This window comes from Peromyscus maniculatus, chromosome 23, assembly GCF_049852395.1.
Source record: "Peromyscus maniculatus bairdii isolate BWxNUB_F1_BW_parent chromosome 23, HU_Pman_BW_mat_3.1, whole genome shotgun sequence".
In the NCBI taxonomy this organism is placed as follows: Eukaryota; Metazoa; Chordata; class Mammalia; order Rodentia; family Cricetidae; genus Peromyscus; species Peromyscus maniculatus.
Window position 1 is genome coordinate 12662932 of NC_134874.1, and position 132500 is coordinate 12795431.

Consider the following 132500-nt stretch of genomic DNA (forward strand, 5'->3'; position numbering starts at 1 on the left):
GTGATCATTGAAAACTCCACACGCAAGGAATACCTACCGGTGGGAAACCCACAGCCAGCTTAACTGTGACAGCCTCCATCTGTCACAACTCTGCTCTCCAAATTATTTCCGGTAATTATAGACATCTTTCTCTCAACGTAGAGGAAAACTAAATCGATTTCTTAAATACACTTGTGACATCAGGGAAATGTGTAGTATGAATTTCCCCCTCACAATAAGTCTTCCATTCTTAAAACTAACGGCAAAACAAGTAATGACTGTAGTTGGGCATTTTACTCTTTGGGGGCCCATCACCCAGCTCCCAAATAAATACATGGAGACTTATTCTTACTTATGGATGCCTGGCCTTGTTTTTTTTTTTTATACTACTTTACTTCTCTCTTTAAAGACTTTATTATTTTTAAACTCTTCCTTTCTATGACTGTCTATACCCTTTCTCTTTTCTTTCTTAAGCCTATGTACATTTTTAAACACACTGTAACCTGTTTAGAGGGTTTTTTTTCCCATCTGGATCTGTCTTTACTTCGTATCTCTATCCTTTTCTGACCACATGAGCCTTTAAAATGCTATTCGGTGCAGCGCGATAGATTTAGCAGCCGGGTTTGCCCAATTCTCAGGCCATAAAAGCCCAGCCTAAAGCTCACAGAGTAGGAGGTACATTCAACCCCCAGATCTGGAATTTCAGAGCCCTGCACTGTGGCAGGCATTTTTTACTTAGTTTTTTGTTTCTACTTGGTGCCTCCTGAGTGCTGGGATTAAAGGCGTGCACCACCATAGCAGACTAAGGCAGAACTTCTTAAAGGAGCTGTGTCCTTTTTTTTTTTTTTTTTTAAGCTTTCTCAGGCCCTATGGAAATTTGAGTCTCACATTGGACCGCCAGAATATAAGGGTGTTTGTTTGTTTGTTTGTTTGTTTGTTTATTCTGTGGGGACCCACCATCCACCTCCCAAATAAATACACGGAGACTTATTCTTACTTATGAACGCCCGGCCTTAACTTGGCTTGTTTCTAGCCAGCTCTTCTAACTTAACTGAAATTATCCTGGGGTTGGGGATTTAGCTCAGTGATAGAGTGCTTGCCTAGCAAGCGCAAGGCCCTGGGTTTGGTCCTCAGCTCTGGAAAAAGAAAAAAAAAGATCAAAAAGAAAACAAGGTAACTGAAATTATTCTATTTCCCTTTAACTAGATTTTGCCTCTGGTATTTTTACCTTTCTTACTTCTATATATCTTATTTTCACTCTTACTCCGTGGCTGGCTGGGTGGCTGGGTGACTGGGTGGCTGGGTAGCTGGCTCCTGGCATCTTCCTCTCCTTTCCTCGCTCCTCCCTCTTCTCTCCTATTTATTCTCTCTGCCTGACAGCCCCGCCTATCACTCTCCTGCCTAGCTATTGACTGTTTGGCTCTTTATTAGACCAATCAGGTATTTTAGGCAGGCACTGAAGCACAGCTTCACGGAGTGAAATAAATGCAACATAAAAGAATGCAGCACATCTTTGCATCATTATATAACTATTCCACAGCATCAATGAATGTAATGCATGTTAAATTAATATTCTACAACAAATGATGTTGACATTTATTAAGCAATTATGCCCTGTGATGTTCTAAGTAGTTGACTTTTTTTTTGAGGCGGGGTTTCTCTTCGTAGCCCTGGCTATCCTGGAATTAACTATGTAGACCAGGTTAGCCTTGAATTCATGGAGCTCCACCTGGCTTTATTTCCAAGGACTGGGATTAAAGGCATGCATCACCATGCCCAGCCTGACTTTCCTTAATTCACTTAAACCTTGGCTCACTCACAGCCCTACTCCTGAAGTGATGTTCCCTGGACTCTCCACTGCCCTGGGCTGGGTGAAAACAGGCCTCAGACAGACACAGATGAAAGAACAAATGAATGAGTGAACAAGTGAGTTGGTCATCACCTGAGGATCCGGAGGATGGAGCCCAGAAAAATGTCCATGTTTAAAAAAGACAAGTGGACCAGTGAGATGGCTCAGTGGGTAAAGCACTTGCCAAGAAAGCGTAATGACCTGAGCGCTGTCCTCAGAACCGGCTAAAAGTGGAAAGAGAGAACTGACTCCACAAGGTTTCCCTCTGACCTCTGCACTTGAGTCATGGCATGTATGTTCTTTATGTGATCTCACAAGGGCACATACACTAAAGAAAAACTAAGCAGAGATCAATAGGAGTTGGAGAGTTGGCTCAGTGGTCAAGAGAGCATACTGTTCTTGTAGAGGACCCAGATTCAGTTCCCAGCATCCAAATCAAGAGACTCACAATTACCTGTAACTCCAGCTCCAGATCTGACTCCCTCTTTTGGCCTCCACTGGTACTGCACTCATATGCACATGTCTGCCTACACACACACACACACACACACACACACACACACACACACACGTAATTAAAGTAAAATGAAATCCTTTTTTAAAAAATAAAATGATTAGTAGAACAACACACCATCAACAGGAACTCTTAGCAACAGAGAGGAATTCAGGCCATATTCATATTTTCACCTGACTCCTGATACATTGATAAATAACAAGGAAATACCAAATCAGAACAAAAAAATTGGTATGGTTTAAACATGGACACTTAATGGTTTGATGCTCTTTAGCCATACTTACAATAGCTGTGCATATAACCTGATCTGCAAAAAGCATGAACTTTCATGACTGCTCGGGGCCTTGAGGTATGCAGAACAATGCATTTACTAAGACAAGAAGTGAGTTCCAGCCAGGCAGTAGTGGCACACGCCTTTAATCTCAGCACTCAGGAGGCAGAGCCAGGCAGATCTCTGTGAGTTCGAGGCCAGCCTGGTCTACAGAGTGAGATCCAGGGCAGGCTCCAAAGCTACACAGAGAAAGCCTGTCTCGGGGGGAAAAAGAAAAAGAAGTTACTTTCAGTTGCATCCACCATCCCAGTTTCTTCCTGCCTCTCTTCCCTCTGCCAGGTTCCCTTTGTTCAAGAATCCCTCACCTACTCTGGTTGTCTCATGCAATGGAACGTGCCACCCAGAACTGAGTGTCATAGCATAATAAGCTTCAGTCATTTTTCTCATGGATTATTTCAATCTGTAACTTGGACAGCATTCAGGAAGGCGTCATTTTTGTTCCTTCATTATTGTGAGGAGCAGTTTGGCTGGAAACTGAAGAATGGACCTTCTAGATGATGCACTGGCATGGTGGGCAAGCTGGCATGAGCTGTCAGCCTGGGGCACAGCCATGCTGGGGGCTTGCTCACACTATGGCAGCTGGGCTCCAAGAGCAAGCATCCAGTAAAACAAGATGAAAGTCGTAATGGGCTTTCGGAAGTGGCCTCGGAGCACCTAGCCCTGGGGGAGAGAACACCAGCCCTTGATGGAGAGAGAAGTCAGTTCGTAGAAAGAGCTTGAGAGATGAGATGTGGCTCTTGGGAAATGCATTCTGACACGAGACGCCCGGGGAAGGCAGGTGTTCCGCAGACTCCCGGGATACATCAGTTCATCCTTCTTGCTCCATTTCTTTGATTTACATAAGCATGAGATGAAGTTCTACCCAGTGAGATGTGAGGAACTTGCCTGCATCTTTAGAGAAACATATTTTTGCTCTTAAAAGGAGGCATAAAATCAGGCTGGGAACGTGGCTTAATTGGTAAAGTGCTTGGCACACAGCATAAGGGTGAAACTCCAAGCATGGCAGTGTGTGTCTGTAACACCGGCACTGGGCTGGGGGTGAGCAGAGCAGGAGGATCCTTGGAGTTTGCTTGTCAGCCAACTCTGCCCAATCGGTAAAGTCTAGATTCAGTGAGAGACCTTGTCTCAAAAAAATAAGGTCAAAACCAGCACGCACACTTTTTTGTTTGGTTTGGTTTGGTTTTTTGAGATAAGGTTTCTCTGGGTAGCCCTGGCTGGTCCTGGATCTCACTCTGTAGACCAGGCTGGCCTCAAACTCAGAGCTCTGCCTGCCTCTGCCTCCCCAGTGCTGGGATTAAAGGCACAGCACACACTTAGTGGAGTTACAGGCCAGTCAGGGCTGCATGGTGAGACCCATTCTCAAAAAAAAAAAAAAGAAAGAAAAAAGAAAAGAAAAGAAAAAGTAAATAAACAAGGTAGAGAGTAATTGAAGAAATTACATGATGTCAACCTCCAGCCTCCACATGCACACTCATACATGAGCATATGCAGACACACAAACACACACATGGACACTCATATGTGTGCATATGCAGACATACAAACACACACGCATGCATGCAAAAAGACACAAAGTCACCATGTGTACATGTGCACATACCCCTCATCTAAGCACTAAGGAGGATGAGCAGGAGATAAACATCCTCTGTCTCAGCCGGGCGGTGGTGGCGCAAGCCTTTAATCCCAGCACTCGGGAGGCAGAGCCAGGCAGATCTTTGTGAGTTCGAGGTCAGCCTGGTCTACAGAGCAAGATCCAGGAAAGGCGCAAAGCTACGTGGAGAAACCCTGTCTCGAAAAACAAAAACAAAAACAAAAAACAAAACAAAACAAATATCCTCTGTCTCAGAAGGGCAGAATCCCTGTCTCCTGGGGTTAGACAACATAGTCCATCTGACAACTCCAAGAAGTAGACAGTCATCACCACGACGCAGACGTGGGGCTGGCAAAGGCGGGAAGAGTGATGCCGGTCCCCACTGAGATAACCACGTCCCTGCATTAACCTTAGAGTCCCGGTTGCCAGTGACCACGAATTCCTCTTGCTTAAGCCAGGATTTCATGTTGTAACAAAAGCAGCCTGGTTGTTTTTACCTGGCTTCTGTCACTCTGATGGGACACTACAGCCTGGGTAATTCACAAATGCGATGGTGTGAGTGAGAATGTTCCTCGCTGGCTCATCGATTTGATTGCTTAGTCCCCAGTTAGTGGAACTGTTGGAGAAGGATTGAGAGGCGTGGCCCTGGCGGAGGAGGTGTGCCACTGGGGGTGGGCTTTGAGGTTTCAAAAGTCCATGTCGGGCCCAGTCTCTCTCTCTCTCTCTCTCTCTCTCTCTCTCTCTCTCTCTCTCTCTCTCTCTCTCTCTCTCTCTCTCTCCCCCTGCTGCCTGTAGATCTGGATGGAAAGCTCTCAGCTACTGACCCAGTGACATGCCTGTCTGCCTCCTGCCGTGATGATGATGATGGGCTAAACCTCTGAAACCCTAAGCAAGGCCCTGATTCAATGCTCCCTTTTCTAAGAGTTACCCTGGTCACGGTGTCTCTTCACAGCGATAGAATGGTGACTAAGAGAATAAGGAAATGTAAATTCTCAGTTCCAGAGGCCATGAAGTCCACTGTTAGGATGACAGCACCTGACAGGAGCCTCTCTCACGGTCACGACACAGGGATGGACAGGAAGGAAGCATTCCAGCTCGATGGTTCTTCCTCTCTGTGTTAACCCATGAACGCCACCATGGAGCCTATCATGGCCTCATCAAACCATAGGCACCTTCAAGTATCACTGTGACGGTGAGATTTAACTGTCAACTTGACTCAACCTAGAATCACCCGTGAAGGGGGTCTCAGTGAGGTGCTACCTACATTGGGTTGGGCTGTCGGCATGTCTGTGGAGAGGTACCTTGATCAATGTGAGAAGATCCAGCCCAGTGTGGGTGGCATCATTCCCTAGGCAAGAGGTCCTGGACTATTTAAAAGTGGAAGAACCTAGTTGAACATCAGCAAGCATGCATGCATCCACTTCTCTCTGCTCTTGCTTCCGGATGTGATGTGAAGAGCTGTTTGAAGTTCCTGTCTTGACTTCCCCTCAATGTCAGAATGTAACCTGGAATTGCAAGCCAGACTAAATGCTTTTCTCCCCTACGCTGCTTTTTGTCAGGTTATTTTATTACAGCGACAGAAATAGAATGAGAACAGTTATCAGCATTTGAAAGTGAAGATTCCATTTCTAACACATGAAGGGGTTGGGTGGGGGTCCATGTTCCAAGCAGTAGCCGCCGTGTGATATAAACAGGTGCCACGCATAGAGCTCTTATGGGAGGGTGCACATATATGTGCTGGTGTGCATGCATGGACGTGAGAGAGAGAAAGAGAAAGATGGAGAGAGACAGAGGCAGGGAGACAGAGAGTCAGAGACAGACCTAGGGCACGTGTAGAGGCTAAACAGCCTCCAGAGTCATTTCTCAGGCATGAGGCCCACCTTTTCCTTTTAAGGCAAGGGCTCTCGTTAGACACTAGCCCTGGAGTTCACCGACTAGACTAGGCTGTCTGGACAGCAAAACCCAGGAACCCGTCTGGGATTACAAGCACATACTGTCACGTCTGGCTTTTTCACTGGGATGCTGGGGACCCAACTCCAGTCCTCATGCTCACAAGGCAAGTGTTTTACCCCCGAGTCATCTCCCAGCCTTTGTTAAATATATCTCTCTGGAGCTGCAAAGATGGCTCAGTGGCTAAGAGCACTGGCTGCTATTCAGAGGACCCAGGTTCAATTCCCAGCACCTACATGGCAGATCACACCTGTCTGCAATGCCAGTTCCAGGGCTTCTGACACCTTCACACAGACAGAACACCAGTGAACATAAAGTTAAACATATATATATATATATATATATATATATATATATATATATATATTACACACACACACATGCACGCATGCATGCACGCACGCACGCACGCACGCACGCGCGCACACGCTCACATATCCCACATAACAATCCATAGGTGGGTGGTGACTTTAACTCATTACTGATGAGGACAATTTAAAAAAAAAAAAACTTCTGGTTCAGAGACTCAAGGCAGAGCTAGGATCAGAACCTCAGAGGGAGGCCCCTGGCTCTCAACGAACTTCCACATCTACCCCACACCCCACTCAGATCTACAGACAGATCCAGAAAGTAACTGGCTCCTGCCAAGTTATGAGTCTGATCTGCCAGAAGCAACTGTGATCTTGTGTGTATGGGATGGATGGATGGATGGATGGATGGATGGATGGATGGATGGATGGATGAGTGTGAGAGCATACACACACATGTGTGGGGACCAGGGGTTGATATTAGGTGTCTTCATCCGTCCCACTCTACCTTATTGTTTTGAGGCAGAGTCTCTCACTAAATCTAAGCTTTACCGATACGGTTTTCCTGGCTGCCCATCAAGCTGCAGGGATCCCCCTGCCTCCCCATCTCTTGTGATGGGGTTACAGGTGCACATCACCATGCTGAGCATCTTGTGTGGGAGTTGATCTGAACTCAGGGCCTCACGCTTATGCAACAAGCACTTCAGCAAATGAGCCACCTCCCCAGGTCCCATCTCCTGTTGCAATCTCGGGAACAATCCCTTATGATACTTGACAGCCATCCTGTGAAATCGAAGCGTGAGCTGTGACCAGGTGGCCTGAGGACAGCCACTCAAGCCCCATCCTAAGTAGGAAGATGGAGGAGAGTTTGGGAGGAGAGTCCTCTCAGCTCTGAAGCACACTCCGCCGGCTCCCCAAAGCAAGATTCCAATTTAGTTCAAGCACCACTTAGAGAGCTGTTCCCCACTTGCGGATGATCCTCAAGCGTAGTTCGACAAGCACTTTCGCTCTGGTACATACATAACACGCCTTCCAGAGGACAGCAAAGCTTTCCTGGTGATGAATCGAGCAGACCCGTGAAGTACCTGGTTGACATACACTCGGAGAATCTAGAAAAAGCCATAGAGCTAAGATCGTCATCTGACAAACCCCCCGATGTTTAAGTCAAGCGCCTCAACTGCAGACATGTCAGGAGCCCATCCTACGTTATAAGCCAGTGAGTCCTGGCACACTTGAAGCCCTGCACTCAGGGCCTGGCTCCCAAAGGAGCATCTGATGATTGTTCTTATTATCGTCATTGTGATCCTTATTATTACAAGTCAAAAGTCAAGTACATCACCTCACTGTCCCCAGCCAGCCAGAAGAGCGAAACACTAATAGTAGCCAAATTGTCCCACAGGGTGAGGCTGGGCTCTGAGAAGTATATGCCCCTTGGTGGCAAGATGACAACCAAGACACACAGGCCCTTTGTGTGGGGGTGGAGAGAGATGATCTCATCCCAGGGACATGAGCATCCTGAGTGCTCGGTGAATCTGGGCCTGGGGAGACTTTGTGGGGAGGGAGGCATCTGAGCACCCTCGCCTTTCTATCTGGAGCCCAGAGACCGGAGTCTCCAGGCTCCTCTCTGACTCCTGAGCAGACTCATTGCATCAGCTGCTGTCTGCTCACCCCGGGTTTTCACTCTGTCCCTAAGGGCTTGGGGTATGTGACACAGAAAGGTCCAGAAGTGTGATGTGCTGCATGGGATGCTTCCCTGCTGTGGGATGTTCTGTATGGCAAATGTGTTGCTCTGATTGGTCAATAAATAAAACACTGATTGGCCAGTGGCTAGGCAGGAAGTATAGGCGGGACTAACAGAGAGGAGAAAAAGAAAGAACAGAAAGGCAGAAGGAGTCACTGCCAGCCGCCGCCATGACCAGCAGCATGTGAAGACGCCGGTAAGCCACGAGCCACGTGGCAAGGTATAGATTTGTGGAAATGGATTAATTTAAACTATAAGAACAGTTAGCAAGAAGCCTGCCATGGCCATACAGTTTGTAAGCAAAATAAGTCTCTGTGTTTACTTGGTTGGGTCTGAGCGGCTGTGGGACTGGCGGGTGACAGAGATTTGTCCTGACTGAGGGCAAGGCAGGAAAACTCTAGCTACACTTCCCTCCTGGCTCATTGCTTCTGTCCTTGACACCCCTTTGGCACCCCTCCTGCTCCCTATCACTGATCATTCTCCTCATGCACACGGTCTTGGTCGGGGTTACTACTGCAATGGAACGCCATGACCAAAAAGCAAGTTGGGGAAGAAAGGGTTTATCTGACTTACACTTCTTCATCAGAGTCCATCACTGAAGGAAGTCAGGCCAGGAACTCAAACAGCACAGGAACCTGAGGCAGGAGCTGATGCAGAGGCCATGGAGGGTTGCTGCTTACTGACTTGCTCCTCATGGCTTGCTCAACCTGCTCTCTTCTAGAACCCAGGACCGCCATCCCAGGGATGACATCACCCACCACAGGCTGGGCCCTCCCCCATCAACCACTAATTAAGAAAGTGCCCTACTGGACACGAAGCTGGGACTGTTCATTGGCCTGGTGGGGGACTGTCTGTGGGGGCTTTATGTCGTCTCTCTCGCCTCCTTTCTCTCTCTTTCTGAGACTCTGCTCCCTGGGAAAGGTGGAGATAGCAAGGAGACAAGGAGGGAGCATGACTTGGCCATCCTGTCCCTTCTTGCTTTGTCTTCCAAAGCTCGGGGCTCAGAAGGAGAAAATCTGTTTTCTGATATTTTGGAGGATGTGAGGGGGCATGGGTATGAAGTCATTCTGCACGCATGTGCAGTAGCCAGAGAAGTACAGTGAATGCTCTTTTCTCTCACACTCCACCTTATCCCCTCCGGACATGGTCTCTCACTGTACCAGGAGTCAGACTAGAAACCAACAGGCCCCGGCCATTCTCCTACCTCTGTCCACCACAACGCTAGAGCAACAGGTGTACCGGTGATCATTCCCAGATTTTTCACATGGGTACTGGGATTTGAACTCAGTCCTCATCCTTGCATAATAAGCACTCTTACCCACTGAGCCATCTCCCCAACCCCTCCTCTTCTTGCATTTTTAGGAGCAGCCAAAGGTGGCTGGGGAGCCAGATCCTTGCCCACATCTGGAACTACCTAGGAAAAAGCCATGCTTTATGGTGAAGTCTGTTCATTTAACTGAGCTGAGACCCACTGGAGCTAGCTGCCTTCATCTCTGCCAGGAAGGCACAGCCGCATACATTTAAGCTACCAAGTCTGAGTTTAGCCGGGCGGTGGTGGCGCACGCCTTTAATCCCAGCACTCGGGAGGCAGAGGCAGGCGGATCTCTGTGAGTTTGAGATCAGCCTGGTCTACAGAGCGGGATCCAGGACAGCCAGGTCAACACAGAGGAAACCTGTCTCTAAAAACAAACAAGTCTGCGTTTGACCACTGACTGGCGTAACATCACTGACATGCTGTGCATCCTGAGAGAGGATGGAGGGAAGAGAGGAGAGTGGTCCAGAAGAGTTGTTGAAGAACTTTAAATCCCAGCTGCACCGCTTAGCTGTTGTGTGACCCTGAGCACACTGCTTAACTTCTCAGAGCTTCTCTGACACCATCTTTTCGTTCCGCTTCCTTAAACCTACACACACACACACACACACACACACACACACACCATCTGGGCCTCACGACTTTTCTCCTCCCAAGATTTTTGTCTTGGAATTAAGTATCAATCCCTTGAAAACCTCTAACTCAGCCTCAAAGATTTGCAAGTGGATTTGTTTACCAGATATAGACACAACGGTTGTTCAGCAGAGGCCTGGTGACGGGTGGCAACAGGGAGGTAAGCTTTGGCTGGGGAAGGAAGATCAAGAGGCTTCCAGAAGAAGTAATGCAGAGTGCTAGGGAGAGGATCCAGGCCTCAGTTTCCCCCACGGCAAGCAATGTGAACAAAACGTTATTGAGCTCAGCTGTCTGTGCAAAGGTTTCACAGTCTCCCTCCCTATTTCCTGTTCCCACGAAGCCCATTTTACAGGTGACAAGATCGAGACCCGAAGAGGTTAAACAAACCCACTCTGGGTCTCCCAGCAGCATGTGGAAAGACTGTGTTGAAATCTTGGAGCCCGGGAAACATCTCACGGATCTTTAAACATCGCATGCATCCTTGGATAGGGCTGGAGAGTGGGGACAGGGATTAAAAAGAAATCAGGGATGAGCAGAAGCTACTGAGAAGTCCCAGCCATGCTTTACACAGACACGGCTACCACGGGCCTGAGCATCAGACCCTGTGGGTCTCTGAGAGCAGCTAGCTGCCACCATACCTTCCCTCCCTCTTACTGCAGGCATCCCTGTCCCCTGAAAATTGTTACCATGACAACCACTTCTCCAGGGTCCAGGGCAAGGAGCTGAGGCCAAGTGGCAGGAGGCTGAGAGAAGGAGCTGGCACAGGGCTGAGGAGGGAGCGCTGGGGGCCCAGGAGGCAGCGAGGAGGTCACCAGATGGCTACAAGGCCGGAGGCCAGAACACGCCACAGCAGGAATCCCAAGTGGTCCCACTCTGCCAGGCTCTCTTCAAAATGGTGATGCCTCTACCCAGAAAAAAAAGAAAAGAGAAACTGCAAAGAAACGCACATTCCCTTTTGCTCAAACCCAGTCCTCCTGAGTGCTAGGCAAGCACCAGTGAGCCATAGCCTTGGTCTAGACCTGAGGAACCCAATTTTCCCTCTTTAATCATGCTCAGGTTTTCTGTGTCCCAGATCCTCCCAGGGTGCCAGGATATAATTACAGGGAAAGCCCAGATCACCACTGGTCCCCAATATAAATAGTGTTAAGAACCCTCAACAGAAGCAAGTATAGTGTTGAACACCTGTAATCCCGGCACTTGGGAGGCTGAGGCAGGAGGATTACCAGCACTTGGGAGTTGGAGACAGGATATCCTGATGAGCTTTAGCCACTACCTTGACTCAGCCCAGAGTCATCTGAGAGGAACCACTTGGATCAGATTGGCCTGTGGCCGTGGCTGTGGAGGACTATTGATAATTTATGTGATAGGGTTCAGCCCACTGTGGGTGGCATTATTCCCTAGGCAGGTTGTCTTGAACTGTACAAAAAAAGCTAGCTGATCATAAAGCTGCCTGGCCAGCAAGCAGTGATCCCATGGCTCCTGCCATGCCTCTTTAGCTGTGAAAGGAGTTCCTTGATTGGCAATAATGCTGTGTAGACTAGCCAGCAGACCCACCCTTGGGTTTCGGTCTTGACTTCCTCCAAGATGGAGTATAGCCTAGAAGTGTAAGCCAAATACACCCCCTTCTTCTCTAGGTTGCTTTTGATTGAGGTGTTTTATTACTGCAACAGAACTCAAACTGTGCCTCGTTTCCAGGAAGGGAGCACCTAGCTCCTCCAGCCAGCTCACTGAGGGGCCTCACAGAGTCACCCTAAGTCAACAGGAGGCCTTGCAGCCAGCACCCAGGGTCTCCATCTTCACAGTGACCTTGGGTCACACTTGTTCCTTTCTGGAAAGTGAGTATAATTATATCACCCACCTCCAAGGACTGCTGTGCAGGGGGAATAGGTCCTGGAGAGAAAGGATTTGACATGCCAGCTAGAGTGGACTCTGAACTCCATGGGCCAGAATTATTGTTCTCGTTATAAGTTGTTATCATTAGTGTGGTACTTGTCACAGTCAACCCTTCCTGAGTGATGTGTTCATTGAGCATGTCATTGGTCTTTATACTAAGGATCTTGCACACCACATGCAATTCCAGCGCTCTGGAGATGAAGACAGGAGGGTCACCCCTTGGGGGCCAGCCTGGGCTACATAGAGAGACACAGAGGTCTTGAGTTAAAAAAGTGGGACAGTGCCAAGGGCCATGTTGGGGTCCATGGTCCTGCTGCAGCTTGGGCCAAGTTGATGTCCATTTGCCATTACCTCTGAAAGCCATGTGCATGTCCCTGGGCCAGGCTGCTGCTGGGGACTATGTTGGTGTCTATATTGCCACCAGAGACCATGATGAGGCCTGTGGCACACGCTGATGCCAGAGGCCAGGTGGACGTCCATGGCCTGTGCTGTCGTCAGTGGAAGTCCATGATCTGTGCCCCTGCCGACTGTAAAGGACCAGGAAGCTTCTCCATACCGGCAGTGGTGTTGATAGCTGCAGGCTCACAGTTGAGAAAGAGAGATGGCTCAGTGGTTAAGAGCACTGGCTGTTCTTCCAGAGGTCCTGAGTTCAATTCCCAGCCCCACATGGTGGCTCCCTACCATCTGTAATGAGAACTGGCGCCCTCTTCTGGCCTGCAGGCAGAATTCTAGTAAAAGAAAAAAGAGATATAGAAGGCTTCTGTGACAGCCCCTCCCCCAACCAAAGTAACAACCTAGACAGGAAGCCATCAAAGAGAACTCTTAATACTTGTGATAAGGGCTGGGCAGTGGTGGCCCAGGCCTTTGATCCCAGCACTCAGGAGGCAGAGGCAGGCGGATCTCTGGGAATATAAGGCCAGCCTGGTCTATAGAGTGAGTTCCAAGACAACCAGAGAAACATAGAGAAACCCTGTCTCTGAAAATGAACAAACAACAACAACAACAAATGTGATGAGGGTGTTGAAGTCTAGTTCTCCACAGCAGATGGCTACTAGCAGGGACGGGGGAAGACTCATTTTTGAGGAGCTGGCCACCAGGAGTTTGACCATGCTCCAGTGGCTATGTGGCCACCAGAGATGGTACTTCTTTCTTTTGTCTTTTTGGAGTGAGAACCCACAAGGGTCAGAGGTGGACCTGTGAGGATTGGGAAGTAAGGGTGATTGGGGTGCAACCAATAAAAATAATTAAGTTTAAAAAAAAAAAAAACTGCAAGATAGCTCAGCGGGTTAAGGCAATGGCCACTAAGCCAGATGACCTGAGTTTGACCCCAGGAACACACAAGGTTAAAGGAGAGAACCGACTCTTACAAGTGTCCTCCCACCTCCACATAGACACCATGGCACATGTACCTACATACACATAGACAGACAAACAGACGGATAGATATTTAAAAATAAAATTCTCTCTCCCACAGCCCAGACACCCTTCCTGGGCACCCCTCAGACACAGATAAACCTCAGGGCATCTCAGGGACAATCAAGAGAACCTTGGTCACAGTAAAAGCTTTAAGGGACCAGGCAGGTGTGCTGCCGACATCCTAAGGGGGAGATGACCACAATCCTCTGCTCCGATCCCAAGGCCTGTGTAAATCGTGAAGCAATCTCAGGACTGGAGGCAGCGGGGATGGTACCCTTCATTTCAATTACCCAGCAGACTCTCTTTAGCCCGCTACAGGACACACAAATAAAACAGGAGGTGCTGGGGCCCTCTCGGCAACACGCAGCCGCTGGAGGCTGTAATTAAGAGCATCTCAGAGTCGTTCCAAATGAACAGCCACCTCCCCCCACCAGAAAAGAAAGAAATATTTTGACAGGCAAGGTGGAGTTTTCCCTAGACAGTGTGCTTATTTAAAGCATGTGTGGCAAGCTGCGTGTGGTGGCACCGCCTTTAATCTCAACACTGGGAGAAAGAGGCAGATGGATCTCTGTGAGTTCGAGGCCATCCTGGTCTACAGAGCGAGATCCAGGACACCCAGGGATACATAGAGAAACCCTGTCTCAAGAAAAAGAGAGAGAGAGAGAGAGAGAGAGAGAAGAGAAGAGAAGAGAAGAGAAGAGAAGAGAAGAGAAGAGAAGAGAAGAGAAGAGAAGAGAAGAAAAGAAATTTGTTTTATTTATGTGACTATGTGTGGGGGCACCCAAGGAGACCAGAAGAGAGTGTCAGATCACCTGAGGCTGGAATTACAGATGGTTGTGAGCCACCAGGTGGGTACTGGGACTCAAACTCAGGTCCTCTGCAAGAGGAGTAAGTATTCTTATCCACCGAGCCATCTCTCCGGTTCCTCCATTTATTTAACTGGAGTCTTTACAGTCCAGAAACTTCACAATGATTTAAAAAGTACAGGAGTCTCCACAGGGGACTGTGCCAGGGCCGGCTAGTGTTCTGGCTGATGGTCTGTACGTGGCAATGGACAGGCACATCCATTTAGATGACGGGGTGAGAGGGACTGTTATGTAACTGCATACTGCTAATCTCATTAAGAGGAATCTAATTACTTCTTCTTTCCTAGCCAGAGACACAGTAGTTACCAAAGCATTCCTCTATTATTCAGAATTAAATGTTCGGGTGAAACATTACAGTGATTACAGAGCACTGGATGGGATGAGCGTGATTCTGGGAAGGGCTGAGAGGGTTCATGAAAAGCGGCAAAAGTAATTTCAGCCCCTAACGGACAATGCCTGAGCCTTGGCACAAAGTGCATGAACGCAGGACAGACAGCATGTGTGGAATCCTGGAGACATTACACTCACTATGTCTAAACTTATTCCCCTGAGGATCCCTCAGATACAGAAAGGAAAACAAACCACCCTTCTCGACCAAGAAAATTGACTAGCAAACTAAGAAGTGTTAAAGAGTTCACGGACTTCTGCCCCAAACTCACGGCTGGACCAGGGATGAGACGACAGGATGCTGGCCGGGGAGATGGTCCACCATCTCGCCTTGCAACCATGAGGACCTGAGTTCAGTCTCCAGAAGCCAGGTTAAAAAATAAATATAAAAACAGGGTGAATGGTGTACGTCTACAGTCCCAGCACTGAGGAGACAAAGATGGGCAGATCCCTGGGGCTTAGCAGCCAGCCTAGGCTACGTGGTGGGTTCTAGGTCAGTGAGATCATCCCAGAAACAAGGTGGCCCATGTTTGGGGAAGGATGCCACATAGCCTTCCCCCCAGAACTGAAACTCCTTCAGGAAGGTCAAGGAAGGGAGGCTCGTAAGACTCTGGCTGACAGGTCCAGGGTTGCAGCTTTCTTGACTCTGTAACCAGTGTTGGGGTGAGCTTTGGAGGGTCACCAGGGTTGGGGTGGACTTCAAGGATGCTGCTGCTTCTGAGTTACCCCTGCTCCTGCAAGTATCCCCAATAAAATCTCATTCGGGGGAGGAGGGATACATAATTGCCTCAGCAGTTAGGAAGGAGCACATACTGCTCTTCTAAAGGACCCGACTTCGATCCCTAGCACACAAGCCAAGCGGCTCACAACCACCTGCAACTCCAACTTGGGGAGGATCTAACACGGCTGGCCTCGGCAGGCACCCATGCTCAGCGCATGTACACGGACACACATAACCACATCATCTAAAATAATAAAAAAAACAAATGTTTTTACATCTCATGGGTTCACCATGGGAGGATGTTAGCTGTTCGGTGGCCATGGCAGTAAGACATGGACACTGTGGTCTGGGGTTGACTTTCTAGAATGTGGGGCCATTCTGCTTCTCACCACGGAGCTGCCTCTCACCAAGACTGAAGATGGCAGATTGACTTGGGCACAGCCTGTTATTTATTCAAGGTGTATTATCAGGCCCTGGGACCTGGTCACAGCAGTACACAAACAGCTGTGTTATCAATGTTAGAATTCGGGGGATGCTGTGGGGAGGGGCAGTGAGGAACCTCTGACACCAACTGGCGGCAGTCTGCAAAGACTCAAAGGAAGAAAGGTAATAAAGAATAGACAGGGAGAGGAAGAGAAGAACGGGGCTTCAGAGAGACATTCAAAGGCCCAAAGGTCATAGGGGAAATGCAAGGAACAGTGTGGCTCAACTGGAACAGAGAATACGAGGCTACAGCTGCCATTGAAGCCTTAGAAGTCAGGTTGGGGAGCCCACAGAGCCATGGACGAAAGCAGACGTGTAGCAGGAATCTTAAAAGTTCTTATTAATAAAATCAAACCCAAGGCCAGTTATTGGGGTCCATGCTGGTAGATCAGAGAGACAGAACAAGCCACAGCTATCTCACCTCGCCGGATCCTCAGCTGGTCTTGTCTCCTCAGATTGGAGGCCTCTGAGTCCTCATCCGGAATGAATCCCAGCTGAACTGTGTTGCTCCATAGCCTGAAAGCTTAACCAGGCCAAATGCTTAACCAGCCAAAAGACTCTAGTTTCTGGTCCTCACGCCTTATATATCTTTCTGCTTTCTACCACCACTCCCTAGGATTAAAGGCTGGCTTTCTGGGATTAAAGGCGTGTGTCACCATGCTTGGCTGTTTCCAATGTGGCCTTGAACTCACAGAGATCCAGAGGGATTTCTATCTCTGGAATGCTAGGATTAAAGGTGTGAGTGCCACCATTTTCTAGCCTTTGTATTTAGTGGCTGTCTGTTCTCTGACCCCAGATAAATTTATTAGAGTATACAATATTTTGGGGAACACAATACCACCACACAGACGTGCATGTGAGAAAGAGAGGAGATTGAGGAGGCTGGGGTGCAGCCAGGAGTTGGCTCCCTATTAAGGAGTGGGTACTATTTCCCAGGATAGAGAGCGGAGTTCCAGTTCAGACTGTAGAGTTAGGGGAAGGATGGGAGTGGAAACTGGGAATGGTGGGTTGAGCAGGACTAGAGACCAGTGGGATGCTGGGATGGATCAAGGAACTTCTAACCCCCAGGCCAATTGTATGGTGAGGCCACTGGGAAAAAAAAATGAGTCTTCATGATCTGGGGAAAGATGGAACTTAAGAGCAGTTCTGTTGCTATGCTGGGTGATGGCCACAGCCACATGGGCGACTCACCCTGGACCTGAAATGAACCTGTATGATGAAAGATGCGGCCCTTGTCCTGTCTAGTTTTAAGGGGTTAACCCTAATGTCTAACTCAGTTCTCTTCCACCGTTGAAAGGCATTTAAGTAAGCGTAAGCCTTCTTCATGGCTCTCTGCTTCACCCACTGTAAACATTCTAGAGCCTAGACCAAATCCAGAGCGAATAGTTCTGATGAAAATTTAGTCTCCACATTGACATGTGACGTGTCCTGCTTTCGCGTCTGTCACTGTGGTAAAACACCTTGACAAAAGACACCAGAGGAGAGAGGGCTTATTTCAGCTCACGTTTCCAGAGTTCAGTCCATCACAGCAGGGAGCCAAGGTGGCAGGAAGGCTGTCACATGACATCCACAGTCAGACGTGAAACAAATTAAAACAGGCATGCTTGCTACTCATCTAGCTCTCTCTTCACACAGTCCGGAGCCCAGACCTAGGGAATGGTGCCGCCCACCTTCAGGCTGGGTCTCTTCATATTAAGACAATCAATCAAGACAATCCCTCACAGATGTTAATCCAGATGATCCCCCATAAAGACTCTCTTCCTACGAGAGTGCAGCAGTTACAACTAACCATTGCTGGCGGTGGTGGCGCACGCCTTTAATCCCAGCACTCGGGAGGCAGAGGCAGGTGGGTCTCTGTGAGTTCGAGGCCAGCCTGGGCTACAGAGTGAGTTCCAGGACAGGCTCCAAAGCCACGCAGAGAAACCCTGTCTCGAAAAACCAAAAGGAAAAAGAAAACTAACCATCATGGGCCATAACGGTAAAATGCACAGAGCTTTCAAAAAAGAGTACAGAGAGAAAAGAATTGTGCTAGGTGTGGTACAACATGCCTGTAATCCCAGCATTGGGTGGCAGAGGCAGGAGGATTGAAGTTCTAGGCTAGCCTGGGCTACGGGGTGAAGAGGAGGTTAGTGTGGGCTACAGAGAAGAAAAAGAAAGGAAGAACAGGGAAGGAAAGGGAGGAGTTGCGAAGGGGAGGGAGAGAAGGGGGAGGCGAGGGAAGGGGAAAGGGGCCTGTGGTAGTATCGTATTCCCCCAAAATATTGTGTACCCTAATAAATTTATCTGGGGTCAGAGAACAGACGGCCACTAGATACAAAAGCTAGAAAATGGTGGCACACACACCTTTAATCCTAGCATTCCAGAGACAGAAATCCCTCTGGATCTCTGTGAGTTCAAGGCCACATTGGAAACAGCCAGGCATGGTGACTCACGCCTTTAATCCCAGAAAGTGAGCCTTTAATCCCAGGGAGTGGTGGTAGAAGGCAGAAAGGTTTATAAGGTGTGAGGACCAGGAACTAGAAGCATTTGGCTGGTTAAGCATTTGGCTGGTTAAGCTTTTAGGTTTTGAGCAGCACAGTTCAGCTGAGAACCATTTGGATATGAGGACACAGAGGCTTCCAGTCTGAGGAAACAAGACCAGCTGAGAGTTGGCCAGGTGAGGTTAGCTGTGGCTTGTTCTGCCTCGCTGACCATCCAGCATTTCACCCCAATACCTGGCCCGGATTTGTTTTTATTAATAAGAACTTATAAGATTCATGCTACAGGGGCCTTCACCTCCACCATCTTGTCAATATTGACTAGCAATCTGAGCTGCAGCCACAGGAAACATCTACCACAGTCTCCATTGGAAGCAGAGCCCTTAATTAATGAAACAAACAATTAACCTTGAGCTCAGGAATGTTCCCCAAGGCCCAATTCGGGAGTTTGCTCATTCAATTCAATAAACATTCACTAGGAGCCTCTCACGGGCAGGACTTCACACAGAGTGCCCTAGGAAACAGCCATCAGTCAACGGTCTTCCACTCTAGTGCAGATACAGCTCAGACCACCCTTCTCAAGCCAACAGGGACAGTCCACTTGCTCTTCCGGCCTCCAGGACCTCGTTCACTCCTGGCACCTGGGCTGCCCTCCCACCACCTGGTGCTTCTCAAAGCAAAGCCAGACCCACGGTGAAGCCAAAACCAACACACGGGTGTAAAAATCCAGGATCCAAGCACTAACAAAGCCCACGCCTTAATATCTTTGGAGTGTACATTCTACACAGGTCTACAAGCTTGCAGAAAGCATCATTTAGGATTACTTTTTTTTTTTCCTTTTGCCTGGACAAGGTGTGAGACAGGGTCTCACATAGCCCAGGCTGGCCTCCAATTTGCTATGTACCTGAGGATGACTTTGAACTCCTGATCCTCCTGCCTCACCTCCCAAGCGCCGGGATGACAGGCATGTGCCACCACACTCTGCTCTGAAAAGATTCTGTCTATGTTTATTTCATGTTCCAGATTTTGAATATTATATATACTTTTATATTATATAATATTATATACTTTTATATATACTTTTTTTTTTAAACCCTCAGGTAGGCCGGATATGATGACATATGCCTTTGATCCCAGCACTTGGGAGGCAGAGGCCTGTGGATCTCTGTTCAAGGCTAGCCTGGTCTGATACATAATGAGACCCAGTAACAAACAAAATAGAATAAACCTCTAGTGAAGATAGAAAAGGCTGCCCAAAACAGGTCAGTTCAAAGTTACATGGTCAAAAGCTTAGAAAATAGAACAAAGAATTACATCAATAGTAAAATTATCATGCAGAGGGGCTGGAGAGATGGCTCAGGGTTTAAGAGCACTGGCTGCTCTTCCAAAGGACAGGGGCTCAATTCCCAGCAACTACATGACAGCTCACAACCATCTGTAACTCTAGTCTCGGGGGATCTGACACACCATCTTCTGGCCTGCACAGCCAGGTTCACATGTGGTGCACACACAGACATGCAGGGCAAACACCCGCACGTGTAAAATACCTAAATGTCTGCAAAATGATCAGGCAGTGATACAGAGATGAACCCACAAGGAGTCCGTACTCTGATTTCAAAGCAGGTATGGTGGCACGTGGCTATAACCTCAACACTTAGGAGGCTGAGTCAGGAGAATTACATATTTGGGGTTAGCCAGGACATGTAGTGAGACCTCTTCTTAAAACCCCATGAGGTGACCAGTGAGGTGGCTCAGGGGGTAGGTGAAGGTGACTGCTGCTAAACCAGTTAGAAATCCAGTGCCCAGCCAGGCATGATGGTGCACACATTTAACCCCAGTGCTCGGAAGCCAGAGACAGGTGGATCTCTGAGTTCAAGGCCAGCCTGATCTACAGAGTGAGTTCCAGGACAGCTGGGCCTACATAGAGAGAGAGAGAGAGAGAAAGAAAGAAAGAAAGAAAGAAAGAAGGAAGGAAGGAAGGAAGGAAGGAAGGAAGGAAGGAAGGAAGGAAGGAGAGAGGGAAGGAAGAAGGGAGGGAGGAAAGAAGGAAGGAAGGAAGGAAGGAAGGAAGGAAGGAAGGAAGGAAGGAAGGAAGGAAGGAAGGAAGGAAGGAAGGAAGGAAGGGAAAAACAGACAAGCAGACATCCAGGAACCACATGAGGGAAGGCAGGAGAACTAACCTCTGCAAGTTGTCCTTTTACCTCTACATATAATCACACTCAGGCCTGCACTGGCACCTGGGTACACACCTATGGACTTTTACATGTACATACATACATACTGTAATACTTTTAAAAACCCAAGAGGTAGAGATGTGGCTTTGCATTAGAGTGTTTACCTTGCATGTGGAGGACCCTGGGTTCTATCCTCAACATTGCAAATGTGTGTGTGTGTGTGTGTGTGTGTGTGTGTGTGTGTGTGTGTGTTATAAAATACATATTATATTATATATATTATATAACTTGCAAGAGAAAGTGCTCTCCTTCGATCCCAGAGGTTGAACTCAGATCCTCAAGCTTGGCAGCAAGCCCTTTTAGGGGCTGAGCCATCTTGAAAGCCCCATTTTTTAAAACTTTAAATAGCTCCCAGGCTCTATGTATTTCTGTACAACTTACCTTTATTTTCCTAATGTGTTTGGGGGGATTCACAGCCCCAGATCATTTGCTTCTGGGGAAGATGGTACCCACACCCATTTCCTCTCGATAAGGGTCAAATTCCCATCCCATTCACAAAGCCACTGTGCCAAGACCGTGAAATCGAATTGAGTGTGGAAGATGCCTGTGTTTCAGGCATGCGAAATGAGCCGAGTGTCTTTAATACCAACCTCAGGGGGCTTCTGTGAGAGCCGGAAGAGGAAATGCTCATAAAAGTTAACGTGACCGCGTGACCACCCCCAGCCCCTCAGGAAGAACTTTGCATCCACGAGGCATTTGAGGCATTTAACCCTCGGCTCAACCTCGGTGACAGAGCAGCAGTGTTCTCATTTACAAGTGAGGCAACGGAAGCTAGCCTGAAGACATGCCTGCTCAGTGGTAAGATGAGGATTTGAACTCAGAACCTTCTCCCTACTCCGCTTAACTCTGGAAAGCCACCATAGAACGGAGCTGGGGAGGGGCCTGGCCCAGCCTAAGCCCTCAGTCACTGGCCATTGTTGCTATTGGTCGTAATGAGCCATGTTGGAGTCCCGATGGACTGTCAGAACCGGCTTTAATTATTCAGCCACCTGGGGACAGAGGAAAAGAGATCACACCTTTCCCAAAATCCATTTCTAATTACTTCCCCTCCCACTCCAGGGAGCACTCTGAATCCAGGAGCACCGGGAAGTGGCTCCCCTTGGACGGAGAAGTCAGTGGGAGTGCAGCCTGTTCTTGCCAGGTGCACAGAAATGGGTGAGGAAGCTGCACAGGTTTGAACATCTGCCTGAATCCTCTATGCAAATTAACTCAGCCTTCACCGCACCCAGGAGGCTGCAACTGAAGGTAAAGCCACTTAACAAAAAGCTGCTAGCATAGAGAGCGGCAGACACCACACACCTGCCCACCACTATACCAAGGACAGGGGCGGGACAGACAAGAATATCACCTTTAAATTAAAAAAAGAAAGAAAGAAAGAAAGCTGGGCAGTGGTGGCACCCGCCTTTAATCAAAACACTCAGGAGGCAGAGGCAGGTGGATCTCTGTGAGTGCGAGGCCAGCCTGGTCTACAGAGTCAGTTCCAGGACAGCTGGGGCTACATAGAGAACCCCTGTCTCGAAAAACCAAAAAAAGAAAAGAAAAAGAAAATGTCAGGGGACCGGGAAGAGATAACTCGGTAAAGCACAAGGAACTCACTAGTGGAGACTGGTGGTGCACGGCTTTAATCCCAGCACTTGGAAGGCAGAAGCAGGCGGATCTCTGTGAGTTCGAGGCCAGCCCGGTTTACATAAGGAGTTCCAGGCCAGCCAAGGAAGAGAATGTTCTGGCATGTCTGAGGGTAACAAGAGAGATGAATGGGAGTGGACATGGTCAAGATACATTGTATATATGTATAAAATTGTCAGTGGATACATTTTTAAAATAGTATAAAATGGGGAAATAAAATAAAAAATTAAAATGTAACCATAAAAAAGTCACAATACTAGAATTGAGTTGATTGCCATTAACCAGTTGGTGAAATGCTACATTGTATAAGTGCGGACAAACTGTCCCTTTAGATTTCTTTTTCTTCTGCTACTTCACAGGTGCTGGCTCCCTAGCCGAGCACAGTTCTTCCACCCTGAAACAAACCAGAGGCTCCACAGCACCAGCCCTGAGCCTCCCAGGCCCCTCTGGCTCCCCACGGACCTCTCAGCCCCAGGAATAGAATGTCACTTTTGTCCTGTTCCAGAGACAGTGTGGCTCACTTTTTCGTATCGCTGCCACCGCCGCCGTCCTGATAATGTGTCGAAACCAATGCAGCAGGCGATGGCGCGGAAAGATGCAGACAGATGCTGACAGCCAGCAGAACCCCGGGAAGACAAATGACTCACAGGCACACCTTGGAACGCAGAGGTTAATTACCAGCATCTCAAATATCTGAGGGGAAGGTGTGGCACACCCAGATCCCCAATTAACCTCTCATCTGAAAATCTGCAGCTGTTACAATTCATAGACGGAGACTAGCCGGCTGGCAAGATGGCCCAGTGGTTAAGAACACTTGCTGCTCTTGCAGAGGACCCAAAGGAAAACTGTCCACCTCCTTTGTGACAGAGTCTCTCAGTGGCCTGGAGCTTTCCAATTAAGTGAGGCTGGCTGATCGGCGAGCCCCCAGGGATCGGCCTGTCTCTGCCTCCCCAGTGCTGGAGTCACAGGCAAGTGCCACACCCCACATGGCATTTCATTTGGGTTCCGAGGTGGAACTCTGGTCCTCAAGCCAGCAAGGCAAGTGCTTTTCTGACTAGGCCATACCCCCAAGTCGCTATCTCTTCATGTGAGGACACTGATCCCACTCAGATCACACCACCCTCCATACATCATCACCCGGAACGGCTTCTTAACACCATCAAGCAGGGAGTCACGATCTCAGCATATGAACTGTAGGTGTGGACGCACATTGTGCAGAGCACAGTTTCTGCTAAAGTGGTTTTTTTTTAAAGTCTTTTTTTATTTCTATTATTTTTAATTATGTAGGTGTATGTGTGTGGGTTTGAGTACACATGAGTGCAGGTGCCGGCGGAGGCCAAAAGGGGGCACCGGATCCCCTAGAGCTGGGGCGGCAGGTGGTTGTGAGCAGCCCGACATGGGTCCTGAGACCTCTGATTCTCTGCGAGAGATCAGCAAGTGTGCTCTTCAATGCTGAGCCACCTCTCCAGCCTCTGAATGATTCTGGTCACAACAGGAGGGCTTCTGCCGTCCATCACACGGAGGAACGGAGCACGTGGAGAACAGACTATACCCTCCTCAGCCGGAACTGACCATCATCTCGGTGCACTGAGAGCTACCACACAGGGACTATTTTTCATGAGTGTCCTGGCCACAGCAGCACCAGTCACCACATAAATAAAAGACGCTTTTACACAGTGCTGCCCCTTGCCAGGTTGTACTGAGACAGGCGGTCCTGACTGAAGGCTTCAGAGTGCGGCTCACACAGGTAAGAAGAATGAGGTGGCTGGCCATCCCCCCACACACACACAGCCATGTGTTCAGCAAGTCATCTGCCCCTGCCAGCTGTCGTTGGAGCGATGGTTTCCTTTCAAAGAACAAATCACAGGAAACGAGGCCACGTGATTCCCGTGGGCTCCATGAAGCCGCTTGGCATGACTCCCTGCCGGGGACTGATCTGGGTCCTGTTCTGAAAGCCCCAACCTGCTGGTGCTGGTGCTGGGAGCAGATCCAGTAGGATAATCCTGGAACCAAAATGCCTGCAGGGAACACTGAGGAAAGAAAATGTCCTTCTTCTCCTCGGTGACAAACAGGAACAGACTCCCCTGCTCACTTAAAGGGACAGTTGCTCTCAACCCTCTTGATGTGGTTCCTTAGGGATATTTTTCTTTTTCCTTTTTCTTTTCTTTTTTTTTTTTTTTTTTTTTGGTTTTTTGAGACAGGGTTTCTCCATGTAGTTTTGGTGCCTGTCCTGGATCTCGCTCTGTAGACCAGGCTGGCCTCGAACTCACGGAGATCCACCTAGCTCTGCTCCCCGAGTGCTGGGATTAAAAGTGTGTATCCAGGGTTATTTTTCAGTTTGTCATTATTAGGGGGGCGGGGGGAGGTGCCACATCATGCATGTGGAAATCCTAGAACAATGTTGTGGGTTTAATTCTCCCTTTTCACCTCTAGCTGGATTCTGAGGATCAAGCTCAGGGTCCCAGGCTTGCACCTCAAGCTTCTTTCTCAGTTGGTAGCCCAGATTTCCAGTGAGATCTCTTGGTTAGTTTCGCGTTGTTTTTGACACAGAGTCTCTTGTATCTTAAGGCTGGCCTGGACTTCGTGTACAGAAGCCCATGTAGAAGACAGCTCTAACCTCCTGCTTCTGCCTCCCAAGTGCTGGCATTATAGGCGCCCACCACCACACGACACCCCATTAAATGTGGATGAGAATCACCCCTCCCCAGCCCAGGATCTCTTGGTTCTCAGATGCCAGTTTCCAATTTTTGTTCTGTTTTGTTTGGGGGTTGCTCTGTGTAGCCCTGGCTGTCCTGGAACTCACTCTGTAGACCAGGCTGGCCTTGAACTCACAGAGATCCGCCTGCCTCTGCCTTCTGAGGTCTGGGATGGAAGGCATGACCACCACTTAAATTGTTTTTGTTTTGTTTTTTTTAATCATATGGTGCACACTGTGGAGACTTCATGAAAATTCGCTGTCTAGTCCTCATCACTCTACTGCTCTTGGAAGTGACACAATCCCCCTCAGCTGGACCAGTCACACACCAGCCTTGTGAATGATGCTATGCCCAGGCCACCCAACCAAGGTGAAGGAATGAGGTGTCTTCCCCTACCCATGTAGGCTTTCAGGAGGCCTAAGTCTTTGTGATGGGCACTCAGCTCACCTCACAAAGGAAAGGCATAGGGTCAAGATCAGACCTGGGCTGAGGAGGTGGCTCAGTGGATAAGGTTTTCATCTCACAAACATAAGAATTGGGGCCGGGCCATGGTGGCGCCTTTAATCCCAGCACTCGGGAGGCAGAGGCAGGCGGATCTCTGTGAGTTCAAGGCCAGCCTGGGCTACAGAGTGAGTTCCAGGACAGGCTCCAAAGCTACACAGAGAAACCCTGTTTCGAAAAACCAAAAATAAATAAATAAGAATTGGAGTTCAAAAGCCAAGTGTGGTGATGTACAGTTATAACCCCAGTACTGGAGGAGTGGAGACGGGAGGGTCTTTGAGGCTCATTGGCCGGCCAGCCTAGATGAATCAGTCAGCCCTGGGCCATTCAGAGACCCTGTCTCAAAAAAAAAAATAAATAAATAAATAAATGCACAGCTAAGAATGACACCTGAGGCTGGCCTCTCACTTCCACACATATGTACACATACTCATGTGCGTATATGTGTACACATACTTATAAGTGTGCACACACACACATAAATGTAATTTTTAAAAAATCATTGCCATGCATAAAGTCTGGACATATACAACCATGTATGGCCTTTCTACTCTGGCTGCTGCATGCCTGCAATTTTCTAGAGGATAAAAGCCCTATCTTATCCCACTGTGTGACCCTGTGACCTATAGTTTTACCTTATCAGAGTGCAAATCCCACCCAGGGAATCCAGAGCCATTGTATTATCTCATTTATGGGGGCAGGGAGAATAAAGATGATAACAGGGTAAAGGGTGAGTGGTCCCTCAGAAAATCTTTGAGCAAAGTAATTTCAGCATCCTTCAAAACCCTGTAGGCGCCTCCGCTTCTTAGGTGGGACCATCTCTTCAGAAGGTCACACTCACACTTGGGTACGACCATCTCATCCCTCTAAGTACCTCTCTTCTCTAACCCCCATCCTTCTATCAATACTCAAATTAATACATCTTAACTCTGCTTTCTACAACAGAGTCGCCCTGAGATGCTCTCTGCAGTTAGGACCCAGCTTTACCTGGGTGGGGGCCACTCGGGAGAATCTCAGCCACTGAGGGCACCATACCTCATAAGTTAGCTGAGGATGCTGGTTCAGTTCAGAGTTCTGAAAGTCCAGTGAGCGCCTTAGCCAGGGGAGCTTGGGTAACCCACTAGGGTGACATCTGAATGACAGCCACACAGACATGATGGAGGCACCTGGGCCTCTGTCCTGCCCCAGCAGACTCCCACCCCGTTGTCCTTTTCTCTGAAACCCATTCTAAAGAGATTCCAAGCTGCAGGGCTCAGAGAGCAACCTATTCAGGGTCTAGCAAGGTCAAGACTGTTTATGAAGCCTTTGGTTTGCCATCTTCAAAGGCTCTAACCACCTGCCAAGTTCAAACCCTTAAAGAGTCTCTGCTGGGGGTCACAGGACGTCTAGGCAAGGGAAGAAGCTTGTTGCCAAGCCTGGCAACCTGAGCCCTATCCCGGGAGACCCACATTGTGGAAGTAGAGAACCAGCTCACTCAAGACCTCCACACTTGTGCTGTGATACACATGTGTGAACATGTACACACACACACTAAATAAATAAATAATAAATACATAAATGTTTAAAATTGTAAGATACTACGCTGTAGCCCCTTCATTGTGTAGGTGGTAAACTGAGGCACAGAGCTGCTTCCAGTTGACACTGATGATGTCATGGTCATCATCCAAACGAATGAGGTCAGACCTGAAAGGACAGCTGCAGGTGAGCAGAGGTTATGATACTGGCGGAGATGCGGGACTCTTCCCTGGACCCTGACCTCTGCTCCACACAGAAACGCAACCACAGGGAGCAAAGGGGTCCAGGCAGAGTTGATGAAGCTGGCAGGTGCTGTGTCGTTTCCTTGTGTCCCCAAAAATACAAATGGAGCCACTGATGAGGCTGTCAACACAAGGAAAATGGAAAGATGGAGACTCTGAAATAAAGAGAGACATAATGAGGAGCCAGTTCAGAGAAAAGCCAGAGTCAAACGAAATGCCTGCTGACCAGGGCTTGCTTATGTGGGTCCAGACTTGACCACTCCATGAAATATTATACACCTGTTATAAGTGTTGCTCACAGGGGCTGGGATATGCTCAGTGGTGGAGCACTTGCCTAGAACACACAAGGCCCTGGCGTGTCCTGTACCACAGAGGCAAGGGTGGGGTATCCCCTGATGGCCATGGTCCCACATGTCTGTCATCCCAGCACTAAGGACCTGGGCCTGTAGGATTGTAGTTTTGAGGCCAGCTTCTTTTGACATGATTCTTGATTCTCTTCGGACCTTCCCAGATCTCTGCCTTCGTATTGTGGGTGGCTGTGGTCTGGGTTGGTTTGGTTTTGACTTTGTTTAGGGTTTTGTTTGTTTCTGTAGGTTGTCTATCAGCTGCTAAGGTTTACAGGTGGCTTTCTCACAGAACAGAGTGTCGCAATGACCTTGGATTGACTCACTCTGGAAGGCCTGTGTCCCTGTGTGACTTCCAAGGAACCACAATTAGCCAGGATGGCCAGGATCTTGGGAGAAAACCTACTACTTCAGTATTGAGGAAGATGACTCATTTGGAAGAGATCTGGAGCTGGCCTGGGTTCCCTGGCTGGTGGGTGACTGCGAAGGGACAAAATGACTTTAAATTGAAGAGTGTGGCCATGAAGGAACACCACTGCCACAGAGCCTTCTGTGCTAGTGAATGGCAAAAACTCCAACCACTGTAACTGAGGGAGAGTTCTTGCCTGCGGCCAGTAGCTGAGAGCAACCATCTCTACTGGAGATTGACTCAATCCTTCTACAGTGGTAGCAAGAGGCCAGGTCTGACAACACTGAGGACAGAGACACAGGCCTTAAGAAAGTGGAGCAAGAGCTGGGCGGTGGTGCAGGCCTTTAATCCCAGCACTCAGGAGGCAGAGGCAGGTGGATCTCTGTGAGTTCGAAGCCAGCCTGGTCTACAGAGTGAGAGCCAGGACAGCCAGGGCTGTTACACAGAGAAACCCTGTCTGGAAGAAAAAAAAAGTGTAGCAGTTCAGACAAAAACTAAAATAATAATAACTCTCACGACCCATCTGCTCCAAGAGACATCTGAGCATTCTCTCAAGTATTTGTTCCCACTTTTTTCTTTCTTTTTAAATGTCACCATGCTTCAAATCTTGAATGGTCCCTCCTGAGCTTCTGGGACACCTCCTGCCTTCTGAGAAAACAACCAAATCAATTACAATAGTTGAACACCTGGATCCAGCCATGTCTGAAGGCCTCCCCAAACCCTGGAGCTACAGTCTCAAAACTAACAAAAATACATATTCTCTCTTTCTCTTTATTTCTCTCTCTCTCTCTCTCTCTCTCTCTCTCTCTCTCTCTCTCTCTCTCTCTCTCTCTCTCTCTCACACACACACACACACACACACAACAGTCCCCCAGACCTTAGCACAGCTGACGCCATGATGGACGCAACACTCAGACCATGGAACCCAGCATGGAGGCATCAACACCTGCCAAAAAAACGAGAACAAAGACCTAATCCATCAAAGTCCGTAGTTCTGGGAAAGTCCCTAATGTACAACCCTTGCTCTTCGGCTTCTGTAGCTCTGCTTCTGGCAAACTGTTCTTACTAACTGAGCTGTGTCAACGCAGGATGTGGTTTTTGTGCTTAAAAGCTCACCCTGAGAAAGGATCAGGACTGCACTGGGGTCCTGAACACCCACTGTAGTCTCCGGCTGGCTAATAAAGACTTTCTATTGGCTTGGACCCATGTCCTAGGAGTCTTCTCTGGTGGATGCCTCACAACATCTCTCTGTCTCCCTTCCTCTCTCCCTCCCTCCCCACTTCTTCCCCTCCTACTCTTCCAATGGTCATCTCATTTTCAAAACAATCCTGTAAGAGTTATAAGAAAGCTTTATTATAAAGCTCAAGCACCATGGAGTCAGGCAGTGGTGGTGCACGCCTTTGATCCCAGCACTCCGAAGACAGAGACAGGCTCGAGGCCAGCCTGGTCTGCAAAGTGAGTTCCAGGGCAGGCTCCAAAGCTACAGAGAAACCTACTACTTGAAAAACCTGCCTTGAAAAACCAAATAATAATAATAATAATAATAATAATAATAATAATAAAGCTGAAGCACCATGAAGAAAATCCTTCTCACTGTCAAAGTATCTGAGGCCAGATCCAAGCAATAGGCAGAGACAGGAGAAGCCCTGGAGTTCAATGGCCAACCAATCAGTGAGAGAGACCTTGTCTCAAAAAATAAGGGGGAGAGTTATTGAGGAAGATGCATGGATTCTCCTAGACTTACAGCCCAGGGCACCGTCATAAGCCAAATGCACTGTAAGTGAAAGGCTTTGAAAATCCCAAACCTGGCCAACCTCATTGCTCAGCAACACAGCATCCCTAGAGTCCCCATTGCTTCCCCTTGCGATGTAGTGGTCTCCTGGGATCTGCAGCTCCCTGCCATCACCCAGTACTAAAAAGAGGATCCTGGGGCATATTGCTAGTTCAGGAACAAAGCCCCAAAACAAAACTCAAAGATTGACTCCTGCTGAACGCTTTTCAGCATCACACCATGGTAAAGCCAAAAAGATGAAAGGCAAACAGTGGGAGTCAGACATCAGCAGTGCCCCATTTCGCTTGGGGGTGGTGCCTGCCTGTAACCTCCACACTCAGGAGGCCAGGGCCAGAGGAGGATACGCCAAGCTACACAGGGAACTCTTGCCAATCACTTACTCAACAAATCAACCATCAATCAAACAATAATTTTAAGTGTAAATCTTCATTGCCAAAATATAAAAACTGCTACTTATAAGTCCTGGTTTCTGGCTTCTCAGGAAATAGGGCAATTTGGTGACACAAGCCCAGCACCACCACCCCCCATGGCATGGCTGCACAGATTGGCACCACCTGCATGGGTTCCCATCCTGCTTTGCTACTTGTTACCATACAGCTGCAGGCACATGACTGGGACCTCGCAGGTCTCAGACCTTGGTCTCTAAGATGAGAGACATCAAGTGGCAAGCTCAGGTCACATGGAGACTCCCTGTGTGCAGATTGTTGCAGACGGAATGCCTGAGGAAGGGACAGAACAGACCCAAGGCATATAACCCAGTTTCAGTTCTTCCCGGTCATCACTCCTGAGCCACGGACATTGTCCCTCATTTGGTGTCCCCAACAGTGACCCTTGTCTTTGTGGGGTTCCCATACTTGTAGTATCCCACCCTGGACTTCACAGGGTCCTTATCAATCAGGCGCAGGTTGTGCCCTGAGTCACGCAGAATCCCACCTTCCCCCTGAAAGACCTGCAGCCCCACACAGGGTTTGGTGGTGGCTGCCACCAGGCTTTTGCCTTGGGGCACATAGGACAGAGAGGGACAGAGCTAGCTCTGGAGAGATTCAAGTCCTCTTTCTCTCTTGGCAAGAAAGCATTTAAACATTTGGGGGAATGTTTGGGCTTATGACACCTGCCAGGTCATCATCGAAGCTCTGGAAAAGATGAAAAGCCATTGCCAGGTTTTGCAAACAGAAGCAGCCCCCTGGGAGAGTGTCCACCTAGCATGCAAGGAGCCCTGGGTTCCATCCCCAGAAAGGCAAAAACCAGGCATAGTTGCTCAGGTCAGGCCTGTCATCCCTGCACTGGAAAAGCAGAGGCAGGAGGATCAGGAGTTCAAGGTCATCTTCAGCTGCATAGTGAGTTTTAGGCTAGCCTGAGACACATGAGGCTAACCCACATTCTGGATCCTAAATGCAAAAACCAATAAGCTGCTAGATCTTTAAAGAGTTGTTGGTTTTTTTGTTTGTTTGTTTGTTTGTTTGTTTTTGGGTTTTTTTTTTTTTTGGTTTTTTTGTTGTTTTGTTTTTGGTTGGTTGGTTTTGGGTTTTGTCTTTGTTTTGCTTTTGGTGTAATTAGTCTATTTCTGTCCACCCCTCTCATATTTGTCAAGGTTACTATCCTGTGATGAAACGCCATGACCAACTTGGGAAGGAAAGGGTTTATTTCATTCATACTTCTTTATCACTGTTCACCATTGAAGAAAGTCAGGGCAGGAACCTGGAGGCAGGAGCCGATGCAGAGGCCGTGGAGGGGTGCTGCTCACTGGCTTGTTCAACCTGCTTTCTTATAGAACCCAGGACCACCCACTATTTACTGGGTCCTCCCCTATCAATCCCTCATTAAGAAAATGCCCTACAGGCTTGCCCACAGCCTGATCTTATGGAGACATTTTCTCAATTGGGGTTCCCTCCTCTCAGATGTCTTTAGCTTATGTCAAGTTGACATAAAACTATCCAGAACACTTCTCTTCCCAAGGAAGAGGTCTTTTATTCCGTCCTGTCATTATCCCTATTTAATAGGTAAGGAAATTGAGGCTCAGAGACGCCTAGTAACCCGCTGGAAGTCACCCAGCTAATTAAAAAAAAAAAAAAAGGCAAAATGGGAATTTGAACCTAGTGTTTAATCTTTATGTCCCAAGTACCTCAGCTGGGCAAACACTTGTGCCAAGCCGCCTTCAAAAGGAAGTTTTTTTTTTTAATTAACAGCATACTTTCAATACCAATTTGTTGGGTTCCGCATGGATTTAAACCTCTGCCTTCACCTGGCTTGGCAGCGCCCTCTCCCACACTTCACGCCGCCTCCATCTTTCTCTCATTTAAGTATTTTGGAAAAAAGACCAAAGTTTGACAAAAACTGAAAATGTCTCTTATTTCATCCAGCCCTAGTTACCGGCAACAGTGGGCGGCCTTTCCTTTCCCCTCTTATTTTATTTTATTTTATATTTTTTTAAGCTGCTCTCTTTCTATTTTCCTCTTTGTAGTTGGTAAATTCCCTCCGAGCCGCCGCTTGCGAAATCAAAAGGCCTGGGCTGGGGAGTTCGTGTGAGGCTGCGCGGCTCTGAGTTCAGAAAGCCCACGTACCAGGAGCAGCTGCGCCCATCCGCCGCTCCGAGTTCCCACTCCCACTCCTAACCGGTCCTCGGAGGTCTCTCCAGGTCTCATGGCCCCCGGAGTTATTTTTAGACCTGACACTCAGCCGTCAAAGCTCTGTCTGGGGAGCTGGCAAGATCACTCAGTCGGTAAAGAGCTTGCTTATGCAACCCCAGCCCCGGGGCTGGGCCCCCCGCCTTGCCCAAGGGTGCTGAGGATTTGAACTTGGGCCCTCATACTTGAGCAGCAGCGTTTTGACTGACTGCGCCGCCTACCCAGCTCCCGTGCCAGGATTTTTTTTTTTTAAAGGCAAAGTCTTCTCTGTGGCTTGGTGTCTAGAGGGCTGGGAGACGAGGCTCAGTCCACCACATCTGGCTTGGATTATTTTTAAACGCCAGGTCCTGTTCCAGCTGTGCACAGGCCAGTGGAAAACTGCAAATAGCAAGGTTTTTCCTATATCAAACAACATCACACACACGGTTGTCGGGTAGCGGGCAGGCCCTGCGCCGTGCAATTACCAAGCACGCCTCGCGGTGACCCTCGACAGATCCTGACAGCCTGGGACTGGACACTGCAAGAGAGCAGCAGCTGGGCTAGCTGGAGGCCGTCAGCCAGAGCTCCCAGCTCCAGTTCTGCACCGCAGCTGACCATACCGGAAGACAGAGAGAGCTGCCCGCTGAAGGAGTCCTGTGAAGACTCCAATCGGACTGAGTCCTGAGCCGGCCCACCTGCAGGGGGCGCCACTCATAGAGGCGGCCGTGGAGTCCACCCGGGATCTGAGCATCATAACGGCCTCATCCAGGGTGTCGCACCAGCTGTGATGACCTCTGGCCTTTACTGAAATAAATTTATTTTCCAGGTAAAGTGTCCAGTTCCACGAGGCCTTTAAGGGAACCATCCCTACTCCTAAAACATTTTCACCACTGCCAAAGGAGTGCTATTCCATTGTCCATACCTCACCTCTGTTTCCCCACTCACCAGCGAATTGGCTGTTTACAAAAACCTTCACAGCCTTTAAAACCTCGGTCCCGGAGGGAGCAAGCAACAGTCTGGGATCCAAGCTCATCAGCTAGTGCACGTCTGGGACCCATGTCAGCCATTGCACTCATGGCTCTGGTTAGTCCCGTGGATCAAGATTATACTCACTAATATTGAAGGAAAGAAGGGTGGACCGTCTTTAGGCAGACAGCTAAAACACCAGGCTTGCCTGCTCTTCATTCCACAGATACTCAGTGCAGTGGTCAGGCTCAGTGTTGAACATGCAAGCAGCACACAGATCTCACGGTTTCCCTCCATCAACTTTTTCCTCTTCTAACTGCACACCACTCCTTGCTCTCGCCTCGGGGCTGGCCTGGTTTCTTCTCAGCCAAGCTTCCACCCTATTCTACGACTGAGCTATTGATTATCCCAGCAAATATTTTTTTCATTTATTTATGCGTGTGTGTGCACACACATACACACACCCTGGGTCCCAGGGATTGAACTCAGATCTTCAGGCTTGACAGCAAATGCCTTTACCTGCTGCTCTATCTTGCCTACATAAGATGTTGTTGTTGTTGTTGTTGTTGTTATTTTAGATACTTCAGAAAGGAAAATATCCAAATGGCCAGTAAAGCTATGAAAAATAGCAGCCAGGCAGTGGTGGTGCACACCTTTAATCCCAGCACTCAGGGAGGCAGAGGCAGGTGGATCTGTGTTCGAGACCAGCCTGGTCTACAAAGTGAGTTCCAGGACAGCCAGGGATACATGGAGAGACTCTTAAAAAAAAAAGTTTGGCAAAGCTACACAGAGAAACCCTGTCTCGAAAAACCAAAAAAAAAAAAAAAAAAAAAAGTTTGCATATGGTGTCTCTTCACAATAGAACAGTGACTAAGGCAGTGTGTCAATCGTTTCTACACCTGTGTGACCATAGGACCTTCAGAGACAACTTGAAGAAAGAAGGTTCTAGTCCATCATGGTGGGCTGGACCTGGTAGAGCAGCTGAGTCTACAGTGATGGGAACCTGCAGGTGGCTTTTCACATCCCAGGGAATGTGAAATTGCGTGTGGCCCAGTTCCTCCAGCTCTACCTCCTGAAGGCTCCACAACTTCCCAAAATAGTGCCACTGGCTGCGGGGGGCCAAGTGTCCAAACCACAAGGGGACATTTCTCTTCCAATCCCTAGCACAGGCTGACAGCCTTGGGTAGGGACGCAGGCACTAAACAAATGAAAAGACAAATAAATATATCTGACCACATGGTGAAATTGTGAAGAAAGACCGGAAGGGGGGCTGCCAGGGGCGGGGGTGGGGGTGAGTCTAGCGATATAAGTCTCTGTGTGTTTACTCGGTTGGGTCTAAGCAGCTGCAGGACTGGCGGGTGAGAGAGATTTGTCCTGACTATGGGCCAGGCAGGAAAACTCTAGCTACGGGTGAGAGAGGGTGCTATGGAAATACTGCCTACAGGAACCCAGAAGTAACTGGGGGGTGGAGGGAGCTCTCACACCTGCCTTTGCCCCATGATGAGAAAAGTATAGTGTCCTGATGAGGACAAGAGGGGGGATTGGATTCGGGCAAGGGGTTTTGTTTTTTCAGACACAGTTCTGCTATATCGCCCAAGTTAGCCTTAAACTCAATCCTCCATTCGGGCAGTGGTGGCACACACCTTTAATCCCAGCACTCAGGAGGCAGAGGCAGGCGGATCTCTGTGAGTTCGAGGCCAGCCTGGGCTACAGAGTGAGTCCCAGGAAAGGTGCAAAGCTACACAGAGAAACCCTGTCTTAAAAAAAGAAAGAAAGAAAGAAAGAAAGAGAGAGAGAGAGAGAGAGAGAGAGAGAGAGAGAGAGAGAGAGAAAGAAAGAAAGAAAGAAAGAAAGAAAGAAAGAAAGAAAGAAAGAAAGAAAGAAAGAAAGAAAGAAAGAAAAAGAAACTCAATCCTCCTGCCTCAGTTTCCCCTGTGCTGGGATTATTAGCCTGTGCTGCCACAATCTTGTACATTGTCTTCAATGTAGTGGTGAATGTCCTTACTGGGAATCCCAGCTGTACCCCTGATCAACACTGTGAGGTGGACTTTGTGGGGCTCAGGAAACACGGGGAGATGAAAGGAGGTGACAGAAGCAGCACACTCACATGTCACTCAAGGTTACTGCTGGGACAACCGCATCCAAATGGAGCCTGAAGTCCCAGGAGAACACTCACTGGAGTCCCAGTCAATGGTGACATTGGTGGATGCACAAGGAGCATCCTTTAGGTAGCCAGATAAAGGTCCAGGCTGAATCTGGGTCAGGTGGTGCACACCTGTAACCCCAGGCAGAAGATCTCAAGTTCACCGCCACCCTGAGCTACAGAGTGAGTAGCCACCGGCCAGCCTGAGCCGCAGTGTGAGACCCTGCCTCTAAATAAATAACTATTCAAATAAACAAATAGTGGGTCAGTGACGGAGTCCTTGGCTGGCATGCAAAAGGTCCTACGTTCAGTTTCTAGTACTAACAGAAAAAGGGTCAGGCTGTCAGTCAACGGTGATGCCATAGACACGTGGGCCCAGAAATGTGTACTATGGAGGCCTGTGGGCATGGCTCTGTCGGTAGAGTGAATTACCATAAGACAGAGAGAGAGGAGCAGGAGGAAGAGAGGGGAGGGAGGGGAGGAGAAGAGAGGAGACAAGAGGAGAGGATAGGAGGGGAAGGGGGAGGGGAGGAAAAGAGAGGAGAGGAGGGGAGGGAGGGGAAAGGGGAGGGGAGGGAGGGAAGAGGCAAGAAGGAGAGGAGGAGAGAGGAAAGATGAACAGGAAAGGGAAAGGATACAAAGGGGTAGACAGGGTACCCACAATGTCTGTCGCAGGGAGCTGTTGGGGTGCTCCTATATAGCCCCCGCCCCATCCTTCATTGAAGAATAAAACACAGGTGACGTGGGAATCGAGATGCCCAGCTCCCAGCCTGTAGCGTGGAGCAGCAGGAGATCTCACAGCCTGGTGGTCTGGCTGGCAGGGAGAAGTGGATGATGGGTAGATGGGGAAGGAGAGGGAAAGAATCAGGAGCAGCGTCCAGAGTCCTCTGCTGGCAACGGTAATTGCCGGTGACATTCCCTGAGGGAGACATGTCATTTTGGAAGCCAGTTAAAGGTAATGTGGTGTGTAGCATGGTTTTGCCCATCCTAGGGCCTGTCCCCTGATGGGTCCTGGAGTGGTTCTGCAGGCATTCAAGACAAATGATGGGCTGAAAGATGGCCCCTCTGGGGGTAACACAGCACACAGGCTGTGCTCACAGCCTACCCCAGGCGATGGGATTCCAGAAACTGCCTTCAGTCTTGGAGGAACAGGCAAACTGCCCCAGGGACCACAGTGGCAGGTGGGCTGGCTTTCCGAGGGCGTGGTCACTTCCTGCTAGAGAAGAGCTTTTAATTTAGTATTTTAAAAATTGTTTTGGTTTTTTTTTTTCTTCTTACACAGAGCCTAAAAATAACAACTGGATGCCGAGTGCTTGGGATTCGTGCCAGAAAAACTAAATCAGTCACTGAGGGATTTAACAAAGCCAGAAGTGGTGCTGAATGCCTGCAGTCTCAACACTTAGGGGATGGAGGCAGGAGGATTCCTACCATACTGCAGTGTGGGCAGTTTCTAACTACGGCTTCCATGGCCAATGGCTGCCCAGGCTTGGTCTGAGCCTCACAGCGTCCTGTCTGTGTCTTTAGGGCACAAATACCCAACCTTGATATCAGGAGCAAAACTGAAGCCGACCCTCAAACTTGTCCCCATCCTTTGCAACCTCTGATGAAGGTGCTTAATCGCATATGACAGGGTCTCCTGTAGCCCAGGCTAGCCTCACATTCAGTATGTAGCCAAAGATGACATTGAACTTTTGGCCCTCCTGCCTCCACCTCCCGAGTACTGGGATGGAGGGCGTGTACCACCTCACCTGGTTTGAGGTGGTGCTGCAGATCAAACCCAAGGCTTTGTGCATGCCGGGCAAACACTGTACCAACTGAGCCATGTCCCCATCCTTGAACTTTGGGATTTTCCATTGTCTTGAAGACCAAACTGAAAAGCGGGGCATGATGGCACACACTTGTAATCCTAGCACTCAGGCTTTGAGGCTATCTCAGAAGAAGAAGAAAGAAGGAGGAGGAGGAAAAAGATGGGACATACTATTTTACACTTGGAGGTAAGGGACCTTTATGGAGGATGTAAGGACAGCCATAGATCTCCCAGAATCCCATTCAAATTCTGGTCAGCCTGGGAGTTCCCAGATTTTTCTAGTCCAATGACCTCTCTGAGTCTCTAAGAGGTCAAACCCTCCTCCACACTGCCCAGCCCTGCTCCGGGCACAGACACTGTCATTGTTGCCAATTGTACCTTCTCTCACTCACTCCACCTTAGTTCCACCAACAGGTGAGTATACAGCCATATTGGACCTGTTCTTTCCAATGCAGGCAAGAAATGTGCCATGGGAAATGCTCATTCCTCCCTCCTCCCCCTCCTCCCCTCCCTCCTCCCCTTCTTCCCCTCCCTCATCCCTCTCTCCTCCCCTTCCTCCCCCTCCCTCATCCCTCTCCTCCCCTCCCTCATCCCCTTTCTCCCCTCCCTCATTCCTCCCTCATCCCCTCCCTCCCCCTCCCTCATCCCCTTCCTCCCCTCCCTCATCCTCTTCCTCCCCTCCCTCTTCTTCCTCCCATCCCTCATCCCTCCCTCATCCTCTTCCTCCTCTCTTCCTCCTCCCTCCTCCTTTCCTCATCCCTCCCTCATCCCCTTCCTCCTCTCCCTCCCCTTCCTCATCCCTTCTCCACTCCCTCATCCCTCCCTCATCCCTTTTCTCCCCTCCCTTATCCCTCCCTCATCCCTTCTCATCCCTTTCCTCCCCTCCTTCATCCTCTTCCTCCTCCCTTCCCTCCTCCTTTCTTCATCCCCTTCCTCCCCTCCCTCATCCCTCCCTCATCCCCTTCTTCCCCTCCCTCATCCTCTTCCTCCTCCCTTCCCCTTCCCTCCTTTCTTCATCCCTCCCTCATCCCCTTCCTCCCCTCCCTCATCCCTCCCTCATACCCTTCTACCCCTTCCTCATCCCTCCCTCCCCTCCCTCCTCCTCTCCCCTCTTGTCAGCAAGTGTCAATTCCTTATCTCACATTCGGAAGATACTATGGCGACACCACTAAAAGCCCGTCAGAACAATGGTTTGGGGAGCTGCAGCAGGCGGGCAGCCTGCCATTCCTTGCTCCCTCCTGGCTGCATTTCCAATGCCCCAGGATGGTTCTTAAAAATCACCTGCAGGATGACAAAGGGGCTTGCTGCAGCCTTAAGTCGGCATTGATCTCCGTCTTTGTCCTTGTAATCACAGCCATCTATCCTGCCTAAACAGGGGCGTGAAATGGACTTATTACAATAATGGAAAAATACCCTGTCTTCCTGCCGACAGCCCGTGTTTCTGAGGCCTCTTTAAATGTACCCCATCATTCACCCAAACCAGTGTGTCAGTTTCAGGAAAAACCAGCAAGATGGCGGGATGGGGGGGCGGCTGGTGTGGAGGGGGGGGTGAAGGGTGGAAGGTTGCCATGACAACAAAGGATTTCAGTGATGAGTATCCATGGTGATGGGTGCTGGGTTCTGAGCGGTTTTAAATGCTTTAGTTAAAATATGTAGCAAGCACACAGCTGAGAACTCAGGAGAAGGATCGGGGCACTGTCTGCTCCCGGATGGGTGTGTGGCCCTGGGCTGTTGGAACAGAAAGAAAGGTAGTGTAAGGATGGGTCCACTCCCTGGGAGACACTGTTGAGCGAGCGAGATGCTCGGTCAGCCCCAGCTGGACCGCCTCTAAAGAGTGCTTTAGCCCCTGTGGGTCCCTTTGTATCTCCATGGGGTGACACCTGTGACGGACCCAGTCAATGCCTGCTTCTTTCCCAGAAACCCCCTTCTCAACCACAGCCTTGGAGTCAAACCAGCTCTCTTCAGAACCAAATGTCATCAAGCCTGGGCCTTACTGAAGACCTAAATCAGGCGCTGGAGGTGGCAAAGCTGGGCCATCCATCTCCTTCCACCCCCCAGAGTCTCACGGGATAGGAGCTAGAGAGAAATCCATCTGAGAGCAGTATTTTGGAATGCCCACACCCAGGAGAACTTGAATCTTCATGGCTTACTCAGAGTTCGATTATACTCCTTTTATAGCAGAATACTCACTGGGAACCATTGAGACCAACAAAGCATGGACTTTAATACAGTGGCAAGCCAATAAGTGCACGCCAGTAATCCCAGCACTCAGGAGACGGAAAGAAGAGGACCACTGCAGCTTAGAGGCCAGGCCGCTCTACATAGGCCGGCTCCAAAAACCAAATCAATAAGAGCAACTGCAGAGCCTCAGGGAACCTGGCTCCCTCGACATCATTCGGCCACCATATAAAAACTCCCTTTTCGTGCTCACTTCGTTGTCAGAAAGGACTACCTGATCCCAGCCACCACATCTAAGCTCCGGAGTGTAGGACAAATGAGGTAAAAGCAAGGGTCTTTTAGAGAAAAGTCCCTGGAAGGCCCAACAAGTCCCAACTGCATCATCTAAGATGGGGTCACCTAGCCTCAAAGGAGAATAAGGTCATAGTCTTCCTCCAGGGGCCGCGAATTGGCCTATCAAATTCGGGAGTCCAAGAAATCATGGCGGAGTCAACACTGGGGCCAACGAGCATTCTCAGCCACAATGCTCTCCAGAGAGAGCCAGACTCCATTTGGATGCCTCTTTTTTCCTCTCCTCCTCCTCCTCATCATCATCATCATCCCTCTTGCCGCCCTCCAGGAACCCCTGAAGCAGGATGTTGGGAGAGATTCGCTTTCCCCATGCTCTGAAGACGGCAGTGACCGCTGGACCCTGCTGAGCCCCCAAGTGTCGCTCTTGGGAAAATCTTGGAGTTCGGCCACCATAGGAAGCGAAATCATCTTCTGCGGAAGGCCCATCGTGGATGCTGACTCCTACCAGCCTGTGTGAGCCGCTAGTCATTTTTTTTTTAATTGTTATGACAAAATTCCCCAAAAAGCGGGGTTGGGGATTTAGCTCAGTGGCAGAGCGCTTGCCTAGCAAGCACAAGGCCCTGGGTTCGGTCCTCAGCTCAAAAAAAAAAAAAAAAAAAATCCCCAAAAAGCAAATTTAAAGGGGAGCCGTTTATTTTGACTCACAGTCTGAGAGGGAAGGATCCATCGGAGCGGGGAAAGGCAGAGTTCACCAAAGCAGCCGGAGTGGGAGGCAGAGGCTCCTCCTATCTCAGTGGGCCAGAAACAGCTCAACATACGAGCCTGGGGGAATATTTCACACTCAGATTATAAGTGGGTCTTTTTTTTTTTTTTTTTTTTTTTTTTGGTTTTCGAGACAGGGTTTCTCTGTGTAGCTTTGCGCCTTTCCTGGAGCTCACTTGGTAGCCCAGGCTGGCCTCGAACTTACAGAGATCCGCCTGGCTCTGCCTCCCGAGTGCTGGGATTAAAGGCGTGCGCCACCACCGCCCGGCTATAAGTGGGTCTTAACTGCCATCACGCAAGGGAAGGCAAGTGTCCTCACTCTCCATCAGGAGTGAGGCCCCGAGGCCTTGAGACAGCGGGACACTGAGCAGTACAGTCACCAGGGAAACCCACCCCTCTCCATCCACTTCCAATCGGAAGGGCAAGCCAGACCTTGCAAGTCTCAGGACGGCGCTACTGGGTGCTGGATGTTCTCCTAGCAAAGAGAGAGAGCCTGAGCTTTAGGCGTACCTGGACACCCAAGAACGTTAACTGTGCTTCAGAGCACCTGCTGGCTCTCATTCCACACGAGAGAGGGTCTGGTTCCTGTGATAAAAAACACTCTGACCAAAGTCAGCTTGGTCACAGCCATATTGTCACAACCCATCATTGAAGAAATCGGGGCAGGAACTCACAGCCAAGGAAGCACAGGAGAGGCTATGAAGAAAGGCTGCCCGGGGGTTCACTCTTCTGGCTTACTCAGCTTTCTTATACGGCTCAGGACCCCTGCCTAGGAACAGCACTGCCCACAGTGGGCCGGGCCCTCCATCAATTCGCAATTGAGATAATGCCTCACCGACAAGGCCATACATAGGTCAGTCTGTTCTCGGCAATCCCGCAGGTGAGACTCCCTCCTCAGGTTACTTACTGTAGGTTGTGTCGAGTTGACAAGTGACAGGGATGGATTCTAATCTGAGTTCTGCCACTGCCTTGCTGTGTGGTCTTAGACCCATTCCTTCACCTCTCTGAGCATTCGCTCTCATACCCATAAGACAGGGGGAGGGGTGGGTAAGTTAGATGGTTTCAGAGATCTCTAAAGGACAGAACTCCAAAGGTTTACAGAGAACACCAAATATAACTTGGAGACCCTAGCTATCACTTTTTTTTTTTTTTTTTTTTGAGACAGGCTGTCATGTAGCCCAGGCTGGCTCCAAACTTATTACGTAACTGAGGCTATCCTTGAGTCCTGGGATGACGGGCATGCAGCTGGCTAGATGCCATTCTTCTGTGAAGGCAGCTCCAGCAGCGGCTAGCTAGCTCCATTGAGCATCTGGGTGTACACAAGCGGCCAGCTCAGCTTAGTGGCTGAGAGCAGGCTGCATTCAGCGCATCATAAAGATGTTCTAAACCAGGCAGAATCATCTCTCAAACTTGCAAAATTAGACTCAATTATTTTTAAAACAATGCCTCCCTTAATTTGCAAATGAGCACAGCAGAACGCTAAGAAGGGTCCTATTTTGGATGCTCAGTATGTAGCCTTTTCAATCGAGATTCTAAGGCGCTCTCTCTCTCTCTCTCTCTCTCTCTCTCTCTCTCTCTCTCTCTCTCTCTCTCTCTCACACACACACACACACACACACACACACACACACATCACCACCACCACCACCACCACCACCCTCCTGGCTGGTTATTAATAAGCCTGCCGTTTCCTGGGTTTAAATTAGCCCCAAACATCAAACCCAGGGCACAGAGCAGCTGCTGGCTTTTTGCTCTGTAGGAGTTATTTGTCTGATTCTATCCCAGACCAAAGGCCCGTTTCCCATTTTCTCAAGAAACGTGGGCCGATCCTCCCTGGCACTCTGGAGTTTAGCTGACATGAGATCACTGTCTCTCTCACCTGAGTTCCCTAGCTTACCAAGAAACACACATTTTAAGACCACAAGAGGGACTTGGAGAGATGGCTCAGCGGTTAAGAGCACAGACTGCTCTTGACCTCAGTTTGGCTCCCAGCACTCATGTTGGGGGCTCACAGTCACCTGTAACTCCAACTCCAGGAGATCCAATGCCCTCTTCTGGCCTTCAAAGATACCTGAACTTGTGTACACACACACACACACACACACACACACATACACAGATACACATAATTAAAAATAAGACAAATCCTTAAAAGAAAACAAAAAAGATTGAATGGTGCCGCACACCTTTAATCCCAGCACTTGGGAGGCAGAGGCAGGTGGATCTCTGTGGGTCTGAGGCCAGCCTGGGCTACAGAGGAAGTTCCAGGACAGCCAGGGCTACACAGAGAAACCCTGTCTCAAAAAACTTTAAAAAAAACAAAAACAAAAACAAAATAACAAAAAACTACAAGCCACGTGTGGAGGTGTACACTTTAATCCTAGCACTCAGGAGGCAGAAGCAGGCAGATCTCTGTGAGTTCAAAGCCAGCCTGGTCTACACATTGAACTTTAGGCCAACCAGGCCTATAAAGTGAGACCCTAGCTCAAATTTAATTAATTTCTTAAAAAATCTACAAGAAGGCCGAAGATGTGGCTAGAAGGTTTGGTGATGCATACCTGTAATCCCAGGAGGGGAGAACACGGGAGGATCAGGAAGGAGTTCAAGACCAGACTCTGCCACAGAATGAATTCCAGGGTAGCCTAGGCCACATGAGACCCAGCCTCAAAAATTCAAAAATAGGGCTGGAGAGATGGCTCAGAGGTTAAGAGCACTGACTGCTCTTCCAGAGGTCCTGAGTTCAATTCCCAGCAACCACATGGTGGCTCACAGCCATCTGTAACAAGATCTGGTGCCCTCTTCTGGCCTGCAGTCATACATGCTGTATACATAATAAATAAATAAATCTTTAAAAAAATTCAAAAAAAAAAAACAAAAAAAAAAAAAAAAAAACAAGAGTATACCATGAGACTGGCAACAGCAAGTACTGGCACTATTGAAGAATTCTGTAAGACAAGAGGTCCACCTAGGAAGGTGTCAGTATGTACCAGGCAGAATGATGCTCAGAGGCTCCCATTTGGTGAGTCTGGCCATGCCAGGCACCAACTGCTCCTTGTTTGAGGGTACCACAGAACCCGTGAGGTCAGATGCCTTGCGGAGGCACGCTGATGTCCCAGTCGAGAAGGGTGGGCCATAGGTGAATTAAGCTAATGGTGTGAGTTAGCAAACCTTGTTGGGGAGAGAAATTTTTTTTAAAAAAGAGGGAATCGGGGTCTCCAAAAGGGTTATGATTTTAAAAACCATACTCAACAGGTAGCAAACAGTATGTCTGCTGAACCTGACAGGAAATAGGCCTGTGAGGTGTTTGAATAAGGGTATTCTAGGCAGAAGGACAGGCTGGGCAAAGGCCCTGAGGTTGGGACATGCCTTGTCTGATTAAGGACAGTAAGGAGGCTCATGATTGAAGCGTATCAAGAGACGCACAGAGGAGGTAAGAACCAACAATGAACAAGGGGGCTTGTCATCCAAGGGAGGATAGGAGTCACAGAAGAATTCTAAGCTGAAGGACCTAGCATCCCTCAGGGCTGCTGGACTGAGAAGACCATAGAGTGAACAGCAGTGAGGATAGAGTGGACGGAGGTGAGGATAGAGTGGACGGAGGTGAAGATAGAGTGGACGGAGGTGAAGATAGAGTGGACGGAGGTGAGGATAGAGTGGACGGAGGTGAGGACAGAGTGGACGGCAGTAAGAAGGACATGATCAGAGAAGAGACCACTGCAATCGTCTCAGCACTGGTGGAGGTGGCTGGGTAGCTGGTACAGTTCTTGATAGTCAGAAGTAGAACCAACAGAATTAGTTGAATCCAGATGGGATTGAGTTCAAATCCCAGCACACTCCAGATCTTGGGTGCCTCACAGACCCTCCCTGGGACTTTGTTTCCCTTGGGACTAGTGTGTGTCACAGCTTTCTTCAATCTACTGTGTCGAAGTTAGAGTCCCATCTCCTGTGGCTTCACAGAGCTAAGGAGAAATCCGTCTGATCAGAGGTGGACTCTGAGGAGTTGATGAGACCAGGGCCATGGAAGCAGGGTGGGTCACAGCCCATGACCATCCTCGATTCAACTTTGGCCTTCCTCCTGATGTCCAGCCTCAGCCTTTCTCTTTGCTTCTCCATTTCCTCACCTTCCTCTATTAACTGCAGTCTCTGGTTCTCCCTTGAAAAGGCTCACACTGCCCCTGGGCCTTTGCACATACCAATCCTGTGAAATAGGTAGGGAGGGAGGGTGGGTGGAGGGAGAGTGGGTGGGTGGGTGGGTGGATGGATGGATGGATGGATGGATGGATGGATGGATAGATAGATAGATAGATAGATAGATAGATAGATAGATAGATAGATAGATAGATAGATAGATAATAAATAATTATGTGTTGCCTAGTCCAACGAGCTTTTGTGGCGTAGGTGTGTCTTCCACGGCATCCTGGGACACAGGAGATGGAGGTGGACACTTCGCTTCCCATCAGCGCTTTCCACACCTAGACCCAACTCAGTCCTATCCATTACTCCCCACCACCCCCAGTGAGCCAGGGCAAACACTAATCCGACCCACCAAGTCATATTAAAAGACTGACCGTGTGGAGGCTGAGAGGCGGCTCAGTCAGTAAAGCCCTTGCCATGAGAGCATGTGGACCTGAGTTCAGCCTCCCGCACCCAGGTAGAAAGTTGGGTGTGGCAACATGTACCAGGAACCCTGGTAACGGTGAGGTGGATACACGAGGATCCCTGAGGCTGGGTAGCCAGCCAATCTAGCTAAATTGGAGAGCTCGGGTTTTGGTGAGAGGCTCTCTCAAAAACTAAGAGAAAGATAAGGAACACACTTGACATGGACCTTTGACCTCCCTCCACACATATGTGAGTGTACACACATACACACACACACAGTTTTTGTTGTTGTTGTTTTGACTTGAAACAGGATCTCATGTAGTCCAGGCTAGCCTTGAACTCACGCTATAGCTTGGGATGACCTTGAACTTGCCTCCACTTCCTGAGTGCTAGGATTGCAGGTATACCCCACCATACTCAGAAAAAAAAAAGTTTTCCTTGTTTTATTATTTTTATCAATTTTGCCTATGTGTGTGCGCGCATGTAGCATGTGGAAGTCAGAGGACAACTTTCAGGTCAATTCTCTCCCACCACCATGTGGGGATCAAACTCAGGTCACCGAGTTTGGCCGCAAGCACCTTTACCTGCTGAACCATCTGGCAGGGCAGGAGAACCATTTTCAGAAACAAGTTTTTGTTAGAAATGCTGGGAGCCCTGACTTGATTCTTTCTGTCTCTCGTAAATGTTTTCTGTCCCATCCTCTTAGCTCTTGCTGGACGGATAAATGGATGATTAATAATCTGGAGAGAAAGCTGGAGCCACTGGCACCATTTACATGCCAGCTGCTCTTATGCAAAATTGTTATTCAGAGGGTGCAAACATTGTCCTCTCGGTGGGGTACACTTGCTCCAAAGGGAGGTGGGGAAAAACCAAAGGGAGGAGGCAGAGGACCTCAAAAACACAGGCAGAGGGTCCTAAAGCCCAGGAGCAGGCAGGGAGGCCACTCCCTACCTGAAGTTCCTGCTGCAGCATCCTGCCACTCAGAATGTGCACAGCTGAGCCCTGGGGAAGCAGAAACAGGAGGATGCCAGGGGCTGCTAAGCCAGCCAGCCTAGACTCCTGGGCAAGCTCCAGGCCTGTGAGAGATCCTGTCTCAAAAGCCAAGGTGGATGGCTCCCGGGGAATGATACCTGATGCTCACACACACACACTCACAATTTTTAATAAAAATGCCAGGCTGGGGGGATGAAATCAGTAGAGTTGTTGCTGGCCCAAAGTGAGCCACTTAGCTGTCCTCTCTCACGGTCTAGATTCCTCACCTGGAAAAAGAAGTGAATTTGGGCATGGTGGTACAAGCCTATCACCCAGCACTGGAGAAACTGGGGCAGGACAACAAGACTGGACTGGGCTATATAGTGAGAATCCATTTCAAAAGGAGGAGGAGGAGGAGGAGAGAAGGGGGAGGAAAGAGAGGAAGCAGATGGTGAGAGGAAGGGGAACGGGGAACCTTCAACGGAGGGGGGAGAAGGGGGAGAAAAGGGCAGAGGAGGAGGGAAGGGAAGGAGGAGGGGGAGAGACCCACGCTACATGAGCACTTCATACCTGGTACCATAGTAGATTTTTTTTTTTTAATTTCACTTTATGTGTTTGAGAGTTTTACCTGCATGTATATATGTGCACCATGTGTACACAGTGCCCAAGGAGGCAAGAAGAGAAGGATCACTGTATTCCCTGGACCTGGAGTTATAGACATGTGGATGCCGGGAATCAAACCCTGGCCCTCTGGATGAGCGCAAATGCTCTTCAAGCTGAGCCACCTCCCTGGTCAAAAGCTCATGGCCGGTGGGGGAGGGGCATCAGCACTACCAGGACAATAACATCCATGTCCACCTGGCGGGTGGGATGTATTACAAGGACACAGCGTCACCAAAACGGAGGGCACATTCTACCCTCCAGGGTACAACCACGAACATGTAGTCAAGGACTTAGAGCCATGTCTGCCCCATGCTCTCCCAATGCTCACACAAAGAGCTTTGTGCCAATGGCTGCCCCATGCTCCCCCAATGCTCGGGCTGCGGAAGCTGAAGGTGAGGGTTGCTGCCGCACACCAGGACCTGCCATACACTTCAGCATGACGGAAGCAACAGGGGAAGCTCTGTGAATGAAGACACACATGACTTTCTTCGAGCCTAGAAACCTGTCAAGACTCAGGCATCTGCAGCTCCGGAGAAGACTCTAATTTCAGCATATTCCCGTTCTCCGTTGCCTTCCCTTCCCATGGTTACAGGGATCTGGCAGGTGCTTTGGGGTTCCACAAGCTGGGGCGATGGGAGTGATGTCTAAGAATATCTGAAGCTGCTTCCCAGACGTCTGTGATGCTGTTTGCCTTGGTTGGTTTTTTTTTTTTTTTTTTTTTTTTTTTTTTCCTTTAGATCCTGTCTTTGGATCCCCATCTGCTCTATAGCCTGGACACTTGCTGAGCCCATGATACCAGGCAGGCTTCAGACCCGAGGGCCAGCAAGATGGCTCCAAAGGTAAAGGAGCTTGCCACCGAGTCTGATGAACTGAGTTTGATCCCTGAGATTCACGTGACGGGAGAGAACAGAGCCCCTCTGATCATCCCCTGACCCCCGTGAACATGTGCTGGCACACATGCACTCTCCCCCACACAGATGGTGCACAAATGAATAAATGTAAAATGTAAAATGAGGGTCTGAGAGATGGCTCATGGTTGGAGAGCACTGGCTCCTCTTGCAGAAGACGGGAGTTTGAATCTCAGAACCTACATGATGACCCTCAACTGCCTCTAACTCCGGCTCCAGGGGCTCTGACGCCCCCTTCTGGCCTCCACAGGCACTGCAGACATGTGGCAGACTCACATGGACACATCAAGGAAAATTTAAAAAATAAAATAAGCTGGGCATGGTGGTGCAGGCCTTTAATCCCAGCACTCAGGAGGCAGAGGCAGGCAGAGTTGGAGAACGGTCTGGTTTATATAGTGAGAACCCTCTCAAAAGATTAATTTTGATTGAGTAAAGTAAGAACTCAGAGAAAGGGGGTGGGGAAGCCAGGCAGTGGTGGCGCACGCCTTTAATCCCAGCACTCGGGAGGCAGAGCCAGGCGGATCTCTGTGAGTTCAAGGCCAGCCTGGTCTACAGAGTGAGTTCCAGGACAGGCACCAAACTTACACAGAGAAACCCTGTCTCAAAAAAAAAAAAGAAAAAGAAAAAGAAAAAAAAAGAACTCAGACCCTCACCTCCAGAGGAACCGACATAGGCTTGGATGTGATCTTGAACATTTACCTCCACAGGGAAATCTGCTTGTACAGCTATCCTCAAACCACAGGAGGACAGATGGGTGTCCTGGTGACCTTGAGAAGCTGCACATTTCGGACTACGGCTCAGTGGTAAGAGTGCTTGCATAAGTTGCCCAAGGTCCTGGGTTCTACCTTCAGCACTGCAAAGCGAAGTTTTTAAAGAGCCAGCTGTGCTGTCCCATGCCTGTAATCCCAGAATTTGGGGAGTGGAGGCAGAAGGATCAGGAGTTCAAGGTCATCCTACTTAGTGAGTTTGAGGCCAGCCTGGGCTACATGAGAACCTAGTCCAAAAAGTTAGAAAGAAAAAAAGGAGGGAAGGAAGGGGGGGAGAACAGGCTGGCAGGCAGATAGATCTGATGCAGAAGTGAGCTCTGAGACTGCATTGCCAACAGTCCAGAAGAGCGACCATTCTTTAGATGGGAGGGTCCTGTGAGCCTCCACCCAAGAGCATCCTCTGCCTGGCTCTGCCTTGGGAAGCTGAGCCCTGTGGATCACGGCGGACTGTGGCCCCTACAGATCCTAAGCCCCTATAGCTGCTAGGCCTGTGCCGCTTGGCTCTCTTGACTTGCCAGTGGGTTAAGACAATGCAGTTAGAGTTGGAGACGGGGAAGGAATCAGCAGGCATTTCTTCCTCCCTTTCCTGCTACCCCCTTCTAAATCTGAAGCTCCAGCCAGGGTCTCTCCCTGGCCCAGGAACCAACCACTCCAACCAGAATCTACATTTGTATATTCACAGATGCACTGTACCTCTCAAAGGCAGGAACGACTAACCTATCTTGAGGTTGAATCTTGGCTAAGGAGTAGAGGATTTGAACCCCAAACAAATTCTTTTTCAGTGTAATTATTATATATTTCAGTATAAAGCTGGTCCTGCTATCGTGGCTCATGCCTTCAATCCCAGGCAGAGGCAGGTGAATCTCTGTAAGTTCAAGGCCAGTCTGGTCTACAGATCGAGTTCCAGGATAGCCAGGGTCACATTCTGAGACCGCTTAAAAGCAAAGCATATTCTACGCAGGGAATATTAAGACTCATTTGTCTGTGAGCTGAAAACAGGCTTCACAGTACAGGGCTGCCTCCTTGTAACCTTTGATTTGCTTTGTTCTAGAGTCTGAATGTAGTCCAGGCTGGCCTTGGACTCAATACATAGCAACTCCCGTCTGCCTCCACCTCCCAGGATTACAGGCACATGCTACCACACCCAGTTGGCTTTCAACTCTTACTTCAATAGCTATATTCAATTGAAAAGAAATGACATAACTTTACATATGCCTGGGGTTAGAGTGACATTTCAATCCGGTATCCACTGTGTGATCAGATTGGGATACGTGGCATATCCATCACATCGAACAGTTAGCATTTCTTCGTGTTTGGGAGCACTCAAAATCCCCTCAATTAGCCATTCTGAAATACACAATTAATTGCTGTCAACCATAATCATCCTCCTGTGAGACAGAACATTAGGCTCCATTGATCCCATCAAACTGTACCCCTGAGCTCATCCATCATTCTTTCCCCATCCTCCCCAGCAGCCACACTCCCGGTCACCGCGGTATCGGGGCCTCGCGTGACAGGAATATCAGGCTTTGGTACCTGGACTACTGTGATGGCTGATCTCGGTGGTCAGTTTGACATAACTAAGAGGAGGGAACCTCCGCGGAGGAATTGCCTCTATCAGACTGGACTGTGGGCAGACTGGAGATAGGAGAGCCCAGTCCACTGTGGGCGGAACCATCCCTAGGCAAAAAAGGTAGCTAAGCAAGTCAGTAAACAGTTTCTGTTTCAAGATCCTTGAGTTCCTGCCTTGGTTTTCCCTTGATGATGGAACCTGTTTGTGGAATAAACCCTTTCCTCTCCAAGCTGTTTTTAGTCACAGCAACAGAAAAGCAAATGAGAATAACTATCAACACCACTGGGTCCGTAGACTTCTAGCTCATTGTTGTGCAAATTCACTTTGGAATCCAAACTAGTTGGGGGTCGGGATTGTGTCTGAAATCAAAGCTCTCAAGACCAAGGTCCCCTTTCACCCCCTCAGAGTATGAAGGGACACAAAGCAGATGTGAGATGGGACCACATGGAGGGTAGGTTCTCGGGCCAGGAAATTCTCTGTGGAAAGGCAACCTACCTAATCCAAGAGCCCTGGATTCCTTGCTGTAGAATTTGGTCCTCCAAGAGAGGCCACCACCATCTTCATTGGATCAGCTGCGCTTGCTTGCAAGTCCATCACGTGGAGCTTGTAGATGGCTAGCACTCCCTCTCAGGGAAGGTGTGAGGGGGGCCTTCATTCTTCCTTGTGCATGCAGTTCCTCCCTATCTAGAGATGGCCTCTGCAGTCGCTAGAGTATTAAAGGTTGGGGAGCTTAAATGAATGGGGCTCCATCTACACAGCTATCAGGAGTCATCCTCCATGCTGCAGGTAGGCTGCTTTAGGATCACATGACCACATTGCCAATCACCCTTCACCCATGCCCTGTAAGGCACCCAATAAATCCATTGGTAGCCCAGAGTGAACTCTGATGAAACTGTACTCTGGTTTGTCATTGGGACCTTATGAAGAAGGGCCAGGTGTTGCTTATATCTCCACAGGGAAGGAACTGCATTTCATCTGCCCATCGTGGAGGGTTGGCACGGCACTGGTGGGCTCTTTCGTGGCCTCACGACATCACCACTGCCCACTGTGCACAGCCCAGGATCCCAGGAGGATGTGAACTACGGTGTGGAGAGGCCAGCAGTGAGTGCATCGAGCCCGCCTTCCAGCTCCTCTTCTCTTTACCCAATGTGCTCTCGGCCCTGCCAGCCACCTGCAGAGGAACACCCCACCAGCTGCCTCTAACCTGTGCCAGGGGTACTGCTCTTCCTGGCCGGTGGGCATCATGTCAGGTGGTATGGTACCTGTCTGGCATGGCTCAGAGCCTGGCATTTAAAAGGCAACCTGTGTTTTCTGGAGAGCCCAGTGGATCCGATCATCTTCATGGCATGCCTGGGCTGGACCCTAAGGGCCGTGGCATTTTACAGTGTAGGTAACGGGATGCCTTCCCTTCCCAAGAGAGGACAAGCAAGCACCTGCCTGGGTGTTTATGAAATGATTTCCTCCTGCCCAGTACATGCTGTGGCTGGAGGAACAGGGCCTAGAGCTAGAGGTCATGGCTCGGCAGGAGAAAGTCTGTCCAGAATCCCCCAGGGAGGGGTTGGGGTGGGCTCCAGCGCTAACACAGGTGTGGCCCCAGGCTCCCCCTACAGTTAGAAAATAAAGACAGCACCCTTGCTTGGACACGGCTTGTACAGGGAGCGCGGATGTCTCCACGGCACATTGCTGCCCCTGATGCACACGCCTCAGCACCGCTCACGCAACCCCGTTCTGCAGCATTTCCACGGCGGTCACACACAGCCCGGGACCTTTGTTTACTCTCAAGTCCTTCCAGCCAGAATCCCTGCCTCTCCCTGGCAGCCACAGAGCGGGCCAGCAGGGAGACCCTGGAGTGTCAAGCCCTACGCTCAGCACCGCAGAGGCCGTCCAGCAGAACCTGCTGCTGCCTGAGGCGCCTGGTGTGAGCGGCAGACTGAGCCAACAACATTCCCCTTCCTCATCATCCTACTCCCCCCTCCCCCCCGCCCCACGACGGCCAAGCGAATGACAAACGCCGTAATACAAGAAAATGGTTTTATTCTACTATTCAGTTCCAGACAGCTCACAAATACACTGCCTCTGACGATCCACGGAGTCTATGCAGACATACTCTGATGACGTCAGCTAAGAAAGCAGCTGACGCTTGCGACACAGGTGGGCAGGTGACGACCTCTGAGGTTTCCCTACACGAACTGTTCTGTTAATGTCACTTACAAACCCGCGGGCTGCATGTGTGGGCAGAAAGGCAGCTGAGTGCATCTCCTGACGCTAAAGGGTGATAAACAGCAGCAAACAGCCAACATTTACATGATTCACACCAAAATGATGACACCCAAAAACATGTTCCTTTTAAAGGACAGCTTTACCAATAAAATAGTATATTTCTTTAATACTCTGCCTGATGCTTCATATGCTGTGGGGAAGTTAAATGTGAGTCTAGTCATCAGTCTCAGGGAGGGGCCTTTCCCATTAGCCTTTATTAATAAGAGTCACAATTAGGTCATAAATAAACAGGCAAACTGTGAACCCCATGATTGAGGTTTTGAGAGGAACACTTGTTAAACTCAGTTGGATCACAGCCACGTCCACAGCACCACATAACTGCTCTCTGCTCTCACCGGCGGCCTGCCCCCAGAGAGAGAGGCAGGCCGCTGGTGACGGGAGATGCAACGCACTCTACGCAAGAGCTTATCTTTCCATAACGGGGGGAGAAGACTCAACAAAATGCCAGACTAGCACAGAGCCTAGAAAGGCATCTGAAACCAGGGTGACTGTGTGCTGTAAAATGTCCCCAACAACGGACAGGGGCAAAGCCTGCCCTGGGCTTGTACTTTGGCCTGTAGTCTGTTTCCCTAAGGATCACGAATCTACAGAACTCACGAGTGCACCTGCCTTAGTCCCGGCACAGGAAACCAATGCTTATGTTCATGAACCCCCAGGAAACACCCTAGAAATAATGCTGACCACTTCTGAGCCACTGATGGCCACCAGTTCTGTAGGAACAGAGCTGATGACGGCTGACAACATTTTCTCACCCCAGTTTTGCCATAAGAAAGGCGCCCACTGCAACGGCAGAGGTGACCCGGGGCATCACTCGGGCCGCCCATCAGAGGGGTAAGCCTTCTTACTAGGTAAGACTCTTAAGTGTGGCTTTCCAGAAACCCCAATACCATGTGCTAGACGACTTTTTCCCCAAAATATAAAATCCTATGTTTCTAATGTAAAAGGCTCAGCAGTGAGGGGACCACGTGTCCAGTCTGCTCAATGCCGTCACTCTGTGCCTGGGAAGCCGATGTCCACACACTGGCTACTCTGGCCCTGTGACCTCTGACTTGCTCATGAACCAACTCTGCAACTTTCATTCCCACCACTTCAAATCCACACCTCCAATACCACACCTTCCCAGACACTGCACCTGCCTCCAACACACCAAGACCCTGCAACCACCACACTTGACAGATCCGGGAGACCTGGGGACTCCTAGGAATCTGTTTCCTTACTGGTGTGACAACAGGCTGGCTTCTAGGAGGGGAACCCGGAGGAAACCACTTGCTGTACTGAACAGAGTGGGCTCAGAACGGGTCTTCTGCTCCGGGACCTTGAGCTGCAGGCAGAGACGTTAACTCAGTAGATCAGCTGGACAGCCAATCTCTGTGTGCTGGTGAGAGACGTTGTCCCCAATGTCCAGAATCTAGATATTACCACCATCCCCAACACGGTTCATTGTGACAATGTGCTAAAGAGAATAGGGTCTGTGAGAAGACTGCAGCCTCCGCGTTCCCCCGATGAGGGAGCATGGCCAGGCCACGCTGTGCTCTGAAGCAATGAGTCCAGTGGAGAAGGGGCAAGGATCAACACACGTGCTCTGAGAAAATGGCGGCCTCTCTGCTCCCCGACTGCCTCGGGTTGTCAGGGAATGGGAGGCCTCAGAAGGAGCGATCGAGGGCAGGGTCCAGTCCTTCCTTCCAGGGACCGAAGCCAAGAGAATGTGAGTGGGGGCTGTGCCACCGTCGGGTCACGAGCGTCATCCGGATGCTTTCGCTGAAACCGGCTCTTGCGATAACACACGGGCAGAGGGCGTCTCTGGAGAAGGCACTTACGGTAGCACATTAGCAATTCCTGCTGCCTGGTTAGAGCGCACGCGGCTGACGGGAGCTGACGGGAGGCCTGGCCAGGACTGCCGCTCTTCGTACTCAGCCGAGGCCCACGAAGCATCACCTTCACCCACCTGTGGCGCTTCGGGAACGAGCTTCCATCCGTCCCCAAACACGCCCACCCTTACCACACCAGGTCTTCAGGTGAGGATGGTGCAAAACGTGTGCGGTGCCAGAAAAATGGGCTCAGGAGCTTCTAAAATGCGCACTGTACATTTCTCACCTGGCCCACCGTTTGCACCAGCCACTATAAGCACGCAGCCTTGGCTCTTGCTAAGTACAGCCACTTGCTTCCACGGCGTGGGCGGGGGCCGTCTGACAGACTGGTGGCCCCAGAGCATGGCACCTCCACGACACACCTCAAGCTCAGTCTGATCCCCTCACAGGCAGCCACAGAAGAAGTCACGGTCATTCCAGGCCCGAATCTGAGGAAGGCCTGGCTACTTCTGCCGTTGAGCCCTGGGGGGCCCAGAAAGGCCCAGCCACCCTGCTAGTGAGGCTACAGACACCCAGGAGAAGCGACCCGGACGACACCCTGAGACAGCAGCTCAGTGTCTCGGCCTTCCAACTTCCCGAGGGAGCCCCACAGGACAGTGGGCGTCATGCAAGCCCAGACAGGACTGAAGAAAGGGGGCGGGGCGGGTCAGTCAGGAACGAGTGAGGACCAAATGCCGCTTGCTCACTCACTCATCCTGGGGTCTAACACAAGATGATGGTTCCAGTGCAAAGACAACATGGTCACTTCTCCCAAAACAGCTTCTCTGTCCACACCTGAAGCCAAGGGGTCATCTTCGGAGGAAAGACTTCTCATTCGCTGATTCCCGTGGCCTTTCTGCCATGACTTTTTATCCCAGCTTCATCACTGTCCTTTACTGGGTCAGTCTGTGTTGAATGTGCCCCAACATAGCATCATCTGCAGGGAGCGTGGAGAATCCCGATGCCGTGGTGGTGACAGGTGGGGTGCTAAGGAATGGCTGGGTCTTAAGGGTGGACTCATGGGGTCGTCATCGGTTTGCTGTAGACTGAAGCCAGCCCTCCTGCTCTCCCACGGGGCGTGGCACCGCCAGAGGCCCTCACCAGTGCAACCCTGCAGCCTGGCCTCCCGGGCCCTGGAACTAAACAGTGAGTCTCTGGTGATGATAAGCGACCCTAAGCAACCCCTGGCCGGTCGGTATAAGATGAGGAGCGGTTTACAGACTGCTGGCTTCTTGGGGAGGCTGTTCCTGACTTTCCCCAAGTCCTTTCTTCTTACAAGGGGCCCATGATTCCCCAAAGAGAGGGGGTAAAAAATCAGATCAGTTAAGGTCATTAAAAGAAACAAAATCCTGCCCATAACTAGAATTTGAGTCCCATAATGTGTAAAATGCAGAGCACAATTTAGCTGTTTCCACAATTCAAAACCAGTTCTCTAAAAGCAGCGCTGTTGACCACGCAGAGCGGTTTCCCCTTATCTGAGGAAGGGAGGTGCCGGTTGGACTCGAGACTCATGCTCTTCACATGGTTCCAAACTTCACTTCTCAAAAAGCAGTCAGTCAACCCGGGCGGGCGAGCTTCTGAACACGTGGGTCCTGGAAACTTTCTCGTCTATTCTGGACATTTTTAGGGAAGGGGTGAAAGTTCGCATCTGAGGAAGAAAGAAGTTGCAACTTTTAGGGAGCACATATCTATAAGCATGGAGAGCGTCATACTCTCTGGAGGGCGCTGGGCACTGGAACTAGGGTGTCTCACACACACGCTAGACAAACGCTCTCTGCTGAACTACACTGTCGCTGACAGGAATTTTATGTGTGTTTCTAACGTACCACACAAGCCTGCGTCACCCATATGGGTCAACCATGGTGACTGACAGAGGCGCACCTCCCGGGGAAATGACCCAATCAAAAGCCAGGGGAGCCCAGGAGCCCGTGCCCTCAGGCATGGCTGCTCCCGATGCCAAGAGACCAGAGGTAGCAGGGCCTATGCCACTCCAGCCCAGGTCTACGGCAGCACAGTGATGGCTGCTCCTCATCTGCCAACTGTTGAGTGCCAGCCCCACCCCCACGCAGTTCCTGATCTGATTTTAATGCTCAGTGAGCTGCAAACCTAAGCCAGCCTAGAGAGGGACGAGGCCAGAGAAGAGAGGCTGGTTTGCAAAGCTCAATCACAGTACGTTTTGCTCTGGCATACACAAATCACTGGCCCGTCTAGGAACGCTGTGCATCACAGTCCCAGACAGCGCCGTGGCGTGTAGATACCTGCGTGCCGCCACTGGTGGGGCTCATCTGAAGCTCCTCTGCTGCTGCATGAGGCCCACGTTCTCGTAGACCCGAGCGCTGTCCTCCCTCATTCTGCAGAGGAAGAAGGAAGACGCCTGAACTCCCGCCATGTCCCATCAGGCCCCGCTCTGTCTCCAAACGGACATCAGACGGACATGCGCAGTATCATTATGAAGTTGGAAAAGCAGCAGGGGCCTTGAGTTCTGTGCCTTCTGAGCGTGGGTGGGGGTAAGGCTGCTCGGAGGACAATAAAGGAGTCATGTGCACACAAGACAGGAACCGTGGTCATTTCCAGCAGAACAGGTAAAGGCAGGCTCCAGTCACCTTGAGAGCCTTAGGGGAAGAACTAAAGCATCGGAGGGCCAGCCTCCTTCTGTGAAGAAGGGTACCAGAGGAGTCTGTGTGGGTCAGCAGGACAGCTGAGCAGCCCCAGGGCCCAGGATCGGAGGTGTGCCTCCTATGAGGGGACCATGTGAAGGGCAAGGCAGAGTGGCCCTGTCGGGCTCAGGAGAGCTTCCTGGGAGAGGTGCGGGCTCCCCAGCAAGTGACTAGGCTGGTGGTCTAAAACCCCAGCATCCCCAGGCGGCCTGCTGGGAAGAGGGAGACAGGAGGAGGTGACTCAGAAGAGAACACCGTTGCCCAGGATTTCATTTCTGTGTTTAACAGGAAGAGTGTAAACACAGGCCTCTCTCTGCTCTCGGAGCTGTGCAGAGCCAACAGTCAAGTCAGCGGGGCTTTAAAAGCCCACAGCAGAAGCAAACAAGCCAGATTCCAGGGGAAAGAGAAGGTAAATGTTATGGCGGACAGTGAGTTGGCCGTATAGACCTCGCAGCTGCTAGCCACATAACCAGGCTAACCAAGGCTATCCTGATGTGTTTATTTTAAATCAGGAACTGGCAAAGCCCTTCTGGAAAGAACCAGTGTGTGTGTTATGCTTTGGGATTTTCCTTTCGCAGGCCACGGTGCATGAGGGGCAGAGGGGTGTGGTGTGAGGGATGTGGCTAAGCCCTGACGGACACTGAGCACTGCAGTGACAGGAGGAGCAGGGTCAGAGAGGTCAGAAAGGTCACAGCAGATGTCAGTCCTCGCTGAGCCAACAGCCTGAAACTGTCACTGAAGCTACAGGGACCTGGGTCTCCTAGAAGGCGAATATGGGTTCTGTCTGAGTCCTGCCTATCATGGGTCTTGAATGGCAGGCCACAGAGCACCAGTATGGAGGACTTCACCCCAGAATGGCCTCAAGAGATTTGTGCCTTCAAGAAAGTTGTAAGCATCAGCCCGTGGCTCCAGGTTCGAGACTGTGTCTCTCTAACAGACACAGAGGGAGCTCTGAGGAGAGGGGTGCAGCACACTGCTGGTGAGGTCCTCAGAACCCTGAGACCTCCCCTGCTGCTGAACTAGCGAGTCTTTGCCGTCTTCGGTACAGTGAAAAAACTGCAAAAGTCAGGAACGAGTTTCCTTTTTCCATCCCCAGCTCAGTGCTGCTTGGAGTCTGACTGACAGGGTCCTTCAGCACCCCACTTCTGAGTGTCTCTAGCTCATCTCACAGGCTAGAAATGTCGGTCACACAGCTTCCTGTCACAGTGTACTATTAAAGTACCTCCCAAATTCTGAAACTATCAAGATGACATCATGCTCGATGCCTCTGGAGGAAAAGCTTTCCCAAGATCTGAGCGCTTCCATTAGAGGGACTCTCCAAGTTGCAAGGTCAGAGGTCGCCGGGCTCTTCCAGCTCTGGCTGTAGTTACCAGGGCAAGCTGTCATGGGAGTTGACCAAGGTGCTTGAAGTGCAGCTGTGTGACAGCTGTTCCTTGAAAACACAGCTGTCCTCACCACTGCTGGACACTGCTCTCTGACGGCATTTGGTGTGTGGAAAGAGCTTCGAGCTTTCCCTTCCGGGTCACTGACCACCAAGGACAATGAGTCCTTCCTGTGGGTCCCTAAGCCGCCCGCCCAAACTTCTTTTCCAGCATGCCTAGTCATACCTGCCCGTCATTTCCTACTGGGATGGCTGCCCTTTGTTTTTTAATAAGAACTCCTTTAAAAAGCAAAGCTAGGCCTGGAGGCTCTTGCTTTCTGACCCTTGGTTTAAAAACTCTGACCGGGCCGGGTGGCAGCGGTGGCGGCGGCGCCGCATGCCTTTCATCCCAGCACCCAAGAGACAAAGGCAGGCGGATCTCTGTGAGTTCGAGGACAGCCTGGTCTACAGAGTGAGACAGCCAAGGCTACACACAGAGAAATCTTGTCTGGCAGGGGGAGGGGGGGACGACACAACACACGGGACCTGACTGGCAGGAAGATTGGCAGACCATAGTCATGTCCACACATGAATAGAGAATTTATTCTTACTTGTCAAGGTGTAACAACACATTTTAAGGGCCAGCACCTTGCACTGAAATAATGCCCCCTGCAAAAGGAAAATTAGATTTCCCTAGAGGACCCTGACCTGACAGGCTTAGGGCCACACAGAGTCTGGAAAGCCCAGTACCTGCCTACTGTTTAGGAACCTTTAGACATTGTCCACACAGTCCCTAGAGAGCCCTCAACCCCAGCCACCCCCATGGCACTATCAATGGGCAGCAAACATCTGCTGTTAGCTTTTACCAGAGCTACGTTGCCACATCACTACTTACTCTGCACAGGGCGGTGTTGGGGTGCAAGGTGGCAGGGGGCTCTGATCGCCACTTGTCTGGTCCACCAGGGAATACTTAATATTGGTATATTCATGTCCTTTCCTCTTGCTTTTCTGCAAGTTGAAAAAATATAGGTAAGAAGGTCTGTGAGTGTGTGTTCTAAAAGAATGCAAGAACAAAAAGCTATTTTATCAAAGGAAAAGAGAGAGACAGATGGACAGGCCAAAATCTTAAGAACACTGACATGCTGATCAGACTGTCAGGAACGTGTCTCTTTCTCGACCCAGCCCCCTCCGGAGGGATGCTCTGGGACCAGAGTCCCCCAGAGCTCCTGGAGCTGCAGGAAGACAGAAACTGCTCCCTGAGCCAGGCCAGAGGCCCTGCTCCTAAGCACAGAGTTCCTGCTACCCTTGCACGGAGCTCTAATCACTTCGTGTGTGTGTGTCCACCACATTCAGTAGACAGTAAGAAAGGGATTCACTCCGGAAGGATTCACTCTAAGTAGAAATGCATGCAGGGATGGAAGGCACAATAATGCACTTTATTCCTTTAGCACTGAGGGTATCGCCCAGATCCCTTGCACATGGATGGGTGTGTGCCCTGCCACTGAGACACTCCCCCAACCCTGCAGCCTACCTCCTAACACACATCAGAAAAGATCACAGCACCTTCACATTTATTTTGACTCAAATGATGTGGGGAGGCAAGGAAACCAACAAAGAAAATCAACAGGAATGTAAGCTCATCTCATGATGTCTTTGTATGTATGTGTGATGTGTGAGGGCTCACACATTCCACACACATGTAGAGAGCGGAAGACAAGCCCGTGGAGTCAGCGTCTCCTTCTGCCATGGCACTGAGGACTTAGGTTGTCAGGTCTGCACAGCAGGTGCTTTTACCCGCTGCACCACCCCACTGGCCGGTCACCTTTTCTCATCTTCACTGCAGACTGCCACTTCTCAAAGCGGAACCCGAGAGCACGAGAGCAGCGGCACCGCCCTGACCTTAGCACTGCTAGGAAGGCAGGGCGGCCATACTGAAGACTGGCATACACCTGGGAACCGCCATCAGCTGCTCAGAGAGGTTAAACTGGGAGGCTGGAGACAAAATTAGCAGTAAGTGCTTCCTACCTGGCTGTACAAGGCTCGGGGCTTGACTCCCTGGCATTGGAGGAAAGAAAAGATGCCAATGATTCTCAAGAGTGAAAGTGGCACTAACGAGCTAATCTTTAGGGGAAATGAAAAAGCATGTATTGGAGGAACATCTGCATCTGTGTCTCCCTGGGAAACCCTTGCACTAGAAGCCTAAGAACTGGACAGGGGTGGTTGGAATAGGATGCTCTTTATAAATGCCCAAGGGAACCAAAGAACAGGATGCGTCCATATAGTGAAACAGAACGCAGGAGAGGACGGTGTGCAAACAGATTCCTCTAGAATGCTCGGTGGAAAACACAAGCTGAGTAACAACAGGACACCGGGTCCCACTGGCCAACAACTGAACTAGTGAACAATGGTCTCTGCAGTTCCGAGATGTCTATGTTTGTGTTTCACTTATGTATGTACGTGTGTGTCTGTTTGTGTGCATGCCACATGTGTTCAAGTGCCCTTGGAAGCCAGAAGGGGCGCTGGATTCCCTGAGCTGGAGTTATAGGCTGTTGCTATAATTGCCAATGTGGGTGACAGGAAGTGAACTCAGGAACTCTGGAAGAGTGGCAAGGGCTCAGAGTGTCTGAACCTCCTCTCCAGATCATGTACGTGCACTTTAAACAAAGGAAGTCACTTTGGGAACAAAGACGTAGCCCAGTTGGTGAGCGCCTGCCTGCCTGCCCAGCATAGGTGCCCTGGCTTCCATCCCCAGCAGCACATTAACCACTCATGATCTCAGCACTAGGAAGGTGGAGCTCAGGGAGGATCAGAAGTTCAAGTTCATCCTCAACTTCACAGTGAGTGGGAAGCAAGTCTGGGCTAAACGGGACCTTGTCTCTACACAAACAAACAAGTAAATACAGCATAGAGCTTGGGGTTGCTCTGGGACTCCAGGGTGGAGACGTCAAAGAGAAACTCAGCTGCACTGTCTCTGCATCACCAGATGGAGACTGACAGGAGCCCAGCACACCCACGGCTACTCAGGAGCAGAGGTCTAGCACACAGACCATCGAGCACAGCACACCAGCCTGCAGATCACAGGGCCGTGCTCCACCACGGAGGCTGGGCCAAAGGAAGGAGGCGGCTGACACCTGACACAAGCTGCTCACACTGCAACACGCTCCTCAGGAAGGAGTGCTGGGCCCAGGAGCTCGGTGAGCCCTGGAGGAGGGGTCCTGTAGGGAGACACCACAGCCCAGGCCTACATCCTGCAGGGCCATTGCAGTGTCCCCAGCCCCCTCTGGGCTAAGGCAAAGGAGGTGAGAGGAGCATTATCAACTTCATACAGTCACCCTCTATATCTGTGGCTCCTACAGACTCAACGGTGAATCAAGAATATCCATAGACAATGATGTGCTGAGCATGCGCAGACTTTCCCCACATTCAAGGCCTGCCTGGGCTACATGAAGGCCATGGGAGGACTGAGCAGGTTCTCTGCAAAGCTAAGCCCTCACACAAGGAACGTGAGAATCGGCAGACCTCGTGTCTAAGTCTCCTTGGATGTTGATTGACGGCTGCACTGTGTCAGGAGTGGCAATGACCACTGAGCACCACACATGGATGTGCTCCCAGAGCAGAGGCAACAGGCATTCTGGGACAACAAATCCAGTCAAGGAGGTGGCTTCTCGGTGACCATTCTCCTTTTGTTCTGGGGGAATGAGCCAAAGGAGGGTGAGAACACACCCTGGGACAGAAAAAAAAGCCACAGTGGCTGTGCTGGGCGTGGCTATGTGCACACATGATCACAGCATTTGGGAGGAGGAGGAGGCAGGAGGAACAGGACTCTAACCTAGTCTCTGGGCTGGAGAGACGTTGCGACAGGTAAGAGCTCACACTGCTCCTGCAGAGGACCAGAGTTCAAGTCCCAACACCCTCCTCAGATAGATCATACCTGCCTATAACTCCAGCTCCAGGAGGTCTGACACCTCTGACCTTCACAGGCACCTGCATGTGTGTGTACACACCTATACACACAGAGAATTATAAATAAAATTTATTTTAAAAGAAAGAAAGAGCCCTTGTCTGAAATCTTCTCTCTGACACTGGAGACTGGAAGGGTAGAGGCAGTGGGGGGCTGCACCCCATCAAAGCTGGCCGAATGTAACGTCCCGACTGCATGCGTGCTGCCCAGCAGATCCGCAGAACTTTCTCACCGTGCATGACAGGAATGTCACTCCCACTGACAGCGGCCACCCACTTTCTCCTTACTCAGAACCTTCCTGGAGCCAAAACCAATTGTTTCTGCAGGAAGTGGCCAGCACTCTCTAGGGAGGGACAAGTGACACGGTAGGGCAGGACTGTCTGGATGGATGGTGACAGCAGCCCAAGAAGCTCGTCTTCCAGCCTTTTAGGAAGAACATCGGGAGAAGCCAGATGGGCCTGTCTTAGCGCTGTGGCTGCCCCATGGGGAGGAGGGGTTCTCTTTTACTTCCAGGTGAGGGGAGGCTCTGTGTTCCCAGTACCTAGGAAACCCCCAGACCAAGGCTACATGTCTGCAATTCATCTATGGTCAACTGATGCTCGGGGAGAAAGGCTGAAACCATCTGCAGTGAAGTGTCTTCCATGGGGAGACACTCTGACCAAGAGCAGGATGGGAGGGCAGGAGCCCCTGGCTGGGACACAGAACCGTGACTCCTTCCACACCCCATCGAGGAATCTCACTATTCTGACTCTCCCCATTCAGCCTCCCAGCCTGAACAAACCATCATCAGTTATGTCTCCAAGCACCCAAGCCTGGTGTCCACGTCCCACAGGAGGCAGGGTCCTCTCTTAAATCAAGGCCATTTTATGCCACTCTTCTGCTTCCGACTCCCAATGGCTTCCACAGAATAGTGCGCAGCCTTCCCAGGGAGGGCCCTGCTCCAGCCGGAATGGAAAGGTGCCCACAGCCTCATGCGTTTGAGCACCTGCCCCCGCCCCAGCTGGTGATGCTCTTTGGGGAGCTGATAGAACCTTTGGCATGGGACCAGCAAGTAGAAGTAGGTCCCCAGGTGCTCTGCTTCTGGTCTTGTCCCTGTTTCCCCACCCACCAAGATGTGACCAAGTCATGTCACAAGCTTCGAGTCATGGAAAGGAGGAAGGGAGGGAAGGAAGGAGGGAGGCAGATGGGCACACACACACACACACACACACACACACACACACAGAGAGCGTTCAGCTTAAGAAGGCAACCCATCTGCAGTAACACAGGTGAACCTGGAGGTCATCAAGCTGAGTGAGAGATGCCAGACACAGAAAGCCAAGCACTCCATGGAGTCTGACAGACTCCTAGAAACTGCGATTGGAGTGAGGGGGGCGGTGTGAGGGGTGGTCAGAGACTGGTGGTGGGAAGACACTGGTCACAGGTGCACATCCTCGACGTAACATGGAGGTGCTGGAGGCCTCATGCTCAGCACTAGACTGGACAAGACAGAGCAGACCTGAACTCTGAGGAGTGCAGATGCCAACGTCTCAGCACACACAGAAAGACGTGGGCTGCAGGGTGCTGGGTGCAAGGAGCCACCTGACCATGGCGGTCATTCCAGTGTTTCCACACACCAAAACCAAGGAGATCATTGAAGAAACAGCAAGTGTCATTTGTCAAATGCTATGCGAATGTTTTTAGGCAAGAATTACTGGGACTGGAGAGATGGCTCAGAGGTTAAGAACACTGGCTGCTCTTCCAGAGGACCCAGGTTCAATTCCCAGCAACCACATGTCAGCTCACAACTATCTGTGACTCCAGTTCCAGGAGACACAACCCCCTTATACAGACATACATGCAGGCAAAACACCAAGGCACATAAAAATAAATTCATTCATACATTCATTTAAAAAAGGGGGGGCAGGTGGTAAATCTCTGTGATTTGAGGCCAGCCTGGTCTACAAAGCGAGTTCCAAGACAGCCAGAGCTACAGAGAAACCTTGTCTCAACAAACAAAAAATATATACACATATATTTATGTATCAATGTATAACTAGTAGGGGAAAAAAATGTACAGTGAGAACTAGGCTGCTTCTAGCCTCAAACATCCCTCCCCCACCATGGTGGACATCAGTCCAAAGGTTAGGCCATGCTGATTAAGCACTGTGCTGCTGAGCCACGTCCTCAGTTGAGTGTGTCCAAATCTTTTATTCACCACGTGGGATGTATATGTATGAGTCTCAATGTGTGTCTGTCTCTGTGTGTGTGTGTGTGTGTGTGTACATGTTCGTGCGCACATGCACGTGACTCCTGTAATAACTCCCAAATGAAGAAACCTGTTACCTTCTAGGAGCAAAGCTAACCTGATCATCTTAAATCAACTCAGCAATGGGCACAACACAGAATGGCTGGAGTCTCAGGAGAGGGAACAACTGGCAGCTTCCCATCTGTGGAGGGCAGAGTGACAGCGTGACAGAGAAACCGCTCCCATGAAAGACAAGCCACACACATGGTGTGACCCTGACCTCAGCGGGGACAGCTTGTAAAGTCTGAATGTGGTGTGTGAGTTGTTTTACCTTTCTGGGGGGCGGGGGCGGTGTATGTGCAGGCATGCGTGTGCACATGCACGTGAGACCAGGTGCCTGAGGAGGTGAGAACTGGGGGGAAAGGGTTGGATCCCCTGGAGCCGAAGTTAACTACAGTCTGAAGCCTCCTGACAAGGGTGCTCTCTACAAGCAGTGCACATCCTTAATCTCTGAGCTACTTAATCTTCCAGGGCGTATTTTTGGCTTCTTGCTTGGTTTTGGTTTTATCAAGAGAAGGACTAATGTAGCCCAGGCTAGACTGGGATTTTCGGCCTCCCTGCCTTAGCCCCCAAGTGCTTGAGTTGCAGAAGTGTGTGGCTGCCCCTGGCATGCTTGTGTGTGGCACTGGGATGGACCCCAGAATCCTGGCGGGTGCTCCCATACTGGGCTAAGCCCCAGGCCTTACCTGAGGCTACACAGAGCGTTCTATCCGTGTCTGCTTCTCAGCTTGGTAACTGAACCATGACTAGGTAACAGAGTGTCCTTATTTTTTTGAAAATACATACTAACACATTAGAAGCAAAGAGGTATAAATTCATATAACTTCTAAACGGTCCCTTTTTAAATATTACATACATTTTAAAGTTTAAAGAGAGAATGATTGCTTGTGTTAACATCTTAACATTCAGATAAGTTGGGTAAAGGAAATACCACACACTGCTTTTGCAAATAAAGTACTTACTACTATAAATGGAAAATTTTAAAAACAACCTCTCAACCAAACCGCAGGGACAAGAGGCCTGTTATACTTAGACACTCATGACTGTCCCTACGCTCTGTCCCCAACACCCCCGTCTGTATTTCTTTCTTGCTGGCAAGTGTGTATATTCTGTCTCTGTCTCTCTCTTTCCCCTTCCTTTCCCACGGCTCTCCACCCAGCTGTCCCTTGCTTGTTTTCATTGAACCTTCTTTAGCAAATTCTTTTACTCCCAAAGGACCTTAACTCATCGTAAATTGGAAAATGACTACATTTCGAAATAATTCATTATCCTGAATTAGTTTTGTCCTGTTGCTTAATTCAAGGATCTGCTTGACCTGAGAGGGAGCCATGGCGGTGGGTGAGATTGCAAAGTTCTCCTGCAGAGAGAAGCGCAGTTCCCCCTCAGCAATGCTGGGCAGTGCAAGTACACATCCTGCTCCAAGGGATCTGAGGGTCCATGCACACCTGTACTAACATGCACAGACCAATACATGAACACAGGCTCACACATATTTAAAATTAAATTTAAAAAATAAGTGGGGGGGGGGGTTGGTTCTTTGTGTATTGGTTTCTTTTTCATTGTTGTTTTGTTATTTTTGCAACCACGTCTCATACAGCTCACGCTGACCAGGAACTCAATAATACATAGCCAAAGATAACCTTGAATTTCTGCTCCACCTGTTTCTACCTCTCAGTTCTAACACAAATCCAAATCCAAGTGAAACAGAGAACTCCTGGCAAGATGACAGGATGCTCCTGAGTTGTTCCTAACCAGACTTAGCAACCATGGTGCCACCTCTTTAAATTTATTCTCTGAGCATCTCTTTTTAAACTATTAATGGCCTCAATTAAATGTAATACTGGAAGACATGTATAAAAGAACTCCAGAGTAACCATCTACATTTAGAGGTCTGGGGGTGCAGATCGGTGGTGGAGTGCTAGCCTACTGTGCATGAAGCCCTGGGTTTGCTTACGGTGAATTCAGATTTAAAACACTGAAGTTCAGGATAGGTGGCTGTCAATCAATCACATGACCTCACATACGTATGCACACTTGATTTCTCAATGTGTGCACAGTGAACCACCTGGCACAGGTGTCTGGGTGAGCACCTAAGCTCAGGAAGGGACACTTCCCTCTGGCTCCCAAGGCTGAAGATGTGGTTCTGTTGCTCCAGGCCAGGTACAGCAGCGCACACCTTCACCCAGCACTCGGGAGACAGAGGAAGCAGCACCTCTGTGAGTTCAAGGCCAGCCTAGGCTACACAGTGAGTTTCAGGCCAGCCAGGACTACACAGTGAGACGGTCCTTAAAAAAAATAATACAAAGTCGGGTGGTGGTGGTGGCGGCGGCGGCGGCGGCGGCGGCGGCGGCGGCGGCGGCGGCGCATGCCTTTAATTCCAGCACTCGGGAGGCAGAGCCAGGTGGATTTCTGTGAGTTCAAGGCCAGCCTGGGCTACCAAGTGAGTTCCAGGAAAGGCACAAAGCTACACAGAGAAACCCTGTCTCAGGAAAAAAAAAAAAAAAAAAAAAAAAAATAATAATAATAATAATAATAATAATAATAATACAGCTACCCATTAAGAGACAGCCTGCCACATTGTGACCTGCACTGAGTCCCCTTCTCCTGGGCTTTCTGAATGGCAACAGCAGTAAAAAGGACAAATGTGGTTGGTGTTCAGATACCACCCATCTGCTGCAACACAATGGGGTTCGGGAGGGGAATAAGCAAAGCGCCCCAAAAGAACAGCTCTCCTCATCTCCCTCGGCTCAGCGCATCCTAATTAACTCTGCTTTGTGTCTGTTATGAATAGCCTCACATGGAAAGGCTCCAACTGCACACTCTTCATTATGCACAGCTTATTAAAATTGAAATTCACTGTTTCAATGCAGCCAAATTAGTGGCTCAAACTGCCATGCTCTATTAAGAACAAGGCATTCATTTTACAAGACGGAATCAGGATAGACGAGCCTAGATCAAAGCTGAAGCAGGCTGGAAACTGTAGGCCCTGAGTTCTAAGGCTGGCGTGTTCAAGTCACTTTCTTTCTGTATGGCAGAGCCTTGACTGTCAGCTCATGATGATGGCACCACACTTCCCTGAGCCAGGAGGCAAAGGATGACCATGGCTTCCAGAGAGACCACTGGGGTGGGAATGTTAACCTTTTCCAGATAAAGAGCCGGTGCTCTGGCTCTAAGAGTACAAGTCCAGGCGGCCTGGACTGGAGCTGGGCCCATGTGCCAGCCCCTCGTTCCATACCTGCTCCTCCTCAATCCTGCGCTGCAGCGTCTCGATGTAATGCTGGACAGCCATGTAGATGAACCTGTACTGTGCTTCTGTCTGGACCATCCCTGACCTCTGGGACCGAACCATCTGAATGGTTTTAGGAACATCGATGTCGCAGTCCACACCTGCAAAGCAAAGATCCTGACGCTGCAGGAGTGCTGAGGCCAGGCTGAGGCCAGGCTGAGCTGCTGGGCACCCACTCTCCACAGCAGGAAGGGGCACAGAGCTGGTCTTTCCCACACCACGAGTCATGGGGGATGCCCAGGACTCCTGAGCCAATGCTCAGGACAATGCCAGGAGCTGCTAGGACAAAGTGCCACCCCACCCCAGAGGCAGGGAATGAGTGGCTGGGGGCCTCATGACGCGGATAACAGAAGGCACGATGATGGGGCCAGAACTTAGGACACAGCTGACAGAAACAGCCGAACAGGAGAACTCGCTGGGAGTGAATCTCATCATATTTAAATGACCATCTCCTTCTCCTGTGAATTCTCTCTCCCAGGCTATTTTCCCTGGCACTCTCCTTTCACAAACTAGAACAGGAACTGTGGCTTCTTGTCCTCCAGATGACCTACCTTTCTCTCTAATGATGTCAATAAGGATATCAATCACGATGAATGTTCCTGTCCGGCCGATTCCAGCACTGTGGGGAGAAGAATAAATAGCAGGGATGCTGGAGTCACTGTGGGGGTTTCACACTAAGAACCAAGCTATTAAAGTCTGCAGGCTCTGCTCTGTGGGTCTAGAAGATGCTGGTCACAGCTACACACCAACCCCTCCCCGCCCCATCCCTAAGGTGTCAGATCCCTCTCTTCCTGATATGGGTCTGTAGGGTATCCTTGCTTCCTCAGCTGTGGAATGGGGGGATGACAATATCTCTTGGGGGCTTGCCATGAGGTTCACACTGCTGAGCCACACATGACATCTTTACATCTTTTCTCTACTCCCAACTTTTACTTGAAAACAGTTGGACATATTATGGCTCTTCTGAGCAGAGAAACTTGCCCACAGACTCGTGGCTTCCTGTCTTAAAAGGCCACAGCAGACATTCAAAGGAAGAAATGTGTGTTCCTTTCTTTCTTAAATAGCCATCTAGCTGCAAAACCTACATTAATGGTGGTTTAAAAACAAAACAACAACAAAAAAGAACTGAACAGGCCAGCACTTGGGAGGCAGAGGCAGGGGAGTCACTGCAAGTCCAAGGCCAACCTGACCTACATAGTGAGATCCTATCACAAAATAACAATCACAAAAACAAACCACTGAATAATGAAAGCTTCACTCATTTCTAGATTGGTTCAACGTGTGAATGAGAGTTTAGGAAACCTAATCAGGAAGCCCACACCCTCTGCATGGTGACCCTGGAGCAGCCTCCACTGAGTCCCACAGGGGAAGTGACTGGGTGCTGGGCAAGCAGAGTGCTGGGAAGGGTGGGTCACATCTCCAAAGAGAACAGAGCCCCACAGCCGAGTTTAAAGAAAGCGAGCTGGGTTGTCACCTGCAGTGAACCACGACAGGGCCTGCATCCACGATGCTCTCCTGCTTGTGGTGCACCTCCTCCAGGAAGTCCAGCACACCTCCAGGGTCGCTGGGCACGCCATGGTCCGGCCAGGTCCGAAAGTGGTACTGCCAGACGGTTCTCTCTGTATTTCCCTGGAGTAGAGCCAAGAAAAGCCAGAACAGAATTAAATAAATCAAGGGTTGAGGAATCATGGCCTCTAAACTTTCCTAGCACCTTCTAGAATGGAAAGCCCAGAATCTCTGGCTCCAAGGAGCACTCGAGAGCTAATGGGCCAGCCTGGAGGCAGCGTCTGCCTATCAGGTGATCTAAGACATCCAGCATGGCAATTTGTTCTCTGGCTAACCGTAGCCAAAACGCAGCTCTGAGTCACCAGAACAGACCATGTTCCCCTCCTTCCTCAGTCAGGTGGCACTCAACTCCAGAATCGGCTGAGGTCCCTGAGGATGGCAGCCTGGCAAACTCTGGCTCCTCTCAAGCATTTGCTCCACTGTCCTCTCGTATCATATCGTCGCCCTTGGTGGCTCACACAGGCACTCACGCCCATGACAGCACTGTCCCAGCTGGAGATGGGCTCTGTGAATGTGATGGTGAGACCTGGGCTCAAATCCCAGGCGGCCCCTTACTGGAGAGTCACCCCTTACTGGAGAGTCACCGTTGCATAACTCAAACCCCCAAATCCACTCGCAAAGAAATCTCTCCCACCGAGGGATTAAAGGAGCTGAACAAAGCTTCTCCCAGCAAGCAGGAAGTAACTGGGGACTGAGGACATCCTGGCTCTTCTGAGTGACAATGGCCAGGGACCAACAGAGGCACCAGGACCATGGGACCACAGAAAAAGGAAAGGAAGAAGAGAGGGAGGGAGGGACAGAGGAAGGGAAAGACAGAAGGACAGAGGAAGGAAGGCTACAATAGCGACCAACACTGGTGAATTTTCTCGCACCCAGGACTCTTGCTGTGATTAAAAACTCTCTTGTGTGCTGCACGCATTTAATTTGCCGATGTCATGGAAAACTATCCTTGTCGTTACAAAGTGACCTGAAACTCAGATAGCTCTGTGGGTCACAGACAGGCCAGCAAGAGAAACGGAGCATGCACAGCCTCACTGTGTAGCAACACCCCTTCTAGGCCAGGGCATTTCTGTACATCAGTGCTGTACAAGCAGGTGATCTGTCATCATCAAGGCAGGAGCCGGGGGGCCATGTCAACTCCCATGTCAGCACACGTGTGCCAACATCTCCCAGATCTCCCTCTCCAAACCTCCTGGTAAGCAGGAGGGAACAAGACCTGCGGCATTGTCTCAGTACCCAGAGACAAGTCACACAGCAGTCACACCTTTCAAAGGAGAGGGGGAGGGGAGTGGGTAAGACAAATGACTTCTCACTAGCACCAAGGGAGAGAGACCGCCTGCTGCTAAGAAACCCTCACCAGCCTGGCAGTTCATCACGAAACCTCACAAGAGGGCTGGCAAGGCAGCTCAGTGGCCGAAGGCACCTGCCACCAAACCTGACAACCCAAGTTCAAGCTTCAGAATCCTCGAGGTAGATAGAAGAGCACCAACCCCTCACAGCTGTCCTCCGACCTCCACAGGTGTGCCATGAGGAACACACCTCCTGTAGCATGTACACACCATGCACACACCCTTCAGAGAGCACATGAAACAGATCCCTTTCTGCTCATCAGCAGCCCTAGGCTCTGTTCCTCTCGCCCTCCCAGCACCACAGGGCAAACAGCCCACCCACAATGCACTGGGTCACTGCCCTCTGCCCAGCTTCCCTGACACCTGCACTTCCATGGCTCAAAGGCACTTCCATAGGATCCCTGCTGCTCCTCCTGCGGCCCACCCTGCACGCCTGTGGGTCATCCTATGCTCACCACCTAACCCACCATTGTCCTCTACAAGGACCCCAAGCCAGCCCTCTGCTGTCCAGCCCCCCTGCAGCACCCCAGCCAAGCCCCATGATCTCACTACCCTAGGCAGCAGCCTCCAACTGGTCCTAAGCTCCACCGCAATGGCCTCAGCCCCTCCAGCTCGACAGGGCAGAGGGTAAGTGCCAGCTCCGGCTGCCCACATCACTAGGGTAAATACCAACTCTTTCCTGGCCCATCGCACCACACTGTGTTCTTTGACTTGGCCCTACCTGCACTCTATAGTGACATATTGGGGCACAGGATTCCTGGCTCGAAGTATTCTAGACAGTGGAGTGTAACTTGAGGGAGGGGACAATACCCGTGTTACTCCCCAGCTGTCTCCAGCAAGCAGCACAGTGCTAGGACAAATGGATGACTCATAACTGTCCAGACACCTGATGGACACGCCTACTCAAAGGCTCAGCTCGGTGCATCCGGAAGGAAGCGGATGTCCACACAGCAGCTCTGCTTCTGGCTTTTCTCACGGTTGACACAACACTACTGTCCAGTCAGACTCAAAGTTCTAAGACACCTTTGGTCTCTCTTTCCCTTCAATAGCCAAACTGTCCCGATGCCCTGCAGATGCCTTCCCAGGGGCCTGACACTGCTTCTCTGCCAGTCCGTTCCCAACGAAAGGCATAAGCAGAGCAGGAAAACCCACTGCAGGAGACATGGAGAGCTGGCCAAAGGCCTAGACTAACACAAAATTTGTCTCCTAGTAGGCCTCCTGGCCAGTAGTCACATCCCCCCTGTCCTGATCCAATGGCTGCAGAGACCTCCCCACACTCAGCTTTCCACCTGTTCACTGGGCCCAAGAACTGAGACGAGCTCCATGTGGTGAGTAAAGCTCAAAGCTCTTAACAGAGAATCTTCAAACCACACGGTAGAAGGAGAAGCAATCCCCACCCTTGTCCTCTAACCTCTATGCTCGTGCATGCACATGTAAAAATAATACACTTGAATACGCAGGAGCCAGGTATTGTGGGGCACATCTTTAATTTCAGCACACAGGAAGACAGAGGCGGGTGGATTTCTGTGAGTTCGAGAGGAGCCTGGTCTATATTGCAAGTTCCAGGCCAGCCAGGGCTACATAGTGAGACCCTGTCTCAAAATAAGTAAATAAACAAAATAAAATAAAATAAAAATACTCAGCCAGTCTGGTGGCACACACCTTTAATCCCAGCACTAGGGAGGCAGAGGCAGGAGGATCTCTGTGACTTTGAGGTTAACCTGTCTCTGTAGCCAGTTCTAGGCCATCCAGGGATACAGAGTGAGACCCTGTCTCAAAAATGATAATAATGAACATAAATAAGCTAAACTAATTATTTTTTTAAAATAATTCTTCCCAATGTGGCCTACCCCAAGAGTATGTCCTCAACACCCTCCCCCTCCTCTCCCGCCCTCTATCCCATTTTCCTGCAGTCAGGACTTCAGTATGTGGCCCAAGGAACACTTGTGCCCAGAAGGCACACTCAGAGAGGGGCCCACCCCCACTCCAGCTGGGGAAGCCACACTGAGCACATCTGCCTGAAGCAGGGCTATCTGTGTGCAGGGCTTCTCCTTGTGCTTAGATGGAATCCACGAGGGCGAGAGTGGTTTCCTCCGTCTTGGAGTCCCCAAAGACATCAAATTAAGCCCTTCTAAATACGAAATAAAAATGACTCCAAACCAAATCCTGTTTTGTCTTGGAGCCAGCCACTCCACAAGCAATCCTGAGCCACAAGCCATGACAAACAGCGGACAAAAGCAGGTGGTGGTCACACACACCTTCAATCCCAGCACTCAGGAGGCAGAGACAGGCGGATCTTTATGAGTTCGAGGCCAGCCTGGGCTACAGAGTGAGTTTCTGGATAGCTGGAGCTACACGGAGAAACCCTGTCTGGAGAATAAACAGAAAGCTGCCACACTGACCGTGATCACAGACAGGCGCTCCTGCTCCCTCTGCTTTCACGCGTGGCTCCTCCACTCGACATCTCAGCAAGTGTCACCCTCAGGGACCCTCCCCTACCCACCCTGTCTCATGTACCAGCCACTTTTTTTTTTCCAAATAAGGTTTCTCTGTGTAGCCCTGGCTGTCCTGGAACTCACTCTGTAGATCAGGCTGGCCTCGAACTCAGAGAGACCCACTTGCTTCTGCCTCCCGAGTGTTGGGATTAAAGGTGCGCGCCACCACCACCTGGCTTACCAGTCACTCTAGAACACATCACAGGAGCTGAAGGCCAGCGGCTGGTAGTCACATTCACCTACATCTCTCCAGGCTCCGTGAGGGCAGGACCTGGGCCTGTCTTGCTCACTAGGCATAGCAGTGTTGAACTGGGCCCAGCACCTATGAGGCACCCACTACGGCTATCCAATCAGTGAGTGACAGGACACAGGTCAAAGGATGAGTGCGGGCAGGGGCGCCACAAATGACTGTGAGCCACAGAAAGCCACAGTCTCTAGAATACGACAATATACTTACTTGTCCGACCTTGGAGAGCTTGAGTTCTCTTAAGGTATAGTCATGAGCAGCACTTTCTTTGACGTTCCTAACACGCATGACCCCATATTCTTTGAGCGCATACTCATCAGGCCAGTACTTGACGCACTTGCTCTGGAAGGGACCAGTGGAGAGCCTGTTAATGTCCAAACCCTGAACGAAGCCCAAACAGCAGGGTCCAGTCCTGCTCCGGACACCAGCAAGGAGAGGAGCCTACCTCCTCCTTTAGGTTGCCAAGAACAGAAAGGAGGAATTCAAGTAAGCAAAGCAGGCCAAAGGGGAGGAGGAGAGCAGATGCGGCACATCAGCCTGATCCCCCACCCCCCGCCCTCTCCCCTCCCCGCCAAAGCAGAGTCAACACCTGCTTATTCAGCTCAGGGGATGAAAGAAGCCAAGTGGGAGGAACCAGCCAAAGAAGACTGTCCCCTGGCAAGCAGAATTTCCAACCCCAGCACTGACCAGTCATTCTGAGGGGAAGCCAGGCTGCTGACACTGTCCCATCACTGATTTCTCTATATCCGGACTCATCTTACACCAACCACACACACACCAGCTTCCCAGAACTGAGAACACAGACTGCAATAGCCGCTGACTTCAAGAACAGGTGGGACAAGCACACTCCATTATTACTTCCGGCACTTGGGAGGCAGAGCCAGGTGGGTCTCTGTGAGCCTGGGGCCAATCTGGTCTACACAGCAAGTTCCAGGCCAACTAGAACTGCATAGAGGGACCCTGAACCAATGGACTGAAAGCTGAGTGTGCACACTTGCAGCCCCAGAAGGCAGAGACAGGAGAATACTTCATCTTGAAGGCCAGCCTGGTCTACATAGCAAACACCAGCCCAATGAGAACTATATAGCAAGACCCAGTCTCAAAACAAACAAACAGCCAAGAACAACAAAAACAGCAGGCAGCTGAGAAAGGTAACAATGATGTAAAGGAAAGAGGTCTTGTCCAGCTGAGGGATGAGCTTGCATCTACCAGGTGATAAGGCTGAGGCAGAGCATCTTCCGTTTCTCTCTTCCTGGCAGCAGTCACCCACGACACTCACTTTCTAAAACCACCAACAACAACAACATCGGCAAGAGAAATCTGCACCGAGGACTAAGAACACCGGGCAGCTGCAGGTGATGAGAAACAGGAGCACAGCCAGCTACAGTACTCAGTGATTAATGCGGAGAGGACCCCGAGGCAGGAGAGGCTGATGGAATGGTGTGGTCTCCTATTCTGAATCCAACTGTGCATCTGTGTTTGACAGGTCTGATAGGATTCTATCATCCCCGATGGAATGGTGCTGGTTTCTGGACAATCAATTCAGAGGACTGTACTAGTCACTGCAGAGAACACAAAGTCATCATGACTTGAAGATGAACATTTTAGCTGACTCTCAACACTTGCAAGCTGCTGCCCTCTACCCAGTTTTCCCAGTACTGCAGAGGAGCTGTGCAGGGGAGGTGTCCCGGTCTGGCTTTCTGTCTGTGCAGTGGGAACACAGGCTGTGCACACTCCCAGGGGAATGGAAGACTGGGTCAAGGATGTGAGGACTAGAGCAGAGCACCGGGCCCATCTCTGCCCGATCTGTCTGCTCTGGAGTTTCCAAGCGCACGTCTAATAGGCTGACCTGACTCCTTGGCTACAGGCCTAAGGTGACCTCTCACACCTCCACAGAGCAGGAGCCAGGACCGGGAGAAGCTGTAACTGCCCAGGAACTCAGGACACCTGACATCACTGCTGAAAGCACGCGGAAGCGCGCCACCCAGAACCCTGCACAGTCCTGTGCTCCTCAGCTGCCAGGCTCAACTCCCAAGAGCCCATCTGTCTCGGGTGAGCTTCTACACGGGATTGTAAAATTGTACACAATCTTTATATAAACCAATAAAGGATATCCAAACAAAAACTCTAGCCACAACACAAATAAAAACCAAGACACTTCCATATTAAAAACCTATAAATTGATTTCACTTTGAGATGATGCAAAGATAGCACATTCTTTCAAGGAGATGCCTGCTGCTTTCCTGGAGGTGTGGCACACTGAGTTCTAGGAACCCACAGCATCCTAAGAACATGGGGAGCTCAGCTCAAGGCTATGAGGCTGGGGAGTGGGGTGGGGTATGACAGTTCTAGAGGGTGGCTAGGTGGCTGATGCAAAGTAACACATATACACAGAGGCCCAACAACTCTTGACATCTAATCCAGACAAACATAGGCCACAGTCTGCGAAGAAATGAAGGAAAAGAACAAGACTGTTCAGCTGAGCAAAACCACACTACAGCAGCGAGAGGATCGGTTCGTCCATAGCACAAAACACAGGCTACAGGCCAAATGTGTGCTAACAGTGGAAGATACTACCCATCCAATCAAGCACCACCAAGAAGCAAAAGGGAGCTACTGTGGGAAGGCGCAGCTCAGGTGGAGCCCAGCGCAGAAGAACCACACATCCAAATACGTCAGGAACATTTTATCAGGCGCTGGGGACAATGGGCGCACACTGGCTGGGCACACACAGAGCAAAGGGCTGAGTGGGGGGTGGGGGGGGCAGGGGGTGGTGTCAGAAAAGATGACGGTGCATACCTTCCCTCTCTCCACCTCCTTTGTGGTCATGACAATGACCCGAGAGTTCTCCTGGAACACCATCCTCCAGAAATCATTCACCGTGTTCTGCAGGCAGCCCTGAGTGGCAATGTAACTCTTTTTGGGCTTCGAATTGTTGCACTTGGTTTCAAATTCAGGCTAGAAATTAGGAAGAAAAGCCTCAAACATTTGAAAGACGGTGTCACGGGCACAAAGACACACACTAGTGACATATGACAGAAATCACAGTGCGAATCAAGCTTACCATGATGATGTTTGCGTTGATGTAATCAGAAACAGGCTCATTGGGATCCCCATCGTGCAGGACGACCCTGGTGTGATCAACTGAGGAGAAAAAGATGACAGTCAGTCAGCCCAGAGCTCCAGTACCAGCCAGGCAGCCTCCAGCCAGCCAGTCTAACGGAAGTCCTTCACAAGATCAAATGGAATGGGACAAGGCATGCCAGGGCACTTTCTCAGAACTCCCTATCTCTATGATGCTGTGGGCGCAGGTGGGGTACAGGATTCACCACGGAGAGGCAGGCATAGGGTGCTGAGAACCTTCTACTTCATTGCTGGAACTTCTTAGGAGTCTAAAAGATTTCGGTGCCTGTTTGTTTTCTCCTTGTTTGGGTTTGGTAGTAATGGTGGGGATTGAACCCAGGGCCTGGAGCATGCCAGGCAAACACTGTGCCACTGAGCTATATCCCCAGCTGGTTTTCATTTTTAAAAAGAAGATTAAAGTACCAACAATGATGTCTAAGATCTTCAAGGTCATCTAGGGAAAGAGAAGTGGATCAGAGCAGAGACAGAACAAGGCTGCACCCAAGCTGGCTGCTGCTGAAGCCAGTCAAGAGGTAAGCTCAGCTTCTGTTCATTAATCTATTTCAAGTGCTCCATAATAAAAGGTAAAGAGGCAGAGTGCAATACAGTATCTGTAAGACGAGATTCATGTAGTATCAGTTGTCCTCATCTGTACAAAAATACACTACTGGTATAAAAATCTGAGTGCTCTATAAAAAACATATTTTACAATAGGAATTAGCAACAGGGCTCATAGGATGCTGCAGGCCTGGAATCTCAGCTACTCAGAAGGATGAAACAGGAGAATCACAAGTTCAAAGCCTGCCTGGGCAACTTAGAGAAACTGACTCAAAACAAAAAGTTTAAGAAAGGGCTGGTGTAGCAAGGCCCTAGGTTCAATAATCAACATTTAAAAAAAAAAAAAAAGGCTCAGTGGAAACATCTGATTGGATCATTAATTAATACAGCAGCAGGCAGGGCATTTGAGAAATTGTAAGCAACTGCTTCCTTCAGCTTTTCCTATAGCTGCCCTTTACAGTGAGAAGCAGCAGAGCTGAGAGGAGAAAACTTAGAAACAAAACGAGGCTCCTCAAGGCCACCAGGACCCCGCTACAGCGCCACGCAGCTCTCCGCAAACTCCTGTTTGCTTTTCCCATGAGAGCAATGCCTCCTCCCACCCCATCCTCACCTCCAGTCAGATAGCCGTGTGGAACACACACACACACACACACACACACACACACACACACACAGCTTATAAGAACCCATGAGCTGGGTGGTGGTAGTGCACGCCTTTAATCCCAGCACTCGGGAGGCAGAGCCAGGCAGATCTCTGTGAGTTGGAGGCCAGCCTGGGCTACAGAGCGAGATCCAGGAAAGGCGCAAAGCTACACAGAGAAACCACACACAAAAAAAAAGAAAAAAGAAAAAAAAAATTATGAGGCAGCTTTGATCAGGTGAACTGTGAAGGCAATGCTTTCCAATTCTGCTCCAGTAGTCCAGCAGAAACCCTCCACACCCAGAGGCACACATCTACAGAAAGCTGTGTAGATGGTGTGTAGACACACCATCAATTTTTGCATCAGATTCAGCTTTCTTTTCTCTTCTTTTAGATAAAGGATGTATTTATACTGACATTCTAAATGTTCCCTTTCCCCCATGAAAGCCTGCACAGACCACCCTGCAGATCTTGCATCATCAAAAGATGCCAAGAACACTGCTTTGGGGCCTGAGTGACTGCTTCGCCCACTGATGACGACGACGACGACCTTGCTAAATGAGTTCGTGAGATGAGGAAAATAAGAATGCTTCCTTTCATCACACAGACATGCAGGCAAAACACACATGCACATAAAACAAGATGGGGGGAGAAAAGAACATCTGCTGCTTTAGCCGGCCCTTCGGGTGCACGTCCGTGGTCCCAGATATTTAAGAGGTAGAGGTAGGAGCATAGCAAATTCAAGATCTGCCTGAGCTACTGAGTAAGTTCAAGACCAGCCTAGGCAAACTAGTGAGACCCTCTCTCAAAATAAAAGGAAAAAAGAGGTCTAGGTGTTTAAATTCAGTCTCTATGTTCTTGCCATTCAAGCATGAAGCCCCGAGTTTGATCCTCGGAACCCACTTTTAAAAGCTGAGCATTGTCAGCACTTGGGAGGCAGAGGCAGGCGGATCGTGGACTTCCAGGCCAGCCTGCTCTACAGAGTGAGTTCTAGGACAGCCAGGACTACACAGAGAGACCCTGTTTTAGAAAAAAAAAAAAAAAAAAAAAAAAAAAAACAATAAAATAAACAACAACAACAAAAAGCTGGGCATTAACAGCATATGCCTCTAAGCCCAGCCTAGCAAAGTACAGACAGGCAGATCCCAGGGCCCTCTGATGAGCAACCCTAGCCTAATAGTGGAGAGCTCCTGGTCAATGAGAGACTGTCTCAAAAGGAAAGAAGATGGCACCCAAGGACCAACACCCAAGGTCATCCTCTAACTCCACACGCATGCACATATACCCAATGCAAGTATAACCGAACACAGAGGTATACACACACACACACACACACACACACACACACGAATGATGTACAAAGAGGGCTGGGGTTGGACTCCACATGTATGCACATGAACACAACGGTACACACACGCACACACAGAGGAATAAATATACAAAGAGGGATGGAGATGTAGCGCATTGGCAGTGTGGAAGGCCTGGGGTTTAATCCCCAGCACTCCAAAACAAAACAAAACACCCTGCTCTGTGTCCACATAAGTTACAGATCAGGTCACATCAAGATGTACAACAGGCCGGGCGGTGGTGGCGCACGCCTTTAATCCCAGCACTCGGGAGGCAGAGCCAGGCGGATTTCTGTGAGTTCGAGGCCAGCCTGAACTACCAAGTGAGTTCCAGGAAAAGGTGCAAAGCTACACAGAGAAACCCTGTCTCGAAACCGCCCCCCCCGCCCAAAAAAAAAAAAAAAAAAAAAAGATGTGCAACAGCAGAGTCACCCCCACGGGGAGAGGAGTTCCAAGCTGTGTAGTGATGGGCTCCTCACTGAGGGCCTCTGCTCTCTGCCAGTGGGTGTATACTACAGGGGGCCCAGCTTGGTGGTACTCACAAGATCCCTTATCTGCAGAAGCTGAGCCAGCAGAAGGCGCAGAGGAGCGGCACCTACCCCTCTACCTCACAGACACAACTCTCAGACCTGAGGCACGTGCCTTAGTCTCACAGAGTTTCCCGCCCCCCGCCCCCCAGCCTTGAGGTTGTTACATGGAGGTAGAGCAGGAACTAATGAACAAGAGGTGAGTGCAGAGGGCCTCTCCTCCTACAGCTTTACTGGCATCGGGAGGACATCCATCCCCACTAGGGCTGGTTATCTGTTAGCCAGCGTGTGACCCCAGGCAGAGACTGCTACTGAGGCAGGGCACTGATACTCACAGGGCAGGATGTTTTTGTATCTGTTTTTGTTTTTATTTTCTTGTCTCTGTCCTTCTTTTCGGCTGTAGAGAAGTTTGCATTCTTGTTGCTGCAGCGTCTAGAAGCAAAGAAAAGTAAATATGTATCAAATGTATCCAAAGACCGGGGTGAGTGCACGGAAAAGTAACTGTGTATCCAATGTATCCAAAGACGGGGGTGAGTGCACGGAAAAGTAACTGTGTATCCAATGTATCCAAAGACCGGGGTGAGTGCAAGGAAAAGTAACTGTGTATCCAATGTATCCAAAGACGGGGTGAGACGGCTCAGTGGGTAGGAGCACCTGCACACATCTGTCGACCTGAGTTCATCCCCAGGATCACACCGTGGAAAAAAAAGAACTTCTGAAAGTTGTCCTCTGACCTCCACACACAGTGTGGCATGAGCCATCCATGCATCTGCACGCGCACACACACACACACACGTAAATCAACAAATGTAAAAAATAAACATAAATATAAAAAGCACTCCCTTAAAAAAGAAAAGGAAGCCGGACAGTGGTGGCGCACGCCTTTAATCCCAGCACTCGGGAGGCAGAGCCAGCAGATCTCTGTGAGTTCAAGGCCAGCCTGGGCTACCAAGTGAGTTCCAAGAAAGGCTCAAAGCTACACAGAGAAACCCTATCTCGAAAAAGAAAAAGAAAAAGAAAAAGAAAAAGAAAAAGAAAAAGAAAAAGAAAAGGAGAAAATGGGAAAGAGGGGAAAGGAGGAGAGGGGGAGGGAGGGGGAGGGGAGGGAGAGGAAGGAAAGAGGGGGAGGAAGGAAAGAGGGAGGGGAGAAAAAGAAAAAGAGGAAAGAAGTAAGGCGGCCTGGCCTGTGTTCTGCTTTAAGGGTTCAGCCTGTGGAATGTGAGTCAGGCCCATGGGAACAAGAACACCCGTCCCCACAGAGGCACTCACAGTGGCCTAGGCCAACAAGAAGAGACCTCCTAAGTCACCACGGGCCACCCGGGTGCAAGGTGCATATGGTCCAATGCTCAAGAGGGAGGATCACAGGGGTGAGGCCAGCCTGGACCACAGCACAACCGGAGGGAGGGAGGGAGGGAGGGAGGGAGGGAGGGAGGGAGGGAGGGAGGAACAACAAAACTCTGTTGTCCTGTCACACAGAAGAACTCTGTGACTCTACAGTCCGTCTGGATGGAAGGATGGTCACAGTTGGTCAGAGTGGGCTGGAGCCACGTGCTTATGTGCACCTGGGTACCTACACAATGGCAGCAGCGCACACACCAAGGAGGGACGGGGACTCGAGTCAGAAACCCTTGCCTGCTGTGTTTGATTGAGCTCATGTTTCCTTTGCTGCTGTGCCCTAGACTTTTACAACATGTGTGGGAAGAAAAGCCTTTGGAGACATGGGGGACCGCTGGGAGAGCTGGGAGAGGATGTGTGAGCGGCACCAGAGTCGTGTTCTGCGGGAGTTTAGGATCTGCTCCCTTCCACCTCGGCTCCAGCAAGCCCCGTGGCAATCTTAGGATGTGGACACTGGAAGAGGCAGAAGCAGCTTGGGGCCACTGGATGGCAGGAAGGGCAACTATTAGTTCAGCTTGGGGGGCCTCTCAGGTCAAACCCAAGTCAGCGTCTCCATGACAGCTGTTTCCAGAAGCCTGCTGCCCTCACTTCCCTGGGAAACCTGGACAAGATGTAGAGTCAGACCTGGCAGGACAGGGCAGGGACAAGGATGGACTCCAGAAGAAAGTGCCAGACAGCTCTATGGGACAAAGAGTTGAGGACACCATTAAGAGATAAAGCAGGCAGCCACAGTGAAACTGGCCCGGCCAGAAGGGGGGAAGTAGTGAGGACAGGCAGAGGGGAACAGACCAGGCTGAGGCACGGTCAGAGAGGAGCTTTCATTTTCTCTTTTTCTTTTTTGTTGGGGGGGGGGAGGGGGGTTGGTTGAGACAGGGTTTCTCTGTGTTGTTTTGGGGCCTGTCCTAGATCTCGCTCTATAGACCAGGCTGGCCTGGAACTCACAGAGATCTGCCTGCCTCTGCCTCCAGAGTGCTGGGATTCAAGGCGTACGCCACCACCGCCCGGCGGGTTTCATTTTCAGAAGTTCTCTTCATTATCTCTCAGCAGGCCTAGCCTGTGGGTTCTGTGATGCTGAGGATGGAGCCCAGGGCCTCTGGCATACACTCCGTCAGTGATCCACCACTGAGGCCCCCAACTAGTGTTTTGATAGAAAATCACAAGCGGACAAAGAAAGTGAAAGGCAGCTGAAGAGAGAAAGATTTCCCTCCTCTATGAGATGCCAGAACAGCTGCCTGGGAAGATCTCTGCAAGGAGGCAGGGCCGATCTGGCGCAGCACCGGCACCTGCGCTATTTCCACGTCGTGTACCTGAAACTTCAAAGACGGGTACAGAAGTCAAGGGCTTAAGACGAGTTTTTGGCACTCAGCTCAAAGCACAGTGTGTAGCTTTGGCACCTGGCTCATAGCAAAAGTCTTTAGTTGGTGGGGACTTGAACAGAAAGAAAACAAGGTGTGTAGAACTTGGACAGTGCAATGCTCGTTCAAGTTTTATTTTGTTTTTTGTTGTTTTGTTTTGTTTTGTTTTTAATGAGCCCCGATCAAGTAATTAAAGCTATTTGCCTTCTGGGAGCTGGCATTCCCTGACCTTGAGCTGGCCACAAAAGGCAACTCAGTGGTGTTGGGAAGACACTAGCCCTTGATGTTCAGATAGGTCATAGGGATGATGTTCAAAAGTTCAAGCATTGAGAGGGATCTGTCACTTCAAGAGCAGCCAGAATGAGGAGCTGGGGGACACTGGCTAGGGCAATGAGGGGCTGCGGAGGGGAGGACCTGCAGCTTTACTTAAACTTGGCAGCAACTATGACCATCACCTTATGAGCCAAACCTCATTGACACTTACTCATAATTACAGATGGCAGGGTATCTATAAAAGGCGGGGCCCTCTGTTCCCCTTGGTTCATCTTAGCTACTACAATTGGGGTGCCACCAAGAACAACCTTGCCAGAGTAAACTCCAGAGTTCCAGGTCACGGCACTTCAATCAACACAACCCTATATGTTTGCTGGACCACCCATCAGGAGCTCTTGCACATGCTGTGGAAATCATGACAGGCTGTGAGCCCTGGAGGCCCCCAGAGAGGCCAAGCCCAGGTCCTGCATCCAGATAGTTGGGCGCTGACTGCCAGCAGCTACCAACCTTCAGGGTCGGCAAATGCATAATAATGCCTACCTCAGCTTTTCCTCCATTGCTCTGCAGCCCATCCCCATGCATGTCCAGGGGCCCAAACTGTCCAGACCTGTTCATTCCTCCAGTGAGGGCAGCTAGCTGTCCATCCAGTAAGAGCTAGAATTTAGGATTGTTGATCCTCTGTCCCCAGCTGGACCCGAATGGCAGCTAGCCTCTGCCAAGACCCACTTCCTTCTTGGCATCAGGCTAATGGGAGCATGAGTCTGAATATATCTAAGAGCCCTGCCCTAAAACACCTCCTCCAGCCGGGCAGTGGTGGTGCACACCTTTAATCCCAGCACTCGGGAGGAATAGCCTGGAGGATCTCTGTGAGTTCGAGGCCAGCCTGGGCTACAGTAAGTTCCAGGAAAGGCACAAAGCTACACAGAGAAATCTTGGGGGGGGACACGGGACACCTCCTCCAAGGTTTGTGTCCTGCAGTGTCCACTAACTCCTGGGGACCTGCACTGTCACTCAGTGCTGAGGACAAGGCAGAGCAGGCAGCAAAAAGCAAAACTGGGACATAGGCTGCAAGACGCCATTCCCCCAGGGATCACAACCCAACCAGGAGCAGAGAAAAGAGTCAGAGGCAACTGAGAGGCAAACTGCAGAAGTTCAAACAGAGCCAGAGGTGGAGAGACACCATCCCAGTGTGTAACTCCAAAAGCTTTATGAGAGACTAGAGATGGCCCAGCAGCACTAGCTGCTCCTCCAGGGGACCTGGGTTTGGTTCCCAGCTCCCACCTGGCAGCTCACAGCATTCTATCACTCTAGTTCCGGAGATCCTGTTCTGGCCTCCATAGGTACTACATACATGTGGAACACAGATATGTATACAGGGAAAACACCCACACACTCAAAAACCTTTGTGAAAGACAACGCTTCATTCCTCTGTGCTGGGTCTGGGACAGCTCTCCTGAAGAAGTCACGAGCCCACACAGAAATGAAGGGAACACTGGACACTTCAGCACCAAGAAGGGCCAGGGATGAAACTGGGTAGCATGTCTAGACACTGTGTACTAGGAAGCGGAAGGAAGTGAGGAGAGATGGGAGGCAGGAACATGGCAGAGGACCAGAGGGCCAGGCAGAACAATCTCAGGCTGAAGGAAGGAAGCACAGCCCAGCCAACTTGGAATGGGACATGAAACCAGAAATCCCTAAGCTGAAACCATTTACCAGCCTCATCCCTGGGGACAACTTTCTTTTTTGAGAGTCAGATTCTTAGTTCTTCAACATGAAAATGTCATGCTTCCATAAGGAAACAGAGAGCCACTGAAGGTTCTGGAACAGAAAGGCGTGAATGCTGAGATTAGCATACAGGGTGCATACAGGGGCAGAGGCAGAGGCTGGAACAGAGGCAGGAGACCAGAGCATCAGCCTGGAATCCTGTCCCCATGCCCTACCCATCTGAGCTACCCTCAACAGGCACGTATCTCTCCAAGTATCTGGAGATACAACTAGATGCCCACTTGGCACAACACTCAGCGGGTCACAGACGATGAAAATGCCTTCCTTCCCAAGAAAGGCAGACACACACTAGGAGGGGACAACAGGACTTGCAAGGTCTAGCCATGGCAGAGGGAGAGAAAATTGCATCAAGGGGCACCAAGGACCCTTCAGCTCCAGAGTAATGCAGGACCTCCAAAGACATGGAGTAGAAGAAACTTTTCGTCTCTAGAGGAAAATGGCCTGTTTGGAAAGCATGAGTCTGAAGAGCAAAGACAGGGGAGCAGAGTGGGAGCCCCCAAACCATGAAGTCAGAGCACCAAAGCAACACAAGCTGGCGGGTGCTGGGGCTGGATGAGGGTCAGGCACATCCTGAGTCCGAGGCAGGAACCACAGGACCATCATCAAGAAGGGACAGGAGCAAGGCAGGGGGTGCTCCTGTGGCAGATCGGAAAACTGAAGGAATGGGGAGCTGGCAGTGGGAGGAGTCCAAGAGGGAGAGGGAGAGATCTTGCCTCAAATTAAAGAGAAAGCAAGGCATGTTGGTGAATGCCTGTGAACCCAGTACTTAGTTCAAGATCAGCACAGGCTTGTCTCAAATCCTGAAAAAAAGGGGGAGAGGTGCTGAGCATGTACCTCGGTTGGTAGTGAGCTTATCCAGCACACACACTGCCCTTGGTCCAATCCCCAGCACTGCATAAACTGGCTACTCAGAAGTTGGAGGCAAGGCATTCAAGGTCTCCCCAGCCTCATGATGAGTTTGAGACCAGCCTGGGCTACACGAGACTTTGTCTCAAATAACAAAAAACCCCAGTGGCATCTTTCCAGTGTGTCATCTCAGTCCACAGGGGGACACCACAATTAAGAAGTAAGGCTCAAGAAGCAAGGGGCTGAAAAGAAACGGAAGCTGCAGCAGGGCCACTCATGACCTAAGAGGAAGCGGTAAGGTCATCCAAGGCAAGGGGTAACAGAAGGGAAAAAGCATATGAGCATGTGTAGTCCAGAGCCACAGCCAACAAAACCCTACAGAGAAAAGCATGAGAGGGCACCAGAGGAGAGCTGTGGGGTAGGAACAGGGGCACCAGAGGAGAGCCGTGGGGTAGGAACAGGGGCATCAGAGGAGAGCTGTGGGGTAGGAACAGGGGCATCAGAGGAGAGCTGTGGGGTAGGAACAGGGGCATCAGAGGAGAGCTGTGGGGTAGGAACAGGGGCATCAGAGGAGAGCCGTGGGGTAGGAACAGGACCAAGCTTAGATTGAGCAAGGAAACCTCAGACCCTGAACTGCTCTGCCCGACAGGATGGTGCTCTTGCTGCAGCTGGGGCCTCCAGGGAGGACATGGAGTGTTTGGAGCTTGCAGCTGAAGCCTGACTGGGGGCTGTCCTTCAATGCTGACTGCTTAGTCACCAGGGGAAGATGGCCACCAGAGATGACCAGCAAGAATTAGTACTCTAGACAGAGCCCTGGGGTGCGGGTGAAGCCACCCTGGAGGAGAGTCCCGGTGCCTGCAAGCAGGACAGTTGCTGTGGAGGAAGCAGAAGGGCTACAGGTGAAGGCCCCCAGGCTCCTCCCAGCCTCGGGCCAGCAGAGCTGCAGGCCAGGCCAGGCGCCCTCTGACGGGAGGAGACTGCACTCCAGAATACTGAAATTATTAAGGAAAACGAGTTTACTGAGAAAATTACCCAGTAAATCAGACGGTCAATGACACTGTCTGTTTGGGATTTGGGGTTTTTGTCTGTTGGATTTTTCCCCTTTGTTGTGTGTTGCAGATTTAATCAGAAACACTGAGTTCAGAAACTACAATCTTTCTGAAATCCAGCCCTGTGGGCCTGAATCAGAATGCCTGGGGCGTGTGTGTTCAGAGATCTTAGTCTCAGCTGCACACACCCCAGGTTCCATCAGGGACTCATGAAAGCAAGCTATATCCCAGTAAAGCGGGCTATCTCGAGCAAAGCCCAGAACACTGCTCCAAGTCACTGAATCAAAATCCAGGGCCTGAACCCAACACAGTACTCTCAAATACATCCACAAAACTATCTGAAGCCCACTTGGGAGTGGGGAGTAGGAGGCCTGCCTGCCTGCTGGATTCTGGGGCTACAAGGAACCAAGGAGGCTCTGTCCTGGGCCCTCACGACACTAGTCACTTTCCTAGGTGACACGAACCCCCTTGTTCCCTCAGCAGCTTCATGGGGACAAAGCATTCCTTTCCCCCAGCAGACTCACTGAAGTTACCTGCGTCTATGGATGTGTGGAGCATTAAAACAATAGCAACACAGATTATTCACAAATTCCTATGCCCACACACACACAGGAAGTACCCAGCTTGCAATGGGGGTGAGGGAGGGGGAAGGCTCCCCTGAGAAAATCCCCAGAGCGGGGAGCTAAAGACTCAAGAGGTGTCAACAAAAACCCAAGTAAAAGCTGGCGGCTTCACAACCTGCTCCCTCCAACTCCTCCTCCTCCTCCTCCTTCTAATAGCAGCTCAAGGCTCCTTTGAAAAGCCAGAGCACACCAAGAAAGTTGGGATCCCACCATCAGAGTGCCCTGAGAAAGGGGGGACCTCCCAACGTGAGTGTACTGAGAAAGGTGGGTTCCCCCATTGGAGTGTCCTGTAAAAGAAGGTGGGTTCCCCCATTGGAGTGTCCTGTAAAAGGTGGGTTCCCCCCTTTAGAGCACAGAGGAAGACAGGATGCTGCATTAATCATCCTCCAGGAAGCAATCCTGATGTGTTCACTAACTAACAGCATCCTGCGGATGTGGCTCAAACTTCAGTCTCATGGGGACTGAAATTATGAGGGTGACTTCCAACCCCCTGTGGTGGCCTTTCTGTCCTTAGGCTCATGCCCCTGACTCCAACCTCAGCAGGCAGCAGTTTCTTAAAGCTGACTTAACTGGAGAGGCAGGGGTAATAAGAGATCCCAAAAGCAGGCCCTCACCTACACCGACAGCTCCATCTATCCGCAGGACTCCTAATGCTCCGACATAGTGTCCCACCCCGGCAGTACAGATGGGACTCTGACTGTTTTCCACACCCCACACACAAAGCCAACTCATTTTTGCCCTTTATGTTGGGATTGATGTATAGAAGGTGGGCTGAATTTGATTGGTCACCGGGGGAGGCATCTACAATTGTTTTCCATGGCCACAGCAAAGGGTGAGCTGGACAAGTGATACACACTGGAACCCAAACACTGGGGGAGGGAGGGGAGGGACTAGAAGCGGGCAAGATGGGGAAAGGGGCCAGAGACAGACATGGAAGACAGCAAACTCCCACCTTCTTCCTCACCTCCTGACCTGAGGTAAGGGCCTGGCATGGCAGTCTTTTGTTTTCCACAGCAGGACTGGCTTCTGGCTGAAATGGTACAGGCTATGTTCGAGGCCAAACGTGAACATGTCTACCTCAAGCTGTGGCCTATCACCTCCTCTGTCTTTAAGATGACCAAAATTAAGCCAGGTGGCAGTGTTGCACACCGTTAATCCCAGCACTTGGGAGGCAGAACCAGGCGGATCTCTGTGAGTTCGAGGCCAGCCTGGTCTACAGAGCGAGATCCTGGACAGGATCTACAAAACTACACAGAGAAACCCTGTCTCAAAAAACCAAAAAAAAAAAAAAAAAAAAAGATGACCAAAATTAGGTGAGGGGGACCTGTGCCATGCCCTAAAACACTTAGAAGACCCAGGGCTGGGGGCTGGAAAGATGGCCCAGCAGTCAGGACTGTTGATCCTCCACAGGAGCAACGAGCTCTCACCAGCTGAGCCCTCTCCCTAGTTCCTCTTTCTGTCTTAACCCTCAGGCTGAAGTCTGTGAAACACCCTTTATTTTACAGTAATTCATATGCTGGAGAACTGAGTCAAAGAAATGAACCGGGACTGACTGGTGAGCGAGTGGGCAGGTACTGTGGTGCACTGGTGGAGACGGGCTTAGCTTTACAGACGCAGTCTAAAGACAAGACGGAAGGGTCACAGCTCAGCGGGACGGCACGGGCTCCGCCTGCACAGAGCCCTGCATTTGATCCACAGGACCAATAAGTACGTAAGTAACTTAGAGGTGACCTCGTGGCCCATCTGCTCTCCTCACACTTTCACTGACACCCTCATCCCTATTCTCCTTCTCCCAACAAGAAACTTCTGATGGTGGAAACCCTGTCTGTCGCGCCCCCACATTGGTGTTCAAAGAGCCCATCCCAGTGCCTGATATGAGACCACACCCAAGTTCTAGTCCCTGTCCATCACTGCAGAGCAAGCACCAGGAATGTTCTAGAATAGACCCATCCCCAGGGCTGGGATGATCAGCATCTGTGCTAAAGAAGGTGGGCAAGCTACTTGAGCACGCTCCTCTATGGAATGGGGCTAGCACGTCTCTCCGAGAGCTGGCTGGCACATGCTGGCACAGACAGCTGTGAATCCTCAAGTCCTACCAAACCACGGACTAACCACTCCTGTAAAACAGAAAGTGGGAGGGGAAATGCAGGAGGGTGGGTATCTGCAAGAATGAACAAATTAAAAAGATTCTTTAGGGTGGGCATAGTGGTGCATGCCTTTAATACCAACACTCAGGAGGCAGAGGCAGGTGGATCTCTGTGAGTTTGAGGCCAGCTGGTGTACACAGGGAATTCCAAGACAGCCAAGACAGGCTCACACCTAAGCAGGGCTCAGGACAGACAGACATCAGCTTCCCTATAATTAGTGTAAACAACCCCAGGCCCTTCTCCTGGCCTCATTCAAAACAATGAAGCTTCATTTGTCTGAAGCCCCTTGGATGCCAGAGGAATTTGATTCTTTTGTTTTTCTGGGGTTCTGCCAGTGGTCTGAACCAACAAATAGAGCTGCTACCTCATCCATCTGAGACAAGCTGCCAACCCTTCCAGGAACACAATGCCTTTCTGCTTCAAAGAAGTACCCTGAGTGACCTGCTCCATGCCACAACAAAGGAGCCAGACCCCCGCATAAGGCTTCTTCTCACCTGTTAAAACAGCATTTGATAGCATACAAAAGACAATCTGTCAGTGACTTACCTCAAATTCTTCCCAAAAGCCCTGTTTGACTTTATCTGTGGTCTCAGCTAGCTTGCTTAGCTCTCGAACCCGGCTTTCGATTTCAGCAGCATTAATCCGAGTCGTGTTGAGGGGCTGGTGTTCAGCATGGTGGGAAAGGAAGAAAACGTGTTGAACAGTGTTAACCCAGAAAGAAAAAGACTTCACAAGAGCAAAGGCAGGATGCACATCACCCCAAATAGGTGCATGTGTATGAGTGCCTATGCATGCATGTGTGCATCTGTGTGTATGTGTGTGCATTCATGCATGTGGGTGTGTTCATGTTTGTGTGGTGTGCTCATACATTTGTGTGTGATATGTGACTGTGTTCTGGTGCCTTTGTGCATGTGTGCATGTGTGTGTGTGATGTGTGTGTGTGTGTGTACACGATGGTGACGTGTGGAGATCAGGGACAGCATTGAGGAGATGGTTTTCCCCTTCCTTGTTTAGGTGGGCTGCAGGGATAAAACCCCAAAGCACCAGCACTCTCCCTGAGCCCCCTGAGCCCCCCTGAGCCCCAAACTCAAACACTTGGAAATGTACTTTCACTTTCTCTCCTGTTCCACCAGGAAATGCCTCTTCACTCTCAACCAACATGTTAGAACTCAGCTGGTACAAATGCAAACCTAGATTTCTAGACAGTTAAACCACAGCGCAATTTCCAGATGAGACCACTGTCATAAAAGTGAAACAGCTGAGCTCGGGAGAGCCTGTCCTGCCCCTTGCCAGCTGCCACAGGCTGGAGAACTGGCCCCACCCCTCACCTGAGCAAATCGGGAGAGCCGGCCCTGGTGGCCAGGATGCAGGAGGGCTGACCACCTCTGCTACTACCCAGACCCACACTCAGGGCTTTGAGTTGGTCCATCCCAATATCTGCCCTATCCATGAAGTTCGAGAAGGGGCTGGTCCTGCAGAACTAAAGGACCTCTGTGACACAGGGCAACAACAGGACATCCGAGAGGATTCCCGGTGAGGGCCCAGTGTTGACAGTGCAGCAGAAGCCAGAGCCTCCAACCAGACCAGTGACTCACTGCAACCGACATTTGCAAGTGAAGCTGTCTGGACAAAAGGGCAGACTGTGAGACATAGCAGCTTCCACGGAGAGACTTGTTTTTGTTTGTTTTCTTTTGGGGGAAGGCTGCAAGGAGAGAGGGTGAACATGGAGTGATGGGGAAATAGGGGGATTGGGGTGCATGATGTGAAATTCACAAAGAATCAATAAAAAGTTTTTTAAAAGGGGAAACAGCAAAAACTCCAAGCTGAGAAAGTGTGAGTCCCCCAAGGGAACTAATGGTAATTTGCAGTGAACATTTCTTTTTTATGTGCACTGGTGTTTGGTCTGCATGTCTGTGTGAGAGTCGGAACCACTGGAACTGGAGTTAGAGACAGCTGTGAGCTGCCATGTGGGTGCTGGGAATTGAACCTGGGTCCTCTTTTTTAAAGGGCATGATAGTACGTATGTGTCAGCCCAACATGGAGGCAGGAGGGTCACGAGCCTAGCAGGGCTACATAGCAAGACTATTTATCAAGAACAAAGGACAAAGCAGTCTACACATGTGGGTGCTGGGATGGACTTCAGTGCTGAGGACTTGCCTATAGTATGCACAAGTCCCTGAGTGCTGGACTCCCCAGCACTGAAGAAAAGAACAAAATCCTCTGTAAGGAGGCAGGCCATACATCTGTGGAGACCCACAGAGGCTCCCTAATGACACCTTACTCAAGGTCAGAGGATCTGAGCTTACTTTACCCAGCAGGGCTACATAAGGGGATGATTTGGCCATGGGTGTGGTTACCAGGTGTTTTGAAGGGTCTACACTTGGCTGTACATTGTGCTTTGATCTTGAAAGGGGGAGGTCTCTTGCCTCTCCCCTTGGTAGTGTATAAAAAAATCCTTTGGAATAAACTTTGAGGCGACTGGGCCTTGACCCAGGGCCCTCCAGAAGCTATCCTGTGTCTGTCTATATGTCTATCTAAGACTTCCTCATTCCTCTCTCCTCCCTGCAAAAGGCCTTTGACAGGTCAGAGCTGGACTCCGACAGACTCCCACATATATCCCAGAGTTCAAGCGTGGTGTGCCCTGGGTTTAACCCCAACCCCAAACACTCTGAGGTCCTTCACAGATGTGGAAATGACGCAGCATCTAGAATTTGTTTCCAAACACTAAATGAGGTGTCCTGTCAGTGAAGAGACTAGAGACTGTATGCCAATACTCTGTCTACTCCCACATTACGATATGATCTTGAGTGAAACCCAAGGGACCACGTGTTGAAGGCTTGGTCCCAACCCTAGGTGCTACCGGGAGGTAGCAGAACCTTAAGAAGGTAGGGTCTACCTACCCTAGGGCAGGTCACTGATGCAGATCAGGGCCCTTCCTGTCTCTGTTTCTCAGCCATGTGGTAAACACCCCCAAGTGTTCCCACCATGGTAAATGTGCCACCACAGGCCAAGGCAGCAGGGCCAGGTGACTGGGGGCTCCTCCTTTGAACCCTTTCCCCTATCCGCCAGTGCTTCTGTATGTTGTCACAGTGACGGGACACTGACTGGTACACATACAGGGCAGACTCCATGCCAGCCTTCTCCCAACCCTGAGCAGAGGCAGCTCCAGTTTCCTGACCTGCTTGAGCTGCAGGACCGTGCCCAGCGTCTCCACCATGGGGTTCTTCTTGTAATGCTCCACCAGGTCTGTCAAAGAGTCAAAGCGCTCTCCTCCGCCAACGTCGTACTTCAGTTCCTTCCAGACCAGACAGATGGTGCTCATTATTACCTCAGGCTAGCCCACTGCCTTCCCACCCTCCTGCGGCCACTGCGTTCTCAGTGACACTTAACCTGTGTAACCAAGCCACTGGCTGTCTGGAGGGCACGATGAGAACAAGACACACTTGTGCATCACGTCTGTGTCACCACAGTGGAGCCAGACTGGGCCTTGAGAAGAAAACCTGTCCCTGGTGACAACTGAGACAGGAGGCCCCGCCTAGCAAATCAAAGAAGCCACTTTGGACACACGAAGGAGCGTGTGTCACCTCACTTATGTGTAGCCTCCAAAAACAAGTCCAACACACAGTGACAAGAGATCAGATGGTGGCTATGAAGGACTTGGGTGCAGGAGAAGGTACTGGTGACACACAGACCCTCCCTGTGTGGTGAACAGGCTCAGGAACCCCAATCCATCCACAGCAGGTGACAGCGGTGGACAGGGTACACACACTGCAGATCTGCCAGGAGGACATGTGAAGGGTTACGAGGTGATGGGTAAAAAACTACACTGTATTCAACGGAAGCCAGAGACCGACTCCGGAAACGGATAGCCCACTGTCCTCAGTGCTGTGAAGGAAAGAGAGCAAGAGCAGCTGGCGGGGGGGGGGGGGGGGGGGCGGCCTCAGGGGTGGAACAGGTGCCAGGTTCCATCCCAGCACCAGAGACAAGAGGTGGCCTAACACTTAATTACATCAGAATCAAACAGAAACTCCACACGGGCTGCCACATGCTTCCCATCACCTCCAGACTCCTCCCGGTGCCTAGGGCGGCATCAGTGCTCACGTAAGGTCATGTACAGCTGTGAAGCTAGATGGGACTAGAAAGTCTTCCCATGTCTAGACGGACAGGATGCTGAAGACTGCTGGCCCCAGGGGGTGGATCCACAGACAAGGAGGGCCCAGTGCGGTGTCGCCCGCCTGTGACACTCCTTAGGACAGTCAATCCCACAGAGCAGAGGCCGTGTGCACTGAAGCATCTGTCAGAGATGGACCCAAAGAAAAACCAGAATGGAAAACTGGGCATGGTGGCAGCATGGCCAGGGCAGGCGGATCTCTGTAGGTTCCAGGCCTGGCTAGCCTACAGAGCAAGTTTCCGGACAGCCAGGGTACACAGAGAGATGCCGCCTCAGAAAAACAAAAAACAGCTCGGTGGTGGTGGTGCACGCCTTTAATCCCAGCACCTGGGGGGCAGAGGCAGGCGGATCTCTGTGAGTTCGAGGCCAGCCTGGTCTACAGAGTAAGTTTCAGGACAGCCAGCGCTACACAAAGAAATCCTGTCTCGAAAAACAAAAACAAAAAAATCCAACAGAAAAACACAACAACAACAACAAAAAAAAGAATAAAAGTAACAGTGCTTCAAAACAATGAGACAGACCCAGGAGAGACAGCCATGAGCAAGGAAACTGAGCTAAGCGAATCCTGATGTGTGGGTGTCTGGTCCCCAAATGACACTGCACCAGCCCCACAGTCCCGGGCGCTCTACCTGACAGCGGATCATGACGTGGGTCACTTTGGACTTGCCGTCATTGCTCTCCCCTTTGTCGTCACCGGTTCGGACGGACAGAACGAAGTCCCCGGGGTGGCTCTGGCTCTCTCGGACAAGAAAGCTGCCATGCTTCCCCTTCTCCGTCAGCAGCTTCTCTGCTTCCTTTCCAGACAAGTGACCATGGAACCACCTATGTGTGGGAAAAGCAAAGGAGCCGGGCTCAGCTGGGCTGTGCAGTGATGTCCATGTACCACAGAGTCAGCTCTCCTCAACACAGCTTCCAGACAGACAGCTTTCTCCAGGGGACGGACTGTCCCACTACAGACTGCATCCCGACAGACAGGAAAATGACAAAGATGTGTCATTTTTCTTTACTGAGACAATAAAAGTATCAGTGCTGAGATTACAGGCAATGCCACCACACTGGCCTCCACTAAATTTTAACAAGGAGCCCAGGATCATTTGAAAACAATATCCGCCACATGATGGTGGTACACACCTTTAATCCCAGCACTCAGGGGGCAGGCAGAGGCAGATAGATCTTTGAGTTTGAAGCCATCCTGATATACAGAATAGAGTGAGTTCTGGGACAACCAGGGCTATACAGAGAAACCCTGTCTCAGAAGAAAAAAAAAAAAAAAAAAAAAGGAAGAAGGAAGAAAGGAAACAATATCTTCAATGCTTCCTATTTCCTTTTAAATCTCCCATCTTTTTTTTTTTTTTTTTTTTTTTTTTGGTTTTTCGAGACAGGGTTTCTCTGTGTAGCTTTGTGCCTTTCCTGGAGCTCACTTGGTAGCCCAGGCTAGCCTCAAACTCACAGAGATCCGCCTGCCTCTGCCTCCCAAGTGCTGGGATTAAAGGCGTTCGCCACCACCGCCCGGCATAAATCTCCCATCTTTTAAAAATACATTTGACTTTTTTTTTTAAGTGCCTAACCCTAAAAGAACCAACTGTTGAGTTACAGGCATTTAGTGAAAAGATAAGAAAAAGTTACAAGCCTGGGCACGGTGGCACATGCCTGTAATTCATGTGTGCTTACTAGTTTATGTCAACTTCATACAAGCGAGAATCATTTGGGAAGAGCGAGCCTCAGTTGAGGAAATATCCCCACCAGACTGGTCTATAGGCAAGCAAACCTACGGTGCATCTCCTTAACTGATGATTGGTGGAGGGGGGCACTGCCCACTCTTGGCCATGCCATCCTTTAGCTGGTAGTCCTGGGTGATCTAAGAGCAGGCTGAGCAAACCAAGAGGGCAAGCCAGTAAACAGCATTCCCTCATGGCCTTTACATCAGCTCCTGCCTCCAGGTTCCTGCCTCCAGTTCCTGCCCTGACTTCCCTGGATGATGGACTATAAGCTGTAAGATGGAGTAAGCCCTTTCCTCCCCAAGTTGATTTGGTCATGGCGTTTTATCACAATAACAGAAACCCTGACTGAGACACTGTACACTAGGGAGTGGAGGCGAAAGATGAGGAGCACAGGGTCACCCTCAGTTACACAGCCATCAGGAGGCCAGCCCATCCTGCATGAGACCTGGACTCAAGCAACAAATAAATTATGAAAGAGACAAGATGATCATGAACCTGTGCTCATTTTGACATTAGATAAAAAGGGATCTTTGTTATAAATTAATTCAAAGCACCAGATTTTTCTGTACTTCTAACCTATACTTATGTGTCTCTCAATCTGCTGTCCAGTTCTTCAAACTACACTGGGTTATCAGTCAAGCTTTAATGGTATGTACATCTTGGAGCAGGGACAGGGGTTTCCCTAACAGTGTGAGCTCCCACAAGCAGAGAGCGATGTCTACATGGAACCCAAAAGGCTATACTTTAACTGTTGTGCTGGAGTCTGGATGCAGGCTGTCCAGGGTCATGAAATGGCAGGTTCTGAAACAACTCAGAACCACAGGGGTCACCACAGAAGCATCGGAACCGAGTCACAGGAACGTCACCGCTTTAGGGAAGAAAGCCAACATTTGCTAGCAGGTAACACTCCTTCCTCCCCAAAGACTTGGTCAGCGATCTTCCATCTACACACCACTGAAAAGGTCCATGCAGAACTACAGCAGGTGAGACAGCTGGAGGCTACAGCAGCCCTTGGAGAAACAAATGACCAGCACATAATACGGGCATCACGGAAAGAAACGATATACAGACCCAGAACCTGCAGTCAGAAAGGGACTGCAGAAGCCAAGGCCAGGGCCAACCAAACAAGCACTAGCTCTCAACTCCAAACCCATGGGAAGGGCTCTTCCACGTGGCAGTTCTCCACAGACAGTCATGCTCACACATTTGGAACTAGAAGGTGAAGAGCCATGGGCTTAGCCTGACCTCTGTTGGTAGTGCTGCTGAACAACTGGTCTGAGCCACTACGGAACACTGCTGCTGTTCCAGCATCTTCCATGAGCTTTGGCTCATGAGCTGTGGATAAATCTCACAATTAAAGCCTAAAGTACTAAATCTACTCGGGGAGACGTGAGAGCCCCGTGGAGTCCATGGAGTCCATGGAAGGAACGCTGGCCACAGCTGCTGTGAGGGAAGGGCGTTCTGCAAATACTCTGACGCCATCATTCCTACTTTAACACACCCCCAGGCTGGGGCGGGGCTCAGTGTGTAGAGAGCCTCGCTAGCACGACCCAGCCTGTGCTCAACCCCCAGGACCACATCAGTCAGACACAGTGAAGCACCTCTGTAACCCTAGCCCTCAGGAGCTAGAAGCAAGAAGATCAGGAATTCAGTCATCTTGCTACACAAGGAGTCCCAGGCCACCCTGAACTACACTAAACCCTGCCACAAACAAAACAAAATGTAACATTTTAAAAATGACAGCACGGGGAGCTGGAGAGATGGCTCAGCAGTTAAGAGCACTGGCTGCTCTTCCAGAGGACCCGGGTTCAATTCCCAGCAACCACATGGTGGCTCACAGCTGTCTGTAACTCCAGTTCCAGGGGACCTGACACTCATAGCAAAACACCAATGCACATTAATTAATTAACTCATTAATTGAAAAAGATGACAGCATGAGGGACAGACAACCAGCTTTGGAGTCACACAGATCCTATGTGCCCCACAAGACGGGCACATAGCATGTAGCCCTAGAGTGCAGATTAGCGCTCATTAAGGTGTCACTGACCTTTCAGAGGTCGGGTCTGCGCAGTTCAGTGGGTACTTGAGCTCAATAACATCTCCGTTCTTCTCTTTCAGCTGTCCGTGATGCTCCATGTAATACTGGACCAGTTCAGCCAAGGTGGCAAACTTCTCCCCACCATAGAGGTCATAGTAGTCCCCAGTGTTCTGAATCTTGATGTGGGTGACGGCTCCATTTCTTCTAAAATAGTCCATTGGGGGGAGGGGTGTCAAAGAGCAATACTTGGAAAAAGAGACCTCACATTAGGAGAAGATTTCACCCAAACCCTGGAACAAACCCAATGAGAAGATGTACCCCATCCCTGAAACTGGAGATCAAATCACCCCACCAACTGTGCCAACCCACAGCACTGTGTCTGCCTGTGACCTGGGTAGCTTCAATTTTGAACTGCTGGCCTACTTTTATGGTATAGGTTGAGTGACAACTATTACTGTCCTTAACACAGTTGCTAAAATCAAACACCCACTACCAGCAAATCCACTCCTAATCGTTTTTGTCCAAGGCAATAATAACGAATAGATAGCAAAAGACTTTCAAAAACGAACAAGTAAAAGATAGAAACTCAAAATACTTATCACCAAGATACACCAACAGTCAGGCACTTGGAAGGCTGAGGCAGAAAGACACTGGGCTACAGAGCAAGACCATGTTTAAAATAAATAAGAAAATGTACAGGCTTGCTTGTAAATATATAAATATTGCCTAAAAAGTATGGTGATGCACACCTATAATCCAGCACTTGGGAGGCTGAAGCAGGGGGATCAGAAGTTTAAGGTCAGCCTTCAATACATGAGATCATGTCTCAAAAACACAAAACAAAATGAAAAGACCCAACAACAAGAAAAATAAACAGGGCCCAATGAGATGGTTTAGTGGGCAAAGGGGGCTTGCCAGCAAAGCTGACCTGACAAACCTGTTCAATCCCCAGGACACACATGGGAGAAGGAGAAAAGCAACCCCCAAAGCTGTCCTCCGACCTATACAGTCATGCCATGACACTTGTACACACGCACACACACCAAATAAATGTAAAAAAACATGTTTTTTAATTAGCACATAAAAAATGTAAATGCTAAAAAAAATTAAATTAAATTAAAAATTTGTGAGTGGTGTGCTGGCTCAGCAGGAAAAGTCTGGCAGCCTAAGCCTGGTCCTTGAGAGGCACAAGAACTATGGTGGGAGGAGGGAGCTGGGGCAGGAGGAGGGAAGAGGGGCAGGAGGAGGGGGCTGGGGCAGGAGGAGGGGGAGCTGGGGCAGGAGGAGGGGGAGCTGGGGCAGGAGGAGGGGGCTGGGGCAGGAGGAGGGGGCTGGGGCAGGAGGAGGAGCTGGGGTAGGAGGAGGAGGGGGCTGGGGCAGGAGGAGGAGCTGGGGCAGGAGGAGGAGGGGGCTGGGGCAGGAGGGGGAGCTGGGGCAGGAGGAGGAGCTGGGGCAGGAGGAAGGGGAGCTGGGGCAGGAGGAGGGGGCTGGGGCAGGAGGAGGAGGAGCTGGGGCAGGAGGAAGGGGAGCTGGGGCAGGAGGAGGGGGCTGGGGCAGGAGGAGGAGGAGCTGGGGCAGGAGGAGGAGGAGCTGGGGCAGGAGGAAGGGGAGCTGGGGCAGGAGGAGGGGGCTGGGGCAGGAGGAGGGGGCTGGGGTAGAAGGAGGGGGCTGGGGCAGGAGGAGGAGGAGCTGGGGCAGGAGGAGGAGGAGCTGGGGCAGGAGGAGGAGGAGCTGGGGCAGGAGGAGGAGGAGCTGGGGCAGGAGGGGGAGCTGGGGCAGGAGGAGGAGGAGCTGGGGCAGGAGGAAGGGGCTGGGGCAGGAGGAGGAGGAGCTGGGGCAGGAGGAAGGGGCTGGGGCAGGAGGAGGAGGAGCTGGGGCAGGAGGAGGAGGAGCTGGGGCAGGAGGAGGGGGCTGGGGCAGGAGGAGGAGGAGCTGGGGCAGGAGGAGGAGGAGCTGGGGCAGGAGGAAGGGGAGCTGGGGCAGGAGGAGGGGGCTGGGGCAGGAGGAGGGGGCTGGGGCAGGAGGAGGGGGCTGGGGCAGGAGGAGGGGGCTGGGGCAGGAGGAGGGGGAGCTGGGGCAGGAGGAGGGGGAGCTGGGGCAGGAGGAGGGGGAGCTGGGGCAGGAGGAGGGGGCTGGGGCAGGAGGAGGAGGGGGCTGGGGCAGGAGGAGGAGGGGGCTGGGGCAGGAGGGGGAGCTGGGGCAGGAGGAGGAGCTGGGGCAGGAGGAAGGGGAGCTGGGGCAGGAGGAGGGGGCTGGGGCAGGAGGAGGAGGAGCTGGGGCAGGAGGAAGGGGAGCTGGGGCAGGAGGAGGGGGCTGGGGCAGGAGGAGGAGGAGCTGGGGCAGGAGGAAGGGGAGCTGGGGCAGGAGGAGGGGGCTGGGGCAGGAGGAGGAGCTGGGGCAGGAGGAAGGGGAGCTGGGGCAGGAGGAGGGGGCTGGGGCAGGAGGAGGAGGAGCTGGGGCAGGAGGAAGGGGAGCTGGGGCAGGAGGAGGGGGCTGGGGCAGGAGGAGGAGGAGCTGGGGCAGGAGGAAGGGGAGCTGGGGCAGGAGGAGGGGGCTGGGGCAGGAGGAGGAGGAGCTGGGGCAGGAGGAGGAGGAGCTGGGGCAGGAGGAAGGGGAGCTGGGGCAGGAGGAGGGGGCTGGGGCAGGAGGAGGGGGCTGGGGCAGGAGGAGGGGGAGCTGGGGCAGGAGGAGGGGGCTGGGGCAGGAGGAGGGGGAGCTGGGGCAGGAGGAGGGGGCTGGGGCAGGAGGAGGGGGCTGGGGCAGGAGGAGGGGGAGCTGGGGCAGGAGGAGGGGGAGCTGGGGCAGGAGGAGGGGGAGCTGGGGCAGGAGGAGGGGGAGCTGGGGCAGGAGGAGGGGGCTGGGGCAGGAGGAGGGGGAGCTGGGGCAGGAGGAAGGGGAGCTGGGGCAGGAGGAGGGGGCTGGGGCAGGAGGAGGGGGCTGGGGTAGGAGGAGGGGGCTGGGGCAGGAGGAGGAGGAGCTGGGGCAGGAGGAGGAGGAGCTGGGGCAGGAGGAGGAGGAGCTGGGGCAGGAGGAGGAGGAGCTGGGGCAGGAGGGGGAGCTGGGGCAGGAGGAGGAGGAGCTGGGGCAGGAGGAAGGGGCTGGGGCAGGAGGAGGAGGAGCTGGGGCAGGAGGAAGGGGCTGGGGCAGGAGGAGGAGGAGCTGGGGCAGGAGGAGGAGGAGCTGGGGCAGGAGGAGGGGGCTGGGGCAGGAGGAGGAGGAGCTGGGGCAGGAGGAGGAGGAGCTGGGGCAGGAGGAAGGGGAGCTGGGGCAGGAGGAGGGGGCTGGGGCAGGAGGAGGGGGCTGGGGCAGGAGGAGGGGGCTGGGGCAGGAGGAGGGGGAGCTGGGGCAGGAGGAGGGGGAGCTGGGGCAGGAGGAGGGGGACCTGGGGCAGGAGGAAGGGGAGCTGGGGCAGGAGGAGGGGGCTGGGGCAGGAGGAGGAGGAGCTGGGGCAGGAGGAGGAGGAGCTGGGGCAGGAGGAGGAGGAGCTGGGGCAGGAGGAGGGGGCTGGGGCAGGAGGAGGAGGAGCTGGGGCAGGAGGAGGAGGAGCTGGGGCAGGAGGAAGGGGAGCTGGGGCAGGAGGAGGGGGCTGGGGCAGGAGGAGGGGGCTGGGGCAGGAGGAGGGGGAGCTGGGGCAGGAGGAGGGGGAGCTGGGGCAGGAGGAAGGGGAGCTGGGGCAGGAGGAGGGGGCTGGGGCAGGAGGAGGGGGCTGGGGTAGGAGGAGGGGGCTGGGGCAGGAGGAGGAGGAGCTGGGGCAGGAGGAGGAGGAGCTGGGGCAGGAGGAGGAGGAGCTGGGGCAGGAGGAGGAGGAGCTGGGGCAGGAGGAGGAGGAGCTGGGGCAGGAGGGGGAGCTGGGGCAGGAGGAGGAGGAGCTGGGGCAGGAGGAGGAGGAGCTGGGGCAGGAGGAGGGGGAGCTGGGGCAGGAGGAGGGGGCTGGGGCAGGAGGAAGAGAAGCTGGGGCAGGAGGAGGAGGAGCTGGGGCAGGAGGAGGAGGAGCTGGGGCAGGAGGGGGAGCTGGGGCAGGAGGAAGAGGAGCTGGGGCAGGAGGAGGGGGAGCTGGGGCAGGAGGAGGGGGCTGGGGTAGGAGGAGGGGGCTGGGGCAGGAGGAGGAGGAGCTGGGGCAGGAGGAGGAGGAGCTGGGGCAGGAGGAGGGGGAGCTGGGGCAGGAGGAGGGGGCTGGGGCAGGAGGAGGGGGCTGGGGCAGGAGGGGGAGCTGGGGCAGGAGGGGGAGCTGGGGCAGGAGGAGGGGGAGCTGGGGCAGGAGGAGGGGGCTGGGGCAGGAGGAGGGGGCTGGGGCAGGAGGAGGGGGCTGGGGCAGGAGGAGGGGGAGCTGGGGCAGGAGGAGGGGGAGCTGGGGCAGGAGGAGGAGCTGGGGTAGGAGGAGGGGGCTGGGGCAGGAGGAGGGGGAGCTGGGGCAGGAGGAGGAGCTGGGGTAGGAGGAGGGGGCTGGGGCAGGAGGAGGGGGAGCTGGGGCAGGAGGAGGGGGCTGGGGCAGGAGGAGGGGGCTGGGGCAGGAGGGGGAGCTGGGGCAGGAGGAGGGGGCTGGGGTAGGAGGAGGAGGAGCTGGGGCAGGAGGAGGGGGCTGGGGCAGGAGGAGGGGGCTGGGGCAGGAGGAGGGGGCTGGGGCAGGAGGGGGAGGAGCTGGGGCAGGAGGAGGGGGAGCTGGGGCAGGAGGGGGAGCTGGGGCAGGAGGAGGGGGCTGGGGCAGGAGGAGGGGGAGCTGGGGCAGGAGGAGGGGGCTGGGGCAGGAGGAGGAGGAGCTGGGGCAGGAGGAGGGGGCTGGGGCAGGAGGAGGAGGAGCTGGGGCAGGAGGAGGGGGCTGGGGCAGGAGGAGGGGGCTGGGGCAGGAGGAGGGGGCTGGGGCAGGAGGAGGGGGAGCTGGGGCAGGAGGAGGGGGAGCTGGGGCAGGAGGGGGAGCTGGGGCAGGAGGAGGGGGCTGGGGCAGGAGGAGGGGGAGCTGGGGCAGGAGGAGGGGTAGCTGGGGCAGGAGGAGGAGGAGCTGGGGCAGGAGGAGGGGGAGCTGGGGCAGGAGGAGGGGGCTGGGGCAGGAGGAGGGGGCTGGGGCAGGAGGGGGAGCTGGGGCAGGAGGAGGGGGCTGGGGCAGGAGGAGGGGGAGCTGGGGCAGGAGGAGGGGGAGCTGGGGCAGGAGGAGGGGGAGCTGGGGCAGGAGGAGGGGGCTGGGGCAGGAGGAGGGGGCTGGGGCAGGAGGGGGAGCTGGGGCAGGAGGAGGAGGAGCTGGGGCAGGAGGAGGAGGAGCTGGGGCAGGAGGGGGAGCTGGGGCAGGAGGGGGAGCTGGGGCAGGAGGGGGAGCTGGGGCAGGAGGGGGAGCTGGAGAGATGGCTCATTGGTTAGGAGCCCTGGCTGCTCTTCCTAAGGACCCGGGTTCAGTTTCCAGCACCCACATGGTGGCTCACAACTGTCTATTACTCCAGTCCCAGGAGACCTGATGCCCTTCTCTAGCCGCTGTGGGCACCAAACACACAGGGCGCACAGACACACATGCAAGCAGAACATTCATACACATAAAGTAAAATCTTAAAAAAAAAAAAAAGCGTAGAAGCAGGCCAGTGCCCTGAGGGCTCCACAGTGCAGCAGATGGGCCCTCCAGCTCTGAGGGAAGGCGTGAGGCGGCCAAATGCTGCCTCGCCCTTCCTCTGGAAACACCTGAGTATCTGTCTCTCTTTACCTTCCAACTTACCTAACGGACAGAGTGAAGTCTCCAGGGTTACTCTTACTGGGCCTTGCCAAAAAACTGCCATCGACTCCTCTGGTCAGCAGGAGGTTCTCCGCCTCCACACCAGTGATGTTGGGGTGAAACCATCTGGAAGGAGGAAAAGTGGCAATGAGAAGCAGAGGCCTCAGTAGCACCCACACCACCACAGCTGAGCCCTCACACCGTGTGGTGGAGGCCTGTGAGCAAGGGCTGACAGCCAGCCTCCAGCTAGCCCTTCCCCTCTCCTTAGTGCCATTTCCTGGGCGGGACATCAGCATCCTGCCATCCTGCAGGCCCTGGAGGTGGGAGAGGGGCATGGCCAGTGGAGCCGGGCTGTTCACACAGTTCACTGGTGGGTCTGTCTGCCCCAAAAGATCATCCACAGGTCAGGAAATTGTCTGCATGCAACAAAACCAGGCAAACACAAACTACTTCATGAATAAGGGCAGGTACTGAGGCTCACAAGAGCCAAGTTCTCACTGCTGGGGGGTGGGGGGTGGGGGGTGCACCAGAACACTCACAAGGTGTCAGACTGCAAAGGGGGACACCCATGTAAACTCAACATCCTGATACCTATGTAGACAAATACACAGATACATGAACAGAACAAGGTGTTTCCAGAAATAAATGTAAGTTGCCTCCCCCACAGAATACTTGTTCAATATAAAAAAAAATCTCATAAAGCATCACAGTAGAGAAATTTAACAAAATTTTTTTTCTTTTTTTCTTTTTTTTGAAACAGGAGTCACTATGTACCCAAGGCTAGCCTAGAACTCGGACTCTCCCACTTGCAGCTTCTAGAATAAGACTACAGGTGCCTACCACGCCCAGAGCAGACACTATCTTACTCATCTGGCAGTCTCACCTGTTAGAGGGAGCAAACTGTGTCTCCAGATACCACACTAGGAGCTTCAAATACAGTGTCCTTTAGAACGCAAAAGTGACCACTGTGGATGCCATTCACTTCAAAAGATTCCCCCTAGTTTCCAGCAAATTCTCCCTCATGTGGCTGGAGAGATGGTTCAGCAGTTAGGAGTGCTCATTGCTCTTGCAAAGAAACCTGAGTTTAGTTCCCCCCAGCACCTACATGGTGGCTAACAACAATCTGTAACTTAGCTCAAGAGGATCTGATTCCCTCTTCTGCCCTCCAAGGACACCCATACTCATCCCAGAGTGTGTGCGCGCGCGCACACACACACACACACACACACACACACAGACACACACACACACACACACACACACAAATACTTAAATAAATAAAATATTTAAGATCTCTCTCATGGACTTAAATCACCAAGACTCATGTTAACTGAATCAATGCTCAGGCTAAACGACCCTGTGTCTTTAGAGTCAATATGAAATGTTAGGAACCAAGGCCTGGGGCTGTATCCCAGTGGCAGAGTGCTTGCCTAGCATGCATAGGACCCGGGGTTCCACTTCAGTCCTGCGTTAGTCATACCGCAAAAAACCAGGGGAGGGGCGGGGTACACACCCTAATCTCAGTACTTGAGAGGTAGAGGCCATCCTCAGCTACAGCCTAGGCTATATGAGATCCTGTCTCTCCCAAAAAAAAAAAAAAAAAAAAGCCAGGTGGTGGCAGCCCAAGCCTTTAATCCCAGTATTCAAGAGGCAGAGGCAGGTGGATTTCTGAGTTCCAGGATGACTAGGGCTACACAGAAACCCTTGGTTGGAAAACAAAACAAAGAAAGAAAAAAGTTTTGGCTGCAGCTTCTCTGAACTATGGTTCCCATCTAGGTGCTCAGGGCCCCAAAGGAGTCAAAAAGCAGTTAATGGTGGGTTTCCAGCTCTCAGGTTTTCAAAGGGCATAATGGTACTCTTGCCTTACCCACACCCGCTAATGACTACATTAAGTCTCTTTCACTCTTGTCTACCAAACCTCTGTGTCCACTTGGTGTGGTAGTCTAAAGCTGAGAGGCATGAGCACCTTCTATTTAAAACAAACACACAAACAAAAAGCAGCTGGGTGTGGTGGCACACACCTTTAGTCAGGCTTAGTACTCTGGAGGTAGAAGCAGAGTGAGTTCTGGACCAAGCCGGGCTACACAGTATGATCCTGTCTGAAGCCGGGCAGTGGGTGGCGGTGCACGCCTTTTATCCCAGCGCTCAGGAGGCAGAGACAGGTGAGTTGAAGACCAGCCTGGTCTACAGAGCGAGTTCCAGGACAGCCAGGGCTACACAGAGAAACCCTGTTTTGGGAGAAAAAAAAAAAAAAAAAAGGAGGAGGAGGAGGAGGAGGAGAAACAAAAAGATCTTGTCTGAAAGAAAAGAAAAAACTTACCTATCTCATAATACAGGCCAGAGACAGAATCCGTCAGAGTACTGGATTTATGGTCTTGGTGTTAAAGGCATCCTCCAGTGGGTGAAAAAGCGTTTGACTGCAGGGTTTCAAGGGAAAAACCCAGAACCTGGTGCCAGACTGTCTTGGTTCAAATCCCAGCTGAGTGGCCCTTGCTAGTTACCCCTCTCAAGCCATCTATGAAGCAGGAAGAGTAACTGCCCCTATGGCACAGAGCCCTGAGAGAATGATACAGCACAGAACTGTCTAGAACAGTGCCTGGACGCCCTGTGGCAGACAGTGGTGGGAGCAGGAAGATCAGAAGTTCAAGGTCAGCCCCTGTGCCTCCACTCCCCTCATCTGTGTGACGTGAGTGACAGAGCGCCTGCCCTTCACAGGTGTCGAGGATGAGTGAGTCAAGGCACCAAAAGGAACCACGCACCTGCCCCAATCTCTGGGGCACTGGTGCTTTTGGTCGCGCTCCTCCGAGACAGCCCAGCCTGTGCTCAGGAACCGACCACCTCTGCCTGTGTCTGCAGATTTAGCCCTTGCTGCTTCCCCACCCCCTTCCGTGCCAATCTGACTTTTCTGAGCAGAGCTTCGGCTGTAAATTCTGTCCAAATCAGCCACTGGGTGGGGACACAGCTTGCTGAGCCTCAAAGCTTCGACTACTTTTTGTTTTTCACTCCTCTAGAGACAGGCTGGCCTCCAACCCTTGGTCCTCCTGTCTCAGCCCAGCGCTGGGGTTCCAGGCATGGCACGATGCCTACCTCTGCCCATCACTGTCAACTTTCACTTTAGCTCTTTAGTAACCAGTTTCTAGTACAATCTCGTTTTCTGTATGGGTGTGCTCATGCCAGGGCACTCATGTGAGGTGGGTTCTCGCCTTCCTTCACCACGTGGTCCTAGGGATGGAGCTCGGGTCATCAGATCAACGGCAAGTGCCTTCACTGAGTCATCTCGCTGACCCTTAATTACGTTTCAATCATGATGATGGATATCTTGTAGTGTTTGAAAATTACCCATAAGCCTACAACAATCAGAGTTATTAGATTTTTATTTTTTTGTGTTGGAGTGTTTTGCTGGTGCATCAAATGTGTGCCATGTGCCCAGAGGCCAAAATGGACATCAGATCCTCTAAAGTCAGACAGTTGTGAGCTGCTACATGGGTGCTGGGAACTGAACCCAGGTCCTCTACAAGAGCAACAAGTGCTCTTAACCACTAGGCTCTCCAGCCCCAAATCACCAGGTTATTAAAGGGGAAAATGGTGCTTCCTCTGTGTGAATAGTGAAGCAATCCCAGCCTCCCTCTCCGGAGTCACGGCCCACTATGAGTCCTCCTGAGAGGGCATGGCAGGCTCAGAAACTGCTTCACTGTGCAGATCTGCAGCCTGGGCCCATGGTTCACCTACTGGCCTATTCTCTGTCCCCACTGTCCTTTTTTCCTCCTGTTTTAAAAACGAAAGTCTTGGTGTCTGAAAAATTACCCTTAAGCCTACAACCATCAGGGGTTGTTTTTTTTAAGACTTCTTTGTATCTTTTATGTGTGTGGATGTTTTGCAAGGACATCAGGGTGGGGACACGGCTCAGTCAGTAAAGTGCCTGCCATGCCAACACAGAGCTCTGAGTTCAGATCCCAAGCACCCATGCAGAAGTTGGGTGTGGTGGTTTGTGTCTGTAACTGGAGAGGTGAGGACTCCTAGAGCAAACACCTTGTGGAGATGGTTTTCCCACTCTTATGTGAGCTGTAGATTCAGTGAGAAACCCTCTCTCAAAACGAAGTCACCTGTGAGAAACTCAGCACCGTGCACACAAGTGGGAACCCAACTTTTAACCTACGGCTTGAAGGTCTTCCTGTAGGAGTACATTCTTTTTCCTGAGTACAAAACATTCTGCTGTGCCACCACAGTCATATCCCTGATGTAAGAGGCTTATGCAGCTGCTTTGGTTACTCACATCTGTATTATCAGTGCGCAGGAGGCTGAGGCAGGTGGATCTTTGAGAGACAGAGGCCAACCTAGGCAACACAGCAGGACTATTGCAAAAAAAAACAAATTAACTGTCAAGCATGGTAGTGCTCACGTGCAATTCCAGCATTCACAAGGCAGGGTACAATCCAGCCTTGTCTACACAGCAAGTTCCAGGCTAGTCAAGGCTACAGAGCCAGACCTTATCTCAGAAGTAAAGGAAGGAAGGCAGAAAGGAAGGAAGGAAAGGAGGGACGGAGAGAGGGCACCCCGTGATAATGCTGCACTCGTCTTTGGATTTTTGGAAATGAAAAGAGTCAGTGAGATGGCTCAGCAGGTAAAGGGCTTGATTGCTGTTCAAGCCTAGCACCCCAAGTCTGACCCTGGGAACCCACCCAACGGTGGAAGAGAACCAGCGCCATAAAGCTACCCTCTGACCTCCACGTGCACCACGGCAAGCATGCTCCCCTCCACAGTAACAATAACTAATTTATCAATAAAATGTTTAATCTACATAACTAATTTTTCGTTGTGTTTTGTCTTGACAGGGCTGCTCTGTTGCCAGGCAACACTGTGCTGGAAGGATCCCTCTGTCTCTATCTTTCAAGTGCGGAGGTTACAGCACGTGCCATTAGGCCTGCTGTAAGGGATTCTTTTATGTGGACATGTGTCACACATGCTAAACACTGAGCTGTGTCCCCAGCCCCTAACTTCTATGGTGACAAATACTGCCGACTACCCTGGCAGGCACACCTCCACAGCCATTCCATCCCTCACCTTTATCAACACTGCATGAATTATCAAGCTCTGTCTGCTCCCCTGACCAGTGGAAAGTGGCTTCATCTCAATTTGCATTTCTCTGACACCTTTCCACCAATTTCCTGAGTTGCAGGCTTCTCGTCCATTTTTCCCCCTTATGAGTTCAGGTTAGCTTTAAACTCTATATATAGCTGAAGATGACCTTGAATCTTGATCCTCTTGCCTCACCCCCTGAGTGCTGGGACTTTTCCCCTCCTTGAAGTTTCCTCTTATTAATATGTAGAAGCTTGTGACATAACCAGAAAATTATCCTTAGCTACATGTGTGGCAGGTATCTCCTTTTTCCCCTTCCTCGGTTGTTTTTTTCCTACAGAAGTTCCTCTAGATGGAGTTAAATTTGCAAGATTTTTCCATTGTGGGTTCAGAGTTTCCTGCCACACTTAAGAGATGAACCTGAGTGAGCTCTGTCACGCACTGGAAGTGAGGTACTACACAGGCCAGCTCAGACATCAGCTTTGGGAGCAGAGAAAACACTCACAGGCCGGCAAGTGGGTTTAAGGCACTCGCCGTCATGACTGACCATCTGGCTTTGGTCCCGAGGACCTACATGGTGAAGGAGAAAATAGACCCCCAAAGTTGTCCTCTGACTTTCACATGTGTATCATGGTACCCATGTGCCCTCCCCCAAAGTGTACACACACACACACACACACGAGTAAATTCATAAATAAAAAGCCAGTGAGACAGCTCAGTGAGTAAAAAGCACTTCTGCCAATCCTGGCAGCCGGAGTCAGACCCCTGGAATCAACATGGTGAAGGAGAGAACCACCTCTCCAATGCTGTCCTCTAACCACACCCAGGGACAGACAGACAGACAGACAGACAGACAGACAGACACACACACACACACACACACACACACACACACACACTTTCTCCCATTCGCAAAATAAGGAAGCAAATGTTTAAAAAAAAAAAAAGTAATAAAAATGTAATGAAATCATTTTAAAGGAAAACAACGTAAAGTCACAGATTTTAATGGGTCCTACTGCCCCTTGTGCTCTGGTGACCTCTATGGTGTCCCTATGTGGCCTCTGAGCAGGCTTTTCCCTCTCAGCCCCAGTCAGATTCCCCACCCCACCTTCCCAATGAGTCCCATCCTTCCCCTGGGTGACGCACAGCTCGGTGCTTTATCACAGCTCTCCATTGCCGCTACACTCAAGGCTGGACCGGCAATTCCACGGAGGTGGAGTGCTGGAGCCCACTAGGTTTCCTCGTGGCTGTACCCAGCAGGACTGCATGGGAGGTTGATTGGGCCACGGGCCTGGGTACCAGGTGTTTGTAAGGGTCTAACTAGCAAGGGAGTGGTCTTTTGTTCCACCCCTTGGCATTGTTATAAATAGACCTTTGGAATAAAGTTCTGGGCTGGTGAATAAGGATCCAGGCTCACCACATCTATCCTGTGTTTTCTCTCTCCTCTATTTCTAACGAACTCTCTTATCCCTCATTCCTCAAGAGTTCCTGGGGTAAATAAGTGTGGGGGCTAGTGCCCTAAGAGGACCCAAGATGTGTCTATTTCTTTCTCAGTGGACCCCAAACTCCTACAAAGGGCTAACATGCAATGTATTCTGGAGTCAGAATCTCACTCTGCAGCCCAGGAGGCTCTGGAGCCCAAGTCTTCTGCCTCAGTCTTCCCAGCGCTGGAACATGGAACTGCAATACTCAATGGAGCCAGCAGCTCCACCTGATGACATAGAATGGCTATTGATTCTGGTACATGTCTTATACTGGACACACGCAGCGGATGAAGCAAGTTTCCCCTGTACAGGCTGCTGTAGAAACGTTAAGAATTTGGACTCAGCCGGGCAGTGGTGGTGCCTTTAATCCCAGCACTCAGGAGGCAGAGCCAGGAGGATCTCTGTGAGTTCGAGGCCAGCCTGGGCTACAGAGTGAGTTTCAGGATAGGCTCCAAAACTACACAGAGAAACCCTGTCTCGAAAAACCAAAAAAAAGAAAAAAGAAAGAAAGAAGAAATATCAATATTTCCACTAACTCAGCGCTGGTGGAGAGAATTCTGCTATTTCTTTACCACTGCTGCCCTGGCGTCCTAACAGCACTTCACCCAGTTCTGTCCCAAGCCCAGCACTCAGAAAGCAATGTATTGGTAACCAACACAAATTTAAAACAACAGGGGCCAAGATTCTTTCCACAAACCAGCAGCTGAAGTAGACCGCATGGTGAAGAGCACCTAACAGACCCCATGGCAAAGGCCTGGAGGTTCCTCTGACAAAACTGGGAAGGTTTACCATGTTCACTGGGACAGGAAAATACCCAGTGTCAAAACAGCTCTCCAAAGGTCAGTACAGACACAGGAGGCAAACTTCACCTTTGACCTTGAACTATGAAAAGACACCCAGTATTTCTATGAAGTGCATTTAACAATTTTTAAAAGTTTATACATTTTGGAATTCCCTCCAATAAAGCCAATAAGGACATGTATTTTTAAATATATGCATCTTCACTTAACACAAGTTGTATTTTTATTAGCATTAAAGATACAGAATAAGGGGCTGGAGAGATGGCTCAGAGGGCTGGAGAGATGGCTCAGAGGTTAAGAGCACCGACTGTTCTTCCAGAGGTCCTGAGTTCAATTCCCAGCACCCACATGGTGGCTCACAACCATCTGTAATGAGATCTGGCTCCCTCTTCTGTATACATAATAAATTGTGAACTTAAAAATGCTTACAATTGCAAATATTTTGTTCATCTAAAAAAATAAGGAGGAATGTAATCACCATACATTATATGTGTGTATGAAATTGAAGACAGCGATGTTCTAAAATAGAAAGTGGTGATGATGTCATGGGCTTATGAGGATGCTGGACTAAAGTCTATCTAACTGTGCAAACAGGCAAATTGTATACTATGTGAATTATTGGCCAATAAAGATTTTATAAGAGCCGGGCGGTGGTGGCGCACGCCTTTAGTCCCAGCACTTGGGAGGCAGAGGCAGGCGGATCTCTGTGAGTTTGAGGCCAGCCTGGGCTACCAAGTGAGTCCCAGGAAAGGCGCAAAGCTACACAGAGAAACCCTGTCTCGAAAACCAAAAAAAAAAAAAAAAAAAAAAGATTTTATAAAATGTAAAAAAAAATTAAAGGTTTGTATATTTTTAAAAACACTATTAAAGTAACTTTTTTGTTTGTTTTTGAGACAAGTCTCACTGTGTAACCCAGGCTGGCCTCCAACTGGTAATCCTCCTGCCTCAGCCTCCAAACTGCTAGTATTATAGTGAACAACCCCATGCAGCCTGAAATCAAAGTTAGTAACTAGTCTATTACTTATATTGAACTCAGAGCTGCTGCATGGGTTCTCACCCTGTCTATCTCAGTCTCCTCTCTTCCCTAGCGCATCCACTACAGACACAGAGGGAGGTGTGGGAGGTTCTGTGAGAACTGTTTCGGCGCCTCGGGTGAGGTCCAGTAAACATCCCTTTACCCCTCAGCAGTATCAGAAGCAGGTGATAAGGCAGGTGGCCCTTTGCTTACCCTTCCATTAAATCAGCTGCAGTATTTCATTTACAACTTGTAATTATGCCCGTCCTGTTATTACGGGTGAGCAGATGAGTGCTGTTTCCAGGGGAACCACAGAAACCAGTATTTAGTGCAGAGGACCAACAGAGGAAAGGTTTAATAAGCATTAGTTTCCCGCTGCTGTTGCTGGTGGATGTCCCGAGGGACAGAGCGCTTAGGCGTAATTATGATTGTTTCCCACAAGCTGTTAGTGTGTCATTTCGGTTCCACTGTCTTTCCAGACACTTCGCTTCTGTGTGGCTCCGGGGCTGTCCCCACGGTGTTTCAAACAGATCGAAGTTTCCATGCCATAAGCCATCCCCTTGAGCTGGAATATACATTAAACCCCGCTCTTAGCTAATTTTTCAAAAAGCATTTCTGATGACCAAGCCTTTCCCTCAACTATACGGACAGTAAGATAGTGCTGTGGTCGGCAGCGTGCTCACTAGTGAGGAGCAGTGAATCCAGCTGCTGAGAAGATGCAGAGAAATGACGAGATTCGTAGGAATGTGGATTCTAGGACTGACTTCCAGGGCTCTATGCACTTACAGAGATTCTGTTTGTCTGTCTTTAGTATTTGGCTTCAGGTTATGTGTCTATGGTGTGTGTGTGTGTGTGTGTGTGTGTGTGTGTGTGTGTGTGTGTGTGTGTGAGAGAGAGAGAGAGAGAGAGAGAGAGAGAGAGAGAGAGAGAGAGAGAGAGAGAGTGTAGCTGCATGCCACAGTGCACTACAGAGGTCAGAGGACAAACCCTGGGAGTCAGTGTTCTTCACAAGAGGAGCCAGGACTGCATTCAGGTGGCCAGGCGTTCAAACTCCTGATCCTCTGGCCTCCACCACCCAAGTGTTACAAATACAAGCCTGGGCCACCCCAGATTCTGGCTCAGCTACTTTGGACATTAAGTACTGAAACAAACAAAAGTCTCCAAATGGCTCTTCCTCCCACCTTCTACCTAGCAGAATTTACCACAGGAGGGACCAGTCCACAAACCAGCCATACCTGCACCACCATGGAGCAGTGTCTGTATTATCTGGAGAAGAAAGGCACACAGAATGACTCAAAGAGCTTATCGATGAAGTGACTGATACTCCGTGACCATGAAGACTCAGGACGGCTGGGGTGTGGTTCAGTGAAAGAGCTTATGCTGGGCAGGTGAATGAAGCCTGTGCTTAATCCCAGTGCCACTGATAATAAAATAAACGTCAAAGACACTAGAGAGAGGGAAGAAGTGAGTGCTATTCTCTTGCTCATTCTGAGACTTGCCACCCATGCCCATCTCTGGTAACCACCTACATTAAGGATCGAACATGGCATGGTACATGCCTGAAATCACAGCACCTGGAAAGCAGACAGGTAGATGGATTGCCACAAGTTCAAACCCAGCCAGTGAGTCCCAGGCCAGCCATGGCTACACAGTGGGTCCCTTCTCAAAAACAAGAAGGACCTGTGGTCATAATATGTCTCAGGTGGATTCCAGCCATTTCACAGAAAGATGCACATACTCCCGAGCATCCCCGGCAGAAGAACTTATAAAAAAAGAGCCTCAATGCCGGGCAGTGATGGTGCACTCCTTTAATCCCAGCACCCTGAAGGCAGAGGCAGGTGGAGTCCTGTGAGTTTGAAGTCAGCCTGGTCTATAGATCGAGTTCCAGGACAGCCAGGGCTACACAGAGAAACCCAGTCTTTAAAAAAAAAAAAAAAGGAAAAAGAAGAGCCTCAAGTCATCATCTGAAACGGACTTTAGAACTTACTACACAGAAGCCCTCTGCCGGGTGAGCTTGAAGAAATAAAGGGCATAATCCTGCAAGAGTTACAAACTCAAGCCAGGTAGAAGCCCAGGACTCAGGCTTGTAAGTTCAAAGCCAGCTCTGCTACACAGCAAGTTCTGGAGGCCACTCTGGGGTACAAGAGACTGCTTCAAAACAGCAAACACACAAACCCTGGCGTGACAGCACACATCTATAGTCCCAGCACACAAGGTGGAGGGAAGAGGATGAGAAGTTCAAGGCCACCCTTGGTACACAGAGAGACTGGGGCGAGCTTGAGCTAGATGAGACCCTGCCTCAAAAATTAAAAAAAAAAAAAAGTTTTTAAGTATACAAAGCAAAACTATTTAAAGGGAATTCAAAGAGAATCTATATCCTGGATTAGGGAGCAGGCATGTATGTACTTCAGTGGTAGAGCACTTGCCTAACATGCAGGAGGTCCTGGGTTCAATTCTCGGTACTGCATTAATTAATTAATTAAAACCCAAAGCTCTGCTCTTTAGGGGATAGGAACCTGTGACAAGTGGGGGGGGAAATGGATTTGGTTGTGTGTGTGTGTGTGTGTGTGTGTGTGTGTGTTTGAGACATAATCTCTCTATGTGGTCCTGGCTGTCCTGGAGCTTGCTCTGTAGACCAGGCTGGCCTCAAACTCAGAGATTCTCCTGCCTCTATTTCCCAAGTGCTGGGATCCAAGGTGTGCACCACAGGCGAACAATAGATGAAATGGAATAAAGCAAATGCTCAGGAACCAACAGAAGGTGACAGTGCTGACGTCTGTGCTCTGCCAGCCGCCGCCCCCGGGGCTACAGCAGAGCAGCTGCAGTGCAGGAGTTAGAGCTGGAGGTCTGCAGCCTCCTTCCAGCTCCCGGCCAGCAAACCAGCGGCCCTGTTCTACCCTTCCCACCTCTGGCCCCAGAAAAAAAAATCACACTCTGTGCAGATGACAATGGTCCTCTTCCCCAGTTAAATGGGAGTATACTCTAGGAAAAGGCTAAGTCCCGGAGAAAGGTAGTCATTAGGGACAGCATTCTAAGCAAGACGTTACAAAAAGTCGCAAGAACAGCTCTTCTGGGGCAGCAGACGCTCTGTCCGTACAAATCTGTCTTCTGGAGTCTTCACTGGTCAGCATCTCCACTCTGATGACAAGGCAATTAAAAAAGAAAAAAAGAAAGAACCGGCTCCAAAAGCCTCTTTCCAGAGGCTTCTCCCCCACTTCAAAGCCTCACCCTGTCTGATCTCGCTGAACCCCCTCCTGCCATCCTGCCTTCCCAGGAGCCAGAAGGATATTTTTAAACAGATCAGCTCATGCCACTCCCCATCACATCCTTCTATGGTTTTTTCATTGCTCTGAGGTGCACATGACACTTAAGACCTTAGGAGTCCCCACAAGGCTGGGGGTGCAGCTCAGTGAGGGAGCACAGGCTGAGCACACATGAGGCCCTAGGCTCCATCGCCAGCACAAGAAAGGGGGACAAAATGATTCCTTCACAGTCCAATTCCTACCCCGCATGCACCCCCAGTCTCACAGGCTCTGCACATGCTCCCTCCTGCTCACCAAACACCCCTGGGACTTCCCCCAGCTCAGCACTTTTAAAGCACTGTTTCTTCAGACCTGGAACACTCAGTGCCTAGCACAGGAGCTGGTATACAGTAATCCCACCAAGTTCAGTGAACCCTGAGTAGAGCATGCCTGAAATCACTCAGGAGGCTGAAGCAGGAGGGTCTCACATCCCAAAGAGCCTGGATTAAGTGAGACCTTGTCTCTAAATAAATAAGCCAGGTGTGGTAGCACACACCTATAATCTCAGAACTATGGAGGCAGAGGCAGGAGGATCATTCAGCTACATGTAATATTTTAGACCAGCCAAGCTACATGAGACCGGTCATAATGAAAATAAACTTGTCAGTGAATAGACAGTTTCATCACTGTGGGCCAATGTATTTGTTTCTGGTTTGTTTTTTAAGTCCATGTCTTCCTATACCCAGGCTGGCCTCAAGTTCACAGCAACTCTCCTGCCTCAGCCTCCTGGGAGCTGGGATTACAGGTATGCGCCACCAAACCTGGAATTATCTTTAGATAATTCTAAAAAATAGATTATGTGGACACGAGTGTTTGCCCAGTATGCACGAGGCTCTGCATTCAATCCCAGCACTACAAGAATTGAAGTGGAGTGTGGTAGCACATGCTTGTAACACCAACACTTAAGAGAGGCTGAGGCAGGAGGGTTCTCAGTTTGAGACCAGCCTGAACTACATAGAGACACCTTGTCTCTAAACTAATTAATTAAAACAGACTGTGTGTGTGGACAGACACACACATTACTTAGGTACATATACACACTCACAGTTGCACATAAGTGTACATCACGATATGTACAGGCAAATGTATACACAGTATATCACACACTGATCAACTGTAGATCTCAACTTGGAACTGGTTTTATCCAACTCATCTACAGCTGGCAAAGAAGTCAGGATCCTCCACGAACTCAATGCTCCTTGCAAAGATGCACAATCCAGACCCTTTCCCACGCCAGCTCCGCCAGGTACCACAGCACCTTTGCTAAATGCACAATACAATCTCAAAGCCATGACAATGAATCAGGCTGCACTTTAGAGCATTTGAACCCGTTTGAGGGGTCTCAAGCACTGGTACAATCCAAAACTCCCCTGGCACCCACCAAGAGCAGTGTTCGCCCTTCCCCTGAAAATGCCAATTGCAGATGTTTTCTAAAGCAAAAAGCAATTCGTTCAGTGTCCCGTTGCTCTGTAGCTGCCTGACTACGTCCACCGGGGCCTGCTAGGGACAATGACAAACATGACTTGGCACTGCCATTCCAAGATCATGTGCGTCCCCCCCAACAGTGTGCACATTGAGCGCGAGCAAGAATGGGAAGCCCAAACCCTGGCTTTCTGTAGGGCCACAACATGAATAAAGGCAGTGAGATTCCACTGCAGAGGCACGGGAACTGCTGGTTTTCAGCAGCACGAGCTTACTTACTCCCCCAGGAGATAAACCAATGTGGCTGCCAGGGAGCACCTGGGACAAAATGTACTTGACTGCCATGACAAACCAGAGCCCTCCAGTCTGAGGACAGCTCAACATTCCACCCTCAGCCCAAGTCATCACATGCATCTTTTGGAGGAGCAAAAGCAGACTGAAGGAAGAAGGCCAGAAAAGACAGACAGTTTTGTCAGCTGAGTGAGGACAAGGTAGAGCACATATGAAATGTTAACACCTAAGTTCATTACTCTCTCAGCTGGTTCCCCAGGACCAGTCATTTAGTTATCCCATGCCTTAGTTTCCCCACCCTCGAAGCTGAGAAGCCAACCTACTGAATATGCCAACATGCTGTTACTGAATGTCCATAAAAGTCTAAAGCCTGTAGACACTAATCAAAAGGAACTATTTTAGGACTGGGGGTTGTTGCACACACTTTCAATCCCAGCATTCAAGAGGCAGAGGCAGGTGAGTCTCTGTGAGCTCAACATCAGCCTGCTCTACATAGCAAGTTCTAGACTACCCAGTGTGACATAGTGAGACCCTGTCTCTAAAAAGAAAAAAAAAAGTTTATTATGATAATTAAGTAAAAAAAAAAAAAGTCAGCATGGTGATTGTCACTCAAGTGTTAGTTCCTACAGTGACTTCCTCAAAAAGACCTTCCCTGAATCCTCATCAAAACTCGGTGTCTTCTCAGATCCTCAGGCCAGCAAGACGGCTCAGGCGTAAATGCACTGGCCGGACAACCTGAGTCAGTCCCTAGAATGCTCATGAAGGTGGAAATGAGAGAAGTGACTCCACAAAGCTGTTTTCTGGCTTCCCCACGGAAGCACACAATTAAACAGAAAATCTTCCTTTACAAAAAGAACCAAGGCCATTCGGAACTGGCATGAAGACAGGGAAACATCTGCGGAAGAGAAGAGAGTCAAGAAACAAACCCACATGAAGGTCAAGTGTTCTTCAACAATGGAGCAGCCTCTACCGTGGAGACAGGCTCCCTAGCAGAAGTGCTGAGGCAACTGAACAGCCCCGGCAGAGAGCTAGCAGGTACCCACACTCTGCACAATAGTGAATTATTGGCCTCTGCAGGAATGAGGCAGGGGTGTGGTATACATGCCTGTAAAACACCCATACGTACAAAATAAAAATAAATCTTAAAAAAAAAAAAAAGCTGTGCAGTGGTGGCACACGCCTTTAATCCCAGCACTTGGGAGGCAGAAGCAGCTGGCTCTCTGTGAGTTCAAGGACATCAAGGACAGCCTGGTCTACAAAGGGAGTTCCAGAACAGCCAAAGAGCTATTACACAGAGAAACCATGTCTCAAAGAAAGAAGAGAGAGAAAGAGAAAGAGAGAGAGAGAGAGAGAGAGAGAGAGAGAGAGAGAGAGAGAGAGAGAAAGAAAGAAAGAAAGAAAGAAAGAAAGAAAGAAAGAAAGAAAGAAAGAAAGAAAGAAAGAGAGAAAGAGAGAAAAGTCAGAACTGAATTGACACATGGCATTCCACAAAAAAAGGCTCAGATTACAAGGACTGACTGTACTAAGTTTGGCGAAATGTGGACAAGCTGCATGTAACTCTCAGAGTGTGGCCGGAAAGTAAACAGTGGAGGGACGCACTCTTGCACACAGGCTGCAAGTGTCTGTAAAAGTCAAACACAGCCATTCAACTTCTAGATGGCTACTGAAGAGAGATGAAACCATGCTGACACCTTTGCAGGAGCATTCCCGACATCACATGTGAGTGAGGAGCTCTAGAAACAGCCAGAGGTCGGTCCAAAAGGGTAAATAAGTAAGCAGCCCTACAATGGAATGCTGCACACTCCATAGTAACAAGTCACTGAACTCTCAGACACAATGTGGATGGATCTCAGAACAGGTATGTTATGCTAGGCGGTGGTGGTGCAGGCCTTTAATGCCAGCACTTGGGTCACAGAGGCAGGCAGATCTCTGAAAGTTCGAGGACAGCCTGGTCTACAGCATGAGTTCCAGAACAGTCAGAGTTACATAGTGAGGTCCTGTCCTGGAAAAAAGGAATATGTACGTTGCACATAAAAAGTATGGCTCGGTGGGTAAAGGCACCTGCTGACCACCCTGACAACTGGAGTTCAATCCCCAGGACAACCTGTGCAAGGATAGAAGCTCTGATCTTCACATACTGGGAAAACTACACATGCACCCCAAATAAATGTTTGTTTGTTTTTTAAAAAAAAGCGTGAGACAGGGCTGGGGAGATGGCTCGGCGATAAAGGCTCTTGCTACCAAGCCTGACAACCTGAGTTTAATCCCTGGAACCTGTGTGGTGGGGAGAGCCAATTTCCACAAGTTGTCCTCTGACCTACAAATGCACACCCGGACATAAGCCCACACAATGAATAAATAAATGTAAAGAGAAAAACAAAACTTTCAATAATCAAATATCAGGATCACTTCCCCCGAAAAGAGTTCCTATTGTCTAATGCAATTTATCTAAAATTCTAAGAAATGCAAACTAATGATGGTAACAGTGGAGCGGTGGTCAAGGGGTCAGAAAGGTCAGCTGAGAACCTCGGCAGGAGTAGTGGATATATATGTTCATTATCTTAACTGCCGTAATGGTTTCCCAAGGATGCACAGAAGTCAAGGCTTATCAAATTGTCTGCTGAATTAGATGCAGCTCATCTCAATAAAGCTGACTTAAAAACTAAAAAACAAAAAAACAAGTTCCTACAGAGATCTAGCCTGTAACGCCAGGACTTAGGAAGTTGAGGTTAAGGGAATGTAAGCTGGAGGCTAACCTGGGCAACATAATGAGGGACCCTGTCTCAATCCATCAACCTCACAACTTAAAAAAAAAAAAAAAAAATACACAAGGGCCACTTTATGTGTGTTGGGTTCCGTAAGGAATCTTCGGGAAACACTTTTCTGTGACAGGTGCATGAAGTACCAGGGCTGAGCAGAAGGGATGACTCTATTCCAAACTGTCATTCTGACCACTTGCTGCTTGGGCTGTGCCCACACTGCCCTACTGCTCCACTAAGAAGCTGGACAATGTGGGGTCTATTGCTCCTCGCCCCTCTCCCCACCCCCAGGGCTGCCTCTCTGTCTCCTCCTAAAGCGGCAGATTCTTGCTCGTCTGGAAGAGCAGACAAAAGGGACAAAAGACTCAATGACTGTCTGACAGATTAAAGAATAGACAACTGTTTTATTTAAAAAGCTCCCTGAAGAATTAGAACATTTGAGTTCTATACACTGTTCTGTTGAAACGGAGTTAAGATATTCCCCGGATCTGCAAGCACATGCCAAGAGACCTGTCCAAGTCACTCATTTTCTACGAGTTTTCAATTTTCTTTTTTTTTCCCCCCCCCCTCCCTTTTTTTGGTTTCTGAACCATGAAGGAATACCATTCAGGTGTATTTCTGAGGAGCTAATATTTTGAAAAGTCTCTTGTTCAAGTACATGCCAACAGCTTGAAATCGTTTTTCAAATGTCTCAGTTGGTGGCCATAAAACTGAAGCGTCATGGAAAAGAATAGACAATGGGATGTGTGTGCGTGAGGGGTCTAGGAGAGGTACAAAACAGCACCATCCTTATTTAAGAACCAGAGGTCACACTAGTGTTTAGCAACAAAATTACAGCTTACAAATAATTAGCAACAGTTAGAGAACAATAACAGCAACCTAGTCATTAACGTCCAGATTCTGTCTCCACCACTTATGAGGGCAACATACGACAATTTGCTTGATTCTGAAAACTCAATCTGCTCTTCTTTAGAACGGAAGACCACCGCTGACCACACAGGGCTGCGGTACTAAAACGCGTTAGGCTGGCCTCTAGTAAGAACAAAGTCAATGTCAGCAATCGAGTCTTGTTACCTTGAAGTTTCAAAGGAGCCCGTTCGCTCACTAATCCTCCTCCTGACCTTAGCTTCAAATCCTGTCCTGTCTGTCACAAGCACGTTACTTAGGCGCCTCAGTTTCCACACCCGTAAAACGGGAACACACTAGTTACCGGAGGGAAGGATCCCACGACACGATAAGGTTCCCCTCCCTCCCACCTTTCAAAGCGACGATCACAGGGGTAAGGAATAAGTCTCATCGGCGGGCGACAGCGTCAGTTTCCCCACTTGTGGCACTTAGGGGCGAGGGCGAAGACGCGGAAAGGGGGCACCTAAAAGGGTCCCGCGTGAAGGCCCCGCGATGGCCCAGGCGCCTCCCCGAGCGCGCGGGGTTATTTCGGAATCCCCAGGAGGCGACGCTCATGAGGCAATGGGTCAGGAATGCAGCGGCCGGCCGGGCCGCGGGGTGTCCCCACGGGCATCCCGGGCCGCGGGAGCAGGAACTTGGGGCGGCAGGAAATGAATGGGGACCCGCAGGCGGGGCGGTGGGGCAGCGGGGACGCCGGGCCGACGGGGAGACCCGGTGTACCCCGCTACGACCGGGCAGCACCGAGGCGGCGGGGACCCAGGCCGCGGCCCGGCCCCTGCGGGCGGCTCACCTCCGCGATGTCATGTTCCTCCCGCCTCCGGCTCCGCACGGACCCGCTGCTCGCTCAGGCGCCGCGGGGCGCCGTCACATGGGGGGACCCGAGCGAGGCCCCGCTGGGGAGCCGACACCGGTGCAGGCAGAGCCGGCCGGCCGCGCGAACAACCCCCGCCAGGCCTGGATCCCGGACGCTGCGCGGCCGCCCCGCCTTCGCCCCCCCCGCCCCTTGCCGCCGGCGCCGGTGTGACGTCAGCGCCGCGCCGCATCCACTTCCGGCTTCCCTTTTGCCCGGCCCTGCCCGAGGGCTTCCTCTGAAGCCAGGTGGTGGGAACGATTCCTCCTCTAAACCTGGGACGCCGATGCGAGCACCCTCTGCGCCTCCGGTGCACATGTGGGAAGAAACGAGCGGGGATGGGGAGGCGGCTCAGCGGTCAAGAGCGATTGCCGCTGCCCTTGCAGAGGCCCCGAGTTCAGTTCCCAGTCCCTATATATATAACCTCCAGCTCCGGAGGTTCCACCGTCCTCTCTTGGGCTCCACGGACACCACACTCAGCGTGCACATGCCCGTACATATACACATAATTAAGTGTTTTAAGATTTATTCCTTTTGACGGGCGGTGGAGGCGCACTCCTTTAATCCCAGCACTAGGGAGGCAGAGCCAGGTGGATCTCTGTGAGTTCGAGGCCAGCCCGGTCTACAAAAGTGAGTTCCAGGACAGCCAGAGCGACACACAGGAACCTTGTCTCGAAACAACAAAACAAACAAACAAATAAAAACAATGTTTAACTAGCTTAACTGCTGATTCTCTCCGGCCACCCCTGATGGTTTGGTTTGGTTTTGATTTTTTTGTGGGGGGTCGAGGGGGGACGCTATTTGGTTTGTTGGTTTGTTTTGTTTTTGTTTTTGTTTTTTTGGTTTTTGGAGACAGGGTTTCTCTTGTGTAGCTTTGCGCTTTTCCTGGAACTCACTTGGTAGCCCAGGCTGGCCTCGAACTCACAGAGATCCGCCTGCCTCTGCCTCCCCAATGCTGGGATTAAAGGCGTGTCCCACCACCGCCCGGCTGTTTGTTTGTTTTTTAAGAAAAGAAACAACTTATGCACCATGACCATAGCTTTTACAGTTTGAAGTAAAGTAAGCACGAATTTCTTCGTTTTTGCAGTTTCACCCACATCATATCATATAGCAATCCATAGCAATCCTGGCAAGCGCTTATTTTATTTTGTTTTGTTTGTATTGTTTTTCTAAGTTAAGAAATTTCACCTTTTCACTTAAAAGAAGCCCTTCATAACTTCTCTTTGGACTGTCCAAGTTGTTAATACCAGTACGCTACTTGGGAGGGGGCTTTTGTTAGATAAATAAGGATTTCTTGAACAGCTGCACCTTAACAAAGCATGAAATTAAAACTGATCAACTGGGAGCTGCACAATGGATCAACAGACTGGAGAGCTAGCCGCTTCTGCAGAGGACCAGGCTCAATTCCCAGCGTCTACTTGGCAGCTGACAACTGTCTGTGACTCCAGCTCCAAGGAGTCAGACGCCCTCTTCTGGACCCATGAGCACTATTTCTCATGGAGCTCTCTGATTAGTAGTTTCAGACTGCAGTTGGCTGTGGGTAACAGAGAAAGCAAAACTCAGGAGAAGTAGGAAAGGCTAACAGCATGACCATTTTTTATTTATTTTATTTTATTTTATTTTATTTTATTTTATTTTATTTTATTTTATTTTATTTTATTTTTTGAGACAGGGTTTCTCTGTGTGGCCCTGGCTATCCTGGAACCCTTTCTACAGACCTGGCTGACCTCAAACTGAGAGGTCTACCTGCCAACCCCTCCTGAGTGCTGGGATTGAAGATGTGTGACACCAAGCTGGGCTAAGATCATTTCTTTAATTTCATTTATTCTTCTTAGAGGGGGAGGCCTGTGTATGGAGGTGAGATAACACCTTTCTCAGGGTCAGTTCCAGGTATCTAACCCAGGTCAACAGTCCTGTGCTGAAAGCATCTTTATCCATGGAGCCATCTTGCTGCCCCGGTGTGACCATTTTAAGTGGGGAAGTTAGCATAGTCTTTTCTGAAGTGACACTTGAGTATTTGTTGAATATTTGCCTGATAAGGGAGCAATCAAAGTATATGGGAGATGTGTCTAGGTTCTATGTCAGTGCCATTTTACATACAGGTTATAAACACCTTTGGGACTCAGTGTTCTGCTGGGGTCCCCGAGCTCATCCCCATGGACACTGAGGAGTATGTGATCTCATCCACAGTGCAGCCCCAATACTCTTTACACTGAATCCTTCAATAGCCTTTAGGGTACAGTCCAATTATTTGGAACAAATACATAGCCTAATAATCCCAGCTCGCTTCTCCGATCCCTCATCTCCCCACCACTCACCTCATTCTCTATGACACTCCCCGAATGCTGAGGGACCTCAGTCCCACCCCCACATGCTGTGAAATAATCTACTTCCTCCCTCTGGAGGGTTTTCCCCATAAGGACCCAGGTTTCTGCCTCCAACCTCAGACTGGAGGCGACTTCCTCTGGGATAAGAAGCCTCGCCTATCTACACCGTCCAAAAACAGCTGTCCTTGCTTGGTCCAAAGACAGCTGTCCTTGCTCTGTCCAAAGACAGATGTCCTTGCTTAGGACTCCTTCCGGGCCCTTCACCAGGAATCTAAGAGGAAGGGTCATAACAGAGTCAATTCCTGCATCTGCCCACGAGGATGGTGGATATCACAGGCAAGCCAAAGGACCCCATTTAGGTCAGTTCCCCTCTCTGCTCTACAGAGTGAGTTTGTAAAGCGCTCAGAGTGGTGCCTGCTAGACCGAGTTCTTGGTAGACACCACTTCTCATCAGCTCCTTTTCAAAGGAGACTTGGAGCTCTTTGAGTGCAGAAAACGCTCTAGGCTATATTCTGTACACTCTATGGAGAGCTATCTAGATCTATCTAGAACACAACTAGAATTGTATCGCTCTTTTGTTCTGGGAAGGAGGCACAAAGCCTTGGACATTAAGCTGGAATCTTCCCTTTACACCAGACCCTTCCGATATATGGCTGACACCAATACCATCACATAAACCGACAGTTGCCGAAGGTATTATTCTTCCTCTTTCTGGCATAGTTGCTTTTCAAAGTTTAGTTATTTGGGTCTGGAATATTCTTCTCATTTTTAAAATTTCACTTATTTATTTTTGGATTTTCGAGACAAGGTTTCCTTGTGTGGCTCTGGCTGTCCTGGAACTTACTCTGTAGGTGGGGCTGGCCTTGAACTCAGAGATCTGCCTATCTCTGCCTCCCAAGTGCTGGGATTAAAGGCATGCACCGTCACCACCTGGCTAAAAATTTATTTATTTTTTTTTTTTTTTTGGTTTTTCGAGACAGGGTTTCTCTGCGTAGCTTTGCGCCTTTCCTGGAGCTCACTTGGTAGCCCAGGCTGGCCTCGAACTCACAGAGATCCGCCTGGCTCTGCCTCCCAAGTGCTGGGATTAAAGGCGTGCGCCACCACCGCCCGGCTAAAAATTTATTTTTAAAGAGGCAGGACCTCCATTTGTCAAGGACCATAGTCACATAAAGTAACCTGAAACCCACCAGGCTGGCCCCAAACTTCCAAGCACCTCATCCTTCAAAATTGCTAGGATTATAGGCATGCATCACCAAACTCAGTGAAATATTAATGTTTAAGTGTAGATTTATTTTATTTTGAGTTATGTGTATATGTGGGGGGAGCACTTATAAGTGCAGTGCCTGCAGAATTCAGAAGGAGTGTAGGACCCTCTGGAACTGGAGTTACAGACAGTTGTGAACCACCAGGTGGACTCCGGGAAACAAACCCAGGTCTTCTATAAAATCAGCAAGTGTACTTAATCTCTGAGCCATCTCGACAGTCCCCCCACCTCCTTTTGTTTGAGACAGGTAGCCCAAGTTGGCCTTGAGCTCACTGTGTAGTTGAGGATGACCTTAAACTTCTGGTCCTCCTGCCCCTCCCTCCAAACTCTGGGATTACAGGCAAATAATCCTGTAATTATACCACACAAAATTCCTGCAGTGCTGGGAATCAAACCCATACCAGGTAAGTATCTTGCCAACTGGGTTCCATTACCAGCCAAGGTCTGGAATAGTCTTCAAATCTTTGACCAGCTGGAGAACTAAATGTCAGGCAATACTAAACTCCAGTTTAAGTAGGAATAACACTCTGGACAAGACCCTTGACCGCTTTCCAAAAATAAGTTGACACCTCTTCCTGTGAGCCCCAGGAGGCTTGCTCATGCCTCTTCCTGTGGGCCCGACAATGCTTGCCCATGCCTCTATCAGCCCCTAACACACTGGGGCTGAACATAGAACACTGTGTCTTCCTTCAGACCGCAAGCTCCTTAAACGACAAGGTCATTGTCTCCTTCCGCTACGTGTGCCTAGAACCTAACAGTGACGGGTTGATAACAAGTTCAAATATACTCGCTTAAAGATACTTTATTGGGGGGCAGCAAGATGGTGAAAAGAAAAGAACTTGACTCCTACAAGTTGTCCTTTGACTGCCACATGTACCCTGACATGAGTACAACACACACACAATAAAAAATTAATTAATTAAATTCTTGTTTGTTTTTGTTTTTTGTTTTTCCAGAGCTGAGGACCGAACCTAGGGCCATTCGCTTGCTAGGCAAGCACTCTACCACTGAGCTAAATCCCCAACCCCAGAATACTTTTTTTTTTTTTTTTGAGACAGGGTTTCTCTGTGTAGTTTTGGAGTTTGTCTTTGATCTTGCTCTGTAGACTAGGCTGGCCTCAAACTCACAGAGATCTCCTGGCTCTACCTCCTGAGTGCAGGGATTAAAGGCGTGGGCCACCACCGCCCATAAATAAATAAATGTAATACAGTATTTTTTTTTAAGCTGGGCAAAGTAGGATTTTTTAAAAGCTGGGTATGGTGGCACATGCCTTTGATTCCAGGACTTAGAAGATATCGAGGCAGGTGGATCTCTATCAATTTGAGGTCAGCCTGGTTTTCATATTGTGTTCCAAGCCAACCATGGCTACCCAGAACTTTTCTCAAAACAAACAGAAAACCACACACACACACACACACACACACACACACACACACACACACACCATAGTTTATTGGGAGCTGAGGATGCAGCTCATTTGGTAGAGTGATTGCCTAGCATTCGCGAAGTCCTGGGTTTGATCCCATTACCCTGTGTACCAGACATGGCGGGCTCAGGACTGTGATCCTAGAACTCAAAAGATGGGGGCAGGAGAATCAGAAGTTCAAAGTCTTCTCTAGCTACACAGAAAGTTAGAGGCTAGCCTGAATTATGTAAGACCCACTCAAAAACACGTAAATCCTGCTGGAGAGACGGCTCGGTGGCTAAAAGCTTGCACTGCTCTTGCAGAAGACCCCAGGTTCAGTTCCCAACGCCCACACTGGTCAACTCACAACTGCCAGTAAGGTCAGCTCCAGGGGATCTAACACCTCGGGCCTCTAAGATACCGTGGACAAACTCACACATAGAGAATACACACACACATACACACCCATACACACACACACACACACACACACACACACACACACACTCATACACACACATACCCATACACACTCATACACACACACACACACACACACACATACACAAAATCGGAAATTAAAAAAAAATTTAAAAAATAAATAGGCCTAGTTGGGCAGTGGTGGAACACGCCTTTAATCCCAACACTCAGGAGGCAGAGGCAGGCGGATCTCTGTGAGTTCGAGGCCAGCCTGGTCTACAGAGCGAGTTCCAGGACAGCCAGCGCTACACAGAGAAAAACCCTGTCTCAAAAAACCAAAACTAAATGAATAAGTAAATAAATAGGCCAGGGCGGATGGTACAATGGGTAAAAATACTTTCCAGCCAACCTGTCACTGTCAGTTTGGATTCCCAGAACCCAAGACAATCTGACACAGTGGCACAGGGTCTGTAACCCCAGCGTGGCACAAATGAGAGACCATGAGAGACCGAGACAAGAGAATCTCCAAACCCCCCACCCCCTACTCCCAACCTCCCAACCCCCACCCCCCCACCCCCGCCAGCCAGCCTGGTATATGCAATGGCAAAGAGACCTTGTCTCAATCAAGCTAAAAAGGGAGGATCTCTGACCTCTGACCTACACACACACACACACACACACAAACAAACACACACACACACACACTATAGCACATGTGCACTTGCGACTCCCACATGAATAAACAGCAACAAGTATACATAACCTCGCACATCACATACATACTTAGGCGCCACAAGACTACATAAATAAAGATGCTTTTATTCACTGGGAATGGTGATACGTGCTTCAAATCTCAGCACTGAAGTCTGAAGTCGACAGATCCCGAGGCCAAGGTGGACTTCAGAGTAACTTCCAGGTCAGCCTTGGCAGCTTGACGAGAGAATCTTGTCTAGATTTCTTACTCAACTGTGAAAGGGACAGGTCTTCCTTGCGCCAAGCCAAATGAAAATGGTCATATGGTATATGAGCACCTGCCAGAGATCCCAACACTCGGGGGCTAGGCAGAATGATTGCTGAGAGTCTGAGGCCAGCCTGGGCTATTTACCAAGCACCAGTCTAGCTGAGGCTACATAGCAAAATCTTGTCTCCAAAAAAAATAAATAAATAAAAGCAGGGCCTGGGGAGATGGCTCCAAGGTTTAAATGCTTACTTTTTTTTTTAGGGCTATTTTTGGTCATCAATGTGACTGTATCTAAAATTAACTAAAAGCCAAAAATGGCTGGACACACCTGTGAGGAATTTTTGCTGAGTTAGATCATTTGACATGAGAAGAGCCACTTCTTTTTTTTTTTTTTTTTTTTTTTTTTTTTTTTTTTTTTTGAGACAGGGTTTCTCTGTATAGCTTTGGAGCCTGTCCTGGAATGTAGACCAGGCTGGCCTCAAACTCACAGAAATCCACCTGGCTCTGCCTCCCCAGTGCTGGGATTAAAGTCGTGCGCCACCACCGCCTGGCCTGTCATTCTTCGTATAAATAACATCTATAAAGAACAAAATGAAGTTGACAATGAACTTCCATGAGGCACATTTACAACTCTCTTAACAAAAACCATGGGTCAACTTCATAAGGCCATACATGAAAAGGTTACTTCTAATCCAAATTGCCATCCAACACATTTTATTAATTAGTTAAATATGATGCTGGATCAAAAATTATCCCAGATTGTGAAAGGACTAATTCCATGAATCCCACAATTTAATGAGGCCATCCCAACCACATGTGATGACCGTGGACGCTTCATGTGGGTGCCACATCACACCTATGCACACTTCGTCGTGGGCTTTAAACTTACTGGAGAGTTTGGTGGTCTTCCAGTCCCAAACGTTTAAGTTTCCATTTCCGTCTCCTGAAATCACATAGCTCATGTCTGGTGAGAAGTCTGTCTGACAAGCGTAGCCTGCTACCATATGGCCCTTAAATTTTTTCTTTCTATTTAATCTGAATCTGTTCTGTGCTCCAAAAATGAAGATTTGGTTATCCATTAACTGGCCTGCTAGCCATTTCCCATTTGGAGACAAAGTCACTGCGGGCATTGAGTGCCTACTGGGCTCTGCCATGCACTTGAAATCCACAGGGATATCCCATTCCCAAACTCTTAGACTCTTATCATCAGATATACTCACAAATCTGCGATTCTCACCCACAAAAACAATGGTGTTGACGGCTCCCAAATGCTGATCATATTCCTGATCAATCTCTCCACTGAGGATGTCCCACTGCACGATCTTTTGTGCAGACATCCCAGCCACAAAGAGATTTTGCTTGTCTTCATTGGGATTGAACTTGACACAATAGGGTACTTTTCCATTTGTAAACCCTAATATACACTGTCCCGTGTCCATGTCCCAGAGTTTCAAGTACCTGTCATAGGCCGCACTGAGGAACTGTGTTCCTGCAGTGTTGAAGCATATGTCCCTCACGGCTTGACTGTGACCAGTAAATGTTCTCAGGCAGTGCTGGTCTCCATAAACTTCCCATAGCTTAATTTTACAGTCCCTGGAACAAGACAGCATCAAATGTCCAGAAAGAGGAAACAGCCTGACCGCATTGACACCCTGTGTGTGTCCAGACCACACATGAATTTGTTTTTGGGGAAGATAACATTTTTCAGGTGACACAGATGACCGAAGATTAACACCAACGTCCCGAGGTATGCGCAGGTAGGACCCGCCTTGATAGTCATACATTTCTTTACCATGAAAGATTGTCTTCTCCTCCCCAGGTCTCTCCTCTTCCCGTTTGCCTTTTCTCTGCCTCTTTGCTGTGATTTCATCCAACTCCTTTCATTCTTCTTCTGAAGGTTTGGCTACATCTTTTTCATCCACATATTTTGCCCACGGTCCCAAGAAACCATCGATGTTAGATGCATCCTCTTCTTTGAACCTTTTCCTCTTTTCTGTTTTCTTCTGTCCAGTTTCAAACACAGTTAAACCTCAATTCTTTTCATCTTCCACAGAACCAATATATTTAGCAGACACTAGCATATTTCCAGGAGCAGCCATTTGCTGTGTTCTTCAGGGATTTTCTGGTCCAAACTCAGGAGCAAATATGGCCTCATATTGTTCTGTAATAGCAGGGTCAAGGTGAACTCCAGTCTTCAAATCTTCCTTAACTGCCACTTCCGGAGCCCAGTCCACCGCCACTGTCAGAGAGGGTTTGGCTGGAGGCGATTTGGTCAAGTGCATGAGAGAGTCGGCGGCTGGCAGCAAACACCGACTGCCCTCACTGTCCGAGTCAGATCCGGACCCTGCACCAAACCATACAAAGTGGCTAGAGCTGTAATTGCAGCAGACATGACTGCAACAGATCCTCTCTGTCTCACAGTAAAAACCTGGAGCAAGATATGGAGGCAAAGGCTGAAAGATCAGAGAAGCAGAGCAGCCAGCCACCAGATAGTTCTTACCAAAAAGGGGCTGAGCTCTTGTCTCCTCCCACCTTATATTCCTTTCTCCACCCTGCCACATCACTTCCTGTCTCCACCTCCCAAGTGCTGGGATCAAAGGCAATGAGATCCCAAGTGCTAAGATCAAAGGCATGAGCCTCCACCACCTGGCTCTGTTTCTCTTTTAGACAGATTCAGTCTCATGTAGCCCAGGGTGGCCTTGAACTCCTGATCTTCCTGCTTCCACCTCCCTAGTGCTGGGATTAAAGGTGTGAGCCACTGCCACCTGGCAGACATTCTGGTCTCCCCCCACCCCACCCCTGAGCTGAGGACCGAACCCAGGGCTTTGCGCTTGCTAGGCAAGCGCTCTACCACTGAGCTAAATCCCCAACCCCTATTTTTTTTTTAAGATTTATTTATTTATTATGTACACAGTATTCTGCCTGCAGGCCAGAAAAGGGCACCATATCTCATCATAGATGGTTGTGAGCCACCATGTGGTTGCTGGGAATTGAACTCAGGACCTCTGGAAGAGCAGCCAGTACTCTTAACTTCTGAGCTATCTCTCCAGCCCCCATTCTTAAAGACTAACTGAGAGTCCTCTCTGAACAGAGATTCATGTTTTAGGCTGAGCCTTTGCCCTGGCCTCCTCCCCCAAAGAAGATGGCAAATCTAAGTTCACTATTTTTTTTTTCTGAGACAGGGTTTCTCTGTAGCTTTGGAGCCTGTCCTGGAACTTGCTCTGTAGACCATCACCCAGCCCTTAAACTCACACTTATCATTCAGTCCTGGGTAGGAAGAACTGATGTCTTTGGCTCGTCAGTATGGCTGTTACCCAGCCCCAGAGCCTCCTACCCCATAGAGCTCAGCTAATCTTCAAGCCAACAGTGGTGAGCCACTGAACCCTCACTGCTCTGAATCTGACTTCTGAGTCTAAAAGTCAAACTCCCAACTTAACCAGGGCCCGCTAAAAGTGGGGCCATCTTCCCAGAGCCACCTTTCTGCTTGGTAAAACACAACAATTCTAGAGAGTTGTGCCCAGTTCTGGCCGTGTTCTTGGCTTACACCGGGGCACGCACACTGGGTTGGAAGCCTCACGGTGTGGGGGAAGCTGTGCTGCCTTTTCTCACACGTTCTTAGCTTACCTACCTTGGAGCTGAGGGGACAGGTCTACAGTATCCAGAGCTGTCAGCTGCAGTTGAGACTTGGAGACTGAGGATGCTCAAATAGACTAGTCAAGCCCTTTTTATAGTGGGGCCATGAACACTAACAGTGTTATAAACCACACATCCTGCCTCAGGGGGCAGTTGCCTTTAAGCCCCCCAAAATCCACCCCCCTGCTCACTTTTCTGGTTAGGTCTGACCGAGCACAGGTGAAAGTCATCACTTCAAATTATCTCTTGCGGGCTGGAGAGATGGCTCAGCAGTTAAGAGCACTGGCTGCTCTTCCAGAGGTCCTGAGTTCAATTCCCAGCAACCATATGGTGGCTCACAACTATCTGTAATGAGATCTGACACTCAGGAAGAACACTGTATACATAATAAATAAATAAATCTTTTAAAAAATTATCTCCTGCTCCTATGACAATGGTCCAACTTCCATCAACCACCTGGTCAAAGTGGCTGAAAGAACCCAGCTTTGATGTTGCTTGTAGTTCCTTAGGATAGTCTATGACTATGGGGATCCCTATACTGGGTGTGTGCTGTGTCCCCTTTGGGTCAGAGTGGGGGGGAATGCTTGTCCTAGACTATGTCCATCACTGGAAAAAACCCCAGTGTAGTAAGGTCCCCAAACAGAATGGAATGTTAAATACTTGAGTCAACATGTTAAGGTGAATTTCACCATTCCATGTTGTATCCAAAACCACCTCACCTCTATGCTACAGAAACTGAAGTTCTCAAAGATCCTCAAGAGAAACTCTTGGTTGTTGCTGTCCTATGCTTAGACTCTGCCAGTTTTTCAGTATCCTGATTTGCTTAAAAACTCTAGAGAGCAGTATTGAAGACAAGGGGAACCAACCCTGACTTCAGGTGAGCCCCACTTTCCCTGTATGTAGGGTAAAAACCTGACGGTTCATGGCAGACCGGCCACTGTGCTTCCCTGCACCAGTGGCAGACATTATTAATCCATCCCCGCACTTAGTCCATAGGAAGCTTTTGCTTGGATATATGCCGTCCTCTGTAGCTCTGGCCGCTTCCAAGTGTTCAAGAAGTTTAGTACTTATAGTCTCTCGATCTGGTCCTTACGTACTGGTCCTAACCCGATGGGGAAGTGGCTTGCTTGGGTCACCCAAGTGGCTTTTATGTGGTCAGTCTCCCTGCCTGGAGAGAGCTGTGGTGGGGAATTGAAGGTCTGTTGTCAGCACTTGTCTCTAGTCAAGTTCAATGTGGATGGGGTTGAGAGCTCAAGACAAGGACAAGTTGCCCAGGGCTCAAGAATCCAAGTTTTGGCGATTGTAGGCTGTACAACGGATATAGATCCATAGTGTCTTCTAGTCTGCCACTAAGCCTTGAGAGCACCTAGCCTTGACCTTCCAGGCAGGTGATCAGGCTAGGTTCTGCCGACCCTTGTGTTTAACCTCTGAAGACTTGAACTCCTTCCTGGGAACGTCTATACCCCCTCCCACACTGGCCCAATGACAAACCCCAAAGTGTCATTCCATCAGTGCTCAACCTGGGGAAGAAACGAGGTTATTGGGGGCTGGCTTACACATGTGGGGTAAGGGACCAACCATGGAAGTGTGACTGCAAACAGCCACACTTGCAAAGCCTTAACCCGACGTGGATGGCTTCCTCATGCCATACAGATGAAAGCTTCCTTCAATTCCTGTTTCCCCAGCTTCAGTACCTCCAGGGAGCTTAGTACCTCCAGGAAGCTACCCATGCAATTGGAGCAGAATTTCATACCAAGGCTGGCCAGAGCAGCTCGAGCCTCAGGTGAGGCACCAAAGACCACCTCCACCCCTTCCTATGAGTGAATGTCAACGGTCCACAGGCCTGATCCTGACCGTGTCCTTGCAAGCAGGCACCTTAGATTTTTTGATGTAGGTTGAAAGTTGCAGGGGGGTTTTTG

At 50.3% G+C, this 132500-nt stretch overlaps 1 protein-coding gene, 1 long non-coding RNA gene and 1 pseudogene across 6 annotated transcripts; 1 reads left to right on the forward strand and 2 right to left on the reverse strand.

Moving 5' to 3' along the window:
• Window positions 1–38948: 38948 nt before the first annotated feature.
• On the forward strand, window positions 38949–52429 carry LOC121825420 (uncharacterized). Of its 2 annotated transcripts, XR_013047626.1 has the most exons (5): window positions 38949–39828; window positions 40127–40311; window positions 47532–47633; window positions 48410–48505; window positions 50999–52429. It is a non-coding gene; the product is annotated as an uncharacterized LOC121825420 (long non-coding RNA). The 2 variants fall into 2 exon arrangements; XR_006067689.2 differs by lacking the exon at window positions 47532–47633.
• On the reverse strand, window positions 52060–120729 carry Ptpn11 (protein tyrosine phosphatase non-receptor type 11). Of its 4 annotated transcripts, none has more exons than XM_006970778.4 (16): window positions 120512–120729; window positions 102670–102792; window positions 96984–97178; window positions 93845–94037; window positions 92223–92339; window positions 89591–89704; window positions 79907–80003; window positions 76442–76521; window positions 76177–76335; window positions 73588–73719; window positions 69195–69349; window positions 68272–68339; window positions 67670–67821; window positions 59082–59194; window positions 56428–56520; window positions 52060–55817 (listed from the first exon to the last, which is right to left on the reverse strand). In XM_006970778.4, the coding sequence occupies exons 1-15, from the start codon at window positions 120523–120525 to the stop codon at window positions 56451–56453; spliced, it is 1782 nt and encodes a 593-aa protein (XP_006970840.1). In that variant the 5' UTR covers window positions 120526–120729; the 3' UTR covers window positions 52060–55817; window positions 56428–56450. The 4 variants fall into 4 exon arrangements, with proteins under 4 accessions (XP_006970840.1, XP_076416550.1, XP_076416549.1 ...); XM_076560435.1 differs by having other exon boundaries at window positions 69195–69360; window positions 73587–73719; window positions 120512–120702; XM_076560434.1 differs by lacking the exon at window positions 120512–120729 and adding an exon at window positions 120072–120127.
• Window positions 120730–127708: 6979 nt separating this feature from the next.
• Window positions 127709–129340, reverse strand: LOC102922418 (pre-mRNA-processing factor 17 pseudogene; annotated as a pseudogene).
• Between the last annotated feature and the right edge of the window lie 3160 nt (window positions 129341–132500).

Bases quoted from the DNA above. Each gene is read 5' to 3' on its own strand.
- Ptpn11 (XM_076560433.1), bottom strand. From the start codon at position 120,112: ATGAGACTTATTCCTTACCCCTGTGATCGTCGCTTTGAAAG. The intron at 80,004-89,590 runs GTAAGTCACTGA...CTTTGCTTCTAG, and splicing joins GCTTTTGGGAAGAATTTGAG to ACGCTGCAGCAACAAGAATG. The intron at 56,521-59,081 runs GTAAGTAGTGAT...CTTCCTCTGCAG, and splicing joins CCAACACCGCCCTGTGCAGA to AATGAGGGAGGACAGCGCTC.